This window comes from Eumetopias jubatus, unplaced genomic scaffold, assembly GCF_037043125.1.
Source record: "Eumetopias jubatus isolate StellerSeaLion01/CBP00866 unplaced genomic scaffold, mEumJub1_p1.0 scaffold_2, whole genome shotgun sequence".
Taxonomy (NCBI): Eukaryota; Metazoa; Chordata; class Mammalia; order Carnivora; family Otariidae; genus Eumetopias; species Eumetopias jubatus.
Genome location: NW_028274808.1, coordinates 191207774 through 191351952, shown reverse-complemented (window position 1 = coordinate 191351952; position 144179 = coordinate 191207774). Strand labels below are relative to the sequence as shown.

The 144179-nt window shown below is 37.8% G+C and overlaps 1 protein-coding gene across 7 annotated transcripts; it reads left to right on the top strand.

Annotated features, from left to right (window-relative positions):
• Window positions 1-44408: 44408 nt before the first annotated feature.
• CPEB2 (cytoplasmic polyadenylation element binding protein 2) lies at window positions 44409-114622 on the top strand. Of its 7 annotated transcripts, XM_028088876.2 has the most exons (12): window positions 44409-46118; window positions 49002-49283; window positions 50053-50142; window positions 57951-58041; window positions 73960-74010; window positions 81673-81696; window positions 95445-95615; window positions 96766-96855; window positions 101762-101880; window positions 102159-102273; window positions 104712-104893; window positions 110632-114622. In XM_028088876.2, the coding sequence occupies exons 1-12, from the start codon at window positions 44409-44411 to the stop codon at window positions 110857-110859; spliced, it is 3153 nt and encodes a 1050-aa protein (XP_027944677.2). In that variant the 3' UTR covers window positions 110860-114622. The 7 variants fall into 7 exon arrangements, with proteins under 7 accessions (XP_027944677.2, XP_027944693.2, XP_087877362.1 ...); XM_028088892.2 differs by lacking the exon at window positions 50053-50142; XM_088021236.1 differs by lacking the exon at window positions 81673-81696 and having other exon boundaries at window positions 95469-95615.
• Window positions 114623-144179: the final 29557 nt, after the last annotated feature.

The following is a 144179-nucleotide window of genomic DNA, read 5'->3' as shown; positions in this document are numbered from 1 at the left end:
CAAAATATCCCATATCCAGACTTTTTTTTTAAAAAAGTTTTTATGCATAAACTAGGCACATTGAGTGGCACCTAAATCAGCTACCTAATCTGACTCCAGCTCTTTTCACAAATCTCCAACGCTGGTAAATCCCACACAAGCCTACCTGGCAGCACTAATTTCCCACCCGACAAAAGAGTTGATAGCAAAGTGTTTCAGGAAAAACTTGCAGTGCTGACTGTATTCCTTTTTACCTCATGCATTTAGCATGCTTTTCTTATTAGCTAGACATTTTATCACAGATTATTAAGATGAAACAATGCTTGTTAAAACAAATGGGTAAAAGATTCTCTCTATAATGTCTTGAATTTTACTCTTTATAGACGCCAAATTGTAGGATTCAACAATGTTTCCTGACACCAAAGCGAATGAGTGACTTTTTCTCAGAGTACCCGGGGTTGAGAAGCATCCTATGATGAAACCTCATGCTTTGAAGGTGCATTTATAGTTCTCAAAGTGTTTTCATGTATTTATATCATTTGGTTCTAGCCAACTATCCAGTGAGAATAAAATTCCATTCTTGCAATGGAAAAACAAGGACTCAGCGAGGTTTAGGTGACTCAAGTCAAGGCCACACAAGATATTGAGAGCACACAGCATGGCAGGAAAGTAGCTAGATGAGCAGTAGTTTTGGGCAAGAGACTTGGGTTCTCCTCCTGGCTCTGGGTCTAATAGGCTATGCAACCTTGGGCAAGCTACCTCATCTTTCTGAGTCTCAGCTTTCTTATTTGAGAAATGAGAAGGTTAAATAAAGAACCTTTCCAAATTTAATATTCTGAAATTATAGAATCCAACCTGGACTTTCTGAGCTCTTTCCACAGAATAGGACAAGGTAGCTTATCCTCTGGGATTAAATCTCTTCTATTACTAAAGAACCCAGTGTGTACCTCTGTTCCTCAATTTCCAGTTGCTTACCTTGAAGGACAATGAACTATATACAAAGGGATTGAGTACCTGCTATTTGTCAGGCACTGTACTACACAGTATTGATGCTAAGCCGAGGGGACCTCATGCCTACCCTCAAGAAACTTACTGCCTGGTGGAGGCACGTAAGTGGCTACAAAGCTATGTCATGGCTTCAGTAATGGAGAGGTGATGGACAAGATGTTAAGGAAGTATTTTAAAAAGCAAGCTCAGGTCTGTCTTCCTTAAGAAGTGATGTTTAAGTTGACTCTTGTTAACCTACAGGAACAAGACATTGTGACAATGGATAATAGCAAGCACACAGTCAAGAAGGCATGATGCATCCAGAGAACAGTCAGTCCTTCCAGACTTGGGACAAAACTGGTAGAAAGAAAAGAGATATGTAACAAGAGATTCCAAGAAGTAAGAATGGGAAAGTGGGATGAGATCCCACTATGAATGACTCCTCTTGTTACCATTTTAGCCTGGTTTTATTTATTTATGCTCTGCCTTGTTCCCGAAAGGATCTGAGGTGGTTTAAGCGAGAACAGAAGCAAAAACAAAAACAAACAAACAAACAAAAATAACAAAACAACAATTCAGAATGGCTTAAATAACAGGGAACTATATCTGACTCAGAAGAGGTACAGTGAGAAATAACTAGAAAGCAAACTTTCTAGTTTTTAGATTGTGATACACAGCACATACACACACATATAAACATACAAATCTAAAATTTTTGAAATAATATTAAACTTTTCTAGATATCAAAGCATTTTTTAAAAATCCCAGTATGTTGATTATACTCTGTGGTAGACATCTATTTTTATTTTTATTTTTATTTTTATTTTTTGCTGAGCAACAAAGAAGAAGCCTAGAGACCAGTGAGACTTCAGGATTTATTAACAGAGAGACACTAGCTCAGCCCTTGTGCAGTTTTGGTATCATACTTTCCTCAATGTTTTTACTTCCCTCCGACTCTAATAGTTTCCTATGTGGAGATAGAAAATGTCTGGCCCAAGAAAATACCCCTGTCTCTCTGGCCTGAGGTGGGTCACATACCCATTCATGAATCAGTCCTCAAGTCCAGGGAACTGCCAGGTGCTGACTGTCTTAGGCCTGCATTCCTGAACCACTGTGCCATGTTGGAGGGATTACCCCTAGACTGCTCATGTCCACCTCTGCAGCTGAGGATTGAGCCAGCCTCCCTGAAACCATAGGCTGTGATGGGAAAGCATGCATCAGTGAATGCACACTGAGGTAGTTTATAATGATGAAGAAAAGGATGGATGTAAGATATATAAACAGTAATGTCCACAGCATTTAGAATACATTAAAAAATGATACAGACACCATGATGCAACATAATGGTATTATCACAATATTATCTTATAGTATACATAATCCTATATACTACATAATAATACATAATGCTATTGTGTTATAAGTAAAAAAAAAGGTGAAGGGATAATAAAGGTAAAATAGTAAGACGAAAACAATGATAATGTTAGTAGACAGATTCCAAACAGTACAAGTCCCAAATAAACATTCAAGGTAAAATGGTAATTTAGTTTTGAGTTTCCTAGCAGCCAAACGAAAGAAGGAACTTTGATCAGTTAAAAAGAATCATAGTATACTTTGGAAAAGCAAAGATATTTCTGGCCCAGAGTCCTCAGAGAAAATATTTTTCCCATGGTTTTTCATAAAAGGACCACTGATATTATGGAACTCTCAGCAACATCCCTATAGTATACATAACAGCACATTTTAAAACATCTATCAACACCAACTCAAATTTTAATTTACGCTGTTCTGAGATTCTTAATCCAAACCCAAGTAAATCCAAACTCTTGAAAGCCTAGGATTAATCCAAGCATGAAGTCTACACTGATCAGAGCCATGTTTCTCAAACTGGGATAAAGTGAGTACCCGAGGGGATACAACAGGGCATAAAAATGGTGGATCTTCCTGGTGATAGGTAGGAAGCCATTTAGGCCTGGCTTTTTCTTGGTGGTGCAGGATTTAAAACACTGATTACATTATATGTTAAAAAAAAAATAAGAAGATAGTAGGAAGGGAAAAATGAAGGGGGGAATTCGGAGTGGGAGACGAACCATGAGAGACTATGAACTCTGAGAAACAAACTGAGGGTTCTAGAGGGGAGGGGGGTGGGGGGATGGGTTAGCCTGGTGATGGGTATTGAGAGGGCATGTTCTGCATGGAGCACTGGGTGTTATATGCAAACAATGAATCATGGAACACTACATCAAAAACTAATGATGTACTGTACGGTGACTAACATAACATAATAAAATAAAAAAAATAAAACATTGATTACATATCTTAAAAGCCAACATGCATATATACAGAATAGAATATAAATGTATCCATGCTTTCAAAGAGGGAGCAGGAAACCTCAGTGAAAGGAATATCCCACTTGTGTGGACAGCCCTAGGTCTACGCGCCCTAACCCCCAGAGGGATGCTATCATGCCCTTCTCCCCTTGCGGTTTGTTCAGGGGGAGACTTGAAAACACTTTCCCCTGCACTCCCTCCTCTGGCCAACTCCTAGTCACCTCTTGTGGCTTCTGGTAGTCCTCCCATTATGTCACACTTCACATTTTATTGCAGGGACTTGTTTAATATCCTTCTTCCCTGATAGAGAGTAAGGAACTGGCTGCTTTGACCCTTGTATTCCTGGCATAGTGTCTGGTCTGGCCTGAGGGATCAATGAATTCATACGTTAATGAACTAAAGATACCCAGTTGCTATGGGTTGAATTGTGTCCCCACAGATTCATAAAAAGTCCCAACCCCCAGTACTTCCAAATGTGACTTTATTTGGAGATGGTCTTTACAGAGTTAATCTAGCTAAAATTAGGTCATTAGGGTGGGCCCTAATCCAGTATGACTGGTGTCCTTATAAAAAGGGGGAATTTGGACAGAGACATGCGCAGAGGGAAGATGCTGTGAAGACAGAGCCAAGGAGAAAGGTCTGGAACGGGTTCTTCCCTCAGGGGCCGTCAGAAGGAACCAACCCTGCTGACACATGGCTCTCGGACTTCTGGCCTCTAGAGCTTGGAGACAATGACTTTCTGTTGTTGAAGCCACTCCCTTTACAGTTCTTTATTACGGCAGTGCTAGCAAACGAACACACTGATTTTCAGATACTTCAGATGACTCCCCCCTCCATGAATACATTTCTTCCAAAAGGGCATTTGAGGAAATCAAGTCCTTTACAAGGACGGCGAGGATGACATTGCCTTCCTCTGCAGCCATTGTTGTGGTGACAAGGCGAAGCCTGTTTTGGGAGATGGAGGTGTGCTCCAGGAACGAGGGTGTCCTTCTCCCCTCCCACCCCGTTCCAAGCCCTGGATCTGACAGATACACACAGACCACCTTGTGTATATATGAGTTCTAATGTTAATTAGCTATGTGACTTGGGGCCAGATGATCAACCTCTCTCTGTTCCTTCATCCTAAGGAAGAAACGATATAATATACCTAGATCAAAACCAAAGTGCTGCCCATAGAAACTCCTCATATGGTGCCCCACATGTAATAGAACTCCAAAAATGTGAGTCTCCTTCCTTGCTGTCTTCTATCCTTATAAATGGAATACATATTTCCCCACAGGAGGAAGCAGGCATCTAAATACTTCACAATTTAAAGACATCTTTTTCCTTTCATATTATAATCTGACCACCTTCAACATTAGGCAGAAAAATCAAGGAGATAGTTTGAGTAAAAAGATGACAAATAAGTATCATTTTATCTTGGAAAGAACTAAATTATTATGAACTAAACATCTAAACTAGTATCTTAAAATTTTTCATTAAAAACGATCCCGGTCCATTGAGTTTCCTTATAAACTTTGACTGAGGTTTACACTTAAAACAAATGTTTTTAATTTCATTATACACTACCAAACCAACCAAATCATTGTATGTGTAAACTCAACCTCCATATCTTGCAAATGTGCTTTTTTTCTAGTGCCTTACTCTGTATGATTTTCGTTGTTTAATTTTTTTCCCTTTATTTTCTTCTCAGTAGCTGTGTTCCTTAAACCAAGCAGAGACCAAAAAGAATAACATTTTCAATCATGGGTTTAAGTCTGTTTGATTCCAGTGATTACTTCCTAAAGATTAAAGCCAAATATAAACTAGCATACTTTTCCAGAACTAGCAGTAAAGAGATGATTTTGGTACAAATTAATTTGCCGTGAAAGAAAAGAGAAAATTCAGTACTATTATTACTCTGAGCCCTAAACATCTTTGCAAGAATACCAAAACCTGAGGTTAGCATTGTGTTTCACTTAATATAACCTTATTAATAATTATTAAACAGGGTCAAACATGATGTAAAAATTAAAGAGTTCTACTAATATATACTTAGCATCATCTATGGAGCATTTGGTTACCTGCCGCACATTTTAAATTCAGGTGTAAATCATTAAGTGTTCAACAAATTTAAAGTAAGAGAAGGCAAGCCAGGGTCACTCAAAGGCAGGGGCATTTAGGGCAGGGAGAACTGCTAGTTGGCATCCTTGCAACAAATGAGGGAGCCAGGAAAACTACAAAAATTGGTCATAAGCCTATAAAAACCCAGCATAGAGGCACAGAGGGTTAAATGTATCATAGGCCTCAGGACATTACTATAATACAACCCAATGGACCAAAAAAAAAAAAAAAAAAAAAAAAACAGGGCAGCTGCAGAGTTTCCTTGAAGGGCCAGGGTCAGGAACCAAGTACTCTGAAGGATCCCTGATTAGACAGGTCTCTTGAGAACAGTCATTTAATCTCTCAAAGCCATTCTCTATCTCTAAAATGAAAATAGTGATTCTGTCACTGCTTACTGAACAGGCTTGCGGTGGAGATCAAAAATAACAGAGCTGGACGGAGTCACTGACATGATTTCACACCTTGACCTGTCCTTTCTCTTCTCGGCTTCCAGGACCCCAGACTGTCCTGTCGCCTTCTCATTTGTTGGCCAGTCCTGCTCAGCCTCCCATGCTGGTTCCACTTTCTGATCTCTAAATGTTGGAGTACCCTAGGGTCCAGTCGTCATTTTTTTTTCTCTTCTTTATCTGTAGTCTTTCCCCAGGTAATCTCAAAGCTTTAAGCATGATTCATTTTGCTGATCATCTCCACATTTATATTTCCAGTCTTAACTTCCCTTCTGAACGCCAGACACCTCCACTTGATGTCTAATAGGGATCTCAAACTTTATATGGCCAAAATAGACCTCTTGATTCTCCATCATCCAACCCTAGTCCTTGCTATTTTTTTAAAAGATTTTATTTATTTACATGAGAGGGAGAAGAGCGAGAGGGAGGGAGGGTGAGAGAGAGAGAGAGAGAGAGCACACAGAAGGAGAGGGAGAAGCAGCCTCCCCACTGAGCAGAGAGCCCTATGTGGTGCTATATCCCAGGACCCTTAACCGAATGAACCACCCAGGCGTCCCTAGTTCTCCCTATTTTAGTCAATGTTATCCACTCAATTGTTCATGCTAAAAATCTCTAGGAGATATCTTGAGTCTACCCTTTCTCTCTTCTCTTAATATCCAATCCATCAGCAAGACCTAGCAACACTATCTCTGAAACACACCTCAAATCTGTCCACTTATTTCTACTTCTACCACCACTGCCCTGGTCCAAGCCACCATTTTTGCTCATCTGAATGTTTACAATCTATTCTGAAATAGTTGCCCAGTTTACCAAGTGCCCTCTGCAATCTTTTTTTTACATTTATTAGAACTTTTATATAAATGTATGACACATAAATAAGAAATGCATTTGATACAGAATTTTTTATTTTAGAAAAATACACATGTGTATGTAAAAAATAAAATAAAAACTGAACAAAGGCCTACAAGGATACACACATCTATGAGGCATTTAACTTCTTAGAAAGAAAATAGGATAGAAATGAAGGACAAAATGGACTTAACTTTTACACATACTATTTCCTTATTTTATTAAAAAACATAAGATCTTCTCAAACTCAACACCCAAAAAGCAAATAATCAAGTCAAAAAATGGGCAGAAGACATGAACAGACACTTCTCCAAAGAAGACATACAAATGGCCAACAGACACATGAAAAAATGTTCATCATCATTACCCGTCAGGGAAATTCAAATCAAAACCACACTGAGATGCCACCTTACACCAGTTAGAATGGCAAAAATTGACAAGGCAAGAAACAACAAATGTTGGAGAGGTTGTGGAGAAAGGGGAACCCTCTTACACTGTTGGTGGGAATGCAAGTTGGTACAGCCACTTTGGAAAACAGTGTGGAGGTGCCTCAGAAAATTAAAAATAGAGCTACCCTATGACCCAGCAATTGCATTCCTGGGTATTTACTCCAAAGACACAGATGTACTGAAAAGAAGGGCCATATGCACCCCAATGTTCATAGCAGCAATGTCCACAATAGCCAAACTGTGGAAAGAGCCGAGATGCCCTTCAACAGATGAATGGATAAAGAAGATGTGGTCCATATATACACTGGAATGTTACTCAGCCATCAGAAAGAATGAACTTTTCCATCAGCATGGATGGGACTGGGGGAGACTATGCTAAGTGAAATAAGTCAAGCAGAGAAAGTCAATTATCATATGGTTTCACTTATTTGTGAAACATAAGGAATAGCATGAAGGACGTTAGGAGAAGGAAGGGAAAAATGAAGGGGGGGAGGAAATCGGAGCGAGAGATGAACCATGAGAGACTATGGACTCTGAGAAACAAACTGAGGGTTTTAGGGGGGGGGATGGGTTAGCCCAGTGACGGGTATTAAGGAGAGCACGTACTGCATGGAGCACTGGGTATTATATGAAAATGATGAATCGTGGATCACTACATCAAAAACTAATGATGTATTGTATGGTGACTAACATAACATAATATAATAAAATTAAAAAATAAATAAAAAATAAGAACTTGAAATGAACATTTCAGTATGTTAAAATGTCAATTCTTAGTTGGACATTTGGATATTGTTCTTTGTAAATTTCTTCTAATGTTCTCAATTAAAAGAACATAAACACATAGAAGGGAAGATAAAGAACAGGAAGTTAAAAGGGAAATATCCCTGAGCCCAAGAATGCATTAAAAATTTAAATATATCCTATGCATAAACAGGTGGCAAAATATTTCAATTTCATGAAAAAAAAGGAAGTCCTGCTCTATTCCTTATTTTAATTGGAATATTTCTACTTGCCTTCACACTGTACAAAATCTTAAAAATGTAAATCATATCATAACCTGTTTAAAGTCCTCCAAAGGCTCACCAACATGTTTAGAATCAAACTCAAATTCTTTCTCAAGACCCACAAAGTCCTGCCTTATCTAGCCTCTAACCATCTCTCCATCCTCCTCTGCTGGCACTCTGATTATCCAATTCCCAGCCATGTTTCCCTTCACTCTGTCAACCACATGTTCGTTTCCACATGAAGCCCCTTTCCTCCTACACATAGGCAACATTTTCCCCCAGAATCTTCTTGTCATGCAAGCCTCTCCGCATATGACAGCCTCAAAGAGACTTCCTTTAACCAAGTGATCTAAAGGAACCACCCAGACATTCTTGATCATATCACCGTGTTATAATTCTCTCCACAGCACTAACCACAATCTGATCTTTCACTGTATGTTTATGTATTGGATTTTCTTCATTGCATCTCCTTCATCCCCCATCCTCTTCCCAGAACATAAATTCTATGAGTGCAGAGGCCATGTTATATCCCCAGCACCAAGAACTGTGCCTGGCATACAGAGGGTGTATTAGTTTATTATTGCTGCATAACAAATTACCATCATTTTAGTACCTTAAGCCAACACACCATTTATTACTTCACAGTCCTACAGGTCAGGAGTCCAGGCTCAGGGTGGCTAGGTTCTACAACCTGGTCAGGGCATTGAAGGCTGAAATCAAGGTGTCAGCCTGGCTGAGTTATTTTCTGGGTAGTCTGGAGAAGAATCTGCTTCCAAGTTCATTCAGACTGTTGGCAAATTCCAGCTCCATGAGGCTGTAAGATTGAGGTCTTCATTCTCCTGCTGACTGTCAACAGGGGCCATTCTTAGCTCCTAGAGGCTAACCACATTCCTTACCATGAGGCCTCCTCCATCTTTCAGCCAGCAACTGCATGTTAAATCCTTCCACTGCTTTGAATAGCTGATTTCCTCTTCTATAACCAGCTGGAAAACTCTTTTCAAAGGAGTCATGTGATTCAATGAGGCCTACCTGGATAATCTCCAGATCTTAAGGTCAAGTTGCCAAGTAATATAACCCAATTGCAGGAGCAAAATCTATCATATTTATAGCCCTGGGGATTATTTGAAACATGTACACCAGGGGCAGGGAATCTTGGCACCCATTTTAGAAATCTGCCTACTGCAGAGGGTATTCGCAAACATTTGCTGAATGAAAAAATTGAATAACAGATGTGTTCATCTAAAATCAAAAATAACTTCACCAATGTCAACATTAAAGTAATTATGATTCATAAAGATGTCCCTGTGACATCATGAAAAGGTTAAACTGGGTATGACTGCCATAGTAAAGACAATCCAGCAAGGCAAGGCTATTTTTGATTTACAGTTTGGGACTCAGAAAGATAGATTCTAGTCAGCTGGTAAAGTTTAAAAAGATGGAAACAAATATAAGTAAAGAAAAACCGTAAGCTAATTGATAAGGGTTGGTTTCCATATGACTCAGCTACTTTCTAGCTCTGACTTTGGTCAATTTATTAAACATGTCCAGTTCAGTTTTTTCTTTCTAAAATGGGCAGCAATTTGACAGGGGGCCCAGAGGTTTAAATTATTAGAAGTATGTACATTACCTAGTACATTTTCCAGAGAAGAGCATTTTCTTGCTAATTAACCCCCAGTAGTCTGAAGAAGTTAGCTGTTTAAAATGACAGTTCACAGACTTGCTTCATCCAGGCAAGGTTTTTCAGTGAAGTTGCAGGGTAAGAGAGAGAGTAGGGGTATGTTCTAATGTCAGAAAATGAGTCAAAATTCTGGAAAATCTCCTTGGAAATAGGAAATTGCCACACTAAAGGCTTTATTTGTTGGCAAATTTAGTGCAGTTTCATTCTAGTATTGGGGAAAAAGTCTTATTTCTTTAGCTGGTAATGCAAGATAATTGACCAAAATTTAGAGGATATATTGAAGAGAAAGAGAGGGAGAGAGAGGCAAGCCAAGAAACAGACTCTTAACTCTGAGAACAAACATGGTTACCAGAGGGGAGTTGGGGGGGCTGATGGGTTAAATAGGTGATGGGGATTAAGGAGTGCACTTGTTGTGATGAGCACCAGTTGTATGGAAGTGTTGAATCACTATATTGTACACTTGAAACTAAAATCACACTGTATGTTAACTAACTGGGATTTAAATAAAAACTTTAAAAAAAAATACTTATCTTTAAATATTTCAATCTCAGCACAGGAAGGGACTCCTAACATAAGAGACAACATAGTGGAGTGGAAGTAAATTCCAGCCCTGCTACAATGGTTCTATGACATTGGACAAGTTTACATAATCTCTCTGTACTTCAGTGTTCTCGTCTGCAAAATGGGAATAATAATTCACCATAGGGCTGATGTGAGTACTAAATGATTTGGTATGTGTAAAATGCTTGGAACTATGCCTGGCATGACATAAATGCTACAAAATCTTCATTGAACAAAAATTCCACCTTTTTTTTTTTTTTTTTTGATGAACTAGTGTATCAATTCAGGCTCTCTGAGAGACAAGCACCAAGAATGGACACAAGAGGACAAGAGGTTTATAGTATAAGGGAGAAGGGAGCAGAGGTGAACAGGTGAGAGCATTCAGACCATGACACAGGTCAAACACCTGTGAAAGGAGAGAGGGAAGGAAGGAGGATTGACTGGGAAGAGCCTCAGACCCCCGTCCAATTCTCAGAAAGTCTCAGCCAGGCCAGTGGGGGAGTCCACAAGCAAACACTGCCCGTTGGAGGAATCCCATGTCAGGCAGGAAAGTCCTGGCTCTGGTGCCCCAGCCTTGCTCAGATGTCAGCCGGGAAGAACCTAAGGCAAGCACGGCCTTGGCACCGTCAGATGGGAATGGTCCAACAGCGGCTCTCAGCTGAGCTCTCTGCAGCAGGTTCTCTTGAAGGGAGATATAGGTGGCTCACCTTCACAGCCACCACAGCCCCTGGGACTGCATTTGTATGAGTGAAATGCACATATGATACAATGTCTGCTGAGCAATTTTTGGTTAGGCCATCACTTAAAGAACACTGCTAAGAAGCTGACACTGTCCTGGGCAGCTAGCAGGCATTAAGGCACACCTTTCTGCTCCTGAGGGACCAGCCAGGAGGAAGCAGCTGAGGCCAGTGTTGGCCCTCCAGTGGGATCCATCAATAGGGAAAGTTGGTATATCGCTGATTGAATGTGTGTGGAAACTAATGCATTGAACCGTTACTGGATTAGACATTCACTGAGCATGGGCTCCAGTGGTGAGCAACCACCTTTTGCATGAAGCCAAATTCAGGCATAATGTGTGTGTGTGTGTGTGTGTGTGTGTGTGTGTGTGTGTGTATGTATGTGTGCATATGGGTATGTGTGTATGTACATATTACTTAGAGGCCATGTTGCTTTCACTCAAAAGGAAAATAGCTGTATTAGTTCCCACCAAAAAAATAACTATTCTTGGACCTTTAATCACCTACCCACTTTATTGAATAGAAGATTTTCATTAAGAACACTGGCATTGCTTTTTAGCCACCAAAATTATAATATTGAGACTTCTTTGAAAAGCATCAATAATTTGGTGACTTTCTAATTTTTCCCTCTTGAAATGAGCTCACAGACCACATTGCAAAGCTCAGCATACCCAGCTGGCCCTCGACCTGTGGGCTGACCACAGCTCTGTTCTAGACCTTGCACTGCGATGGCAAAAGGGCATAGAACACAAAGACTCAGTGCCAAATGTGGGAGGACATAGCCTGTTGGGAAAAACAGACAAGGACAAAGAGCCATGAGAGGTCTTTAGAGGTGCTTTGGGAATTCGGAGAAGTGAGCCTTGATTATGGGAACAGTAGTGGTTAGCTGAGACCTCCAGACAGCCAGCCTTGACAGGCTACTGTGCACAGCTGACAGTCAGCTTTTTCCTCATCTTACTGCAAACCTTGGCTTTTGCTTAATCTTGGCTGTCCCAGCACAGATGGGGTCAGTGTGATCCTTGCCACCCCCAGTCCCGAAGTGATGCTATCATTCATTCACCCATCCATCCATACCTCCTTAATCAAGGTCATAATTAAGCACAGAATTCATTTAGATCATAGTTCGTGCTCACATCAGTTACCTTACACAATAAAAATCGGTTTTGTTATATTAATTTGCAATATTAGCCCCTCAAATCACTTTGAGAGTACATGAAAACATAAAGAAAGTAAATTCCAATAATTATAAACGACCTGTTGTCTCAGCTATATTTTGCATCGCAAGGTAGAAAGGGCACGACTTGGTGTCAGAATCTCTGCATTTGTTGTGGATGGGCCTGGACGACTTTCTGAGCCTCATTCCCCACAATCTGAGAAGTAGAGCTAGCAATAGCCATCCTGAAAAGTGTTATATATGCAAAGGGCAAGTATAGTGATTGGATTAGAGTAAAATAAAATGTAGAAAATAAATGTATACATATGCAAAAAAGGGAATTTTGATTTTTTTAAAGATTTTATTTATTTATTTGTCAGAGAGAGAGAGAGAGAGCACACAAACAGGGGGAGCAACAGGCAGAGGGAGAAGCAGGCTCTCCGCTGAGCAGGGAGCCCGAGGCGGGACTCGATCCCAGGACCCTGGGATCATGACCTGAGCCGAAGGCTGACGCTTAACTGACTGAGCCACCCAGGAATCCCAGGAATTTTGATTTTTAAAACTAATCTGGAGGTAGGAAAAGTCCTCCTAAAGAAGCAAAAAAAAATCAGAAATCATAAAGGAAAAGTATAATAGCTTTGAATACATACAAATTATTAACCTCCATATGGTAACATATGCATGAACAAAATTCTTAAAAAGCACATAACAGACTAGGAAAAAAATAATTGCAATGTACACAACTAACAAAGATCAATAGCTATAGTATTTAATGAATTCCTTCAAATTAATAAGAAAACTACAACCCCACAGAAAAATGACCAACTATTATATATGAACAATTCACAAAAGAATTACAAATAGTCAATCAAGATCTGACAACATTCTCAGCTTAGCTAGTTCATAAGGAACTTAGATTTAAATAATGAGGTGATATCATTGTTTTCACCCACCATATTGACAAGAAATCTTCAATATTGATAACATACCTTACAGAGAGATAAATGGGAAAATGGGTACTTTTATATGTTGCTATATATGAGATACTATGAGTCAAGATACTATGCAGCAGGCTTCACTCTTATGACTCTTGGCTCTAAATATGGGGGAAAGCCAGCTTGAGCTAACTTGAACAAACAAACAAACAAAAAAGGAAATTATTATTATAATCATTAAAAAGAAATTGTGATGTGTCAAATCTTAGTGCTGCTCATGGGGTTTGACTGAGACCCCCGGAACCAGACACACAGACTGCATTTGGACTCATCCCTTCTGATCCTCTCTGCATGTTAGCTTCACATTTCTCTTTCTTGGTGTTGACTGGTTTTCTCCATTTGTTGGAAAACATGGCAACCAGCAGATTCTGAATTTTATGCCTTATGGGTTCAACCAACAGAAAATTACTAATTTAAGTTTCAAGTTCAAGGAAGGGACTCACTGGCCCTGATTAGAACCAATGGCCACACCTGGACCAATAATTGATAACCTGAGAGATGGGATTCTAGGACCAGCCCAGCTTGAGTCTGGGCCCACTCTTGATGCCATGCACTGCAGCAAAAGATGAGTACATTCAACTTGACAACTCCCACCAGAAGGATGAGAGAAGGCATAATTCCTAAAAGAGGGGAATGCTATTCCCAAAAATATATATATATGCTAGCCAGATATAAAAGCAGTCAAAATATATAGGCATAAAATATCTTTTTAAATTAATTAGGCAATGAAAAGATGAATTAGCAGTTGATTAGAAGTATTCAGCACTATCTATCAAGATTAAATGCATATAACCTTATGCCCCTAGTTCTACTTCTTGTCATTTACCCTAAAAAAATTAACATTTATACACAAAAAGGGGTTCGTTAAATTATTAATTCATTCAACAAATATTTTGTGCATATCGTGTGCCTGTACTGTTTTAAGAGCCGAAATAATAGTAGTAAAAGGAGAAAAGTTTCTGCATTTATATTTGAGTGGAGAACACAGATGATAAGCAAGTGATTGGCACATTGCAATTGTTTATTATTAAGCGTTCTGTCCAATTTCGATTTCTAGACTTCACAATCTCACAATATAAATGTATTTTCAATTGATGCTCAGGGAGTTTTCATTATCTTCAAAGCTCCATTTGTGATACCACATACACTCGCAATTGGAAATGGTATCAGGTTATGTCTAATTTTTATGGAATTGTACACTTTACAAAGAGCTTTCACATTTACTATCTCATTTCTCTCATGCACCAACACTGTGACTTAGGTAGAAGAGGCAGGCATTATTATTATTTTGACCAGTATTGAATCTCCAGAGCCAAGCAAAATGCAAAGTGTAAAGTAGGCCCCAAATAAGAGTTGGTTGGAGGAATCAAAATTAAAAGACACAGCTAAGGACACAGAGCCACTTAGGTCACATAGCAAGTCATCTAACCTAGAACTGCTAATTCCAATTCTCGGATTTTCTCCAGCCACATGATGTTTGTAATTTCTATAATCATCTAATCATAAGATTTTAGGTACTCCCATTATACTTTGTAGCTGCCATTCCTCTGAGTTTAAGGACCTTGGAGTTTTGCTTTTTCGTTCTGAAATAAATCGATATTTTGTTGAGAGTCAATTCATAAAACATGAACTACTCTCAGAAAACCTGGGAACCAAGAGCAACTAGAGCTTACAGGATGGGGTATAGAAAATAAAGTTGGTAACACTCAGATCGGAGCCTCCTGAGTAATCTAAGACTCATGTTTTCATTTTAAAAATATATGTGTGACTTGGACAAGTCACTACCTCTCTATGAAATGGGGTGATTATTCTAATTGAATGCTGATCCCTTCTGGCTCTGAAATGTGATGTTGCATCAACTTTTTCAGCCACGCCTGCTGAATAATTGTGGACATCAAGGGTTGTGTTTTAGTTGACCCTGAAGGGCAGGGAAGGGATACACATTGCAAAACAAAGTTATTTCAGGCAGTTCTGTGAGCAACTGAGTGTGTTAGGCTCCACAAGTTGCAAACTTATGATAGAGAACAAGAATTAATTCTTTTACATTATAAAATGACTCAACAGAGGAGAATTTGTTTGAGCCCGCCCTCCTCCATGGAAAAGCAAAGACTCATAAACTAGGACATGACTGCAGACGCCTGGGTAGAAGTAACAGTTGTGCACAACAGAAAAAGAAAATCTGTTCTTAGCCAATCACCTGTACTAAAAGTCTGCTGGCTGAACCAATCCTGAAACAGGGTAAAACACCATTAGTTACATCCTTCCAGATTACAAAAAATAACAAACACACAGAGCCCCTCCCCTAATTTTCATGACAGCCTTCTGCAGTGGAAAACGTGTGGGTTTTGGAATATCAAAAAACCCTGGTTGCAAACTCCACGCTTTGCCCTGAATAACCTTGGGTAAACCATTTAATCTACCTAACCTCAAGTTTCTAATCTACAAAATTATGATAAAAATATTAACTTTCCAACATTTTTAGTCACGGACGCATTTAAGCCGCTACTTGAATCCTGACACCAAGTAGATGCTGAATAAGTATATGGATGTACCACAGTGTGTATGCCTATTCTATTCTATTCAACTTTTAAGGGATATCTGAGTTGTGTCAAGTTTTGCCATTATAAATATGGCTTCTTTGAACATCCATATACAGGCTTTTTGAGTGAACGTATGTTTTCATTTCCCTGAGATAAATGCCCAGAGCAGATTACAGGGCCGTTATATGTTTAGGTTGGAAAGAACTTGCCAAAGTGTTCTCAAGAGTGGCTGTACAGTTACCAGTCACTGTACTGTCACTGTTTTTTATTTGAGCCATTCTGATACCTGTGTAATGATATCTCATGGTTTTAATTTGCATTTCCCTAATGCTAATGATGTTGTACAATTTCCATGTGCTTATTTTCCATCTGTTTATCCTGTTTGGTGAAATGTCTATTCATGACTTTGCCTATTTTCTAACCGGGTTGTTTCTTTGCTATTGAGTTTTGAGAATTCTTTATATAGTCTAGATATTAGTCCTTTGTCAGAGAAGTGGTTTGCAAATATTCTGCAAGACAAGTCTGCATCTCGCCTTTTCATCCCCCAATGTCATTCCCACAGCAAACTTTCTAATTTAGCTATCCAATTCCTTTGCCTTCACAAGTAAATCTTAGAATAATATCTACAAAAAATATTACTGAGATTTTGATAGGAATTTCATTAAATCGGTGTATGTTAGGGGAGAATTGACATTTTTTACTATACTGATTCTTCCAATCCATGAACATGGCATTCCTCTTCATGTATTTAGATCTTCTTTGATTTCTTTCATCAGTATTTTGTCCTATAATACTTCAACATGCATGTCCTGTACAAATTTGTTTTATTTCCACCTAACTATTTAATTTTGTAAGCAATTGCAAATGGTATTATATTTTAATTTTGGCGTCTGTGTGTCCATTGCTAGTTCATGAAAATATGAGGCAGTTCAACGAGGATACAAGGCAGTTTAGGAGGATCCTGAACTCCTCCCTCAGTTACAACAAATCTACAGTTACATATGCAACAAATCTCTTTGAGAAAAGCCTGAAAACTAGCTGAACAGATCCTCCACAGCAAAGGATACAAAGACCACATCTAGAGGAGTAGGAGAGGCAGAGACAATGTCACCAAACCCCCGCCCCCCAACTGGCAACCCACAGTCTGGCAGAGTCACGAGAGATCGCACACATCAGGCACACAACTCCTGGGATCTATACCGGAAAGACGAGCCCCCAAAACAGCTGGCTTCAAAGACCAACAGGGCTTGCATGCAGGAGAAACACAGGGCTGTAGGGAATGGAGATTCCACTCTTAGAGGGCTCATGTGCAGACTCATTCACTCGGGGACCCTACAGAAAAGCAGCATTTGAAAAGCGCCTAGACCACATCTGAACTAGATTCATTTGCCAACCTTAAGTCAGCCATGGGGAGCAGAAGCCTGTTGGGACTCTCTCTGGGGATGGAGGTGTTGGCAGGCACCACTCTGGGTGTTCCCCTCCACCTTGCAGGTGCCAATGTGGGTGGTAGCCATCTTCACACTCTTCCTGCTGGCTAGCCCCATTGACCATCTTGCTCCCACTGGAGCCTGACCCCTGACCCTGGGCAGCACGCCCCCCCCATTCCTCCACACTGTTCTTGAGGGCTCGAGCTTGGAAGATTCAATATCATTCAAATGTTCATGTTATCCAAAACAATTTAAAAATTCAATGCAATTCCTATCAAAATTCCAATGGCATTTTTCACATAAATAGAAAAAATTGAAAATTTATATGGACCCACAAGAGATCATACAGCTCAATAAGAAAAAATAACCCAATTAAGAATGGGCAGAGGGTCTGAATAGACATTTTTCCCAAGAAAATATGGTGTTCAACATCACTTACAGTCGGGAAAATGCAAATCAAAACCACAATGAGATAACACCTCACACCTGTCAGAATGGTTAGTATCAAAAAGACAAGAAATAACAAGTGTTGGTGAGGATGTGGAAGAAAGAGGGTCCTGAGCACTGTGGTGGGAATGTAAATTGGGGCAGCCACTGTGGGAAACAGTATGGAGGTTCTACAAAAAATTAAAATTAGAAATATTCCACTTCTGGGTATTCATCCAAAGAAAATAAAACACTAATTCAAAAAAGATATATGTATCCCTATAATCATTGCAGCATTATTTGCAATAGCCAAGATATGGAAACAACCAAAGTGTCCATTGATAGATAAATGGATAAAGAAGATATGGTATACACACATACCCACCCCCCACACACATATACACAATGGAATACTACTCAGCCATAAAAAAGAATGAAATCTTGCTGTTTGTGACAACATGATAGAACTTGAGGATATTATGCTAAATGAAACAGGTCTGACAGAGAAAGGCAAATACTGTATGATTTCACCTACACGTTGAATCTAAAAATCAAAACAAATGAACAAACAAAACTCATAGCAATACAGAGGACAGATTGGTGGTTGTCAGAGGGGACAGAGGTTGGAGGGGTGGGCAAACAGATAAAGGAGAACAAGAGGTACAAACTTTCAGTTAGAAAAGAAATAAGTCATGGGGATGTAATAATCAATAATATTGTATTGAATATTTGGAATTTATAAGAGTAGATCTTGAAAGTTCTCATCACAAGAAAAAAAAATGTTTATAACTTGTAGGAGGACAGAGGATAAGCCTTATTGTGATGATCACTTCACAATGCGTGCAAATGTTGGATCATTATGTTGTACTCCTGAAACCAATACAATGTTGTATGCATATTATGCATCATATACATGTATATATGTCAATTATACATCAATTAAAAAATAAATAAATAGAAAAACAATTAGTTGTATGGTTATCTTGTATTCTATCATCTTTCTGAACTTTTAAGTTCTACAAGAGGGTTTGGGGTTTTATTATTTGCTTTTTGTAGATGCCTTAAATTTTCTATACAGGCAATCATCATCTGCAAATGACAGTTTTATTTCTTCCTTCCTGATCTGTGTGCCTTATATTTCTTTTCTTGTCTTATTTTCACCAGCTAGAACTTCAGTATTATATTGATTAAGTGTGATGAGAGCTAACATCCATGTCTTTTTCCCAATTTTAAAGGGAAATTTATGAATAATATTCAGTCATTCACCACTAAATGGTAACTGTAGATATTTTGTAGGTTCTTTTTATCAAGTTGAGAAAGTTCACTGGTATACCTATTTTTCTGAAAAAAAAAAATTTTAATCAAGAACAGGTATTGAGTTTTGTCAAATGCTTTTTTCTGCATTGGTTGGCAAGATTATATAATTTTTCTTCTTTACCTGTTAATATAGTGAGTTACACTGATTGATTTTTCAATATTGAACAAGGCTTAAATTCTTGGTTAAATATCATTTGATCATATATATTACTTAATTTTATTTATTTTTAATATATATTAAATACTCTATTAAAGATTTTTTGTTTCTTTTATTATTTTGTTGAACATACCTTGTTAAATATTTTATATATTTTAAAGATTTTTATGTTTATGTTCATGAGGGATATTCATCTATAGTTTTCTTTTCCTGTACTGTCTTTTTTGAGCTTTCATTTCAGAGTTAATATTAGCTTCAGAAAATGAATAGGGAAGTGTTACCTTCTAATTCTGGGGGGGAAAAGTTGTGTAGAACAGATTTATTTATTTATTTTAGAGAGAGTGAGAGAGAGAATCCCAAGCAGACTCTGCAGGGCTTGATCCCACAACCCCAAGACCACGACCTGAGCTGAAACCAAGAGTCGGAAGCTCAATAAACTGCACTACCCAGGCATCCCCGGAATGGATTTTGATTATTCTTCAAGTGTTTGGTAGAATAATCCAGTGAAACCATCTGAGCCTGGAAATTTCTTTTTTGACAGTTTTTAAATTACCAATTCAATTTCTTTAAGTGTTATTGGGCTATTCAAATTATCTCTCTTATCTGTGTGGAGTCATTCACTTATTATCTTTTAAATGCCTGTAGGATCTATAGTAATAACCTCTGATGCATTCTTTATATGGGTAATCTGAATCTCCTTTCTGTTTTTGTCAGGCTTGCTAGTGGCTTGCCAATTATATTGATCCTTTGTAAGAGCCAGTTTTTTGTTCATTGATTTTCTCTACTTTTCTGTTTTCAGTTTTATTAATTTCTGCTTTCATCATTATTATTTTCTTCTTTCTGTTCACTTGGGTTTATTTCTCTCATCCTTTAATTTCTTGATGTGAGAGCTTAGATTATTAATTTGAAACTTGTCCTATGTTCAAATGTAAGCAGTTAGCATTAAATTTTCCTCTCTGCACTATTTTAGCTGCACTTCACAAATTTCAATATATTTTACTTTCGTTTTCTTCCAGTTAAATATGTTTTTAAAAATTTATTTGTTTAGAGAGAGAGAGAAAGAGAAACTGTGTGAGTGGGGGCAGGGTCAGAGGAAGAGAATCTCAAGTAGGCTCCCCGTTGAGCATGGAGCCTGATGCAGGGCTTGATCTCACAACCCTGAGATCATGACCAGAGCCTAAAGAAATCTTAACCTAAAGTTGGTTAAGCATCAACTGAGCCAGGTGCCCCATCTGTGTATTTTTTTTAATGTCCCTTGAGAATTCCTCTTTGACTCATGGGTTATTTAAAAGTGTGTTGTCTAATTGTTAAGTGGAAATTTTCCTGTTACTTTTCTATTAATGATTTCTAGTTTGATTCCATGTGGTCAGAGAACATGCTCTGAATAATTCTCATTCTCATAAATTTGCTGTGGTTTGTTTTATGGCCCAGCATATGGTTAGTGATTTATTATATGTCTCATGGGGTGCTTGAAAAGAACATGTATTCTGTTGTTGGGTGGAGTGGTTTGTAAATGTATATTCCATCTTATTGGTTGATGGTGTGGAGTTCTACTATGTCAATGATTTTCAGTCTAGCCATTCTATCAGTTGTTGAGAGAGGAATGCTAAAGTTTTTGATTTCTTTGTTCAGTTCTACGAGTTTTGCTTCCTGTAAAATAATTACTGATATATTAGGACTTAGGTTTGCCATTTAATTCCATCTTTTGTATCTTCTGTTTTTCACTGTTTTCTTTTCTTGCCTTCCTATGGGCTACTGAAACACTTTCAGAACTCAATTTTGATTTATCTGTGATGTCTTTGAGTATATCTTTTTGCACAGTGTTTTAGTGGCGGCTCAATATGATAGATACAGAATTTATCACAATTTACTGGTGTCAACATTTTACCAGTTAGAATGAAATATAGAAACTTTACTCCTCTTATGTCTCTTTACCCTACTATACTCAAAATAGAATTGTCTTAAATATTTCCTCTACATACCTTTAGCACCATATCAGACTGTATTATTATTTTTGTTAAAACTGTCAAACATATTTTAGAAACTCAAAAGACACCCTTTTATGTGCTTACCACATTCCTTCTTCCTTCCCTAATGTTCCAAGATTCTTTCTTTTTGTTTAAAGAACTTCCTTTATCCATTCTTTTAAAGTAGTTGTCCTAGTGACAAATTCCTTTATCTTAGACTATTTCCTTTTTATTCCTGAAGGATATTCTTACAGATCTAGAATTGTGGATTAATAGTTCTTTTCTTTCAACAGTTAAAAAAAAATGCCATGCCATTTTCTTTTGGTCTCTGTGATTTCAAATGAGGAATGTGCTGTCCTTTGAATGGTGTTTCTTGTATAGTTAAGGTGTTGTTTCTCTCACTGCTTCAGGAGTTTTTCTTCAACTTTCAGATGTATGACCATAAAGTATCTTGGTGTGGATTTTTTCTTAGTTCATCCTGTTTGGAGTTCACTCAGCTTCTTGAATCTATAAGGTTTATGTCTTTTGCCAAATTTGGGAAGCCACTATTTCTTCAAACACTTTCCATTCTCAACCTCTTTCTCCTCTCTTTGCAGTACTCTAGTGACACAAATATTAGGTCTCTCGTTTTTGTCATAGAGGTTCCTGAGTCTCTGATACTTTTACTTTAGTCTATCTTCTCTCTGCGTTAAGATTGAGAAATTCCTATTTTCTTTCTTTGGATTTGCTGATTTTTCCCTCTGATCCCTCCATTCAGCTATTGAGTCCATCCACTGAGCTTTCTATTTTGGTTACCGTATTTTAAAGTTCTAAAGTTTAGGTTTCTTTATAGCTTCTGTTTCTTTGCTGAGACTTTCATTTTTTAATTTGTTTCAAACATGTTTATAATTGCTCATTGAAGCATTTTTATGATGGCTGCTTTAAAATTTTATCAGCTGAGCAGAAGGGACAGAAAAAAGAATTTGTAAACTGGAAGAAAGAACAATACAAATTTACCAATCTTAACAACAAAGAGAATAAACTGAAAAAAGAGATAGACACTCAGGGACCTGTGTGACTATAATAAATGTTCTAACATTTGTATCACCAGAATATGGAAGAGAGAAAAGAAAAGAAAGCTGAAAGAAATAATATCTGAATACTTCCCAAATTCTAACATTTCTGTCATCTTGGCGTTAGCACTCATTGTCTTTATTCATTGATGTTGAGATTTTCCTGGTTCTTGGTAGTATAAGTTATTTTCAACTGGAACGTGGACATTCTTAGTATTCTGTTAAGAAACCCCAGATTTTACTTCAGCTTTCTGTTTTCATGAGCTTTCTATGGTATTTCCTCAGTACTGCCAGGTTGAGATAGACAAGGTCCTCACTTGGCCTCTGTTGACACCTGAGGAGGACAGGGCAGGAGGCTCCATGATACTACTGGGAAGAAGTGGGATATCCAACTTCTCAGTAGGCCTCCTTCGATAACCCCAAAGGAGAGGAGTAAGAGTGCCTCATAAATGCTCTCCACACACCCTCCAATGTCACCACAGCGGTTGTATGGTCTCATTACCACTAGACACTGGTAAAATCTTGACTATCCACTAGCTCCTCTGAAATCAGCCCACTAAGTGTCTTTCCCACAGTCCTACAGCTAGGAGAATTGGAGTGACATATTATCTGCAGGGAGGAGAGGGAGGTGAACCTCATTACTGTAGGTTGTGAGTACAAGTCTAGGTTTCACACATGACACTGTGGTTGGAATGGGGGGCAGAAGGAGAGTTCATGCCTACTTAGCAGGAATGAAAGTCCTTTTCTAATGCCATCCAGTGAGTGGAGGGGTACCTTGTTATATCCAAGCTAGGGTGGAGCCCTAGGTTACCCTTGGTGTTTGCTGACATGGGTAGGGGGTGGGGCCACAATCTCGTTCTTACGTTTGGCTAGAGTAGAGCAGCTATTGTCTAAAAATTATCTGTGTTGTGAGACTACCCTTTTCTTGGTCCTTTGGTTTCAGAGAGCAGGCTTTTTGGGGGGCTTTCTTTTCCCTGTACCTGTTAGCTTTTCAGTGTTCTAACTTCTCCAATTCCAATTTTGACACATGTAAGGCAAAAAGAAAATCCAAGGACCTAATTTACTCATTGTTCCTTGGGTTCCGAGGTCCCTAGACAGTTTTTCCTCTTTGCTCACCTAACAGACATTCTATGTTTGCTTTATATATAATGTCAGGGGTTATTAATTGTACTCAGTGGGAGGAACAGAGAAAAATCATCTATCTTCATGGAAGTTGAAGTTATGAATATCCATCTTTATTAAAATGTTATTACAAAAACAGTTTTGAGTCACATTAAATAAAATGTGAAAGCTAGAAAAAAGAATTCTAGATGATTTTGCTAATATTAAAGTTGCAATCACATGCAAGATTCAGACTTGGAAGTGGTACTTATTTGCTCATATCTGTAGCAAAGGCATGTAGATGTCTGGCCAATGATCCAAACTAAAAGCTAGTCTTGGTAAGCAGATAAATAACTGCCTTTGGGTGTGTGGTTTGATGCTGCTAAGTAAGCCAGCCTTCCTCAAATAAATCCTCTCTCTGGCTAGTGCATAGCATTACCAGGCTTAAGCTTTATCCTCTAGCTTATGTCTATAATACCTGTTGAAATATAAACATCCATGGAGAATATATGGTACTATTCTAGACCCCAATAGTGCTGCATGCTGTGAGAATTTGCCAGTAGAGAGGAGCAAACAGATACTTAACAGAACCAATTAGATATGAGGACTGGTCATCACAACCCCCCAAACATGTTCTTTTAGACACACATACACAGTTACATACATAATCTCCAAAATAACAACCAAATGAACAAACAAAAATACCCAATTTAAATGGCACTTTGGATTATAACTAATATATTTGTTGACAGCTGCTTGGTGTGTTCACAAGGTGCCAAGAAGTTGGGTGCAATATGTCCTCCACACTAGCTGGAAGAAAGATTTGGTCCCCTCTGTTCTCTTGCAGCCAATTCAGGAGCTAAGCTCAGTAAGTATTTATTAAGCATGTACTATATGACAGGCATCAGATTATGTACTAGGGATAAGAATTTATAAATCTCTTCTCTATGCTTTCTCTTAGTTGATGGCTCTTACACCAAAGAGATGTTTCTAGGAAATTTCAATTCTTCTGCTTGGGGGTGTCTAGGCAATTGGCTTTCTTAATCATTCATCTGTACTGCAGTTTAGAAACTGTTTTCCCTTATCCCAACACACTAATTCTTGAATAAGGTAGAAACCTCACCTATTGTCCCCAAGCAGAAGAATTGGAGTGAGGTCTTAAATAGTGGCCTTTAACCCCCAGGCCCAAGACACTTTTCACACCACACTGAAATGCTGCTCAGCTCCTGAGAACCATTTTCCCCTTAAGCTCTGTCAGTCTTTGGTTAAAATCCCACCTTATGATTATGTTCATTTTTCTAAACGCTTCCACCAAACCAAAACTCCACGAGGGTGGGGACTTTATCATTATAATTCATTGTCACTTTATACATCTGTCCTTGTTGGTATTCTATTAGTATTTGTTGAATTAACTTCAGAGACTGCCAGAGAATCTAGATTCTGAAGTGAAAAAATAACCCTCGATGCTCTTCTTTGTGATTAATCGACGTGGTTCACTCCCTTCCTAGCTTAGTGATCCCAGCTAAATTAATAAAATTCCCTTAGCTTAGGGTTCTTTTTGGAAAATGAGCATAATAGTGCTTACCTGACAAGGTTGTTATGAATATAAGAAATACTCAATAAATGGTAATTATTTAAAATATGTAAAATTTCTAAGACACTCTTTGGTTTGGAGCAAGCCTTCTTCCCTCCCCTCTGCTGGATAACAAACTTCATGAGGACAGGAATATGACCATTTATAAACCATAGCACAGTGCCTTGTACTTATCAGCCACTGGAAAGAAATTTGCTAAATGAATGGGTAAAGAATACAATACTGCAAAAGGATGTTTAATTGTCAGTGTTACAAAATATTTAACTTTACTAAGAGCAAGTTAGTACGGTATTTTGGCAGTTTAGTAAATCTATGTATATCTTCTAGACTAAAATAAAGTATATGATCACCAATCACTCTGAATCTTCTCACTTTAACACATTTACTCTATTATTTATTTTACTTTTGAAGTCCCCATCAGCTCCCTACAACTTGCCTTTATCCTTTCCTGGGAACTAATCATTCATTCATGCATGCAATTAACATTTACTGAGCACTTACTGTCTACCACAAGCCAGGTTGCAAAGATTCATAAGACTCTCTCTCTGCCTCTAAAGGATTTATATGCTACAAGGAAAAACCAATGCATAAACAATTTATAATTAATGGAGGTGTTATGATAGAAGTACAAAAAAGTGCTATGGTTGTAAGAGTGATTCATTCTGCCTGGGGAGTTTGCTTATGGGAGTGTACATGTAGGGAAGTGATTTTTTTTTCTCTTTGTAAACTAAATTGACTTACTGGGAATAAAAATAGTTTCCATTTGTGTAATACTTTGCAAAATGCTTTCACATCCATTTATTTATTCTTTTTATCCTCACAATGAAGGCTCTATAGTTTAGTGATTTTTTTAAAAAAACATAATCATCAAAAAAGGTAGCTAAGAGGCCAACAGGTAAATAACATGGAAATTTTTTGAAAGCCCCTAGGTAGATGATACAAGCCAAAACAGAAGCAAGACTTTGTTAAAGTTTCACAGAAATCATTCCAAGAAGAGTTAATAGCAAAAACCCATTCCTTCCCCTTCATCCTCAGTGCCATGCCTGATCTACCATCTTGCTTGTGGGTTATTGTAACAACTCTCTAAGTGGATTCCCTGATTCATATCTCAACTCCCTCCAAGCCATTTGCTATACTGGCCATAGATGATAATTTTTACATACACATGGAACCATGTAGCTTTCCTGCTTATAGCTCTTTTACTCTATAGACCTCCTCACTCCCTGTAGTACAAAGTCTGAATGCTTTTGCTTACTACATGAAACTCTCCATTGTCTAAACCTACCAAATTCTTCAAATTCTTTATTGGTTACTCTCTTCCAACCATTTTATTGATTTTGCTCAAAGCCATCATACTATTTCCATCTTTATGCCTTTTTTGGTCTGTAATGCCTTAGCTCTCCACCTATTTGTCTAGTAAATGATGATAGGCATAGAAAGTGTGCAATTTTTGGTAGTTTTATGGTTTTATTAACACAAATATGACATGTACATAAGCTGTCTATTCATTTTCTTCACTGCACAGCTTGACATTGGGATTGCTGACTTTGATGGACAGCTGGGCTGCTCTTTCCACAGTGGCTTGGTGGTTCTTGGAGGAGACATTGTGAGCAATCTCTGCACAGTGAAATTTGTTGCACATCAGCAGCATTTCAAGCTCCTTGACATTGTGGACTAGGAACTTCTGGAAGCCACTGGGCAGCATGTGCTTTGTTTTCTTGTTGCTCCTGTAACCAGTGTTGGGCATCAAGATGTGGCCCTTGAATCTTCTGCACACCCTATTGTCAATGCTTCCGGGTTTCCATCAGTTGTGCTTAATTTTTTGACACATAGGTCTGATTGGTGTTGGATGAATTTCTTGAGCCTCTTTTTAATGATCTTACACTTCACTGGAGGTCTGGGAGCGACCGTGATATCGAGTAAGAGATGGCTGCCACTTCCACAGGCAGCAATGAGGAAGAGAGGGGTGAAAGTGTGCATTTTTTATACAGTTTATATGTAGACTTATTTAATAGCAAAATCTTGGCAACCCCATTTGGCTCTTGTTTTTTGTTTTTTTTTCCTTAATTCATTACTGAATGAAATACAGTTTGGGAACCACTAATCTAGTCTTCTCTCTCTCTCTCTCTTTTTTTTAAGATTTTATTTATTTATTTAGAGAGGGAGAACATGCATGAGCGGGGGAGGGGCAGAGGGAGAGGAAGAGAGATTGCATCTCAAGCAGACTCTGCACTGAGCACAGAGCCAGCCTCAGGGCTCAATCTCACAACACTGAGATCACAACTTGAGCCGAAATCAAGAGTCTGATGCTCAACCAACTAAGCCACACAGATGCCCCTAGCCTTTTCTCTTTTTTAGGAAAAGAAGGAAAAAGATCTTTATGGTTTTTCTAATTACATATCAAAGATTCATGATTATTTATACTCATTTAACATAGAACTATTCTTCTGAGAATATATTCTGTGCCATGTGCTAAGGCACCAGCCAGGGATAAGTTAAAACAAGGCAGGCATTAATCTATCATGGATCTTATATTCTGTGAAATAAACAGACAATAAAATTAATTAATTAATTTAATTTTATGGATTGGTGGTAAGTGCTATTAAGGAAATAAAGGATGGCTTGAGAAGAGAGGTACTTTGGAGCAGATGGTCCATGAAGATCTCTATGAGGAAATCACATTTAGACGAGACATATGAAAGAGGAGAAGCCAGCCATGCAGTTGAGAGAAGAGTCTGCTGGGCCAGGAGAAATCTTGAGGTCTTTGAGAAACTGAAAGACCAGTGTGGTTGAGCGTGTGGAAGAAGGGAAGAGTGGTACAAGTTCACTGTGGATCATGCAGGACCTCGTAGGCCAAGGCAAGGAAAAAACTGAAAGAATGTAAGCAAGTGAATGATGCACCTGGATGTAACAGATGATACAGGATAAAGGATTATAAAAGGGCAGGAGTGGAAATGAGGAGACCAGTTAGGAGGCTATCATAATGTTCATAAAAGCATCCAGTATTCCTGAAACCTTGAAGCTCAGATATTATGTGATGAACTGCAGGTAATTTTTAAAACATGATCACCATACACAGGCGCTGTGTTGTTTAGGTCCTGGAAGTGGATTTTCAGTGATGAAACTTCTCTTTGTCTCTCCTGGTCTGGCCTTTGCCTGCTTCTCTAACCTTGTTCTAAAGGCTGCACTTCACACTCATCCCCCATTCAGGCAACCTTCTCTCCACTTCCTCCAACATGTCCTACTGTTTTACTCCTTCAATCCTTTGCTGCTTTTGCTGATCCCTCTTCCTGAGGTGCTTTTCTCATTCTTCTCTGATCATCCCACCCCCAAGCTACACATATTTTAAGGCTTAGTTCAAATACAACCTCTTCTACGAAGCCTTTCTGAATGTCCCAGTTTGAAGTAACCATTTCCGCTTTTGCACATGCTTATACCATGAACAGATGACCTTTTTTTTTTTTAAGAGAAGGAGAGAGAGAAAGGAAAGGGGGAGGGGCAGAGGGGGACAGAAAATCTTAAGCAGGCTCCACACCCAGTGCAGAGCCCGATGTGGGACTCGATCTCACAACACTGAGATCACGATCTGAGTCAAAATCAAGAGTCAGACACTTAACTGACTGAGCCACCAAGGCACCCCCTTTTTTTCCCTCAGATGGCCATTTTTAAAACCATGTTTGAGTCTTCATAAAGGCCATGAACCCTTGCCTTGTTTATTTATATATGTATTTATTTAATTATCAGCACCTGGCATAGAACCTGGTTATTTTAAGTAATTTCACTGACTTAGAGGAATGGAAGGGAGGAAGGGAAGAAAGAAGGAATGACATCCTTTTGTATGGTGTTTGAGGGGTGCCATAAGTGGGCAAGAATGCACCCATGGGAATTGATGGCCCTCATTTCAATAAGATCAACAGGAAAACCATCCCAGCACAAAGCCAGCAGCTTCTCATAGACCTGAGACACCATCAAGACTCTGCTGCATAGAGAGACCTTGCTTCAGATTTCAATGAGACTCAGTTATCTGAGTAAGTAGAAGAATCCCTCAAAACTACACAAAAGAGGGTTTATTTACAAAGCCTGTAAATTTTCTAGCTCTCCATTTTTCTAAATTTGTTCCCATCTTTGATTTTCTAAAGTCCCGCTAAAAGACTGAAGTCTTTTCAGTTTGGTGGGAACAAAGTCATTGGACTCACAACTATTTTAGCCCAGCAGATTAAGAGTAGGAGCTCTGGGATTCTGGCTCTACTATTAGCTCTGTGGTTTTAGGCAAGCTGCTTAACACTTCTCTGCCGCAGTTTGTTCATGTGTGAAATGAGGACAATAATAGAGTTTTTACCATAGAGTTGTAAAGTGGATTAAATGTTTAGAATAGCACTGTGCGTGTAAGAGAGCACTAGGTAAATGTTAATATTTAATATTATAAATTGTTAACAGTTAAAATTATGCATTAGTTAACATATAGCCAAGAACTACTGAATTCCTTTTCTTCATTCCATCCTTCCTTAAATAGGAAGAATGCAGGTGCCTCTGTTTTAATTACCATAACATTGCTTATTTTAGAAGTCATGGGATTAAATATATTGGCTACATTGAGGATATATTTTCACCTTCTGCATAGATATGTCTACACTTAACTTACAAAATAGGAGATTTTTCATCTTTGAATCCTCTGTGGTATTTGTTGCTTCAGAGTCTATATTGGCAATGGTGAAACTTGGCAAGATAGCCTAACTTGTATAATGGCAGAGAAATGGCAGAACAACCTTGCCTATGATTCATAAAATTTAAATAAGGCAGTATCTGTCAGACACACCAGGACATTTTTTTTCTATACTGGACTGAGCTGAACACAAGTATAAAGCTTATTATCAATCTCATTTTCAGTTCCTTTGAAATCTTTTTATGAGTCTCCCCTATCTAAGGAGACCAGCCATCAGAGAACAGTCTATGTGTCATAGGGGATTAGGTTAAAAAAATGCTTACAGAAATTCAGTATCCATCGTTCTCTTTCCATTCTATTATTAAGAGGGCATATCTTATCCTCCTTAATAAATGAACCACAGAAGGCTCTAAAGAGGGTGGGACCTTTAGACAGGCAAGAGATGCCTGATGTTTCACCATGGACAGATTCCAGATTATGTCCCCAAGAAGGATGAATAAATAATAAGTCAATAGATCATCTTTCATTTACATTTAAAGTCAACAAACCAATATTTTTTTACACATGGGTTGTGACTAAATTTGAACACTCATGATTATTCACAAAAGAGAAACTATGCTAGTATTCACAAGCAATTTGGACCCACAGACATCTCACCGTCTTACCAGAACCAAGTTCCTAAGTCCCTCAAGGAAATAGAAACTGCTAGCCAAAGAGTTTTCTTGCTTTTTCCACAGCCCCTCTCTCCAGATTCCTCTGGACACCTGCTGAAGCAGTCCATCTTCTTGAAGGTTAGGGAAAACAACTGGACTCACAGTGAGCAAGACTGAAACAGGACATGGGGTGTAACTCAGGAGATGGGGGTTTTGCTTGGTTTTGCCATTTCCTAGCTGTGTTTCCTCATGAATTCAGTTAACGTTAACTTTCATTTACTCAATAATGATATTGCACCCTCCCTCCATCTCACAAAGTTACCTGAAGATGTTAGAATTTTCTAGAAAATGTTGTTGTGTAGAAATTTCTAAGCTGCAAAGTGACATGCAGATGTCACTCTGACTCCACTTGTTCCATAGCATGGGAGTTAGGTGCAGGTGGCCTCTTGTGTTAGACCACCTGAGTTTAAATCCAGGCTCCCACCCACTAACCGTGACCCTGAACAAGTTCATGCTTCCGTTTCCTCATCTGTGAAATATGAAATGGAAGGGCACTGCATGGCACTTAGAACAATGCCTAGAACTTCAAAAGCATTCTATAAAAGTTTGGTTATGATCCAGAAAGGATTTTTTTTAAGTGGCTACCCTTTGACTATGTGTGAGTTTGCAGGATGCCAAGGAATGGATAAGATCTACATCCCACCTTTGGAGGTCTCACAGACTTGTGAAGAGCGGACACTCAGATAAACAAGTGTTATGATGGAGATACAGTGGGATAAAGCATAGGGTACAGATTCACTCCTAATCCCCTGCTCTGTCTTTTTGCTCTTACTCAGTTTCCCCACTCTCCCAAGACAGATTATTTTGATAACTGCATCCATTGTCATGGCTTCAGCTATCAATGGCGCATGAACAGAGTCAAGACCCCTAGCTCAGAATTCCACTCTCACTGCAAGATATGTCCATGTAGCTTACTCTTTTCCCCCTGTACCTGACCCTGTACCTGTTTCAACTAACCCTTCAACCTCATCATTGACCAAACTATGATGATTCTGTCACAGAAATGTTACACCCCACTTCATGACTCCTATACACACCTACTACATTCATCTTAACTGTTACAGGAGCTTCTTCAGCATCTTGATGCCTGTAGTCTCAACCTCCCTTCCCCCCTTCTCTCCCCATTCAGTCACCTGAGTTATTCTAAAGCTGTTATCTGTTCACAATAATCCCTCTAGGAAATCTTCAGTGGTTTCCTATTGCTGATCCTGCAGTGTCTTCTTAGGCCTATAGGACTTTTAACATAAGTCTCAGGCTCCTTTCTACTTTTTTGCATACTTCTCAGACCTCAACACACAAAAAAATTCAACGCATCTTTCCAGAACACATCTATACCCTCTGTACCTCTTCACTTTTGCTCTTGCTGATCCTTCTATTTCAAATGTCTTATCTGCCATCCATCCATCCACTCACCTTCTTTCTCATCCTTCAGTGTTCAGCCCAAATTCCACCAACCACATATCACTTACCCTGATTAGTAAATCCCTCAAGATCTATTGTTCTTTCATATGGATTTACACTTCCATGTATGTTGAACCGAATGAATTGGCAGTTTTTGGTAAGTCAAAAATGGTCAAATAGCAGTAATTTAATATATTCCTCTTCTGATAGCATCTATCCCACTTCATTAGACTTCTTAATTTAAATGTATTCCTCACGTACCCCGTCTTCTTCACCATTGCATGCCCAGTGCCCAGCAGAGTGCCAGACAAGAAGTAGATGCTCACAAAATACTTACAGAATTCAAGGTGATTGCTATGTATGGATCATAATACTTTGTTGACTTCCCTTAAATCTTGGTCTCAATCTTTCTCTCAGGTTCCTGCGGTCTGACAAGGGAAAATCTAGTCACTTGGGGCTATCTTCTCAAGTCAGGACTGAAGAATCCCCCCTGCTTTTTCCATCAGGGCCTACCTACCTTTCCATTTCTACCTACCAACTAATAATTACCTAACCCACATAGGGAAAAATCTACCTCCAGGGCCATCCTTCTTTTAAGCAGTAAGTATATAATTTGTAATGTTACTATTCATTATATTCATTCATTCACTCACTCACTCACTCATTCATTCATTCAGTCATGGGGATCTGATTGGCACTGGGAATATAGCAGTAAACAAGGCAACTAGAGATGATGAATTTGAAATACTTTGCTCTTTGTGCCTAGTCTTCAAACATTTTTCCTCAAAAATCACCCAGAGATATTGTGAACATTTAAAAAATCTTGTATATTTGAAGTTTTTTTATATTTTTTTATTAACATATAATGTATTATTTGTTTCAGGGGTACAGGTCTATAATTCATCAGTCTTACACAATTCACAGCACTCACCATAGTACCTACCCTCCCCAATGTCCATCACCTAGCCACCCCATCCCTCTCACCCTCCTCCACTCCAGCAACCCTCCGTTTGTTTCCTGAGATTTAGAGTTTCTTATGGTTTGTCTCCCTCTCCGGTTTCATCTTGTTTCATTTTTCCCTCCCTTCCCCTATGATCTTTGTCTTGTTTCTCAAATTCCTCATATCAGTGAGATTATATGATACTTGTCTTTCTCTGATTGACTTATTTCGCTTAGCATGATACCCTCTAGTTCCATTCATGTCATTGCAAATGGTAAGATTTCATGTTGGGAAAATTGGACAGCCACATGCAGAAGAATGAAACTGGACCATTTTCTTACACCACACACAAAAATAGACTCAAAATGGATGAAATGTGAGACAGGAATCCATCAAAATCCTTGAGGAGAACACAGGTAGCAACCTCTTTGACCTCAGCCACAGCCAACTTCTTCCTAGAAACATTGCCAGAAGCAAGGAAAGCAAGGGCAAAAATGAACTATTGGGGCTTCATCAAGATAAAAGGCTTTTTGCACAGCAAAAGAAACAGTCAACAAAACCAAAAGACAACCGACAGAATAGGAGAGGATATTTGCAAATGACATATTTGAACAGTTTTAAGTGTTTTATACATTTGGGATGCCCAGGTGGCTCAGTCGGTTGAGTGTGTGCCTTCGGCTCAAGTCATGATCCCAGGGTCTTGGGATCGAGTCCCACTTCGGGCTCCTTGCTGGGCAAGGAGACTGCTTCTCCTTCTGCCTACTGCTCCCCTGCTTGTGCTTTCTCTTTCTCTTTCTCTCTCTCTGACAAATAAATAAAATCTTTAAAAAAAAAAAGTGTATTGTACATTTTAAGTCACCTAAAAATTTTTATCATAAGTTCAAATTGTTGCAAAGGATGTAATTTTAGCATATACTTAAACATAATGACTATATCATTTCAAATATATCCAATGAAATTTGAATATTATAATAATTTAATACCCATGACTAGCTCTTAAAAATATACTAAAAAGTTATTTGGAAATTTTAGACCTTTCCTTTTTCTCTTTGAGCTCACATTTCCAATATACTTTTTCCCTGGATTTTATACATATACATGAAATCAAAACTGTGGAACTGCATATTTAGCTCAATTTACAGAAATTGCCCATCATATATCTTATTGGCAAACCAATAAGCTAAATTACACTTTCAGAAAAATTTTGCCTTTATCTTTTTAGTTCAAATAAATGTACTAATAAGCATTGCAATATTATAAAAACATTGAGAAATAGGTTACAAAATGAAACTTGTAGGATTATGAAAAGTAGTCAAGTTTAAAATAATATAGGTCTAATATAAATAATACATGTTCATAAATTGTAAAAGATGAATCAAAATGCTAGTTCTCATTAACCAATTTGTAATAGAGTGATGAGTGTACAGCTTATGAAATAATGATGGTGTCGTTCTTCCAATAAGAATGTGTGTCTCTCTCCAGTTGAAAGACAGAGAATGGTAGAATGAAACAAACTTGATCCAACTACATGCCATCTGAGAGACCCCCTAGATGCAAAGATACAAATAAGTGGGAAGTAAAAAGATAGAAAAATATGTACCATGCAAACAGTATCCAAAAGAGAGCTGGAGTGGCTATACCAGTATCTGACAAAATAGACTTAAAGACAAAAATTTGTTCCCTAAGACAAAAAAAGCGGGGGGCGTAGTGATAATGAGACAACCCATCAGGAATACAAAACAGTTAAAAACACAATGCACCTAACAACAGAGTCACCCAAAACATGAAATAAGATACATAAATTAAAGGGAGAAATAGATGATTCAACAATAATATTTGGAAACTTCAATAACCCACTTTCAGTAGTGGATAGAACAGCTTGGCACAAGATCAACAAGGAAATAGAAAACTTGAATACTATAAACCAACTAAATGTAACACATATCTATAGAACACTCTGGTCAACAACAGCAAAGTAGATTTTTTTCTCAAGTACATGCGGAACATCCTCGAAAATAGAGTATATGTTAAGAAGCTATAACACAAATCTCAATAAATTTAAAATTTTAGTATGTTCTTTGTCCACAATAGAATGAAGTTACAGTCATAATAACAGAAGGAAATTTGAGAATTCACAATATGTGAAAATTAAACAAAATGCCCCTAAACAACAAATAGGTCGAAGAAGAAATCACGAAGCAAATTACAACATAGTTTGAGATAAATGAAAACAAAACACAAAATACTACAACTTATGAAACTCAACTAAAGCAGCAATCAGAGGGGAATAATGCTATAATGCAAGATATAATGCTTGCATTTAAAAAGGAATAAAGATCTCAAATCAATAACCTAAATTTCTGCCATAAGAAACTAGCAAAGAGATGAATAAACTAAAACCAAAGCAAGCAGAAAGAAGATCATAAAGATTTAGAGCACAAACAAATGAAATAGAGAATAGAAATAATAATGAACACCAATGAAACCCAAAGTTAGCTCTTTGAAAAAAATCAACAAAATGACTTTTAGCTAGGCTGACAAAGAAAAAAGTAAAGGACTCAAGTTACTAGAATAAGAAATAAAAGAGAGGATCTGGAAACCAACCTCACAGAAATAAAAAGGATTGTAAGGAAATACTATGAACAATTATATGCGAACAAATTAAAAACCTAAACAAAATAGATATATTTCCAGATAGACACAAACAACTGAAACAGAAGTAAGAAGAAATAAAAAATCTGAATATACCTAAAATAAAGGGATTGAATTAGCAATTTTAAAACTTCCCACAAAGAAAAGTCTGGGCCCAGATGGCTTTACTGGTGAATTCTACACAATTAAAGAAGAATTAATACCCATCCTTCACATACTCTTACAAAAAATTAGAAGAAGAAGGAACATTTCCCAACTTATTCTATGAGACCAGTATTACCTGGATACTAAAACCAAAGACATCACAATAAAACTACAGACCAATATCCCCTATGAATATAGATGCAAATATCCTCAACAAAATACTAGCAATCCAAATCCAGATAAATATATTAAACAGCATAACCAAGAGGGATTTTTCTCAGAAATGCAAGATTGGTCTAACATCTGGAAATCAACGTAATACATTATATTAATAGAATAAACCACAGAAACCACAATCATCTAAAATCGTCTAAATAGATGCAGAAAAAATAGTAATTACTCATATCAATTACATGATGAACTAATAACATTTTGCATGTGTTGAGCTAAAATATAATACTCGAGTTAATTTCACTTGTCTCATTTTCTTTTTTTAGATGTGGCTACCAGAAAATTTCACATTACATATGTAGCTTGCATTTGTGGCTCACATTACATATCTATGGGACCAAGATGATCTAGATGTATCTTTGAAGACCAGGACTCTAACAGCATTGGGTATCTTTTGTGCACAGCTCCCTGTATTACTTGCCAGAGGAGAAAAGTGACACTGAGAATGGTTAACCTGCCCAGGTTAACAAACTCCACCCTGTAGGTATGAGACTTGATACTGGAATTCGGTTCTGTCCTTAAGCTAGAGTATGCCCTGTTTACATCATCTTCCTTAGGCATCAAGCCATTACCATCATTTATGTGCATGTTTTGGATAATTGTTTCATTTTGTTGTTTTCTTTTTGCTTTTGTTACCCACTGACCCCCCCCACCCCCCTACCCCCCAACCCCCCCCACCCCCCACCTGGCCAGGACTACCACTGAGTTCTTCTATCTGGCCTTTGAGTCTACTCTTTCCTTTAAGTTGCATGGCACATAATAGCTAGGAGTTTTTGTTCCTTTGTTTAAACATCTATTCTGTGTCAAACATTATAGAAGACTCTCTACTTAAAATATTGCTAATCATCTTCACAACCCACACTTCACAGATGATGGTTGTTGCTCCCTTCACTTTCACAAAGAAGAGAAAACTAAGATCCCCAAAACTGTACTGCTAAAGTTACACAGGAACAGAGGGAGTTGGGACCGAAAGCCAGGTCTCTGACTCAGGAGCCCTTACGTGTCCAGCATATCCCTCTTCCCTGACTCCTAAAGTGAGAGGAATATGGATCAACTGTGGGCCCTAAAACACATTACTATTTATAGATATGATTCATGTACTTATGAAAACTTTCTAAAGTTTTTTTATTCAAATTTGTCTATAATTATTTTCTATTGAAAATTGAAGTCTATTTTTCTTCTTGTTATGGATTATGTTCTGCAAATTTAATACAATGACTTACACTTATACATGAATTTTGGATATAAGATGATATAAACTCCTACAGTCCTACCTGGCGTACAGTAAAAGTGAATTGATAGCAGTAAGGATGAAGCACTAATCTGGGCTAATATTAAAATATCCACCTTGAATGTTACTCAGACATTGTCTTTATACTTAATCCTTATATAAAGGAGGGAGGTAATGCCTGGTACAACTAAACTTCATGATTTTTCTTTGTTACCAAACATTCAGAGTTGCAAAAAAAAAAAAAAATTAAACTTTTAATCTTTCTAAGATTCTAAAAATATTAAGATCAAATTTGATAGATGCAATATTCTTCATCCATACAAAGTTTAAATATTTAATATTTAGTCAAAATGCTTCTCTACTTTGCAGAGCATAATTTATCAATTGAAAGAGTTAGCTTTCCAGAACGAAAGAAAAGAATTAAATCAATATATCCGATATATACTGCCAGGCCTCATTATTCTAATAGAAGAAAGTATGCACATTTGAGAAGCATTTCTGAATTTTTTGGGCTATGTATTTTGAAAACAAAATGCTGTCATTCTGAGATCACTACTGCCAATTGTTATTCATTCAGTGAGGTGTTACTGAAAAGTTTTAAAGCATTACACTTTCCATCCCTTATGCTTTAGTAGAAGTAACAACCATTGTTCTTAGGGCCTGTCCCTGTGGCTGTGTTTGGCTCAGACATGTTGCATATCTTTGGTAGCCCAAGGGACAGCTAATGGAGCAGAAGCCTGAGCAATGAGGAGATGGGGGCTTTAAGCCCAGGCTCTGCAAACTACTGGAAGCAAATTACTTTGTTTCTAGGCTTTGGTTTTCCAACTCTAAAATAAGAATATTATTTGCTTTATCTAGTCACCAAGTATACTGTGACAAGTTAAGGAGATAAAAAGTGAAAATCCCTTTTCCAGCTAGGATTACAATGTGTTTCAGCCGTGTGATTTCTTCTGCCTTCCTGAGTTTGCCTTAGCTCAATATTCAATATTCATCCTGGGGCTCCACCCATGACCAGTCCAGCAAGTCTATGTTGCAGCATGTAGGACTCCAATTTAGTAGGTCAGTTTCGGCCTAGAATCTCACTGTTTATGACTCTGTCTAGATAATTAGGGCCAGGAATTATCACAGCTGATATTAACAGCCTCTGTGATGCCACAGAATAGTGCATGTGTCTTTGGTTTTGCTCTTGGTTGTATCCCGAGGTCCTAGTGCAGTGTCTGACACATAGCAGTCACTCAATAGATAGTTTCTGGGTACATAAATGCATCAAGAAGAACAAGGAAAAGAAAGGAATATATAAGGCATAGCCAATGCTTCCAAAGATTTATAACCTAGTCAAGGTGACAACACCTAAAAATACAAGTCAAGAAGTGATAGAACAGTTAAGTCAGTCTACGTGCCAATGAGCATGTGGCAGGAATTACTGCAGAGGTTGACAGCTCCTTTACTGGAGTTAGATGACTTATGTCCCAAGCTCCACAAAGGGTGACATAAACTGTGAATACCTTGTATTGTGTTTGGCGCCTATACATTAGCAGCAGGGAAAGATTCTAGATATTTTCCCTTGTCAGTGGATTCATCTTTGGATAGCATAACAACCAGAATGGAGTTTTCAGATTGGTATTACCAAAGAAAACAATGGGAAGGGGAGTGAAATTTCGTTGTTCATTGTTATGATCTGTTCTTTTTTTTTTTTTTTCTTCCTCTAGCAAACATAAGTCACTAATATTATGGTTCTCTAGAAAATGGCATATCTCCTTATAAGTGTGCTTTGGAAACACTTTTCTCCTTCCCTTCTTTCTTCTCTCCTTCCCTTCTTTCCATTGTCTCTCTCTTCCCCTTCTTTTCATTTTTCCTTCCTACAGCATTCACTGGGCAATTCACTAATCTACAAACATTTACTGAGCCCTTGTGTTCCAAGTAAAATGGCAGGTAAACGTATGTAGAGAGATAGATAAAGGAAATTCCATGACCTAGAGCAACTCAGAGTCTAAAAGGGCAAATAGCCAAGGAGACAGATAATTATTGTCCATGTGACAAGTGTTCTAACAAACAAAAGTTATTATGACATTATTGTCAGAGAACATAGAAGAGGGTTTAACTCACTGTCCAGGGAGAGCCAAGAAAGGCTATAGCATTGGAACTGTGTCCTGAATGGTAAGGAAGCATTAGCTGATGAAAAAAGGTAAGAGGCATTCCAGAAAGTAGACACATCATGTGCAAAGGACCAGACCTATGAAAAGACATGTCTGATCCAGAGGATTGGGTACTATGGGGAGTGACAGGTGATAAAGGCAAAGAGGCAAGTTGCAAATAACTTTTGAAAGGTCCTATTCACCAGCAAGTTTGGATGTGATATGGCAGAAGCTAGGGAGGTGCTTATTGACCAGGACATGTGGCAGGATTATAGTTGTTTTTTGACACCATTAAAGGGAAGAGATTCAGAGAGGAACTGGTAGGAAAACCAGTTAAAAGGCTGTGCAGTAGGGCAGGACAGAGAAAAGACTGAGAGTTAAGGCACAGGTCGAGGAGTGGACTGAGGGGACAACATTTGAGCAGTGTTTCTGCAATAGAATTAACAGAGTATGGTGACCAATTGCTTTTGGAGGGTGAGAGAGGGAAGAGGAGGATGACTCATGTTTCCAGCTCAAGCAACTTGTGTAATGATGCCATCAACCCAGATAAGGAGCAAAAGAAGAGGAGTGGGTCTGGGGGAAGATGGTAAGTTCAGGTATGGACATATTGAATTGATATGTCTGAGGGACATCCACATCAAGCTGGTTAATAGGCAATTGGAAATACAAATTTGGCCTCTGGGCTAGAGAGAAATTTGTTAGACATTAGCATAAAGATGCTATTTGAAAACATGATAGTGGATAAGGTCACCTAGAAAGAGTATATAGAAGTAGAGAAGAGGACCAAGAATATAAGCCTAAGGAACTCCAACATGTAAGGGATATGTAAAGAGAAGGAAGGCAATGGAGGACAGTATGAAGGGAAGTGTGGAAAAGTAGAAAAAGAACCAGAAGTATTAAAGATGGTGGTACTCTGGGGTGCTGTGTCAATTAAGCAACTTGAAGGTGGACAAGGCCAATATGGGCCTTAATTTTTTCCCCCAACCCAAAGCCAGGCCAATGAGCTTCCAATGAAGACTAACCCTTTCCCATTTATAGGCCGAGTAGCAGTAGGAAACCAGCAGCTTGGCGGCTCAGCATCAAGCTGGCCTCACGGCCATTCTATGTGAACTCATTCTGTTTCTATGAGCTGGAGTCTTGACTCCTTGTCAAGAGTGATAGGGAGACTGGAGTGGAAGGAAGGAGTTGCTATTTTATAATAGTGGTCGGGGAAGAGACCACTGACCAAATGAGCTTGAGCAGAGACCTAAAAGAAATGAGACAGAGACACCAAAAACATGAGAGCGAGCCCTGCTGGTATTTAGGGGACAAGTATTCCAGGCAGTGAGAATCACAAGGGCAAAGACTGAGGCTGACTTGGCCTGGTGTGTCAAAGAAATAAGGATTCCATTGTGGGTAGAAATGGTCAGAGGGGTTAGTGGAGGCAGGAGGCAATCCTGAATAACCATTTGGTTATTGAAAATCTCTTGACTGTTATTCTAGGAAAATATAAGTATTTAGTCAAGAAAGTTGATGTGATCTGTCTTCCATTTTGAAAGGAGCCTTTTGGCTACCGTGTGAATAGACTGTAGGGAGGGAAGATCAGAAGCTGCGAGGCTAGTTAGGAGGTAAGAGCAACAAGCCAGGGAGAGATTACATTGGCCTGGCCTGGTCTGCTTGTGGTGGGTGTGATGAGAAGTGGTTGGATTCTGGATATAATTTAAAAATAGGACAAGTAGCATGCAATAATGGTTTGAATATGCTGTAAGAAAAATAAAAATCAAGGATGACCTTTTAATTTGTTATTATTATTATTTTTATTTTGGCCTGAGCAACTATAACAGTGGAGTGCCATTTACCAAGATGGGGGAGTTCAATATTGGACCTTTAAATGCAGGATGGCTAGGAGACTGGGATGTCTATGAAGCCATGTCCTGAGCAGGTGTCCACTGGTGCACCAGTGGAGGGGATGGCCTTAGATGGGAGTGTGGGGTCTGGGCAGGCCCTCCATGTAGCAGGAGGGAAGAAGGTGTGTAGGAACGGATGCACAGTGGAAAGGGTACAGTTGAAGACCTGTGGAAGTTCTCCTAGAACTGCTTCTATTTTCTCAGGAAAATAGCCACATCAGCTGAGAATGAGGGGAGGAGAGAAGGTGTCAGGAGGCTTTGAGATAGAGGCAAAGGTGTGAAATAGTCTTCTAGGACAGTGTTAAGAAATTTCAGCTCATGGCCTAATTCGTGGGACTTAAAATAAACTTAGTGATTTGAGATCAATTTAGCAATTTAACACAGTACATAGAATTTAAAAATAGAATTTATTGCATGTATAAAGAGTAAGAATTTCTTAAGGTGCATGGGTTGTGTGTGTGTGTCCTAGGTTGTAGCTTAATATTTTTTAAAACACTGGCCCAGAACAATGGTAAGCAATGAACAAGAGACTGTCAAATAAGGACAGGGACTGAGTTAATGATCATATGGTCAACATAGAATATAGCCTTATAAGATTTTGGCATTGTAGCTGCTAGAGGACCACAGTCCCTCCTCTCTCACCCACCTCCACCTCCACCATAGGAAACCTTTCTGTCTGAGTATTTTCAATGATGGGATGCTCACCAGTTTAAAAGATAGAGATTTCAGGATGTAACTTTCTTCTCTATAAAAAATGAGGTCCTCACAACACTCTGAGATATTAAAGTGGTGAGCAGAGGTCTGGCATTTGGATTTTGGAATTTGGTGTACTTAAAATGAAATTTGACCTTATTACATAATATTAAATGTGATGGCTTTTCTCTGTTTTGGAGATCTCTAAATCCTCCAAAACAAAACCAGTATCAGAACACCAGGAAATCTTGTTTTTAGCCCAGAATGGCAGCATTTGGCTTGTAAATGTATGCTCTCTCTGTCCTCCATATATTACACTAACTGCAATTTTGGTGGATGATTGAGCTAATTTTCATGCCTATATTTTCTTCCTCTTTCAAGATTTGTTGTTGGATCTGCAGATGATTCCAAATATAACTTAACTTAGAAAAAAAGTGTTCATTTTTAAGACAGTCTTAAAGTCTTCAGTTGTGAAGTAGTTTTTCCCTGTAAAATACATTAATAATAATAGTTAAGAATATGTCAACAGGTGCTGTGGAAATGGCCATTTATATCTTTAATTGTAATAAGCTCAAGTTATTTTCTAGACATTGTAATTTAGAATAATAAAAGTACTTCTCCAGTTCTATGTTTTGCCTTATTAAAAATGGTTTTGAGATTATTAGCTCGAACCAATTTGCTATACACCTGACCAATTTCTGAACCATTTGAGTTTTTTTAAGATTACTTTCTCCTTTTGTAAAGGCAATATCAAACTTAGTTCATTAGACAGGATATCAGACATAAACGTAATACATGGAACATATTTTGCTTCTGCAATGTTGTTCTCTTTCTAACATGCTTAATATGATTTATGTAAATTTGAAACTGAAATAAAAGTAGAAATGAAATTGAATAGAGAATGAGGACTCATGAAAATGTACTCTGCCTACATCAGTAGGAGTGTGCATTTATGATCTATAATACTAATCTTAGTCCAGTTGTAAATCAAAATCAAGTAGAGTCTCACAAGAAAAAAAAATTGTAACCATGTGTGGTGGTGGATGTTAACTAGACTTATTGTGGTAATTACTTCCCAACATATAGATATATCAAATCATTATGTTGTACATCTAAAACCAATAGGATGTTACAGGTCAATAATATCTCAACTAAAAAAAGAATTTAAAAAATCAAGTAGTCTGGACGCCCCTCTATTGCTTTTGGGGTTAGTCTGTATTCTGGGATTCTTTCATAGTTTCACTTCTCTAAGTACCAAGAAAAAGTTAAAACTGCAAAACAGGATCATTCTGTTATTCTTTATCTAGACCCTCATGTAATTTTTTTCTCTATGTTAAATGCTTCTTTAGAAAAGGAAATACACAGGATTAATTCTTCTTCTAACCATGGAAAACTCTCCCCTTCCATTTTGCAAGCCTCAACAAGTCTGTTGCTGAGTCAGAACCTCTTTTTTCCCTGATTTGAGAAATCTTTCTCCCTTGAAAACTCATAAAGCTTAGGAAATGCTTAAATTTGATTCTCCCTGGGGGGCAGGGACAGGGGAGCCCGAACGAATGTGGCAGGGAGGAGTCCGACCCGGCAGTCCTGATGATGGCACATTAAATGGTTTTATGAAATACGAAGACTTGGAACTGGCCCAGGGTTACCATGGGAGCTCGCCTCCTAACCTATTATATGCATACATGTGTGTAGACAGCCACACCGAGCCCTGGTTAGGTTCCTGGGACTTTGCTCCTCATTGCCAAAGTGAAAACGTTTGGCGTACAGCTGGGGTTTCATGTTTGCCCTGCAGAAAACACCTTCAAGCGGCTGCAGGAAGGTCCAAACAGCACGCAGCAGACGCTAAAAACAGAAACAAGCCCGAGAAGGCTCTTTCTAGGGCGACGACGAGAGCTCCAAGTCGGGGACGTGGTGGGGCACGAGGTGTGGAGAGAGCCGCTCAGAGGTCTGCAAGGCAGACAGCGCCCACAAGACCTAGAGGGCCTAAGTACCCCCGGGCTGAGCCCTAAGGGCGGGAGGGGCCGGCGTCTCCGCTGCGCTCGCAAAGTGCAGGCCGCGCGCGACCGCCGTGACTGGGAGCCGCTCCCAGTCGCGTCCCCCGGCCTCAGTTTCCCCCGCCGGGCAGCACAGCCCCGGGGAGCGTCCCAGCGGCCAAGCCTCATGTGACCGAGGGCGGGACGGAGGTGACAGGAAGGAGGCGGGGCCGCGAGGGCGACGGGGGCGGGGCGGAGCGCGTGCGACCAAGGGCAGCCTTTGCGCGGACCCCGCGCCGGGAGGGGCCGTTGCCCAGGAACCGTCGGCGCCGCCCGCGAGCGCTTGCCCTTGTGCGCGCGCGCGGCGGGCGCTCAGACCCGAGTCCGCCGCCGGCTACCGCCACCCGCCTCCTCTTTTCCCTAGATGCCAAAGGGGCGCGAGGAGACACGCCGCTCGCTCCCGCGCTCCCCCCGCCCTCCTAGGAGCGCAAGCGCGCCCCTGGCCGAGCCTGCATATTAATGAGGGGCGGGGCGGGGGCGGGGCAGCGGGGGCGCGGCGGCCTCGCGCCCGCGCGTGCCGAGACGCACCGCGGGGGGCGGTGCGATTGTGAGGTGGCGCTGACGCACGTTCCGGAGTTCTTAAGCGGCGAGGGCGGCGGCGGCGGCGGCAGCGGTGGCGGCGGCGGCGGCGGTGCCCGAGCCGGTCTCGGGAGGCGGCGGTGACTGCCGCGAGGGCTGGCGGGGCCGAAGTAGGTGCCCCTGGCTCAGTCACGGTGTCCCTCTCACTGACTCCCCCTCCTTCCACCACGGCCGTTCCGCCCCAGATCCGGCGGCTTCCTAGGCGGGGCAGCGGACGGGGCGCGTCTCCTCCCGCTGCCGCCCGCCTGATAAATGAGGGACTTCGGGTTTGGGGTGCTGCAGACCGCCCCGCTCCGAAGCAGCAGCCCCGGGTCCCTGTTCAGCAGCGGGGCGTACCGTCCCTACGCTGCGGGGCCCGCCGCGGCCACCGCCCCGCAGCCCTCCGCCACGCCCTTCGTCCCGCTCTCGCCGCCGCCGTTGCCTGTCACCGGCATCTCGGAGGCCGCCTCCCCCTTTCCTATCCCCCTCGGCTGCGGCGGCGCGGGCAGCTCGGCCGCCGCCGCTTCCTCTTCCTCCCCGTTCCTGGCGCATCAGCAGACCATGCAGGATGAGCTGCTGCTGGGGCTGACACAGCAGCCGGCGCGGCCGCTCTCGGGGGCGGCGGCCGCGGAGAAACTCCCCAACCACCACCCCGGCGGCGGCACGAACGCGGGTGTGACCCACCTCCTCCCCTCCCAGGACTTCAAACCGAGTCTGCACCACCCCTCCTCCTCCTCCGCCTCCTCCTGCTGCTGCTGCCGCACCTCCTCCCCGCAGGACTTCAGTAAGCGGCAGCAGCAGCAGCTGAGCAGCCAGAAGAGGAAAGAGTTCAGCCCTCCCCACCTTCCCCACCCTCCGGACTCGAAGCCGCCGCCGCCGCCGCCGCCGCCGCCGCTCCACTGCCCCGGCCGGTTCAGCCCGCCGCCACCGCCGCCGCCACCGCCCGGCCCGCTCCTCCAGCCGGCGCAGCTCGCCCAGCGCCAGCAGCCACAGCAGCAACAGCAGTTCAGCGTACCGCACCCGCAGCACCTCCCGCCGCAGGACTTCGCCCCGCGGCAGCGCCCGGCCGACCTGCCCCCGCTCCCGCAGCTCCAGCCCTCGCCGCCCGCAGCCCCGCGGCGCCGCCACGGAGGCGCGGGCAGCCCTCGCAAGACCCCGGCCGCGGGCGAGGGCAGCGCCGCCGAGCCCCCCAATGCGGGCTTGGCCCCCTCGACGCCGCCGGTGAACCCCGCGCCGGGCTCCATGGAGTCCCCCAACCACCCTCTGCTCAACAGTCCCAGTAACCTCCTGCCCGGCGGGGCGCTCGGCGCGGGCGCCTTCAGCAGCCTGCAGAGCCCGGACCTTCCGCACCCGGGCGGCGGCGGGGGCGGGGGGCCCCCCGGAGGCGGAGGGGGAGGCGGCTCCGCGTCGCCGCCGCCACTGCCCGGCTTCGGCACCCCCTGGTCGGTGCAGACCGCGTCGCCGCCGCCGCCGCCGCCGCCCCAGCCCCAGCAGCCGCCGCCGCCCCAGCAGCAGCAGCCGCCTCCGCCCCAGCAGCCGCCGCAGCCGCAGCCGCAGCAGCCCGGCTCCTCGGCCGCCACCCCGGGTGGCGGCGGCGGCGGAGGCTCGCTCAGCGCCATGCCGCCGCCCAGCCCCGATTCAGAGAACGGCTTCTACCCCGGGCTGCCGTCGTCCATGAACCCGGCCTTTTTCCCGAGCTTCTCGCCCGTGTCCCCGCACGGCTGCGCGGGACTCAGCGTGCCGGCGGGCGGCGGTGGCGGCGGCGGCGGCGGCGGCGGCGGCTTCGGCGGCCCCTTCTCGGCGGCCGCCGTGCCCCCGCCGCCGCCGCCCGCCATGAATTTACCTCAGCAGCAGCCCCCGCCGCCCGCGGCGCCGCAGCAGCCGCAGAGCCGGAGGTCGCCCGTCAGCCCGCAGCTCCAGCAACAGCACCAGGCGGCGGCCGCCGCCTTCCTGCAGCAGAGGAACTCCTACAACCACCACCAGGTACGGCGGGCGGCGGCCCGGCTGCGCCGCGGGGCCGGGGACCGAGACGACGGGGGCCACTCGCCCAAGTGAGAGTGCGACTAGGGCGGGGGTGGAGAAGGGTGACAGGACTCGGGACACCAGCCCCCGGCGGGGCGGGCGAGCAGTGGCCACCGTGGGCTGCGAGGCTTGGGTAGGGGGGTCGCGCTGGAAGTCGCACCGGCCGGGCGCCCCCTCGAACGCCCGGCGCGGCGGTGGGGGCTGGGGCAGGGGCCGAATGGCGCCCGGACCGAGGGCGGCGGCGGCGGCGGCGGCAGGCGGGCGCGCCGGCTCGGCCGTCCCTCGCAGCGGGCGCCCCTGACCCGGAGGGCCGCTGTCCGTGACCCGCGAGCCCGGGCGACGCGGCGAGGACGGGCGGGGGACGCGGGGCCGGCGGCCTCGGACGAGCGGCCGTGGGAAGCGAACTTGGGAAGGAGGAACATGAGCAGCGCAGACGGTGCGTGTGGGGAGCCCGTGAGCCTTCCCGGTCGCCCAGTGAGGGGACGGACGGGGAGGTTTTCTTCTACCGAGTCTGTTTCATTCTGCACCGCGCGGCGCGAGTTCTGGCCGGGGAGGCGGTGGCCGGCCGGGACGCGCTGCCCGCCGCGCCGCTGCGCCCGCCGAGGGCCCGGCGTCGGGAGAGCACCGGCCGCCGCGCCGCGGGCTCGGTCCCGAGCTGTCAGACGCCTGCAGAGAGGAGCGGGCCCGCGGGGGCTCCCTCGGTTACAGCCGAGGTGCTGCAGGGCTGGGTTAGTTTCCGCGCCTCTTCGTGTGTGAGGAGTATTCGGTGGCTTTTAAGACAAAACTGAACTTGAATTCGGGATTCGTGTTCTATACCTCGAAGGGAGGACTCGCATTTTTTTGGTGGCCTTACCTTTTCTTGAATTATGGGGCATGTATATTTTAAGTGGGTAATGCAATTATGAAATAACACCGGTCAGGTTTTTTTTTTTTTTTATTCATCCGGGTTCTTTCTGGTTCAAGCTCTTGTTTTGTTATCTTCTCAATACAATGTTTGAACGACCGCTGGGTTGGTTAATTGACATTGAAAGAGTATTTTGTTCTTTTTTTGATCCAGTCAGCATTTATTGTAGTGATTGGTGTGTTTAAGGTCATTTTCGTGATTAAGGATTGAGAGAGAAACAAAATTGGACCTTACCCAGTGCCTGCTTACTCCTATAACTTTTTCCATTGACCTGTTAAAGTTTTCAAGGGCTAACGTTTTAAAAGGTGAATACTATTTAACCAAAGTAACAGTTAAAAGTTTGTTGAAATCAACCAGGGTAACACTTAATAGTTTTTATTTTGAATCACTGGTGTCTCCCCCAGAAACGAGAATGTGGCCTATGAGGATTGAAAATACAGAATTTTGAAATACTATTCCACTTTCCTATGATTTCTGTAGTCTCGAGCAGTTATCTTTTGTGTGTCAGGGTCTTCATTTTTTAAACTGGAAGCTTGCCACAGAAAATTATTTCTAGGTACTTTTGTATTCTTAGAGCCATGATATAGAACATTAGAAGACCGTATACCATGATTCATATTTAACTATAATCTGCTTTTTGTCAGAAGATGGTTCTCACAGTGAAGTTTAAGAGGTCACACAGCTGTCATATGGAATTTTAGATCTCACTGGAAGAGAACTTGAACACTGTATCAGTAAGGAAAGTAAGGCCCCTCAAGAATGGAGTGATTTGTTCATGGTCCCTGAGCTATACCTTTGAACTATGTGGAGGGGGCAGTGTATGTTCATGATTATATTGGCATTTAAAAAAATTTTTTTAAATAGGTACTATAGATCAAGTTCTTTTTTTTTTTAAGTTGTCATAAGAAGGAGGTTTCATTTTAAGAATACTTATAGTAACTTATTTACTTATGGCAACTGCATGGTCTGTACTTCATTTAGCTAAATGTTAGTTGTAAGCTTATTGACAACATAATTGCTAGCAAATAATACTTTTCCAAAAACCTACACTTACTGCCTCTTGGTGGATTCTCAACTTTTTTTGTCATCGGTTCTAGTTTGGAATATAATTTACTTTTGGGAAAATGAATGAACTGAATGGAGATTTGTATTATTAAGATCTCTACTAGAATAATCAAAGCATGTGTAGTTGCTTATCTTTAGTATATCTCAGTGGATCCACCTATGGGTAACATCAGATAATTGCTTAACTGTTCATGGATAATAAAGTGAAAGAAAAACAAAAACACTTTAAAAGAAACTGCATTAAAATTAGAATAAAATACCTTAAAAGTTGAGTAAACAATGCAAAGAAGACATATTTTCTGTACTGTTCCTATACTAAAAGGTGTTTTTAGTTCATGCAAGAGAACACCACCAAGTGTTACCATTATCTACTGTTGCGGTGGTGCAATTTGTTTGGGAACCCTAAAGTCTAAATATTGTACTCCTGTTATTACTCATACCTTTATTAATGAAGGACCATATTTTTAGTTATACGCCTAGCAGAATATGGTTGTTTTGAGATAACAATGTAGGTTACATCTTTAAGGATCTTCAAAGTTAAGTTCAATTTTCAAGTATTTATTTTCTTTTCTTATGTATATGATTCTGAAGAAAAGTAACTGCATCGTTCTATTTCAATAATTATCCTGAAATACCTGCTTGATTCACTATAATTTAAAGTGGACAAGAGAATGAAAACTCATCTAGCATTAAATGAATATCTTTTCATATAGCAAGATCTCAAACCTATTACTTTTCATAACCTGTTAACCTTTCGTAATGTTTAGAGATTTTATTTTTTTAAGATTATATATATTCTTAGCCCAGGCCTAAATTGCAGTTTGAATGATAAACTCTTTAAATGCCTATAATTTAAACAGATGTGTTTTTCTCAGCCTCTTCTGAAACAATCTCCTTGGAGCAACCATCAGAGCAGTGGCTGGGGCACTGGAAGTATGTCCTGGGGAGCAGTGCATGGCAGAGATCATCGTAGAACTGGAAACATGGGAATTCCAGGAACTATGAATCAGATATCTCCATTGAAGAAACCATTTTCTGGTAATGTCATAGCACCACCGAAATTTACTCGCTCTACTCCATCACTGACTCCAAAATCTTGGATTGAAGATAATGTGTTCAGAACAGACAACAATAGTAATACACTCTTACCCTTACAGGTAAGAATGGTATGTAAATGGTCTTCTTTCTAATGTTGATCTTTCAAAGGAAGAAATTGGGTGGTGGTGGTGGTGGTGGTGGTAGTAGTAGTATGGTAAAATTAACAGATTAAAACATAAAGTTTTAATTTTTAAGCATATAATTTAATTGCCAAAGGATAAAGTACTTATGTAGAGAAAATTGAGACTAAAATATTCTCTAAACACACAGTAGAAGCTTCATAAAATCTAGAAAAACCTGCTGTATTTCTTAAATACATTTTGAAGCTTTTAATTGGCAGCTCAAGAATGCCTTAATTTATTCATCTTTAATAGGCCACCAAAATGAATGTCTTCTCCAATATAACTGGACTAAAATGTTAAGTAATTGTGCATAAATTTGACTGTGATCAGCTGTATCTATATTAGAATATACTTAGTACAGCTGTGATTATGGCAAAATAATATTAGGGCTTTTTGCATCAAATTAAAATTTGTCCTCCCTGGTTCAATGACTATTTTTTTCTAAATGTGGCCTAATAGTTATGATGATTAGGCACTTTTTTCAGGCATTTTAATGTTTTATTGATATTACAGGCTAATAAAGGTCCTTGTAACTATTCACAATGAGACGTTTTTCCCCCTAAGACTTTTAGAGGACCAAAAATACAAGATAGAAGGAACTTTGATTGCTTTTGTTTTCTTTCTTTCTTTCTTTCTTTTTTTTTTTGTGGGTGGGTGTGGGGAAGAGAACTGCTTATTTCTGATGAAAACTTCTATGCTATTGAAGGTGAGATCTAGTTTGCAGTTACCAGCTTGGGGCTCAGATTCACTCCAAGATAGTTGGTGCACTGCAGCCGGAACATCCAGAATAGACCAGGTAGGCTGCACAGTGTATATTTTTCAGGATTTTGACTAGGAGTTTAGTGTTTATATTATGAGTAAGATTTATTATTTACTTTCCAGTTATACCTTTGTAAGTATATGTCAAAGAACATTAAAGCAATTTATTTTTAAAAGGTCACTTATTTAGCAATTTATAAGTATTTCATAACTATTTTATATTTCCAAAACAATTGGTTTTTGGAAAAAGGAATTATATACCCAAGAGCACCTGACTTTAAACATCAGTCAAACTGAACAGATTTTATCTTTCAGAATTATTTTCGGTTGGGGACAAAATCATATGTTTACTTAATATTCAATTTTACATTTCATCAGTGTTCCACAGAATTTTTTAGTAAATTTTTGTCATGAAATCTACATTTGTCTTGAGGTATATTTCTAAAGAAGCCCTAGCTTCAATTTTTTTTTACCTTTAAGAAAAACTTCATGTATAGTATTTCTTTATTCTAAAATTTGTCACAACTGTTATATGCTGTCTTCTTCCAAATAATCAGTTTCTTATAGAAAAACCATAAATCAAAAAGCTAGGAATCAGTCTTAAGTTACCTTTAAGCCCTTTGTGGTTACAAAATGCTCTCTCTTTTCCTGCAGACTAAATTTGAATTCATACTGGGTACCCAGTGATGAGAATTATTATAGGACAAGTAGAAAACTCAGTCCTACATGAGGATTCTTTACTACAGAGCCAGAGCTTGAATGAGCATAGACTTGACATTGTGGGAACCCACTGAATGGAGCTATGTTATCCTTAGCTAAGGCTCTTCCTTAGTTAATTTATCAACATGAGATGATTTTACAAGTAAGGACTCTATAAATAGATTCATAATGTGTTTGTCAATAGCTTTCAAATCTGGAGGGTTAGCAGTAACTTCAGTAATCTATCATTAGCACTTATTTTAGACAAGTCCTACCGTTTTACCAAAATAGTCCTACCAGGATCTCCGCTTAGAAATAAGTAGTTCTCTCACATAATTTGTGATTTATTGTTTTGTTAATAATTTAAGTTAGCTATCCATCTTTTTCTACTCTCTTCTCCACTCTGGCCTATAGTTAGGCCACATTAGTGACATTTTTATGGTAGCACCTTTTATGTCGTTCAAATTGAATACATAAATGCCTAGGAGATGACATGTTAGAAGAGGAAAATTGTAATCATTTTGAAGGTGGCAAGGGACGTGTTTTTAGAGAGGAAAGGACATAATTTTTGAAGAGCATGCGTAGGAGGAAGCAAGAGGATATATATATAAGGGCTATTTAACTGTGGAGAAAAGAGAAGACAGATTAGCTGTCATAAAGAGACCAGGGGGACAGGGCACATGTTGAGAAATGAGGTTATTGAGACGGTTTCAGTTGGTGGAGTGCTAGAGAGTAGATAGAGGTGATAATGAACGGGAAGTCAGCCCCTGGGCTGCTATAAGATGAGGGCCTCCGGCACTCCCACTTAGATTTCAGTCAAAGCCAATCAGTTCTTACCTGTTCTATAACCTAGGATTTTAGGTAAATTCATTTTACATGAAAGGATTTAGGTGCTTAAAGATAATTTTTTTTTTCTTTTGGTAAACTGCTAAGATACTGTCATTCCCTTGGGACCCTTGAGCCAGAGGTGTGATATGATGAAGTTGAAGAGCTTGGTGAAGAAAAAGATAGTGGGAAGTGAACTGAACTAGAAGGAAAGGAGGTCTGAAACCTGAACCTTCTTCCTCTTTCTCAGTCCTTATGACATCTGAGGATACAGTCTATGGGTCTTTCATGTCTTTGGGTCATAGTTTCCGTATCTGTAAAAGGGAGAACCTTGAACTAGATCATGAAAGGCCTTTTTAGCCAGCTCTTAACTTTCTCTGATCTATTTTGGCCATTTCTTTTCCTCCCTGTGCACCACCAACCCCCCCCCACACACACACACACAATTTATTTTTAGAATACAAAGGTCCTCGTTTATTGGAGAGAAGGGGTGGGAATTGGATTGAGGCAGGCAGGGTATAGTGTATGACCTCCCAACTGGTCTTAAAAGCAATGTGGTTCTCTCTTTTGAGGACCTTGAGGGTACTTATGATACAAAATTTGTTCTGTGTTTCTATCTTTCCATAAAAGTTTGAGGTATTTGAAGTTGAGGTTTTTAAAAAATAACAGCAACAGCTGCACACTTCAGTTGGTATCTTAAACCATTGGGTAGTTCCTCACTATTTGGCAAAGTTAAAATTATAGAAAATTCTTAAGCATTTAAATATCTGGGGCAGTATTTTCATTCTGACTTTTTTTTCATTATATAGAACATTTTAATACTAATATATCTCAGTTAACAAATACATTATTTTAAAACATTTAACTTTTTATTTCTTTTAGTTTCAAATTGATTAGGCATAAAAAATATACTAAATTCTAGAACTGGAGTCTCAATTCCTATACCTGGATACTTGAGGCCTTACCTATACCAAGAACTGAACATGTAATTAACATGCAGCAAATAAGGAAGAAATGGTTTTGTAGATTGGTTTTACTCAGTTGCATATAAAATTTTTAGGGTTGGTTGGCATTTTCTTACTTTAAGTAATTATTTTCTTATGGAAAAGCTTCAAATATAAAACTTTTTAAAAAGAATGGTAAAGTTTTAAATACATTTCAGACTTTAAAATGAATTTTAGGTATTTGTGTTAATTTCTTTAAGGCTAAGAATACTTTTCTTTAAAATGCTGTTAGGTAGTTACCCTTGCAAGAAGTCATACTCCGATATATGAATTCTAATTGCCTTAAAATTGAATTTCAATTAGATATTGGGATTATAATATATTCATTAATACTTTAATATTTTAAATCAAAAAGTAAATATACTAATAGCTGAGATTATTACTTGCAGGTTTATATATGTTACATCAGTTCTCTGTAAACAAAGCAACAAAATGCCTTTAAAAGTGTAATATAGCCATGAAGCCTTACAAGGTGGATGTTGGCCTGTCCTCTAGCTAAGGGATTATCAATATATTCAATTCTAGATTTTTGTTCCTGTGGAAGTTCTTGAGCATGTCACATAAACTACCTTGAATTAATTGAAGATACTTCCCACCAGTCTTTAATATCTAGACTGTTACGGGACAACATGATAAATGATAATATGGGGGTCTCTTGGAAAAATATATTATTTGGTGTCTTTATTCACTTTACACAAAAAACAATATATCGTAACAGACCAAGTCTAATTTTTCATTTAATAGAGCATTCCTTAAATTGTGGTTCTTAAATGTGATGAACCTCAGGGGGCATTGGTAGTCAACAAACTGTTAACACTTACTGAAAATGAGAAAGAATGGTTTCTCTTGTACCTGCTTAGGTAATGGATGCTTTCTTTTCAAGTTTTGTATCCTGCATTCAATTCTTTAACTGTACTTGATACATTCTTATACCGCCTATTTTCTCCTTGCCTTTCCATTTAATATTTGTGGATACTAGTATAGCTTTAGCTATTTGGGGCCTTTAAAAAAATTTTTTTTAATTTTTTTCAGTGTCACTGTCATAGCACATTGTCAAGGTTCAGATTAATAAAGGAAGTTCAAAAAATGTATGTTCGTTATGTATGTGGTAGTGTTTTAATTACCCTTGGGATATATGGGGAGAAATTCTGTTCTTTGCCTTTGAGAAGGTAAAAGTCCAGTCTGATGAAGAAGGGGTGTCTGTGTGGAACAACCAGAGACTGAAATGAGAGAGTAGGAGACTGAACGGGACATTGTGCAGTAAGACAGTAGCACATCATCCGCTGCTAATTCAGTAGAGTAGCAGTGTGTCGTCGGGAATGTAAAATCAGTATTTACTGAAGATTGAGGACAATATTAGTACAACTTTGTTATTTTAAAGCAAAAATTGGTAAAGTCAACACAAAACTGCAACAAAAGCTGATTTTTCTACTTAGAAGGTTATATGTTAAAGCATCTGGTATATCTTTAAATATGACGATATAGGGTTTTCCTATAGTCCATCTCCTTTTTCTTTGGGTGAATACTTCATTTTCAAGAGGAAAATGTTCTGCTTGACCACTTCTTTTGAAATGAGACAAGGTTTTGAATATATCAAAGTAAAAATATAACATCCCATTGAAATTTCCCCTTTTAATTAAGTTCAAGTTCTTTTTGTTGTACTAATTTTAATATTCTTGACCTCTTTATTTTTTAGCATTTCTAATCTTTTTTTAGGTTATCCTATTTAAGATTAGGATTACTTTGTTCTTTCTGTGTATTTCAGTCTTTCTAGGACTGTATTGTTGCTTCTGTAACTCTTTATGGCAAATGTCTGGGTTTATGAAAATAATAAAATATTATAATAGAGTGTAGTTTTCCTGAAAATGCATCCCACTCTGTAGGATTCTGTAATCTCAGTTTCTGAAAACCCATTTAAGTTGATTCTTTGCCAGATAATTTTCATATTTAAAGTAGATTGGGGTAAACTTTTCCTCATAGAGATTCTTACTTTTGTGAAACATCTTGACTGTTGTCAAATAGTCATGTAGTCATAGATATAAGTTACATTGCTATGATTTTCCATATGTGCGCTAATCAGTTTTGGTGTGTTTATGTTTACCTTAAAATAGTTTCAGGCAGTTTGTGTGAACACAAATTTTTCTAATATCCTTATTCTATAATTAGATTTGTTTCTTTTGTTTTTTTCCAGAAGTTATATTCTAATCCCCACACTTTATTTAATGAAATTATCTATACTTTTTGAACATGAACCTATAGGTTTCATTAAATTTAAAAAGTGATTTTGAGATGTCATGAGCTCTTTGCCTGCTCAAGGCTGTTTTGTGTTTAGTGCTTTAAAAATCATGTGGGATGCAGCTGATGCTCACCAAAGCTAGTAGTTTTATAATAGCTTTGTTATTTTCCTTACTAAAGCAGGAGTTTGTTTCATGATGAGACTTGAAATGCAAGGGAAAATAAGGGGCCTTATTAAGTGGGCATCACACTGTTTCAGTTGGATATAGGCATTAAAGCTAAAGCTATCAATACATGCAGCTTTTTTGAATAACCACTGTTTGTTTATTACCTAGTGGTCACCGATATTTATTGACTAGCTTGCTTTTATACTTCCCTTCTTAGCTTAAATATTGCCCATTGACAGTGTATATGGAGTTACTTCATTAATTTTACTTTAAATTTTGCTCTGAAGCAAGATCATACTCCTTGAATGAAGTTAGTGTGTGACCAAAAAAAAAAAAAAAAAAAAGTGAGAAATATCATTTGGGTGGTGGTAATAGTCACCATTAATTAAGTTCATAGGTCCACTGTGATGGGGCATAGTCTGATACTTTTCAGAAAACCTCAGCCTGAGAAGATATCCCTGAACCATAACATGTTTTCTTTGCAAGAATTTAAGGTAAATAGAATACAAAGTATTTATAATATATCTTAGAACCTACACGTTACAACATACCTCCTAAGGTTTTTTTTTACTTAATTATATATACAATTTTTATCGTGATAGCTGACATTTTTAAATTCTATTTTAAATGTTTTTAATACATCTTGTCTTAGCTTTGTCAATTAACATCTGAGTACCTATTCCAGGGAGAATTCTAAGAAGACTTTATGGTTCTGAACAGTCTTTGCCCTCACAGAGCTCAACTTTAATTCTCAGTTTTTATAGTAGAGATAAACTACTATTCATTCAACAAACATTTGAGAGTTAGCTATATTCCATAATTAGAAGGTCCCTGCCTGTAATTAGTTTAGTGGGTAAGGCAGGAAACAACTTAGTTATGAACATAGTATAGTGGAAGCACAGAAGATGGAAATATTTGGATTACTAAAATTGTATATCATTTTTGCCCAAGGGCCTCTCTATTCCAGTTTTATTTCATTTATTACATAATGCTTTGAGTCTTTTGCTTTTCTATTATTTCTGTTATTTTTAAGGTGGACTTTAGGCATTATGTAGTCTGAGACAATTTTTTTTTTCTTTTCTAGAAGATAGAACAGAGCCTAAAAAGGTTTAGTAACTTACTCAAGATGAAGAAGCTCTGCAGTTCTTAAAGTATGGTCTCTGGACTATCAGTCTAAGTATCACCTGGGAACCTACTGTAAATACACGTTTTCAGGGGCCACTCTAAACCTGTTGAATTTCAGACTGTGTCAGCAGAGTCCCAGCAATCTGGGGCCCAGCAATATGTGTGTTTGACAACCCTTCCACATGATTCTAAAGCATGCTCAAGTTGAGAGAACCACTATTCTAGTTCACTGATTCTCTGTGCCTCCCCCACCAATCAAAGTCACTGTTAATGATGTAAAATAAAGTAAGTAAAGATAAATAAGGAGTACCAATACAGCTGTATGGTGATAAAGCTGGAGTAAGAGCAACTGGTCTAGGAGTCTACCATTTAGTATTACTTTGCACACTTCTGAATTACTCAACAGCGATTTGTTTAGTCTGCAATACTGATTCTGGCCCCCTAGCTTTAAAAGCTCACAACCCTGATTTATTTACTCCACTTGCTGGAGTAAATAAATCAACATATTTTCAGGAAAAGCTTTTTATGTTTTTCTTTAGCTTTCTGAAAGACTGGCTCTGAATCGTCTCTGGATTGTGGACTCCTTTGGAAAACTGATGAAGCCCTTTTCTTCAGGAAAAAATTATGTGTATACACACATACAGAATATTGTATATAATCTCAGATTTCATGGTCCTTCTTGAAGTTCATGGACTCAGATTAAGAAGTGCCTAATTCTGATTTCTGTAGAGACTTTTCCCCCCCATTTTTCTTATTCTTCCATTTTCTTTTTATGTATTAATTATTTTTTGAGAGTTAAAAATGGCCTGCCCTGCCCCTCCTTTATATACAACACCTGTACAAACACCTACACATTTAAATGAGTGGGAGTCATCACTGACATTTTGGCAGTTTAGGGGGCATGGGCCAGAGCTTGCTGTCGTTGTTCCCATGTATGTTTGTTCAGGTACATTGAGGATGTGTTGGGCAGAATAACAGCATAAATTCATAGGCATTGAAGAATCCCATTCCTTCTGGTAAGCAGGTTGACAGATTTAACATTCAGCAAACAAGACTTCCAGCTACACAAAGTCTTGAGGGACTTGAGGTAGGAAACTTGTTGAGATGAGAATACTTTCCATCCTCTCCTCCCTCCATCCTTGCCTTCTTTGCAGGGTGTGGAGGGAAAGAGGATTTAGAAATGCAGAGACCAATATGTGAAGACTTCAGGGAGCAAGATTTGGATATAAGTATTCTAGGTGTTAGTCTTTGTTCTGATATTAGTAGTTCATGCTTTTGATATTAACTGTATGGGTTGTTTATGTATTTGTTATTGTGAAATTCTCACTAAGTCAAATAAGGTACACTGTTTGAGAGATATTTAAAGTATGGTGCCATTATGGGATTAATTCCTTTCCCCAAAAATATTTATTTTTTAAGTGCCTGTGTCTTCCTAGATATATGAGAAAAGCTTAGAAGTTAACAACTAAAAATGCTGTGTGTATAACATTTCAGAAATCTTTATAAGTTGAGATAACAGTAGAAATTATTTTACTATATTAATGCTTCCAGTGAAGTAAGATTATTTTTGATATGTGATTTTAGAGATGAAAACAGTAAATGTAGTATTCTCCAATACAAGAGATATTGTAACTCATGGGATCCTTAGTTACTGGTATTGTCTTGGGATGCAAGTGATTAGTAATATATTAATCAGATGTCCTGTTTTATGTAAGAAGGTTTAGATGGTATATTTATCATCAGTTTTTGAAAAAGTTGCATACATCATATTGAGTCTTTTTCTCTTCTAGGATCGAAGTAGAATGTATGACAGTTTGAATATGCACTCTTTGGAGAATTCCCTTATTGATATTATGAGAGCAGAGCATGATCCTCTTAAGGGTAGGTGACTTTTTTTTTTTTTTCTTATATCGTGCATCAAACTGTGTCTCACCATTTTTTATAGAAAAATTAGCACTAAGTAGCACCTATGTCATCTATAAGATTCTATTATGTTTGCTAATAAAAACCTTTGAGAAATGTCCTACTTTTTCTTTTGTAGCTTATTTAGATTTATGCTGATTTTTGCAGAGAGAAATGTAAACCCATGCCTCTTGACTTGTTATCTAAGAAAAAGCCACTGTTGAGAAATATTTTGCAGTTCGCCATGGGATCTAAGAATCTAAGAATTCTATCAAATACAGAAATTTAAAAAAAAAATCCTTGGAATACTTCAATTTACAATTTGCAGTGATTCCTACCTATAATTGCCCTAAGTTAACTTCCTTTTCCCACTTTTCTTCTACTGTCATAGGGTTTTAAAAGAGGATCTTTTATAGTAGCTTCTCTGAGGTTTCGTAAAAGTTGGGGCAGATTAGGAAAAAGAATCAGCTCCACCGATCTTAGAGTATTAGTCTTATTGTTAACTGTATCTGAAGATATTTCATTAACATACTTGTTTTCATTTGTCTGTACATTACATGTTACTAATTATTTTACATTTCTTTGTACAGTATATCTCATTGCCTTTTATTTTCATGGTGAAGATCTAGCAAACTATGTACTTGGGTGATAAGAGATGTGCTATCTCTTGCTGCATAATAAATTATCCCAAAATTTAGCAGCTTGAAACAACAATAAACATTTATTATTTCACAGTTCTGTGGGTCAGGAACTCAGGAGCAGTTTGGTTGGTTCTGGCTCAGCATCTCTCATTGAATCAAAACCATGGGCTACTTGGTAATTTTTCCACATATTTAATTCTGTAAAGCCAAGTAGGAATTCCCTTGAAACATTTAGCCTAAAACTCTAGAACTTAAGTGTTGGCAGCAAGGTGGTGGCTTGAGGCTGAGTTGGTAATACTGATCAGATATCTAAACATTTTGTTTTGTTTCTAGATTTTGTTTATAAAGGAATTTCTTGTCCTTCTAATTCCTTTATTTTTAAGGAGCGTGAAAAGCTCAAGAGATCATTAGTGATTGTTAACAATGTGTGGCAATGGTAATGCTCCCAAACTAATAAAGACTATTATACTTGGGTTTTTTTTGGGGGGGGGGGAGTTCTAACCAAAACCTAATCTTAATTTTTTTAGTATCTGTATATTGGGGTCTTGTTCTCTTTCACTGTTACTCTGACAGTTCTAGTGGTATTTGTCTTGGATCCACTGTTTAATAATAGACTCCAGCAGTTTATGATTACGAAGAAGTTCCATCTGTTTATTTCTTTGGCTTATCTAGAAAGAAAGCTCTTAGAAATTCTTATACAAGATAAAGTCATTATTCACTGGTAACAGTGAATAATGAAACATTTTTCATTGTTGTTTCTCCCAGTCTTCTTTAAAAAGGTCTTTTGAAAATGTTAAGAGAAAACATTCTCTGCTGGAGAATTATCTCAGGTTTTCTTTTTTTCTAAAGTCTGTGTTATAATAAAACTGTGAGAAACCTGGAAAGAAGACTTTGAAAAGAAAATGGAAGCAGCCTAAGGCTAAGAGGAATTTAATAATTAAAAAAAGAATCTCAAATGAATTCAGACTCTTTCGTTAGAAAAATTATCTTTGGCCATGGGAAGGGGGAAATGTGTTCAGCAACACCTTTTGGAATTATGGTAACAAATCTCTGTTTCTAATTGGAGTATTTTATGTTCCACATTTATTATGGCAGGGAATTAAAAGAGAAAAAAATAAAAAGAATTGAGAAATCTTCTCTACATAGAAATAGAAATAAGACTGGTACTTCTGCATACTACCATCATATACTTATTTAAAATGATCCTCATACCCAAGTGCTGCTACATGAAGATTTTTCTTTTCTTATTAGTACAGACTTCACTGCCTTTAGGATATCATAAGGATGTCATATTGTATATTTTCCTCCTCGTATTCTGATCATTGCACATTTTCTCTGGGTGGGACCTCAGTAAACTCTGCTGTAAGTGAGGTTGTGACAGAACAGAAGCCAATCTCGGAACTTTCCCCTTTTTGCCATTCATCTTCAGGACAGCACTTCAGCTTATGTCCCACCTCTTCCATCTCATCTTTCATTTCTTTCAAAAACTCCTGTCTTCTGTTAAATACAAGAAAATTCTTTTTTTTTTCAAAAAAAAAAAAAGAAAATGAATGAATCTTATTTTATCCTTTTTAAATGTTTTCAAAAAGTCTGCCATTTGCTTTGTCTTCCTTATGGGATCTAATGGAAAGGGAAAAGGGAGTTATAGGGTAAATTTTTTTTAATTAATTTTTTGTTTCCCTTTCTATTAATGATAAAAGTTTCTAGAAAATTTTCCTATAGAAAAACTTCCTATAGGAAAATTTTCCACAGGAACTTCAGTGTTGAGAGATTATATTGTTATATATTGCTGTATAACAAATTACCCCTAAGTTTAGCAGCTTAAGACAACAATAAACATTTGTTATCTCTGTATGCAATTTCTTTAGGTTAGAATTCAAGAGCTAAATTAGCTGCTTGGTTCTGGCTGAGGATCTCATGAGGTAGCAGTCATGTGGAGGCTTGACTGGGGCTGGAGTTTCCTTTTCCAGGGTGGCTTACTCATGTGGCTGGCAAGTTAGCCCAGGCCATTGGCAGGAGAACTCAGTTGCTCACCATGTGGACCCTTCCACGGAACTTCTGGTGTGTCCTCACAGTGTATTCAGTGGATCCCCCAGAGCAAAGATAAAGTTCAAGGTGAATGTCCCAGTGTCTTCTGTGACCTAGCTTCAGAAGTCTCACACCACCATTTCCATGACATCCTAGTAGCTACACAGGTCATCCCTGCTCAACTGGGGAGGTGTCTGCTACTCAAGAGATGTGAATATTGAGAGGCAGGCGTCAGTGGAGGCCGTCATGGAGTCTGTCTTGGCTTCCACAGAGATGAAAGGCGGAAACTAAATTTGCATTCAGTTCTACTTTTCTAAAGGAAAAGAGAAAACTACTCAAGATAAAACTTAGTGTCAGTAGAAAGGAAAACAATCAAGCAGCTGTCTGGAATCCAAAGGAAGTCTGGCAAGTTACTGGCCTGAGAACTGACTGATAGTACTAACAGAGGGACCTCCCATCCCCACTGCAGCCCAGAATTCTTCACTGCAGCTTGTTTCCATTTTCCCACCCTCCAATGATTTTTACAGGTCAGTAGGGAACCTCCATTGTTTAATGTTAAGGTTTAGCATAGCAGGTAGGAAGGGTCTTGTCTCACTGAAGTTCTAAAGGTGTGAAGAGATGGCAAACAAATATGTAGCTCTATATGCACTTTATTCCACTAAGTGTGTCCACTTCTGTGGACACCAGGAAGTGTCCAAGACCTTGGTTGTAATTGTGCAAAACAGACATAGTCTCTGTTCTCGTGGGATTTATAGCCTACTAGGGAAAGAGGGACCTTATCATCATATGTACAATATGCATATATACATATGATATACTCATATAATATTTATATACATAAAATCCATACCTCTAACCATAGAGTGTTAGAAGTGCTGTGGAGGGGGATGATAAGGTGCTTGGAGAGGTAATAAGTAAGGAGAAGGGGGGTACTTAGTTTATCTGTGGAGTAAAAGCTAAGATCTGAAGCTTGAACAGCACAAAGATGAAAAAATATTGGGGGAAAGTGTCAGCTAGACAGAGGGGCCAGGGTGCATGGAAGAGCTTGTCACCTTGGAGGAACTGAAAGCAGACAAGTCCTGGCTTAGCTTGTTGAGGGCTGCCTGACGCTCATGGGATGGAACTGCTCAGCTGGCCCTAGGGAGTATGTGCTGTGCCGTCTTTTGCTCCAGATCAGGAACACTAACACACCATTTTATGCTTTCCTTAGCATCAGTGACACTGATCTGTTTTTTTTATTCTGCAGTGGTTTCTTGCCATTAACATCCTGTTTTCTGATGACTGTCTTCATTCTTGGCAAATATTTTTCTTTTCAAAGCAAAAACAAATATGGATTCTTTTAATGGTTAGAGTAAATCATGCTTTGCCAACTGCAGTTTCATGATACTGCAATTTTGTATTTGAATACCTATGTTAAATAATCTGTGATCTTTTTATGTATGTGTGGGTCAGTTCATTCTGCTTTAAACAAAAGAACAAGACAGTGATTATTGTTAAGCTCTCTTCCCTCTCTACCCTCAGCAATTTGCAAAAAGGTCTTACTGTGTAAGCATTTTTACCAAAAATTTCTTACCCCCTCCCTAAAAGTATAAGAGTAAACACAAAAATTTAATTTCAACTAAAAAAATGATTTGAAAACTGTAGAAAGATGCACTTTATTCATGCATAAATGCTGTAATATAACAGTTCTTGGAAAGATCTGTTTTAGCAAGTCACAATGACTTTACCAGTGTTCCCTGAACGATTTAAAGGAATTCAGGAAAAAGGATTTAAGAGTATGATTTTATGCCAACACATGTTTAAAAGTGGATGCCTTTAAAACTTTTTATTTACTGTGTATTTTTGTGTGTCTAGCATCATTTTTATTACTTGACTGATAAACTCCTGTTTTCCAAGACTCCTGAAGTAGAATCTCTGCTATTTTAAGGAAGGTAACTACTGAGAAAATAAGGAATTACTTCTGTGTAAGGCAATAAGTGGTTGTGGTAGTATCGAATAAATTCTTGCCTCTTTTCTTCTATTGTTCTTTTCCCTCTGATTCTCTTCAGCTGGCCTTAATGTAAATTTGAAGTACAAAGTCACAGAGTAACTTGTTGTATAAATTTCTAAAAGTCTGTGGTGTGAGAATGTACATTTTAGAACTTAAGAATTTTCAAGCTGGGCAGAGATTCTCAAACTGAGAACATTTATTAGGTTTCAGTACCCCACTCCAAGAGACTGTGCACTCCAGCTTGTGTAAAGAGCATACTTGGAGAAACTCTGGAATAGTGGAACAAGATCAAAGAGATCTATGAAAAATTGTAAAAGTTTTAATGACATTTATTAAAATACAACAAAGTGCAAAATAAAACTAATACCAATAATATATATGCCCAGGCAGTTATGTCGATTGTCTTAAGTTCCTCATACACTGCCCTCACTGATTCTCTGGCAGAGAGAGGAATGCATCTCTCAGAACTAATTTTACGTTTCGTCAGCCCACTTGTGTTTACTGAAGTCAAAATTTTTACAAGTGTCAGAAAGTATAAATGAAAATCATGTATAATAGAATATCTTCAAAAAAAGATGAGGGATTGCTGTATATGCTTTTGGTCTTTAAAAAAATGTTTCTTTTTATTCTAAAAAGGAGTCAAATTTATGTATTCTTTCCCCTGTATTTTGTTTTTCTTTTTTCCTATAGACCACAGGTCTTTGATAAATAAGAAAAAAATCATTAACAACTTTGGAATAAATCATTTATATAGAAGCCTTACACAGTTTGTTAAATTATTTTGACTTTAAGATGATCACTGTTGTAATATGCCTGAATCTTAATACTTTGCCCTCCAGCTACTCAGAATTTAATTCATCTTAAGAAAAGTACAGTTTTCAAGATTTTAACTTTTGTTGTCAGTGAGAATATCTGCAGACTGAAAAGGAAATTGTGAAAATGTGTTTGTAAAAGTTCTTGTTTTAGAAAACTTGAAGTGTGGCATCATGAAGAGATTTTTAAGTTTTATTTATATTTCTTCTTAGGTAGTTGCAACAATGGGTAGTTAGTAACAATATTATTTTTACATAATTAGCAACAGTATTATTAAATTTGAAAACATAGTTATTTCTTCCAGGCAGTTTTGACTATTTAAACAATTTGAGTTACAACAAGCTGCAGTTTTTCTTTTTTAAAAACTAAAACCCATCAGAAACCACAGTGAATTTTTTTTTAAATGCAATTATTTATTCAGAGCATATATGGGTTTACTAAAAGCATGTTTTCACCACAAATCTTCATTAAGACTTTAATTATGGGCTTATAACTCTTTTAAATTGAAAATAAAACAAGAAATATATATTTTTATATAGAATTTGTCATCATAAAACTGAGTACTTGAGATAATTAGGCTTACGGATTTTAGTTGCTTATAGTATTTGAAGGGCATCTGAGAATCCCTAATGAAGATTTTCCCTCCAGAGTATAAGACTTTATCCTTTTTTAAATGTTTGTTTTCTTATTACAAAAAAGTAGTATGTGTTCATTAAAGAAAATTTGGGAAAACTGGAAAAAAATTTTTTCAGTCATCAGTTATTTCCACAAACTAAAGTAACCACGTTTGATATTTTGGTGTATAATTTTTCTAATCTTTTCTTTTTCTACATATAAGCTTAAAATATTTGCAATAATCAAATCTTTTATCAGTCCTCAAATCTGGTTAACTTTAAAGAAAAAGAGTTTAAAAAATACAGATACTTAGGTTAAAAAGTCAAATAGTGCCATAAGGCTTATACAACAAAATATAGAAGTCATCTTCTTCATTCTTCTCTATTTGCTACAGATTCCCATTCCTTAGAGGTAGCTGCTTTCATGTAATTATTTGTAAATAATATGTTTGACTTGTAAATTTCCTACATTTTAGGTATTAATTGTTGACTATGGACTTTGGCTTACCCATCCCCCAACACTTACCCGCTCTGTCCTCTCAAAATGATTATAGGACCATTTTGGTTTAAATTAGGAAGTGACAATACAAATATTCATAGATTAACCTCATATATTTTGTATCATAATGTAGCTTTTCTCCCCCTTACATCTTTTTCCTGGAATTAATCATTGTCTCTTGGTTTGATTTCTTTGTTATCTAAGTACTTGTCACTTGAATTCATCCCAAAATTTATCAATAGAACCCTGAAGCTTCTTTCAATATATCTGAAAACCTCAAATAATCTTAGATTGATTTTTTTTTTTCCTGCCATCGAAGGCATCCTTCTTGCAGCCTTTCATAACTGTCACTGTGGGACTTCCATAATACTAGGAGTTCCTTTTTCCTCTGGAATCCATGTCATGATCTCCATAGCCTTTTCTTAATGCTCTATACCTTTGTTTTATTGGGCCTTTCTTCCAGTACCTTCCTTCAGGTGGGACATAAATTTTAAATCTCATATCTATAAAAACGTGTTTATTCTACTTTGTAAGATGATAGGCTGATGTAGAATTTTACATATTAGTAATATAGAATATTGAAAGCGTGGCTTCATTGTCTTTTATCTTACATGGTTACTGTAAGTGTAATACCATTCTTAAATCTGTTCATTTGTATGATTGATTGCCTTGTTTTGTGTTTTTAAATTTTTTGTCTTTCTGGAAGTTTTTAAGATATTTTCATGCCTATGGTTCTGAAATTTCATAATAATAATATATGGATCTTCTGATGTGTGGGGGAGGGGGTGCTGCCTGTCTTTGATCCTTTCTTCCTTCCTTCTATTTCTTTATTTCCTTCACTGCACGTCCATTGCCATTGGGTCTTTTTTTTTTTTTTTAAGACTTTATTTTTTTGAGAGAGAGCATGCACACAGGCCGGGAGGGGTAGAGGAAAAGGGAGAAGCAGGCTCCCTGCTGAGCAGGAAGCCAGCCCCAGGTCCCCTGGTATCATGACCTGAGGTGAAGGCAGTCACTTAACCCACTGAGCCACCCAGGTGCCCCTCATTGGGTCTTTTTAAGTTGGAGATTCATTTCTTTCAGTTCTTGGACATTATTGGTATTTCTTTGATAATTTCTTCCCTTTTGTTTTTAGTATTTCTCTTTCTGGAATTGCTGTTCTTCAAATAGTAAACTTCCTATATTCCTCTGCTTTTCTGTTTCTCATTGCTTTATCTTTTGTTTTTCTTTTGAAGGCATTTCCTCATTTATTATTTTTCAGCCCTTTTATTGATTTTTGTATTTCAAAACTTTTCTCTGAAGAACTTTTAAGACCCTCTTTAAAAAAACTTCACAGAACTTTCCTATTCTTCCTTGATATTAATTCTCTGGTGTACATATCTTTGAACACTATATTGTAGTGTCTGAAGATTATTTTTCCATTTCCTATATTGTTTATACTTCTAAGTTCCTCTTTTCTATTTGTTTGGTTTGTTCTTTCTTGTACTCATGCTGAAAGTGTTCATCAAATATCTTATGATCCTTTGCTCTGTGTTCATTTTTAAAGATAAGACACAAAAATGGTGATTGGGAAGCTCTGTGTATGTAGCTGGGATTTATAAACTTATGAGCATTGCCCTTAACCAACCCGGTAGAACTCTCACCATATCTGTATTTAGGTCTTTTCTTTTGGTTCGGGAAATGAGCCCTGGATCTATGTCTTCCATTCTTCTGCGTGGGAGCTGGAGACCTGACTTCTAACTGCTTTAGAAAAGCCAAAGAGGGGCCTGTGTGTCTCTCTGATTCTCCACCCCACACCTGCTCTCAGTGAGAACTAGAGCTTCTTATTTCTGAACATCTCCAGCTATCTGCTACAGTAAACGGCTTGTTTCTGGATAGTCTTCCCATGCACACACCAGTTTAGGTTTCAGTGTTGTCAGTGGTTTCTGGTCTACAAAGGCAGTTAACCACTCAACCATTCATGTTCACAGCTTCCAAAAATTTGTTGACATAGTTCTTCTGTGATCCTGTCTCATTTTCTTTGTCCTGAAGAAGTTATGCCTCTTTAAAACTTCTGTACTGTCATTTTAGGGGTTTCAGAAAGCAACAAAGATGCACACATGCATTCAGACCAACATGTTCAATTGGAAATCTTATAATCCCTAGTCTGCTTATCTCTTTAGTGAAGCCTCCCTAACACTCCTAGTCAGTAGTAGATTACTTTGTTAAAGATTGTTAAAGAATCATATTCCTTTTTAAATGGGGTACCTTGCTCATTTATTTTTGATTCATTTTTTTTCAATGTATGTATCTCTTACATGGTACTGTGTCATGGAAGCAATGAACACCTCTGTTTTTGGTGTATCTTGAGTCAGCATTTATTGTAGTGCCAAACAAATAGAAAGGGCTCAATAAATTATTGGTTGAATGATGAAACATTTTTCTATAGTAATTCTTATTTTTCATCAGTATTTACTTAGAACTTTTAAAAATTATTTACATGCATTTAAAAGAGTTTGTGTAACCATTCCCTTACAGTTGGAAATTTAGGTATTTCAAATTTTTAAATAAAAATCAGTGAGCTTTTTCTGTGTTTTTTCCAAAAACAGACTTAATACATTTGTTTTTGAGGCTCTAAACACATATATTGCCAACTTATTTTTAAGTTTTATGCCAGTTTACACTGCCACTGGCAATGCTTGATTGCCCATTTGTTATTCTTAATATTATTTTCATTTATAAAAGTATCACAATTTATTTGCAACCATTAGTTCAACTTGATTTTAATATTAATTACATATATCTTAATACCAGTTTTATTGTAATAACTTTATGGTGATACATTATCTTAGCAGATGATTAATGACTTTAGTCTTTTGTTGTTGTCATTCTTTTGTGGTTATACTTTACTTGAAACAAACTTTTTGATATTCTATATTCTTTGGTGTTTCTTAGTATGTTTTCTAGTATTGATTGGATAAAAGTTTTTAAAGTTGTAAATAATTCAGTGAAAAAAACTTATAATGGGACCCTGCTTTAAGAGTGAGTTAACTAGATTAATTTTCCTGGAAACTCACTTAGATTGATGGCTTTTATTAAAGAATGATTCTTTTGCTCTCTTGGGATCTGGTACTTTGGATCTAAGGGTCTTTTCTGCATTTGTATGATCTTATTCTTAGGCTTTTATGAGGCATGCATTGAGATTTGGGAGTGAGGTCAGGAATGACTGTCCTGCCCCTTGGATCTGAACAGAGATTGGAGTTATTCAAGGTTGGTAATGACCACATTCTAAGTGGATTTTACCAGACTTCCAATGAACCATTTTCTTTCTAACTGATTTGGAAATAAAGGTAAAACATAGAAAATGAAAAAATATTAGAAGAGATGACCAAATCCGTGAAACAATGCTTTATACTTAAAGCATATAAGAAGGAAGTATTAGATTTTTTCATTTGTATAACTTGTTCATGTGTATAATAAACACACACACATATGCACACAATATAAAACATATGATACATATCACGTACTAAGCACTTGATACATGTCAAACACTGCTCTGAGGACTTTACATGTATGTATCAGCGTAAGTCATTCTCACAGCTAAGGTGTAGATATTTACTTTTATTTTACAGTTGGGTGACTATGGTGGCTCACTAACAATAATTGTCCAAGTTTCAGTGCTATAAAATGGTTGGACTCTTGAGTTTGTGCTTTTAACTGCTGTACCATACTGTGTGTCTTGTTATTTGGTTTAATATTAATTCTAACCTAATATCTTTATGATTCTAATATGTGATTTAAAATTTTTTGTTGTAAAAGAAGTTGGCAGAATGTGTGACATTGTTCTTTAGTAATTTTATCATTACTAATGAGGAATGGGTTGACATCATTAACTGTGAATATTGGGACTTTGGAGGTCATGTTTTAGATGTACTCATTAAAAAAAAATATTTGTGAAGAAGGGAAAAATTTATCTTGACAAAGGGCAAAAAACAAGGCTTGTCTTCCTCCTTCTCCTTACCATTCTTAGGATGTTTAGAAATGAATAAAAACTTACTCTGTAATTTTTCCATTTACTGAGAGAATGTCCTTCCTATGCCCCACATACAAACACATATTTAGTAGTAAACTTTCGATTGAGCTCATGGGTCACATAATACAATGAGATATTTCATTCATCCATTTAGCAAATACTTAAGGGCCTGTTATGTACAAGGCTGTTTTAGATGGTGGAGACACAGTAAAGAATAAAAAAGACAAGTCCTCTCCTCATGGATCTTCTGTTTTAAGGAAGGCTGGAGACAAAAAGAACCAGTGCTATGAAGAAAAAAATATAGTGTCAAGGAGATAGAGAAACAAAGAAGCTGCTATTTTAGAATGTTCTCTGATGGCATCTCTTAAAACACCTGAATGAAGCAAGAGGTACAAGCTTTGGTCATATCCGGGCAAATGCATTTTAAATAGAAGAGGAAATAGATCCTGAAATGGGAATATGCCCAAGTTTGAGCAATAGCAAAGAGGCCAGCATGGTTAGAATGGTAGAGGATGAGCGGCCAGCGTGGGAGGGTTTTGAGCAATAGAAGAACACGAACTGATTTAGGTTTTAAAAAGGATCACGCGGGCTGCTGAATGGAGACTAGACTATCAGGTTATTCTAGTACTCTGTGAAGAGATGGGGGTGGTTTGTGCTCAGGAAACCAAGAAGGAGCTGATGAAGAGCAGTCAAATTTAGCTCTGTGTTTATAATAGAGCAGTCAGGAATTGTTGACTGATTTGTACACAGATTACACAGAATGAAGTGTAGAGGTAACCCAGGGTTTGGGGATGAGCATCCATATGAAAGGAAGACTGTGTTCTATGCTACTCTGGGGAAGTATGAGGTGAGAGGTTGCAGTTGGAGGTATAAATGTGGGAGTCACCTGCTTAGAGATGATGTATGAAGCTTTGGTAGTAGATAACATCACATAGTGGGGTGGTATAGAAAGAGAAGTCCCAGGAGTGAATACTGGGGCCTCACCACTTAAAAATTGAGGAGGGAGACATAGGAAAGAGGATTTCAGGAGTAGCTAGTGAGAGCAAACCAAGAGTGTATGGTATCTGGGAAGGGAAATGTGATGCTTTAGCAAATGGGCTTTAGCAAAAGCAAAATAGAGCTTGCTTTATACTGGAGGCTTTCAACTTGAGCCTACACAAACATTAAGAGATGTTAAGAAAGTGATTGCTTCATTTTATCCTTTCTGATTCACATTTCTGCAGTTGTAAAAGTATGTTTAAATCCAAAGACAAGTGACATAAGTGTCATTATTTTATCATCTCTATTTTATAAGTTCTTTTTATTCAGAGTAAGTAGGTAATTTGGAGAAACATATATGAAATAGTCTTTAATGCTGGCTTAAGTTATTGCATGTCTTTGAATACCATTTTGCTTTCTATTTTAGTAATTGGTAATTCATCTATATGAGTGATAAGTTGGATGCAGTTGTCATATTTCTGTTTTTTGCTGCTTGAATATACATTTAAACTGGCCAACATGAATTGCCTCTTATATATGTATTATACAGACAACTAAAATCATAATAGACTAATAAGACAAATTTTAAGATACTGTAGGTCCTCTAGTTATTTACTGACACCTAAGAATAAATGTTTTTCAAAATTATCTATTTTTAAATTGCATAGTATCAGTGTAAAAGAAGTACCAAGAGTAGGAGATACCCATTAATTATAGATATATTAAAACCATCATGAAATTATTATATCATATTTTCACAATAATAAATAATAACCTGGTTATTCAGTTTGCACAAATTTAGACAAGAGGACTTTATTTTGTAAGGTTAGGCTGGAACAACAGAAAACACATAAGCAGCTTAAACAAGGTATTTTTTTTCTATTACAAAAACATAACACCCCTAGAAGGGGTGTGGTCATGTTCATGCATCTAGGCACCTTTTTGTTCTGCTGTCCTTACCACCTGGCTGTGGCCTCATAATATAATATGGCTGATTCGGGTTAGCCATCAAATCTGCATTCCAGCAGGCAGAAAAAAGGGAAAGGAAAGGTAAGGGCTTCCCTTTTAGGGATACTTCCCAGAAACTGCACAAACCAGCTTTATTTTACATCCCATTGGCTAGGTCTTACTCCCATGGGCACACTTTAACTACAAGGGAGGCTGGGAAATTTAGTTTTTCTTTTACTCTGGGCAGCCCTGCACCTTGGTAGGATTGGGGGTTCCTGTTATTGACATGTACAGGGGTTAGTGTACAACTGGCAGTCTCTGCACCACAGGGTATCTAGACAATAGGGAGAAACTGGTTTTACAGCAATGTGATTTTTTTTTTCTGTATTAAAGTGTAAGTTATCTAATATACTACGTAGTCACTCTGTGAATACTTTTAATGGATTTAGGATAGGAATTTGCCCTATAACTAACCATACATACCTTTCTCTGTATTATTTTATCAACTGGGAAGTCATTATAAGATCATGAGTAAGAGCACGGAGCCATTCTGCCCAGGGTCGTGTCTTGCTAGTGCTATGTGCCAGCAGTGTAACCTTGAGCAAATTTTGTGGCCTTTTGTGGCACAGCGTCTGCACCTTCAGATGAGAAGATAATCGTACCTAATTCACAGGATGTCTGTAAGGGTAAATAATTGGTTGTAAAGAACTTAGAAAAGCTCTTAGCATGGAGTAAGCCCTCAAATTTTAGTTATTTCTATAAGTTATCATGTTCTTAGTGAAAGTAATTTTAATACTATCGCAGGTAAAATAGAACTGTAAAAGTTGCTTTTCTTAAGATGTACTGATACTTTTCTGTGGTAGAGGAAAAGGGATTGGATAATTGAAAAATGAGTCTGAGTTTGCTTATTTCATTTTGGAGTATTTGATTAGTTATATTGAGAGATTTTCCTATTTGGAGAATTATATTTTAGAACATATATGCAAATATACATCCTGTAAATAGATATCTACCTTGTGAACTTTTTACATAAAGGTGTGCCTTTTAAGTACATTCAGAACCAGGAAGTCAAAAGACTATTAGCAATGAAAATACCTTCTTACTTGTGTCTTAGGATAGGTAAAGCAAACAGTGAACTTGTTAGAGGATAAATACGTGGCAGTTCAAAGTTGAGTGTCTTTTGAAATGGAACCTGGCTTAAGGCTTTGCTCGGTTTTACTTCTCTAGGAGGTCTTTCCTGAGTCCCTGGTTGGTTAAAATACTCCTTTGTTTTTTATATAGCATACTGTACATGATTCTTTTAACATGGCAGATTTTATTGAAGTTGTTTCTTCCTGTCTTTCGTACCACATCATAAGCAGAGACTCACTCTTAGTTGTGTCCTTAGCATCCTACACACTGTAGGTGTACAAGACTTAATGAACTTGTTACAGTAGATATAGCAATACAAGCTACCACTTTCCTAGGGGTCTTGATTTTCAATCTCAAGTCAAAAATAACAGTAATTTTTCATGGCCTTAAATTGCTCTCTAAATTTGGTCATCTGCAACAAGATGCTTAGAAATAGGCATATTTCCAAAATAAGCTGTGATATGGGGTGCCTGGGTGGCTCAGTCGTTAAGCGTCTGCCTTCAGCTCAGGTCATGATCCCAGGGGCCTGGGATCGAGCCCCGCATCGGGCTCCCTGCTCTGCGGGAAGCCTGCTTCTCCCTCTCTCACTCCCCCTGCTTGTGTTCCCTCTCTCGCTGTGTCTCTGTCTGTCAAATAAATAAATAAAATCTTAAAAAAATAAAATAAATAAGCTATGATAGTTCAGACAAAGTAAAGCTCTGTGCTATTGTAATCCAGTTTAGAAAAGGTCTGCTTTCTCTTAGTATCTTCTACCTTTTGTACATGCTGTCTTCTTTCTCACTCCATACTAAGGTATTACAACAATAAACTTATTTGCATGTTTTTAGAGTATGACGACTTTATTAGTCTACTGATGTCATGCTGCATGAAATGCAGGAGTAAATAAGAGGTGGTCAGTTGTCTTTTGAAGGACAGTAACATTTGTTTTGTTTCACCACTTTGAATCTGAATCTGCTACAGTTAAATTAGAGCCCAGATGAAGTATGTGTGTGTGTATTGGTATATGTATATATCTGTAGCTCAAATATATATATTTTAATGTCAGAATTGGATTATCTCCTTCATTGGCAGATGATTGAATTCTTTAGCTTCATAATTAAAACAAAACCCAACAGTCTGTTTTGTATGGAATGTTTGGGTGTAATACAAGGCCTTACAGTTGCTGAGGTGGTCGAGGTAGATGCAGTTAATCTGTATTCCTTATTAATCATGTCAGATTCATTTGGATATTTATTGGTCACTATTCTGGTGGCAGCACATCCCAAACTGTCACAGAGTCTTTAAAGGGCTGTGCTGAAAGCTGCTGATGTGCTGTCACACAGACATTTAATTTTAGCCATTTTTCTCAATAGATTTTAATGACCCTTTCTAATAGTCCATCAGAGATTCAGGCATTAGAGGAAGATCCTCTATTTTAACAGGCCAAAAACAATGATCATCCTCGATGTGGGCAGGTAGTCAAACAAGTGTTATGATGTAGAAATGCTGAATGAGCCTCACAGTATGTTCAGACACGCCTTTTTCTTCTTTTCCACAGCAGTCTGCAGTACTGCTGTCCCTTCTGCATGTATTAAGTGCAAAACTCTTGAATGAAGAATGGCTCAAAGGAAATACTAGGCTGCTATGCTCCTAAGCTTTAATATTTTCCTTTTTTTATTTTTAGATCACTTGTAAACTTTGAACAGGTTAAATTTGCAATATCACTTGTAATAATATGTTGAAGATGTTTTTATCAAACATCCTTATTTAAATACAACTATATATAAAATCATATTGAATTAAGTCGCAAGTTGTGATGAGTTTTGGTACTCTTTTATTGTAATATTTTGGTTAAGAATATAAATTCCTTTTCTTCAGATTTTATTTTTGGGAAAAGAAAGCTGTGGAGAGAATTATAAACAGTTTTGAAAATATTAAAAAATGTTTACATCCTATTTAAGTTTGGAGGACCAGGATACCTACATTATTTTTACATCTCAAAAAACAAATAGGCTTTATTCTCCAGGCATTGCTGCTAAGTCACACTGTGCTCTTATCTTATGATCTGGGATCTAAGGTTAGCTGTTTTGTGTTTTGCTTTCAAATTTCAAAGATGATTTTGGTTAATGTTTTGAGTTAAGAATTTTTTTTTTTAATTTAAGAAATATACCATGTTCGGTAATTTCCTCCCTATCCCTCTTCCCTTTTTTTGCTTTTCAAGTAGCTCCATAATCTTCAAATTTACCTTTCCTGTCTTTTTAAAGGTCGATTGAGCTATCCACATCCAGGAACTGATAATCTGTTGATGTTAAATGGTAAGTTTTATAAAAACATTTTACGTTTCCAATTTGACTCATATGAATAAATATGATTGAGTACATGGTTTTCTATACCTTCCCCATACACAGAAGTTAATTATTTTATAAGTATAAAAATAAAACTACAACTTCTGTACAGAAAGCAGAATTACAAGTTTGAATATATTCTGGCTGTCAAAGCAGTCATTGTAGTGTATTTGTGACAGTTTGATTTAATTCATTGATCGCAGACTTTGGAGAGAGTCCTGAGTTTGAATACTGGTTTTCTAGTTTATGGTGAGACCTTGTGCAGTAACTTCTGTGAGCCTTAGTTTACCATCTATGAAATGGGAATAACAATCTTAAGGTTTATTATGAAAATTAAATGAGATGATATTTGCAAAGTGCATAGAACGTGTTACTTAGTATAGTACTTGTGCTTATGTTAACCAGGGAATGAATATACTAGTGATTCTATATAAATGTGGTGCTCACACTAACTTAATTTATTCTGACTAGGAAGTTTCACAGTGAACTTCACCAGAGTTAGAAACAGGATAAATAAACTTTCATTAAAGTTTGTTTTCTTTCTGTTGGACAAACATTGTATTCAGAGTGGCAGTACTTAGCACATCCATGACTGTGGGAGTAGACATGGAGGATGAAAATATCCTTCACAAAGGCATTTTTAAATCAGAGGGTGGACGAAGAGAGGGAAGTAGGAAGAAGGAAGAGTAGAGATAGCACTTACTTTAAAATACATAATTATATAATTAGAATGGCTTGGCTCTTCTATTTTAACTAAAACTTTGTTAAGAACAGATGGCAGTGAAGTTGGGGAACAAAGTCTAAAAAAGCGAGTATAAAGCTTGACCATGTGAACTAATACTAAGTAAAGACTGTAGTGACAGAAAAGTGGGAATAAAGTCCAGGCCACCTGGGAGATTGTCAAAGGAGATAGGATTTTGGAACGAGAGAAGAATTGAAGAAGCAAAGTGTCTGGTGATGTGATTGATTGGTTCATTTAACATGGATTGTTATATATTGAGTTGCCCACCACGTGCCAGTTTAGTCTAAGCACTGGGTTATCTGTTAGGATCTTGAAGGATGGTTAGAGGTTGAATTGTCAAGGTTCTCACCCTGGGGCCTGAGTGTGCTCTCTAGGCTGAGGCTACGTCTGGGCTAGACCTTACAACAGTCCAACAGGCCACATGCATGAATTCAGTGAATTATAGTGCTTACATGGACTTTGACCAGACAGGTACTAAAAATCGCATTCCAGGGCTGCTTCAGTCAACTTTTTTTCTACCATGCAATTAAAAAAAAAAAAAAAAAAAAAAATGCCATTTCAGTAACTGGTCTCTGAACTCTAAATCTGTTACTAAAACTTACAGTGTTGAAATTAAGTTTGCAAACTGAAAATAGATCATAATTTTTATCTTCATGATGTGATTTATAAAATAATGATGGGTTTAGGTAACAATAAACTATTTATATATTTACCCTGACTTCCTTAAATAATTTTCTTTTGGGCCATTCTGTGTAATAAAAATCATTCACATTTCTATTACAACTTCTAAAAAAAGCAATTCGGTAGAAAAAATAGAATGTGTGTATTTCTCATACTGTGTTAAGATCCATTTGAAGGAAGGTACTGTATGAGACAGTACGTTAGATCATTCACAGATGTTTTGAGATTTCTTTATGCATAGTACACTAGGGCAATTCAGAAGTATATTGTAATCACAAAGGAATACATCAGTTATATGTGAGCAAAGAACTTAGCTGCATTGTTTTTACAACTTACACTTTTGGCTACACTAAATATTATTTTTTTAAAGATTTTATTTACTTGAGAGAGAGAGCATGAGCTGGGGGGGGGGAGGGAGAGGGACAAGCAGACTCCCTACTGAGCAGGAGCCCCATGCAGGGCTCATCCCAGGACCCTGAGATCATGACCTGAGCTAAAACCAAGAGTCAGACACCTAGCCAAGGTGCCCCATGGTTACACTAAATAGTAGTAAATTAATTGATGTCATCAGTCACCGAAAGCCTTCGTAAATAGCCTAGATGTTAGGTTAGAAGTGTTTCATCACTTAGTAGACACAAGAATATTTTATTTTAGGCAGGAGTTGAATCTTGGACAAATCTGCTTTTTCATTATGTGAGCACTCTTCGTAGCCTGCCACTCTAGGGCCGCATTACATACTCGATACAGTAAGCCGCCCTGGATATTCTTCTGAACTTTTTCTGGCAAGGGATCAGGGAAGAGACAAGAGAATGAAACTAGGACATCACAGTGTGTTTAGGTCAGTGAGGACAGTTTGATCCAAGAGAAGAAAAATTATTTTGCTCATTTGGGATCATTGTTAAGGGAGAAGCAGGAATCGGGAAATTGGGTATATTTATAGGGTAAGGAGGTATTTGAATATTAAGGATTTAAGTAATTTTTTTGTAGACATCTAAGGTATTGAAGAGAGAAGTAGGCAAATGGCAATAAAAAGTAGGGGAAATTTTCCTTGAGCTGCTTTTAATTCTTATAATTTAACTATATTCATAGCATATTGTCTCCCTAGGAAATATGGGAATTAAGTGATATCAATACCAAGCCTTTGCCTATACTGTTATTAAATATTATTGATGAAAGAAATTATAGCATCTCAATACATAGACTTTTTAAATTATGATTTTTTAGTATATCACAGATTTAAACTCACTATTAACAATTGATTAAGTAAGTTGTATTATTTAATGAGCAAGCATAGCTAATATTATTGACTTTGAAAATCAATATTTGGTAATAAATTATACATCAGTATTTTTTTGTGGTGGTTTAGCAATAGTTAACAGTAGTTGGGCACATGATCTGATAAGCACTGGGTGTTATACACAACTAATGAATGAATCATTGAACACTACATCGAAAACTAAAGATGAACTATATGTTGGGTAATTGAACTTAAAAAAAGAAAAAACAATAGTTGGTACCACAGACTCTGGAGCTAGATTATCTGGGTTTAAACCCGACTTTGCTATTCCTGTGTGACTTGGACAGTTTACCTAACTTCAACTTGACTGAGGTTCTTTATGTCAAAAGTAGATAAAATGCTGCCTGCCTCAGGGATTGTTTTGAGAAGTGAGGGAATTCATTCATGTAAAGTGTTTAGAACAGTTCCTATAACAAGAGTTAGCTGTGGCAGTGGGTGATGATGAAAGGTGACAAAATGACTTTGAAAGAATACATTCATGTCCTGTGAATAGATGAAAGTGTTGGAGAATATAAAATTAAAAGAGGATGTAACCAATGTTTTCAAGTATTTGAAGGAAGTTACGTATAGTGACCAAAGAAGGTTTGTTTTATGTTATTGCAGGAAGCCAAACCAGAACCATTTGGAAGGAGCTATAATAGGAAAAAGATTTGGGTCAAAAGCAAAATGACTCCCTTGGGCAGTTTTCCTAAAGTATGGTGTGCATGTCCCTTGTGGTACCCAAGATGACTTTAGTGGTACACAAATACATATTAAAATAAACACATGACTACTTAGAAAACACAGAACTGGCAGAAATCTGTGATGTTACTAGGCTATTACTAGGTGCTAGGCTTGAGTCCATTTACTAAAAAGTAATACATAAATAGTAGTACAGTTGTTATGCAGATAAGGCCAATGTTGTAAAGCTTTCATGATTCTACCTTCCTGGTCAATTGACATTATACTTAAACTTTGAAATATTCCTTTAAGAAATAAACAGGGAATGGGGTAAAGGTCAGGAAGTTGGTTAGACAAGATAAAACTGAAATACCTCTGGCAAATCCTTTGAGCCTCCATTAACTCTGAGAAAAAGAGGTATAATCCCACATCTATGTGTCTCGGGAAGTTGTATAGATTAAAAAAAAAAAAAAAAGATAAAAATGCCATACAAATACGACTGCAAGTAGGCTCCTGAACACACCATGTCCCTCAATCTAACTAGAAATCAAGTTGAATTGACTGGTGGAGACCACCACTATTGAATAATATTGTAGAAGAGTCCCAAATTTAACATCCAGAAGCACTTTAGGGAAGTCACATTATATAGGAGTAGATTGTCTAAAAAACAAAAGTTAAATACTGTCTGAAATTAGAATGACAGCCTGAATGTTTATAAGTGTGTAAATCTGACATATTTTATTGTCAGTAGGAAAGAACAAAATAAAAGAGAGCCACTCTGTTTTCGTAGTGGTGAGAACTAATTCAGAATGATGTATCATTCAAGTATTTGTTTCTATTTGGATCATGTTGTGTTCCTCTCACCCCTCTCCCAAGGAAAAATAGCTTATATCTTTATTAGAACATATGGCTTTTCAAAAGGAGAACAGATAGCAGAAGTATGGGGTGATGAAAACTAGTTTGAAATTTAAATTTGCTGTGATTAACCACATGCAGCCATGTTTGTAATCAAGAGCTTGCTCTACTTTTAGGGAAGAGAGAAGTTATATTTATCTTTTAACTAAGAAAATTAACTCAGTAATGAAATTGTGTTTCTGAGGGCAGATATTCTAAATGTACTGTATTAAGTCACAAAAATAGGAAACTTGAGTACATAATCAGTTCTTTTTTTATGCTGATGGAAGTAAGTGGAGTAGATAACAGATTTATTTTGGATCTTGAAAAGGATTATGATTTGGGGGTATATTTCTCTCCCTGGCTTTGACTTCTTAGAGCAAGAAATAAGAATTTCTTTGGTTTTACACCAAGAGAACTTTAACCTAAGTATTTCCAGCTAATTTAGTATGTTTACCCATCTCTTTCTCCAGCTGCAGTAATTCATGTACCACAGCTGTAGCTAAGAGCCAATATATAAGGGCACAAAGACACCAAAAAGAATGTCAGAATCCTCCTATTTCTTTTTTATGGGTTAGAACCATATTAATTGTACAACCAGATTAATTGTAAAGTCACTTGTATAGAAAAGGTCTTTTTTCACAACCTTCTTATTATCTCCATGAAAAAAAATATAATCTAACATACATGCATATACATGTATACACATATATTTACATATGTATGTTAAATAGCCAATTCCTTACTTTTGAATGAGTTGTACTTTTTTATATGCTTTATAAAACTTATCTACCTGAAATTTAATATTCTAAATAGTTTTTATACAAAAATTGCTCCCTTTTTTTCTAAGTCATATTCTAAATGAGTTTGGAGGGGGGCATATGTTTAAAGAAGTTTTCTTTAATTAAAACATAACAGATAATAATTTAATGATTTTCTTTTCTTACTGGGGGCTTTTCATAATTCTGAATCAGAGTTATAGAGGAACATACCCCAGAAATTCCCATAAGAACACTGGTAGGAAAGTGAGTACACAGACCATTGTTTAGTGTGATGGTAGCAGATTGGTTATTTCCATGACAGGGGATGGGAAATGTTTCACATGGTTTAGCTTCATCTGCAGTCAGTTCTATTTTTGGTAATGTAGAGATTTGGAATTTGAGAGTTGTCCAAAAAATAAGTGGAATAGCTCTTTACAGGATTCTAAAATTCCTCAGGTATGAGATAGTTGGAGAAATTTTCTAAATAATGTGTTCAAGCCTAGGAATGAGATGAAACCTAAGATGTTATGAACATTTGTACATATTTTGACTATTTTAGTATTGAATAGCCTCAGCAAAGAATATAACGGCTAAGAATATAAACTGGTTATGATGTCTTTAATTTTCTCAGTAGGTCAAGAATTATTTGCCACGTTATTACTTCAATATAATTCATAATTTGACTTTAAACTTGATGAGAATGGTTTTATTTGCTTTATAAATGATCCACCTTGTACACCCATGAATGAAATCCCATAAAGCAAATTTATACTGGATTAATACCATTTATAAAGATCATGCCTAGAGATAAGTAGGAAGCCTCACCCCTAAGACTGGTGTTGTGCCTCGGGCCTATTGGCCATTTCCACACTTAATACAACTATCAAAACTTCAGTGAATTGATTCCTCCATGGTCTGTTCTTGTTAGCTCTTTTAAAATTGCTATTAGATTTTCTACAGTCGGTCTCCTATCTCTTTGAGACCCTGATTTTTTTTAAGGCTTTTTTAAGTCTTGGGAGACTTCCACAGCAAAAATGTTACTTCCACCCCTACCCTTACCCTAAACTAATATATAGGTCAGGTAAGCTATATATAATATATACAGATAATGTACATATAAGCTATATATACACACAAACACACAGGTAAGCTTACATATAAGCTAATGTACAGGTCAGTCAATCTGCTAGGCTGTGAGGTAATTGGAGCTCCCAAAAAGGTTAAATCTGCAGTAGTTCTAGCTAAATAAAGACAATAGAAAGGCAGAGATACAAATGAAGTTTGTTTTTTTTTTATAAAAGATTCCAATGTAAGCGTTGTATTTATTGACTTCTTGAAGTGTAAATGACTAAGGGTTGACAAGTTAGTTTTTCCCATTGTTACTATAGGGGAATTAATGCTATATTCTCACCTGTGGACATACTTCTTTATGTTAAAGCCTTATATTTTGTAAAACTTCTGTAATAGAATGCAGTTAGTGATGTGATGTGAAATGTTTTCTTTTGATCTTTGCTTTGTACTTTGGGGGAAACTATATTTCTTATGACTTTCAATATATATTTTGATTTGAGATTTATTCAGGAAGTTTCCCAGGCCTAAAAAATTCATGAAACTTGTTAAAATCTTGATTTTAGCAGTCATTTTTTGTTTTGGTTTACTGCTTTGATTTCATATATTAATTCCAGGATAAAAATATTCATTGTACACTCAGATTTGGGGGGGGAGGATTTATTTAGAAATACATTGTGGATTTTATCAAACTGGCAATTTCTTATGGAGAATAAATTGCAGTATTTTTTTCCCTAAGGAATTATGTAAACTGCTAGTAATGTAGATTGAAATGCCTTTCTGCTTTATACTTTTACAGTATTTAAGAAATGTGCTGCTATTCTATGATGATGCTAATAATAATTTGTGTCTGAATCCCTCTTACCCCAGAGATAGAGACATAAACACTTAGAGATTATAAAATGTCCCAAAAGGATTGCAAGCATTGTTAGCTATAGTGTATCATTAGTCATTTCTTCAATTAAGCAAGTTTGAACATGGATTAATTTCTTTACCTTCTATCTAAGCTCTATAGGCTTCAGAGTATCAGTTTAACATTGTTGTATCTTTTCATTCTTCTGTGTCTTCCAGTACTTTCTTCACACAGACTTGGTGTAATGTGAATTGGGTTTGAATAGCTCTTTGTTGGACTGTATCTACTATATCACTCTTTATAATTAGGAAAATAAGGATTTAATTCAGGTTTTTCCATTCATTATTTGGGATGCTATTTAACTATAAGGCGTTAACATTACTATCCTGATCAGATGAAAGAAATATTTATTCATGAATTTGAGCATGAATGAGAATAAGTGGTTTATTTCCTGTTCATTTCATTTTTTGTACAGTTCAGAATATATATATAATAAAAGTGCTTTGTAAATGGTAAAACACCATACAGATATTATACAGTGACATTGTCCTAGCTCTTAAAACAAAGTAGCACTGATTACCAGATGCCCACTTAGCTTTTCATATCACAAGTATTTGTATGGGTGGGCTTGTTTTTAGTTCTGACATTTTACAATTTGTCCTTTGTTTACATGCAGCAAGGAGTTATGGGCGAAGACGAGGTAATTCATTTCTGTTTGCTATGGTATAACTGTTCTTAATTGGGTTTTACTGATCAACACTGTAATTAGCCTAGATTTTTTTCTGCACTGTCCAAAAAACTCACAGAAAAGTTATATTTTGATTTGCGCACTTGTCAAAGTTTTGAATCCTAAATCTCTTAACCTTTAAAGCACATTTTCATACTAATATGGTTATTTAATAAATGTCTTTTAAACTGTCCAGATTTTAACTGTTTAAAGTAATTTTTATACCTTTTAAAATAAAGCTACTATTTATAGTTTGCTTAAGAAATATGTTTAATAAATACTAGTGAAGGTGACATGCAGTATGATTTTTCTACTTTCTAAATCTATAACTGATTATCTCTGGTATATAATTTACAACTCCGTTAGTTTTATGTCTGACCCAGTTGAAAGTAAATACGAAATAGGCTCTTGTTCACACTGATGTATAGAAATCATGTTGCTAATATTTCTCTGTGTCTTCTAAGAGTATAATGCTTTCCTTCTCCCTCTCTCTACACCCATGTAGGCACACTCACACACTCATTCACACACTCTCTCCCTCTCCCGCACCATTCTTCCCCTCTGGGTTCTTGCTATCTTCCGGACAAAATGAGGACTGTGAGAAGCCGAACTACTAAACCTCTTCAGACAGTAGCTAACATGTTCTGTGGCTTAAACTTGGCTTCTCTTTCTCATGTGCAGACTGGGAGGGAGCAAAGTAGATGGGATGAGAAGAAGCAAACGTAATTTTACACCACTAGATTATCCTCTAAGTGTGCAATAATCATGATATTTAAATAACTGTTGTAAGTACCAAAATGAATAAAAAAAGGATTTTCCTTGACCCCGAAAACCTCCTTTGAGCCATGGAGGACAGACAGTAATAATAATGCCTTTTGATTAATTTTATAAATATGTGGCCGTGGTTCAATTTCTTTTCATGTAGTCATGAGTATGTGTGCTTTGAAAACAAACAAGCTAAAACTTTCTGCCACCACTGATGATAGAAACAAGTATTATATATTCTTAAGGAGTATTTCCAGTTTTGTATTTCACATTGTCTGAATTTAACTTCATTTTTGGAATTTGGTTTCTTCAAATGCTTGACTGAATCTTTTGGTTCTTTAGTTTTCTGACTAAAAAATTATAGGATATAGAAACTCAAAACTCAGAAAACTGAAGCTGAATTACCTTGTAAAGGTTATTGTTAGCAACTGAGAAGAGGGGGAAAGTTTAGAATTTTAGTACCTATTTTCACATCTATGGACTGTCTTATTTCACTATGCTATTTTAATATGGAGCTCCAGTTCTTTTGGAAAAACCCACTTATCAAGCTGTGATTCTAGGTATTTTTGAAACTAGAGCAATTTAATTTAGGATCTTTTCCTTCTATACACTTTTCATCTTTTAACCTTAGTAATTTATGTTTAATTTGGCATACTACAACATAAATATTATGATCTAGGAAGTTCTAAGGAGCACAGTATCAGAAAGCCATGTTGTTGTTTATCTTCTTTTATCTCCATTCAGTAATTATAGACTATTATGATATTAAGAAAAAGCAAAATTTTCTGCTTTCAGATAGGAACTTACTACCATTCTTTATGGCTCCTAGAGGATAGAGATATAAAGATTTCCTCTACTTCAGAACTGCCTGCCAGCTTTGGAAGAAAGAAGTCTCACATGGTTTTAAGGCTTCTGGAGAAGCTTTCTTTAGGATGGAACTGATAGTTGTCACACTTACTTGGCTTAACATGGAGGGATAATGCCTGAATTTTCCTTTCAAATTATATGGAATTAGTAATTTTTTAGGTGGTCCTCTTTGAATAGTCAGAGTCTGCTTTTAAAATTTCAATTTTGATGGCCAGATGAAAAGTAGACCCATTAGAAATACCTATTGAGAGGTTTTATTTGAATTTGAATGTACTTTAACACAGTAATATAACATTAAAAAAAGAAAGAAAGAAACCCACACACATACCAAAGGAATGACTCAGAAAGGACTAGAAGTAGCCTGGCTCTCTTCCTATTTTCTACTCATTTTTTTCCCCTTTCTACGCTAGATACAATATCATTATCGCACTGATAACCTTTTAACTACCAAGATTCCCCTTGTATGGGCTTCATGTTTAACATTTCGTCCATCAAAGGAACTGCATCAATTAATTTTATTTAATCATTTTTCTTAAAAAAAAAGTCTGATACGTATCAGATCTACTGCTCATGTGGGATGTGTCACAATGAGTTGATATAATTCTTACCAAAAATAACACATTGCTCTTTACCAGTGCAGTGGTGGGTGAACAGTATTATTTTCACAAGGCATTTGGACTTTGTAGAGCAGTTTAGGAAGAACTATTTGTTCTTACTTGCCACCTTTGACTCACATTTAAACCCAGGCATAGAGGAGCTGTTTTCATTTAAAAGATTTCCCACTTGACTGCAGTGAAACCAAATTGCTACCAAAATGACTTTATATATTTTAATTTCCTTAACAGTGTCAAGAAGAACTTTAAATCAAGCTGGTTCTAGATATAAATATATAAAATATACTTTAGGAATACTCAAAAATTAATTATACTGGGAGTAATTAAGAAGAGCAAATATTTCTTTCCCTCTTTTTCAGTTGGGACCTGCCCCAAGTCCTATGTATCTCTGTACCCTGGGAACCATAAAAAGTTCTACTTCAGAGCTGCCTGGGGACCAGGATTAGGAAGAAGGAGACTCATATGGGGAGCTGACTTTAATATATGGAAAACTATCTTTTGTATTTATTGTCCAATGTTTCTTCCATTCTATTCTAAGAGTGAACACACTGGTCTAGGGTTAGATTAGGGTGGGAGTGTGAAGTGAGGTGTGAAATGTAATTTAAATTCTATCTCTCCACTTCAAATATTTTTATATTGCAATCTATCCCTGTAGTAAAGGATTGAAGGGCTACTGTGCTCCCAAGGAACAAAAATATATAGGATGTTTTAAGTAATAGAAATAGACCCTATTTTAGTTGATAGGGCTAAACATCACAATGCAATCTGTTCTAGCAGGTAATCCCAAAGCTTTGAGTTAATAGATTGTATATGGAATGAAATAGGAGAAATGATTTTAAAAGGGAATGAAATTATAGAAGTTCAACTAGAGAGGTTGGATATATTTATACTGTGTAGCCATTCAGATTTATGCACTGTAATAAACAAGGAATTATTAATAATATAGTATACCATGTATTGCTTTAAAATTGACCCAGGATTTTCTGATTTGGTTAGATTTAATTCAAATTTGTTTGACTCTTAATTTTGTGAAGTAGCCAGAGTAAGGGTACACCCCCTAAATATCACCACTATCAAATCCTTTTATGATGAAGTCAAGGCTGAAATTCTTCATCTTTGATAAATACTTTTGATACCTGTCAGAGAATAAGCAAAATCTCCAAAGCATGAAAAATAAAAAAAGCCAGAGTAATACTGTAAGATAGAGGTCAGCAAACTGTGGCCCACAGGCCAAACTTCCAAACTATAAACAAAGTTTGTTGTTGTTATTTTAAAGATTTTATTTATTGGACCGAGAGAGACAGCAAGAGAGGGAACATACAGGGCGAGTGGGAGAGAGAGAAGCAGGCTTCCCGCTGAGCAGGGAGCCTATGCAGGGTTTGACCCCAGGACCCCAGGATCATGACCCGAGCCGAAGGCAGACGCTTAACGACTGAGCCACCCAGGCGCCCCTAAACAAAGTTTTACTAGAACACAGCGATGCCCATTCGCTTTTTGTCTGGTTGTTTTGGAGCTACAGTGATGGCAGAGTTCAGTAGTTAAAACAGTACACACAACAGTGTGGCCTACAAAGTCTAAAATATTTACTGTCTGGCCCTTTACAGAAAAAATTTGCTTACGCCTCCTCCTCGAAGAGGCCGACTGTACCTATTCTACACCTGTACCCAGCCATACCAGTATTTAAAAGAAACAAAATTTTAGTGAACTTATCAGATATATTATGTCCAGAAAGTAATTTACAAAGACATACTAGGCTATAATTGATTATTAAAATTAAATGTCTTAGCCATCCTCTCTGAGAAAAGGATGAACCTGTTATTGGGACAAAATCTTTTTAGGTGGAACGGTACCTTATAGCTTCTTCCTCAGTTCTTTGGGAAAGCATGACTTCTCAGTGATTCCCGTCGGATTAAACAGATGGTGCTTGAGAGAGTTCAGTCTTGGATCTGCCTCTATTGTTTTGATAGTTTTTTGATCCTTTCATATTAAATAAAAATCATGCCATCACATTGGTAGATTTTTCTACTCCAGTAGAGTGACTGCTAGGATCTTAGAAGATGGGAAGAATATTCATATTCATCCTTAATTTATATAGTTTTTTTTTAGAACAACATTTAGTAAATGAAAGTACAGGATAATGCATTGAAATCAAAGAACTATGCTTAGATTCAAATTTTGTACATTTTGTACATGCCTAATTTTGTATAAATGTTTTCTTTTCCTTTCCTGCCTCCCCCTTTGGATATGTTGAGAAATTTCTTTAATCTGGGCTTCCAAACTAAGGTCAAAATCTGAAAAGTCAGTATAGCTATGATTTGGGCATATTAACGTAGCCACCAGAGTAAAGTTAGTAATTGCTTACAACCCAGCACAGAGCTGCCCACACCAGGAAACCAGGTGTTGGGGCCAACCGTCCTGTCACGCAAGCAGCCTATTCATAATTTAGTCTCTCTCCCCATCTTCAGTTTAGGAAGCTCATCATATAACTTTTATTATTGGGTGGAGTAAACATTTTTTATGGGAATATAGAAAAGTCTCAAACATTCTCTAATCCTTTTTATTAAAATATTTTGAAATGAGTAATTTAAATCTTAATTATCCATAACAAATGAGGCTCATATTTGTGGAAATGGCTGTGTTTCTTACTCTAAAACCTTTGCCAATTTTGTGTTTTGGTAGAAGGTATATTTTTAGTCTTGTTAGAGGAATGTAGATCCTAAAATGTTGCCTTCGTGTTAGAAGGATTTGGGTTACCTGTTAAAGAGCCCTGGCAGCATGGAAGCCATCTTAGACTCTTTTCATCTCCTTCATCTGTCATTCATTTCTTATTACTTCCTCTATAATCTTTATTGTAACTGTTTTACCTTTAAAATTTTTATTGTGCATTTTAGGTGACTAACTTACTGTAAGGCATTTTACTTGTATTTGTAAGTAGGGCTTTTGAGCACATAGTTAAGAATGTCTCTAGTTTTCTATATTTTACTTTGATATGGCCTCTGGAATGTTTCTGTACTTTTGCCCAAACAGGTATCTTCTACCTATAAAGAGTATCCCCTCTTTTTTCTCGTCTACATTTTTCTATCTAAAACTATCACATTCTTTGTTAATCTCTTAAATAACTCATAGTTAGAATCTCACTCCAGTCTTGGTTATAACTAATCTCATATTGCATTATATTAATTTTCATGTTTATATACATGCATGTGTTATAAATGTATGTATATTTACACATACATATTACAAACAAATATGGATGTATATACATTTTAAGTTAGAACCATTAAAATAGGATTTCTGTATAACAGTTCATCCTTGTTACCTTATAGTATGGTCAAGAATTTTGAGTCAAGAGTTTCATAACAATAGGCAGAGAATATAAATGAGGTGTTTGATGTCAAGATCAAATGATGATTTCAAAAAGTAGGAAAAAGAAAAACCTTAACCCTTCGAACAATGCAACTGTAATTATAGTTTAAAATTCTTTTGACTGTAGGGCTTGTTAATCAGTATCCGTTGTTGCTGGTTTTAACAGCATGGAAATCTCACCTTTAAGATCATTTATCTGGAGAAAAAAAACACTTCTAATTATTATGGTAAGAACCTTAGGAACAACCATATCCAGTTCTTCTTTTAAAAGAAGAAAACACTTGAAAATTTCATAAATAATTGCTTTTAAATACTTACAAACTTCAGCCTCAAAGGGAAATTGTAAGATGTTAAGATTGTATAGAAGATAGAATTGAAATTACTATCAGTAGTTATTTATTTTTATTAATGAATCATTGTATAAGTATACCACAATTTGTCCCTTTCCCAAATATTTACAGACATTTGAGTTGTTTTCCATTTGGGAAAATAAACTACCATAAACATTTTTATTCCCTTTTTCTGTGTGTGTGTGTGTGTGTGTGTGTGTGTGTACACACACATATAAGCACTCATTTCTCTTTGATGTATAACTAGGAGTGGAATTGCTAGTTCATAGAGTGAATGTATGTTTAACTTTATTAGAAACTACCAACTAGTTTGCCAGTTTTATACTCGTGACTTTGTATTAAGCTTTTATTTTTACCCATCCTGATAGGCATAAAAGTGACATCTCATTATTGTTCTCATCTGCATCTTCCTGATAACTAAGGGTGATGTTGAAGCACCTCTTCATATGCTCATAACCCATCCATTATATTCTTTTGTAAACTTTCAGTACAAGTCTTTTGCCCATTTTTAATTCAGTACAAGTCTTTTGTCCATTTCATTTAAGAAGAGTTCTTTATGCATTTTTCCTACTTTCTAATAGTCGCTTGCCTTTTCACTTTACTGTCTTTTGATAAGCAGCCAAGTGTTTAATTCTGATGGAAGTCCAGTTGTTTTCTTTTATCATTAGTGCCTTTTGGTCCTAAGAAATTACTGCCTATCCCCAAACATCATGAAGAAATTCCAGAAACTTTGTTGTTTTATCTTTCACATTTAAGTCTTGAATTTATTTTTGGTATGGTATGAGAATAGGGATCAAGGTTCCTTTTTTTTTCCCCCTCCAGCTGGATATCCATTGGTTCATCACCATTTATTGAAAAAAATCTCCCTTTCCACATTGAACTGCATTGATAACCTTGAAAAACATCAAGTGCCTATAAATTTGTGAGTCTCCTCCTGGACTCTGTTTTGTTCCAGTTAGCTGTTTGCCTATCTTAACGTCAGTGTTAGGTTCTTAATAATCATAGCTAACTAGTAAGTCTTGAAATCAGGTTGTATAATCCTCTGACTTTATTCTTTTATATGACTTTTTTAAAAACTGTTTTGAATCCTTTGATTTATCATAAATTTCAGAATTTCCTTGAGATTTCTAGAAGACAAAATTTTCTTGGATTTTGAATGACACTGTATTAAATTTATAATTTGGAGAGAATTTACATCTCGCATGTTGATTTCTTCTCTCTATTCATTTCCTTTAGTCTTGTAGAATTTCTCAGCGAATTTTTGTTTTCAGTGTAAAGGTCTTAACATATCTTTCGTTTAATTCATTCCTACTGTTTGATGAGTTTTGATGACATAAGGAATGGCATTATTTTAAATTTTTTCCCAATTAGTACTATCATGTAGAAATAAGTTGATTTTTCTAAGTTGACTTTGTATTTGTCCCCTAGCTAAATGCACTTATTTCTAGTAGTTTGAGTCTTTTGAATTTTCCGTATGAAATCATGTTCTTCAAGGACAGTTTTATTTTTTCCTTGCAAGTATTTGACACTTTATTTTTCTCATTCTACTGCACTAGTTCTACCTCAATACAATATGAATAGAAATAGTGAACATTCGTCCAAATCTCAGGGGGAAAGCATTTGATAGTTTATCATTGAAGATGTAAACTCTAAGTTTTTAATTCTCTTTATCAGATTGTGGAAATTCTTTCCTATTCCTGGTTCGCTGGAAATTTTTAATTATGAATGGCTGTTGAACTTTATCAGATGCATTTCCGAAATCTGTGGAAATGATTGTATGATATTTCTGTTTCCTTCTGTTAATGTGAATTACAGTAATTGATTTTCTTTTTTTTTTTGCTTACTTTTTTTATCAAGTGCAAACCAGCAATTTAAGAAAACTTCGTCTTTTGAACAGAGAAAAGCAGAATTTTAATCTTACATCACTATACTTTCTTAAAATTTTTTTTCCGTTTATTTGTTTATTTATTTAGTAAACTCTAACACCCAACATGGTGCTCGAGTTCCCAACCCCAAGATCAAGCATGCTTTACTGATTCAGTCAGTGGTATATTCCTAGAGGTGAACTCCATTTAATCATGATGTGTTTCCATTTATGTATATTTCTAGATTCAATCTGTCAGTATTTTCTTTAGGATTTCTGCCTTCTATGTTCATAAGGGATATTGAAAGGTAGTTTTCTCTTCTTGTAATGTTCTTACCAGGTTTTACTATCAGGGTTGCAAAACTAGGAAGTGTAACCTTTTATTAAAAGTACATAAGCTCTGTGTTGGTTGATGTCCCCTTTTCCATACTTAGTATTGGTAAATTGAGGGGTTTTTTAAAAATATTTTATTTATTTGACAGAGAGAGAGAGAGAGAGAGAGAGAGAGAGAGTGCGAGAGCAGGAACACAGCAGGGGGAGTGGGAGAGGGAGAAGCAGGCTTCCAGCCAAGCAGGGAACCCAATGTGGGACTCCATCTGATCCTGAGCCGAAGGCAGAAGCTTAACGACTGAGCCACCCAGGCGCCCCGAGTTTTTTTTTCTTAATAAACTTGATAAACTTTGCTCATAAACTTTGCTTAGAGGTATATCAATTTTATAAGTTTTTGAAGAGCTATTTTTTGGCTTTGTTGATTTGCTTTCATGTTAGTCTATATTTTATGTCATTGATTTTAGTTTTTTAATTCCTTCATCCTACTTTCTTTGTATTTAATTTGCTATTTTTCTATCTTTTTGTGGCAGAAACTAGGATTATCTAAGCATTTCTTCTTTTCTAATATGCATTTAAAACTATAACTTGATTTCTCTAAGTATGGAAATTTTCCTCTAAGCATATAGCTTTTGCCACCTCCCGCAAACTTTATACTGTGTTTTCATTATCATTCAGCTTCAGTCTTTTGAAGTGTAAGAACGTGAAAATACATCCTAGTTTCAGAGCAAAAAAAGAGAAAGGTAATTTAATTTTGGTTGAAAACCGTTGTATTTTAGTCCAGATCATTTTGTAATCAAATTTTACTTCTCCCCACATATATAATTTTACCTTTATTGCCAATCATTTTCAGGCACTAAATATATGTGTGTATCATTCTTACAAAGCATGTTTAAAGTGTACTGCACATGAAAGATGTCATTATTTAGTGGTTCTCCTTTTATAGTCATATTAATTTAGGTTATAGGGAAAGATAATTGGCAAGATAAAAAGTGAAATTTTTGATGTATACTCGGTTAACTCCTCTTTTAAATGAGTACTTAATTCCATAGTTTTTACGGCTTCTCGAAAGTGGTCATGATTTTCTAGCAATGAAAAAAATTTTTTTAATATTTTATTTATTAGAGAGAGAGAGAGCGAGCACACAGGCAGGGGGAGGGAGAAGCAGACTCCCCACTGAGCAGGGAGCCTGATGCGGGCGGGACTCGATTCCAAGATCCCGGGATCATGACCTGAGCCGAAGGTAGATGCTTAAGTGACTGAGCCACCCAGGCGCCCCTAGCAATGAGAATTGTTAGGATGGCCAGTGTGTGATGTTTCTTAGACTTTCTATTACATCCTTTGTTCAGCTGAGCTTTGGTTACTAGATTTTAGACATAGATTATAGATTTTTGATAGTTATTTTATTTACTATAATTTTATTTGTTATAGTTAAAACTATTGTAGTTAGTAATATAGAATCATTGTTAAAATGTAGTTATATTATGAATGTGCTTACAGTATTATAGTTAACACAAAAAGTTTAAACCTTTTTTGGGTCACCTCTCTTACGCAGTGATTTCCTTTGTCCTGCATTTAGTATTTCTCTTTAGAACCTAAATATTTATGATCTATATCTTTGCTCAAGATAAAAATCTATTAGAAAGACTTTGTTTATTATATTCATGGAACTGCTAAGTTCACATGTGTGTTAGGGCACTTTAAAGTGAAATAATTTCAAATGTATTGACATGTCTGAAATAAGTATAGAATTTGAATTTGTAATTTTTCTACTAAAAACTAGTTAAGATGCATGTTTTCTGCTTCATCTTATTCCTTTTAAAATATAGAATTATTAACCTTAGAAGTTGAACCAGTTATTCACAATATTATTTGTAATGGATCTTGATGAGGTTTATTTTCTTAAATGAAATAGATAAAATACTTTTGAAGGACTTTCTGTTGTTCACACAGACTATTGACATTTGTTTTACATTGGTCCTTATTTCTGATAGCAAAGGTATTGGAAAAGTTACATTAATATTCACAGAGTTAACTCAGTGAACAAGGACATCTTTCAGAACATCTTATTTAAATTGAATTTGAATCTGTACAATAATTCCTTATTCCTGTACAAATAGGATCTTCTCCCTGTTTTTGGTGTTAGAAACTTGAGATTCTTACTTCCAGCATCCAGCTAGCTACAGTTCACAAACATATAACCCACTTCCTTCTCATCCCAACCCCAGTTCTCCACAGGCCATCACATTTCACATTGTCTCTGTTTATATCACTTGTATCATTATGTGTCGTATTTTTCAAGATGATATATTAATGACATTTTAATGTTGAATATTGTACATGTTAAGGCACATGCTACAGATGGTATGCATAGTCTCCTCATCCAAAAAAAAAAAAACTTTCATTCCATCTTAAAAGAAAAACAATTTCTCTGCATTCTTATTTTCTCTTTTTCCTTCTCTAATAAACTTCCAAAGAATCATCTTCTTTTGATGTCTTTATAAAACTCTACATGCAGCATGGCTCCCATCCAACTTTATTAAAATTGCTTACCTTCAAAGATCATGCATGTCCTTGAATACAGTTGTCATGTTTTAAAATGATTATCTTAACATCTCACACTGTTACTTCATGGCTCCTTTTTTTGTTTGTTTTTACTTTTATCACATTTTTCTTTGGCACTGTGTTACAATAATATTTTGACTTCCCTTATACTTTTCTTACCACTCCTTTCTTGAGCTTCTTGAATGTCCCATTACTTCCTTTTAAGTTTCTCAAGGAACTACCTCATCATTTCTCTCTGGAGTTGTCTAGTGATACTACAAAGAACCTTCAAATGTCATTTCTGTAAATTTGACTCTCTTCTCAAAAATGTGGCTTATTTCCTTTCTCCACACCATTTGCAACCCCCTGCCTTACATTTAATTCTGAATATCCTCTCAGTCTATGCAGCTTCACATACCTACCCTTCTTTTTTTTTTCTTTCAAGATTTTATTTAAATTCCAGTTTCTTACCATACAGTGTAAGATTATTTCAGGTGTAGAATTCAGTGATTCAACACTTACTTACAACACCGAGTGCTCATCACAATAAGTGCACTCCTTAATCCCCATCACCTATTTCACCCTGCCCACCTCCCCTCCATCAACTTTCAGTTTGTTCTCTGTAGTTAAGAGTCTGTTTCCTGGTTTGCCTCTCTTTCCCTCCCACCCCCCCTCACACCCCCGGGTTCATCTGTTTTGTTTATTAAATTCCACATATGAGTGAAATCATGGTATTTGTCTTTGACTTATTTTGCTTAGGATAATACTCTAGCTCCATCCACATTGTTTCAAATGGCAAGATTTCATTCTTTTTGATGGCTGAGTAATATTCCATTGTGTGTGTATATATATATATATATATATATATATATATATACACACACACACACACACACACACACACACCACATCTTTACCCATTCATCAGTTGACGGACGTTTGGGCTCTCTTTCCATGATTTGGCTATTCTATAAACATTGGGGTGCATGTATCCCTTTGAATCAGTGTTTTTTATCCTTTGGGCAAATACTGGTAGTACAATTGCTGGATCATAGGGTAGCTCTATTTTTAACTTTTTGAGGAACCTCCGTACTGTTTTCCAGAGTGGCTGCACCAGCTTGCATTCCCACCAACAGTGTAAGAGGGTTCCCCTTTCTCTGCATCCTTTCCAAAACCTGTTGTTTCTTGAGTTGTTGATTTTAGCCATTCTGACTGATATGAGTGATAATCTCATTGTAGTTTTGATTTGCATTTCCCTGATGAGTGATGATGAGTAACTTCTCATGTGTCTGTTAGCCAGCTATATGTCTTCTTTGGAAAAATGTCTGTTCAGGTCTTATGCCAATTTTTTAACAGATATGTTAGTGTCTGGGGTGCCTGGGTGGCCCAGTCATTAAGAATCTGCCTTCGGCTCAGGTCATGATCCTGGGGTCCTGGGATTGAGCCCCGCATCAGGCTCCCTGCTCAGCAGGAAGCCTGCTTCTGCCTCTCCCACTTCCCCTGCTTGTGTTCCCTCTCTCACTGTGTCTCTGTCAAATAAATAAATAAAATCTTAAAAAAAAAGATATGTCATTGACATTTGCAAATGTCTTCTCCCATTCCAAAGGTTACCTTTTAATTTTGTTGATTGTTTCCTTCCATATCTACCCTTTCTTATACCAGTTTTTGTCTTTATTGTCCTTATATTTAGTTAATGATTCTTATTATTCATGTTCTAATGCTTTCTTTTAGTTTCTCCTTTCCATTTTTCTGTTTTGTTTCCCAGATATCTACTCTTTACTGCTGTAGTTATCTCCTCTGTTCATGCTTCCTGATCTGCTCATTTCTAATCACTTTAACCACATTTGCTATATGTCTTCCCAGAGCATCAGTAAAGTTATCTTGCTTGAGCCCGCATATCCATTTTTTTGTTTATTTTAATCACATACTAAATAAAACATCTCCTTTAGCCTGGCATTCAAGGCTAAGTATTCTGACTAGCCTCAAAGCTGTTTTATTACTTGTACTCTCCTTATTTCCAACATGAACTAGTCAATTTTGACTCCTCCCTATTTCTTAAATAAATTCATATTTTCCTCTTTTATGTTTCTCCTTCCACTTGGAAAATTTACTCAAAACCATGTTCTAATGTTTCTAACGCACTGAGTAAATACCACTAGCTTTCCCTTTTTACCACAATTGCCATTCAGTTTCACTTGGGGATTTAAGAAGTTACCCATTTATTAGGCAGACTACTCCCTTCCTCCAACAAACTTCCTCTGAAGTACTTTGAAGCTTTCTTACGGATATGTGCAATAGTTATATGTATAGATCTTATCATTTCTAAATGTACATTCTCTGAGAACAGGGGACTGTATTTTATTAGGTCATTTTATTTTGTTGAATCCCATGGAGTCTAGCATCAGGATTGGCAGAGAATTATACAGGACATGCCCTGTACAAAGGGTGTACCCCCTGAATGCTGGGCTTAGATGGGGGACCAAAGCCCTAGAGGGGATGCCTTTTTCTGTTTTGCACATGTGCAGAAGCCCCGTCTACCCTTTTATATAATTGTCACATATGTAATCAATTAATTCAAAACCTTATATGCAAGTCTTACTTGTTGCCTTTGTCCGTCCCTACTGTGGTCTGCAAGTGGCTTTTTATTATGTGCTCTTATCTATTTAATCTCTGCCATTTCCCTTTTGCCACCAGTTTCTCAAAGGTTTCTCCTGTTACACATGCAGTTTAAACTATCCCCATACATCAGATTCTTGCTGCTTTCCATAAAAAATTGAAGTGATCTAGTGTTTGTTTGCAGTATAATTGTTGTCATATGACTACGTTTATTTCTAAGTAATTCTTCAGACTGCTTCTCTTTTGAATCCAGGTAATTAAAACCTTAAACTATCTGAATTTCCCTTATTTTTTTTACACCTGTGTCACCTTATTTTAAGCCTTTGAATTTGTCATTGCTATTTTAGTGCCTGACTTTAGCATTTCCCTATATCTGAGACTCAAGTTATATTTGTACTTATATTTTAGGTCGTTCTTCCCTCTTTCCAATAGATGATGGTCTGCTTGATGATGGTCATAATGATCAAGTGGGTGTTTTAAATTCACCCACATGTTACTCAGCTCATCAAAATGGAGAACGAATAGAACGCTTCTCTCGAAAAGTTTTTGTTGGTGGTCTTCCTCCAGATATTGATGAAGGTAGGGTGATAATTTGAGCTTAAAACAAACAAACAAAAACTTAAAATACAATGTGATTGGGGGTATAGAATTTTTTACCTCAAGATTTTCAGTCAGAATGGATATCCATCTCTGTTTTAAATGTTCTGTCACCTGTTGAAATATAAAATAGGAGGTAATTAAACAGTTTAAAGATTTTTTCTTTATATGTTAAAATGCATATTGTTATTTCTAATAAAACTTAAAATCTTTTGTATTACCATAATACAAGACACAAAATAAAATACCTGCAGTGCATGATAGTCAAAAGTTTAATTTCCTTAAGGATAAATAAGCTGTTAGAAACAGGTAAGAAAGAGGTAATAAAACCCAAATGGGTAATGGAAACAGAACATAGTAAAAATAATCATGTATAATAATAAAAGAAAATAATTCAAAGTAAAGATTAAAAATACTGAAACTGTCTAATGTTTGTGCAGTTGTGGGAAATCTGCCACTCTTATTCACAACTAAGAGGATTTTGATACACTTTGAGAAATGTTTCAATTATGATTCAAATATCCACAACCTATTCTGAGTGTTAATTAGTATAATAAGGTTTTCATGTGATGAAATAACCTAGAGCATATCATTGTATTTGACTTGTAATTGTTTCAGTGAAGCTACCTGGTGTGTGTCAGACCTTAGTATATTTTATGAGTGTGATCATTCTACATGTCTTGTTCTAGCAGACCTTTTCTTTCCCTATGAGATTTTACTTATCAAACAGTAATCGTCTCTTTATTTAACTTGAGATAACGTTGGCATGTTTTTCAAGCCAGTAATATTTATAGTTTGGTATACTATCAATCCATTAGTATCTACACAATGTTAATATAAAATTTTAAAACTCACACTGAATTGATTGCTCTGACCAGTGTGCTGCTTAAAAATAAATTTATTTTGACTAAAATTCCTATTTATTTCATACATTCTTTTAGTAAGGGTATTAGATGTGTTTTGAGTTTTCATATTCTAGTTTAGCTTAGGTTACTTGGTACTTTTAAATATTAAATCTTTAACTTATAAAATATGGGTTTGGGGGGTTTTTTTGTTTTGTTTTTTGTTTTTGTTTTTTCCAAAATGAACCATTAAAACTAATTCCTAATGTGTATTATTGTACTTTTTTAAGACGAAATAACTGCTAGCTTCAGAAGATTTGGGCCTTTGGTAGTAGATTGGCCTCATAAAGCCGAAAGCAAGTCCTATTTTCCACCAAAAGGTAAGAGTTTTTATTGTTAATATTTTCTAAGGAATCAGTTTTATGAGAGCAAATAAGACAATATCAATTACTTTGTGTTTTCTTTTAGAATTGTGTATCATCATATCTTTATATAAAAACTAATAATTTGTGAAGGCTGATAACGTGTCAAGTGAGGAAGAATGGGCCCTAAGGACTAACATAGTTTTCACTTTAAGCCACTCAGGAACCATTAGACCCTTGCCGTGCTTTCTCTATAATGATTTGACAATAATTTCAAAGACTCAAATCAACGAATGTTTTGAGGGTTTTTTTTCCTCTGTTTGAAGCATCCTTCTAAGTAACTTGGGTACAGACATAAAAAGTGTCCCTCTACGCAGTGAAATTAAGATCTATTTTAAGTGAGAGAAAAATATAAACACATGAATAGTATAAATATTGCAAGATTTACTTAAGTGTTCCAAACAATAGCAGATAACAACAGAGCAATATTTACTCTGTGGGTGAATTTAGCTAGAGGAGAAAGTGACTGCTCCGAACCCCCATTATATAAAGAGATCAGATGTGAAGAGAATACCTAGTTGTGCTAGTAACTTATTGCTAGGATGCTACTGTGACTTGTCACCATAGCACAAGATCACAAATCACACTATCATTCGTGAGAGCAAAAGCAAGGCCACCATCAGTGGGGAGCAGAAGTAAGTACCGCTTGCAATGAGCAGGGGAGGTGAGTGGAGAGAATTAAACATGAATCCAGTGAGGTTGCTAATGGCAGATTCTCTGAAATGAATAAAAAGAAAGGGAGAGACTTTTCTTTTGAACATCATTGAAATAAAATTTTAGAAAAACAAAAACCCTATTATTCTCATGGCTAAGTGAATTTTCAAGCCTGGAAAAAAGACTCCAATAGATATGTTAAATGGCCTGATTTGGGCTCTGGGAAAGGAAACATGTTAGAATTGTTATTGGCATACAAAAACTAAAGGTTTCTGGTACTGAATTATATGGGATATCTCACTTTTCGTCACTGAGAATTCTAGAACCTCCATTACCAGTTCATGTAGGTTTTTAGAGAAATGGAATAACACAGTGGTTTTTGTTTTATACCTTTAGATCTTATATTTATGGAATCAAGAACATCTTTTGAGCAGGAATTCTGAATCCCAGGTCTCTGTGAGAATCTGATTAAAGCTATAGACCTTTTTCCATGTACTGGACTTGGAGGTCCTGATACTTAGTTTAGGGAGAAAATTAGCTCCATGTAGATGTGGATGTTCATTTGTTCATCTGAGTTTTAATCTGTTGTTGAGTTTAATTTATTGCTGAATTTTAATATGTTGTCCATTCTTTCACTTTCTTGGCCTTTTATAAAGTTTTTTGAGTGTTCAATAAAAATGCCAGTTAGTTTCTAATATTCCAGCCTAAGTTACCAGTGCCCTGGCCTACTTCAGGAATGTGACTAGTCTGTCCATACCTCTGGCTCTCTTCAGTTTTTCTCCCATGGCACAGCCAGAATAATCTCTCTGAAAACTCATCTGATAGTGCTGTCTCTTGACCATCTACTTAAAACCCTTCAGTGGTTTCTTTTAGTTAGAATAAAGGCAAAAATCTGTTTGCCCTGCCCAGCCTCCCTATCTCTCTGGTTTCTTCTCCCACTATTGGTTCTTGTTCTGGTTCCAAAAACCAGCCTTGTTCTCTCCTGCCTTAGGGCTCTTACGTATGGTATTCTCTCTCACCCTGAAGGCCCCTCTCGTGTCTTCATCTGCATACCCCCATTTGTCTGTTTAAACATTGGTTGCTCACAGGATACTTTCAGGACTTGCCTAACGATTCACATATTCCTGTTGTATTTTTTTTAAGATTTTATTTTATTTATTTGAAACAGAGAGAGAGAGAGCACAAGAGGGGGTAGGGTGAGAGGGAGAAGCAGACTCCCTGCTGAGCAGGGAGCCCAATGCAGGACTCGATCCCAGGACTCCGGGATCATGACCTGAGCTGAAAGCAGTTGCTTAACCAACTGAGCCACCCAGGCACCCATATTCGTGTTGTAGGCTCTCCTAGCACTGCTCTGCTCTTTCATAGCACTCGTCACAGCTACAGTGTTACATTTTTACAACTCTATAATAATCTGTGATGATTTTGCTAATATCCAATTCTTCCCATAGTCTGTAAGACTCTGCCTTTATTCATCTTTGTATTCTTGGTAATGCACGGAATAATAATTGGCTAACAAATGATACAAACAGCTATAAATACTACAGGATGGAGAAGTTCCTTTGACCTGAAGTAGGTGGGGAAGGCTTCACTGAGAAGTTCTTTTTTTTTTTTTTTAAGATTTTATTTATTCATTTGAGAGAGAGAGAATGAGAGGTAGAGAGCATGAGAGGGAAGAGGGTCAGAGGGAGAAGCAGACTCCCCGCTGAGCAGGGAGCCCGATGCGGGACTCGATCCCGGGACTCCAGGATCATGACCTGAGCCGAAGGCAGTCGCTTAACCAACTGAGCCACCCAGGCGCCCTGAGAAGTTCTGAATGAAATCTGAAGGTATTGTGTAATCTATATAGACATAAAGGAGTTGAACAGAGTTCCAGGCAGGAATTGAAATACAGTTTTAGAAAGGAAGGAAAATTGGTTTGTGTGGAGACAGGTATACATTTTTTGCCTGAGCCCCTTGTTCATATAACAGGATGATGGACTCTAAGCCTAGAAAGATGTGTTGACACAAATTTAATCAAACAGAATAGTTGCTGTCTTTGTTGCTCTTATTTCCATTGTTGTTGTCATTGTGGTTTTTGTGGTGATGGTTAGTTTATTTTCTCAGACTGAAAATAAAACAAAACAAAAAGACCTCAAAAAAGTAGCACTGGCAAATCATAGTTTTTGGTACAATTATAGTTAATTGTCATTATCAAAGACCAGTGTTTCCAAACCTTGTTCTTTTAAGCAGTTTTGTCATTGTTGTAATTCATTTTCCATGCTTTGGAAACACTGGTACAGAAAGCATCCAGTGAGCCCTTGGATATGGAGCCACACATGTACTTATGTTTCCTTTACAGTGAATAAGGTTCACCCTATGTGAGTATTAATTTGCTGTATAGTATGTTTTTGGTAAGAGTATTTTAATATTTAATGGTCTTCCTTAGCTAGATCATAATTTACCTGCCATGTTGCTTAGTTTTGTGATACAAACATTTCTTCCCTAATAATCACACAAATCAGTAAGCAATATTAAGAATATTGAATGTAGGGGTGCCTGGGTGACTCAGTCAGTGAAGCATCTGCCTTCGGCTGAGGTCATGATCTCAGGGTCCTGGGATCTGAGCCCTGCATCAGGCTCCCTGTTCAGCGGGGAGCCTGCTTCTCCCTCTGCCCCTCCTCCCGCTCGTGCTTTCTCTCTCTCTCTCTTTCTGTCAAATAAATAAAATCTTTAAAAAATATATTGACTGTAAAGTATTACTTTAAAACTAAGCAAAATTAAAATATTAATATCAAAAATTAATATCACAAATCTTAACATTAAAAATACTGAATTTAAAATACTGTTTTAGTAAATTGGTCTTATAGCCTCTTAATTATTACAAAACAGTTATAACTCTCAAATCCTTAACTTGTTTCAAAATTAAAGCCGTCACTTAAAACCAGTCTTCATTTTTTATTTTTTCAAGCATATTTAAATTGTTTCTAGCAGTTGGAAACGTCTACAATGTGTTTTCCTAATCTTGCATAATCACACCTTTGGAAGTTTCTATTGCAAAGGTTGGTTTGATGGCTTATTTATGCCATCAGGTATTATAATTTTAATATGAAGCACTTTTGTGTCGCATCAGACCTTTGTGGCAATTACAGCCATTGCTGGCAATAAAGCTATGTGTTTTGATTTCTGCATAAAACATGACCTCACATTTACCATTGTCTAATGGAATAAATAGATGTGCGTGCATGGCCTGCTTGATGACTTCTTCGTATTAGAACCAGATTACAATACTCTAGGTTTGTTTGCATAAAAATCTCATCAAGGAAAGGGTGTGTATTTTGGTCAGTTATCAGCTTCTAAGGAATAATTACATAATGGTGAACTTGCAGTGTAAATTTTGATACCTTCTTTTTATAATGAAGTCTCTTCTCCTTAAAGATTGACAATCTGTTATCACAAAGAAAGGAGGAAGGGCATATTTCCCAAAGGTACAGGCATATAAGCAAGAGCTTGGGTCCAAAGTCCAAACATAGTCTCCAGACTATTTGAAAGGAGTGTTCCACAGCTCATCCCAGTTGAGTTTGATTTTAAGGTTCTGACCCATGCTGGAGTACCCATTTTCACTCCAGCCTCCTTAAGGTAGTTTTCTTAGTATAGTTTTGAAGTTGTCATGCTGACTGTGGTTATTTCCCCCTCCTTATGGAAATTGTTGGGCCTTTCCAAGTGTGCTCTAGTCCAAAGTGTGCACCAGAACATGTCTTAGCCTGAGGGCATTTCTAGGAATCTTCTGCTCCTAATATGCTCAAGGGGTTAATCCTGCCAATGTTGGGAGACCTTGGGGGCTCCCCTGGGTTTGAAATTACTCCATCAACTGCTTGCTCCTGTGACTGACTTGGGGCAAATCATTTTAACTGCTGGATACCTCAGGTTTTTCTTCTATAAAATGGGAATAATGTCTTACAGACTTGTTGTGGAAAGCAAATGAAATAATTTATGTAAAGCTGTTAGCAAGGAATTGGATAGTAAGCACTCTATATAGGATAGCTAATTAATGAGTATGTTTTTGTGTGTATTCCATAGGGTATTGTGTTCTCCTGTAGAAAGTTTAATGGTTCCGGTTCTATCTGATAATTTTTTTTTCTTTTCCAAAAGCATGTATTTTCTAAACAGTACTGAAATTTGGGGTGAAATCACTTACTTTGCCATATTGCCTCATTTTTAATGGTTATTACAGGCTATGCATTCCTTCTCTTTCAAGAAGAGAGCTCAGTTCAGGCACTAATTGATGCTTGTATTGAAGAAGATGGAAAACTCTATCTGTGTGTTTCCAGCCCCACCATCAAGGACAAACCAGTAAGTAAATACTACGTGAACTTTTAGGCTACAAATGCGAGTTTTCCAAAAACTGATTTGAAGTAATTATTAATGATATAAAAGTTAAAATACCATGTTAAGAGTTCAGTTTTTAAAAATCTGGATAACTTATAGTATCTGGATTAAAAAAAATAATTTGTTTTCAAATCCAAGTGTACAGAATTTTGAAAAATAAAAGGACCACTGTTAATTGGCACAAAGCAGCCTAAGTTGTCAAGGGAATAAGACCCATTACAGTGATGTGATTTTCTTCATAGGTTCAGATCCGTCCTTGGAACTTAAGTGATAGTGATTTTGTGATGGATGGTTCTCAGCCTTTGGATCCTCGAAAAACAATTTTTGTTGGAGGTGTTCCTAGGCCATTAAGGGCTGGTAAGTAGAATGTTAACAAATGTTGCTTCCTTTTAAAAAAAATTAAATATGAATTCAGTAAATTTTGGAGAGTTATTATGTACATGGCACTATTGGGCAGGCAAGGAGCAGATTCCTTATGCTCCAAGAGTTGTTCACTACAGAATTCTGAGAAGCATTCTTAAAACCGTCAAGTAAGTGGAGAAGTGGACACTCATCTATCAATATTAATAGTTAACTCCAAGCAGACTATAAGAAGAATCCAAATGCTTCTGACTTCTTAAGTGTAATTCTCTAAAATATAAGAATTTGGGGTCTGTTTATTTTATGTGGGTTGATTCTGATCTTTGAAGAAGTGTGGGATTTTTTTTTAATAGTGCTTTGATAAGTAAGAAACTTCTGTTCATGAGTAAGCAGAAACCAGAGATTTACCAGAAATGTCATCTAGAAACATAATTACAGACCTAAATGCCCACTGTACAAGCATGTTTTATGATTCCATGTGCCCTGTGACGTGTGTTAGTGCCTTCCACCACTGAGAACATCCTCTTCCAGTCAGTATAGGAGATATATGTTAAAAGAACCGTTCACACATGTAAATACCTATAGAACATAACTGCTACAAAGAAAGACTATAGAAAATAGAGCATCAAGGGAATGTGTTATAGTCTGATATTTAGAGATACTTGTATTTGAGCTGACACACAGTAGAAGGAATAGAGTTGAGGTGGCAGGAGGGTTGTGAGGAGTGTGTTTCAGACAAAGGGAAGAGCATATTCAAAGATCTTTAGGGGAGGGAAGTGTGGAGGGCATTGGAGGAACTGAAAGAAATCCAGAGTGGCTGACTAGGAGTATAAGAAGAGGGGAGAGATAAAAAAAAAAAGGCACTGAAAAAGTGAATAGGAGTCAGATCATACAAGTCTGATAAGCTAATTTGGTATTTATCCTCAGAACAAGGGGAAACTAATGAAGACTTTTAGATAAGTGTAGCTAATGACATGTTTTGGGGGCAGTTGGGTTGAGAGTAGATATGGGTAGACCATTTTAGGAGCCCATTCTTGCAGGACAGGAGAAAGATAATGTGAGCTTGGATTGAAGGTGGCAGTGGTGAGGAGCGAAGTGAACACATGTCACAGACAATTTATGAGGTAAACTCAAAGGCTGAATCTCAGCTTTAAGTCTTAGATAATGGTACCTTCTACTGAGATGAAGAACACTGGAGAAGGAAGATTGTGGTCTTGGTTTTGAAAGCAAGTTTGTGGTACCATTTCGAGTTCCTAAGTAGAAATTTTAGTTAAGCCATTTATATCTGATAACTAAGAATTACTATTGCTACTGTTTTGAAAATAAATTTTGACTGGCCTTGCTATTGTTTTGACAGTAAATCAGAAGCAAAGAGTTAAGGCTATTGCCACGATCCAGATGAAAAATAGAGTTTGGAAGAGGATGTTAGTTGATGGAGGTGAAGAGATTAGATTTTAGATAGGTCTGGAAAATCAGGTTCATAGGATTGCATGTATAGTGGGGCAAAACAGAAAATAGAAAGGATGAAGGCAAGGGTCTTGGCAACTTCATCTTTTCTATTGCTTACCAGCTAAGTCAGCAGAAACTCATTGGAGCAGATTTAATGGGAATAGTGGAAGATCAGGAGTGCCATTTCAAACTAAGTGAGGAAGGTCTGTTAAATGTCAATATGAGTTGTCCAGGACAACAACTCCAGGTGACCGTCTCCTGATGGTTGCATAGATGAGTTTGGAGTCCAGAGAAGAGGCCCAGGCTGGAGACAGGAATTTAGGAGCTGAAAACAGATAGATGGTATTTAAAGCCATGAGATGGGATGAAGTCACTGTAGCTACAAGTATAGAGGAAAAAACCACGGACTGAAAGAGTATTCTGACATTGAAGAGTTAAGGGTTCGAAGAGGAACCAGCAAGGAAGGCTAAGAAGGAATTGTGAGGTGGGATGAAAATTAGTAGAAAAATGTGTCCTGAAAGCCAGATGGAGAAAGTAGAGATTAACTGTGTTCAGTGCTGCTTCCAGGTAGCTGGCAAAATGGAGTCATAGGGTGAAAGTTTTGAACAAGGAATGGGAAGAGAGAGGGATGAGGTAGTAGAAGAAAAAAAAATTAACAATTTGGCTGTAAAGGGAGAACATAGAAGAAATTAAGCAGTCACTGAGAGGGAGAAAAATAGAATTAGGAGTTTTGTTTTGTGTTTTTTTAAAGATTGGGAATGATCCAGTAGAGAGGGAAAAACATGATACAAAAAGGAGAGAGGAGAATTGCCAAGTAATTCTGTATTGAGAGCAGATTGGGTCCAGTATGCAGGTGGAAGGATTGCATGTAGAAAACAGCATAAAACTATTTATCCTATTGTCTTTTCCTTTTTAAAAAAGTACTTAAAAACTGTTGATTTACTGTGTTCCCTCACATTTGATGTGAATTTCTTTTCCTTTTCAAGTGGAGCTTGCTATGATCATGGACCGGCTATATGGTGGAGTTTGTTATGCAGGAATTGACACAGATCCTGAGCTAAAATACCCAAAAGGTGCTGGTCGAGTTGCTTTCTCCAATCAGCAGAGCTATATTGCTGCCATCAGTGCTCGGTTTGTTCAGCTTCAGCATGGGGATATTGATAAACGCGTAAGTTGCATATTGGGAAAGCATTTAACATCCTATAATAAGGTACTGATCCAAAGCTTACTACCCTACCGAGTTAATAATATAATTAAAACACTTTATTTTTTTATATATCTTTAACTCTTAGAGTATTATATCAAAATATCACTGAAATATAACATTATTGAACATACTTTGAACTTTATTTTCTTTTTTTAAGATTTTATTTATTTGTCAAAAAGAGAGGGGGGGGCAGGCAGAGGGAGAGGTAGGTTCCCCACTGAGCAAAGAGCCTGATGCGGGACTCCATCCCAGGACCTTGGGATCATGACCTGAACTGAAGGCAGACGCTTAACTGACTGAGCCACCCACGCATCCCCATACTTTGAACTTTAGATACAATATACAAAATGTAAATATCATTGTAAAAGCATGTCAAGTTGTGGGTTTGTTTTTTTGTTTTTTTGTTTTTGGGGTTTTTTTTTTTTACTCCACCAATAAGGTCTTAATACCTTTCTAACCATAGAGGCAGAGCTTGTTTTAAGAGCTTGTACCCTGGGTGCACTTAAGCATCTGCCTTAGACTCAGGTCATGATCCCGGGGTCCTGGGATGGAGGCCTGCAAGCAGGGAATCTGCTTCTCCCTTTCCCTCTGACCCTCCCCCTGCTCGTGCTCTCTCTCAAATAAATAAAATCTTTAAAAAAAAAAAAAAGAAAAAGAAAAGAGCTTGTACCCTGGAGCCAGCATGCCCAGGATGCCATTTACATCATGTGCTCTGTAATTCACAGGAAATTAACCCTCAGTATGCTTCTTTTTCCCCATTTATCAAATGGAAAGCAATAATAGTATCTCTTTCACAGTTACTTTGAGGATTAAATGAATTCTCATATGTAGAAACATTTAGAGTTTGGCACTGAGTGTTAGTTACATGTTTTTATCTTTTATCATTAAATTTAAAATAATATGCTGTGTATATTTTCCTAACTATAACACACAAGATTATTACCCTAAACTTTAAAACATTTACTCTTTAGTAGCATTGTTTAGGTAATCACAATAAAAACTTTTTAGGAAGTCCTATCAATGTTAACTAAAAGCCACCCCATTGAATAATTCCTAGTACTGATTACCATCTAAAATAGGGAAAAGGAGTGACCCAAACTCAGTTGTTCATTTGCAAATCTCTTTCATACTAAAAATCTGTTCATAGTTCCTATATACAGCTAAGCAGTATTCTAAAATAATCATGTTTGCATTGTAGTACAGATGAGATACGCTAAGAATAAGAGGTAATTTAACTTTTTTTACATCCAAATTAGTAGATATTACTTGAGTCTGTATTTTCCCAGTGTAACAATTTCTTGAAGTTTCTCTTTGAGCCTGTCTGTGTATATTAAAAGACTATTTTGGAAGCAGGGGAGCTGGTTAAGGAATATGGTTTGAGGGCGCCTGGGTGGCTCAGTCGGTTAAGCGACTGCCTTTGGCTCAGGTCATGATCCTGGAGTCCAGGGATCAAGGGATTGGTTTGACTAGACCATGGACTCTAAAAGTAGTCATCAGTTTAATTACCAAGCCATCCCATTTAGGGGGGGAGAAGTACAGTATAGGTTCAGTTCATACAAGCAGAGTGATTTTTTTGCATTGTTACTTAAAATATTGCAAAACATACGCACACACACACAATGTCTAAGTGGAAGGTCTCTGCTTTAATTCCACCATGCAGGAAAATTTGGTGAACTGGAATTCCTCTAATCCAGTGGTTTTCACCCTCAGCTATAGAAAAAAGTCACCTGGGATTTGAGAAAAATCTTGGACATCTGGGTTCCCCCATCCCCTGACCCCCAGAGATTTTGTTATAATTGGTCAGGGGCAGCAGGAATTTATAAAGCTCCCAGGTGATTCTAATGTGCAGCCATGCTTTAGACCATATATCTAGTCTAACCCTAACTTTTGCAAAGAAGTGATCCAGTCAACTGAGGAGGTTACCTACATTGTATATAATTATAGTTATTTAACATGCAGGAGCAAGGGTAAAAAATTGTTGCAGTGTCTTACCTCTCCTTCTTTGTTTCCAAAATGATAGTGAAGGACCAATTATTTGAGGCAGAGTATTTATTCCTAAAGAACAACTCAGATGCAGAGCAAGTGAATTAAGAAACACATGCATGCCTTCTTAAAAAGGCATTGAAATGCCTGAGAGAAAAGTTTATTTTTTAAGATATGTGCTGCTTAAGACATATTTTGAACTTTATCTGAAATAACAAGAGATGTCAGCCTGGTTCAGTTGGTAGAGCATTCAACTCTTGATCTTGGGGTTATGAGTTTGAACCCCACGTTGGGTACAGAGATTACTTAAAAATAAAATCTTAAAAAAAAAAAAAAGAAAAAGATTTTGAGCCTTAAGTATTTTGTAAGTCACTAGTATTGCTCTCACACACACACACACACACAAACATATCTTTATACCTTTCATGGCTCTAGTATGAATGTAGTTATTAAACCGTAATATCAGATTAATTTTAAATTTATAACTGATAACCCAAAGATTTGGGGAGGATTAAAATTGTTCATTCAGCTTACTCTTTTGGCTCATGAATGCTTTGAGATTTAATCCCTATCTCCCCAAAAGCTGGGAAGCACCATCACCACAAAAGTGTAATTCATTGTAATTTTGGTATGTTATTCCATGAGTAATATTACTCACTGTGCCTCCCGGTACTGACTGAAGGGAGCTGTGTTACAGTTCAAGTTGGATAATTAAATATGAATTATTTCATTAGTTATGAATCCAGGCGACAAAGTATACAGATAGGTTCTCTGAAGTAAAATAGGGAAGGGCATCAAAATAGAAAAAAAGATTAGGTACAGAATTGATGAAACTCCAACTCCTTTTCACAAATACAAGGGTTAATTTTTAGAGATTATTAATCAGAAATAATCAGAATAATCTAAAATCTTAAGTCTGAAATCCAATTTTCTATCTTTAAAGTCTGTGATTTTGAAGGTAATTAGATTAGCTTCATAAAATGATGCCTAGAAGTTTGAAATACAAATAATTGAATTTATTGCATTTTGAAATTTTATTCAACAGTTTTACATTAAGTAACTCCTGAGCACCAAGAATTTTTTGAGGTTTATGAGGTATTATGGAAATGAAGTAAACCACACAGACACTCTGTCTTTAATTACAGTAAAGCCAAGAGATATAATCATGAGAAAGAAACCCAGAAGCATATGTAAATGTACCACATTTATTCAGATACAGTTTCTACTTTGTGCTAAATATTCTGCTAGCTCCTGGGAACTAAGTATTGAGCAGACACTTTCCCTGTGCTCATTTTGTTTATCATCTAGTAAAATGAAATCCAGTAATTCTTATGCCACTTTGGGATATTCTTTGGTAATTTCTTTAATAACAATACTATATATAGCTATATATACATAGTTATGTAATATTATAATGAAGAGAATCAGAAATAGCAGCCTGGCAATCAAGATAGGATCCATAAAGGAAAAAGTTGAAAAATAAAGATAGAGCATAAAAATTTTAGACTGTCAAAGATCTTTTAAAAAACCAAAGGCCAGGGCGCCTGGGTGGCTCAGTCATTAAGCATCTGCCTTCGGCTCAGGTCATGATCCCAGGGTTCTGGGATCGAGTCCCACATCAGGCTCCCTGCTCTGCAGGAAGCCTGCTTCTCTCTCTCCCACTCCCCCTGCTTGTGTTCCTGCTCTTGCTCTCTCTGTCAAATAAATAAATAAAATCTTTAAAAAAAAACAAAGGCCAGGGGCGCCTGGGTGGCTCAGTCATTAAGCATCTGCCTTCGGCTCAGGTCATGATCCCAGGGTCCTGGGATGGAGCCCTGCATAGGGCTCCCTGCTCAGCGGGAAGCCTGCTTCTCCCTCTCCCACTCCCCCTGCTTGTGTTCCCTCTCTAGCTGTGTCTCTCTCTCTGTCAAATAAATAATAAAGGGCGCCTGGGTGGCTCAGTTGGTTAAGCGACTGCCTTCGGCTCAGGTCATGATCCTGGAGTCCCGGGATCGAGTCCCACATCGGGCTCCCTGCTCGGCAGGGAGTCTGCCTCTCCCTCTGACCCTCTTCCCTCTCGTGCTCTCTACTGCTCTCATTCTCTCTCTCTCAAATAAATAAATAAATCTTTAAAATAAATAAATAAATAAATAAATAAATAAATAAATAATAAAGTATTTCAAAAAAAAAAACAAAAACAAAGGCCAGTTGGGGCACCTGGGTGGTTCAGTCGTTAAGCGTCTGCCTTTGGCTCAGGACATGATCTCGGGATCCTGGGATTGAGCCCCGCATCGGACTCCCTGCTCAGCAGAAATCCTGCTTCTCCCTCTCCTACTCCCCCTGCTTGTGTTCCCTCTGTCAAATACATAAATAAAATCTTTAAAAAAAAGGCCAATGGAAAAAAACCTCCAGCAGGAAAATATGCAAAAGATACTGTTCAGAAAAGCAAAATGTTCAATGTATGTAAAATGTTTATCCAGCCCTAATCAATGAAATGCAAATATAAACAACTTAATTCCATTACCTTTCTATCAAATATTTGTTTTATAGTCTTTTTCATCAACTTTTGGGTTTTTACCTGTTCGTTGTTGCTGTTGTGACAAAAAATGCTTCAGAAAATACCCTTATATGCTCATTTTCTGCACACATGCAAGTATTAATACGTTCAGAATAGAAACTGTTTGTTTGTTATTTTTTACCTTGGGCAAACACTATTTTAACCAAACCGTTTAAACACTCAGATTTTTCTCCTTTCCTCAGGAAAGGCTGAGGTCTTAAGCTGCCTGGCACCGTTCAGTCAGACAAAGGTAGTAGCCCTCCATTCGTAGTAATTATTAGGCAGCACTGGCTTACAGAGTTTCTGCCGTGTGCCAAGCACTGCCTTCAGTGCTTTTACCTGCATCATCTAATCCTCGCAGCTCCGTGAATTAGGTTCTAGGATTCTTCTCACTTGACAGGTAAACTAAGGTCAAAAAGGCTTAGCACTCAGCTGCCTGGGGTCTGAGGTCTTCTGAGTCAGGCCTTCTCAGTGGGCCTTTGACTTTATATCTCATAAATTCACAGAAGTCTAGACATGCCCTTAATAAGATTATCCAGTTCTGGTGTGTGTGTACCAAGTAGTTACAAGCAGGGTACATACAGAAGTGTTGCTATAATCAGTGGTGGTTTGCAGTTGGGCTGTCTCTCAGGTGCTACTGGAATGAAGGGGGAAAGGTGTAAAAACCATTTGTCTTCCATGCCCTTCTCTTTTTCACTCACAATCACCCTGCCCCAAATATATTAACACACAGGTGTTTTAAAAATGTTACTTCACAGAAACTGAGGGTAGAATGTTTTACGAATCAGTTAGATGTATAGATTTTTTTAAAGTATTTTCTGCATTTGAAAAATACAGTAAATACCACTCAGTTTATAGTCCTCTGAAGAAAACGTATCAAAATAAAATAAAATTACCAAACTAAAACCAAATGCTCGTTTAACCACATGGTCACTTACGAACACGAAACATCTTAGAAAAAGATCAGTGCCAGAACAGAGTGACTTCGTTGTTGGTTTTTGTTTTTGCTTTAGTTTTTTGTTTTTTAACCTACTACATGGTAAAGCTATTTCCCTGGGAAACTGCCTACTTTCTCAATGTTTATTGCTGGTCCTTTTCTCGAACACCATGAACATTTTAAATTCACTAAAATGATTTCTGAAGCAGAATTAATGGGAGATTTTTTTGTCTCTCTTTCCAGGTGGAGGTAAAGCCATATGTGCTAGATGACCAGATGTGTGATGAATGCCAGGGCGCACGCTGTGGTGGAAAATTTGCTCCCTTTTTCTGTGCCAATGTCACTTGCCTGCAGTATTACTGTGAGTTTTGTTGGGCAAATATCCACTCCCGTGCAGGACGTGAGTTCCATAAGCCATTGGTAAAGGAAGGTGCTGATCGCCCACGTCAGATCCACTTCCGCTGGAACTAAGAATAGCACACCGGCCTCTGTGTATGTAACAAGGAAAGAAAGGGTGCATGTGGCTTACTGTGTCTGAAGACGCGACATGCGGAAGAAATAAGTGCATTCTTCTGCTTTCACCCCAGCTACCAATACATGCATCTTTATCAGCAGCCAAAACACTACAAGCCTCTTGTTTTTCACCAAAACCCTACATCTCAGGCTTACTAATTTTTGTGATATTTTCATGTTAAAATAAAATGTTTTTTTGTATTTTCTCCAAGTTATTTTTATATGTAAAGTTAAAATTAGATATGAGAATGTTTTGCGTAGGGGCAAACAGTCTGCTGCTATATAGTGGGTGAAGCGTGCACTTATTTCTAAACGTGGGTTTTTAACTTCAAGATCTGCCCCAGTAATTTACCAAAGGTAGCAAAATATAGTGAAGATGGAATATGTCTGCTACAAATGCTTATTTTTATTGTTGCTATTTTCAGTGTATACATAAACTAAAAATTAGGGTTGATTTTTTTGCTCTCCATTTTGACTTGCAAGAAATAATACCTCAAGATAATCTGATTTATTAGCTATTTTTAAACATTTTTAATCACAAGCTGTATTAGCTTTGCTGCTATATAGGTGTTATGTGTAAATGCCACCTATTAATACGGGATTGAAAACGTTAGAGACACACTGCATTGCAGATAAAATGCAGGCAGCACAATATGGCCTAAACTGCCATAGTTTTAGAATGTGAAAAAAATGCATGTTTACTTACCTGTATACACCTTATGCATGCACTAGAATTATTAACAAGAGGTGAGGTATTGCAAATGTTCAAAAAAGCTCTCTTGAATCTAGGTAGCATGAACAAATTATAAAATTTGTTTAAAAAAAGCAAACTTGCATGCATTATTGTGACTTCAAGTTAAAAATTTGTCCTACATGTGTACAATATGCAAATTAGTTTTAGATTAGAGAGTGCAGCCATTTTGTGATCTGGTCGGTAGTGGAATTCGATTTTATGCAGACTGGATGTAATATTTGTAATCCCTGTGCAATTTTGTGATGTGCGGTTCTAATTCATGTGCAGTGATATAGTATAGATAAAAGATTGAATAAAAGAAAAATACTAGAATTTTAAAGAAGGTTGATTTTAGCCCCTTTGATAGTTCACGGTTAAGACATCCTTTATAAACCAAAGATGGCCAGCACACTGCTAACCAGTCACCAAATGTAAGACCCACAGGAAGCCCATATCTAAACAAATGAACTTTATAGAAGAATGCAAAACTTAGTAAACCTAAGTAAAGTCAAAATGGAGATGGGGAAATATACAGATGGCTAGTTGCATAAAATTCAGTTTTACCTTAAAGACAATGGTGAAATCTGGCTTAAACTTGCTTATGTGTTTGACCTATGTATATTGGGGTCTTCTGTCTAAACTGGGGTCACTGTTGCATGGAACATTGTTCTTAACGGTTAAGAATTGCTTTTTTTTTTAGATTTTGATGAAGGAATTTTGGTAATGACTTTGCTTGCAGTTTTTTTGAGAAAGTGGCATGGAAACATGCAATAGTTAATGAGTTTCTCTTGGTACTGAACACTATTAGAATATCATTCGTGATATTTTTTCTCTTTAGAGCATTTTTAATGCAACTAGCCCCTATATTTTAATGTAAAAGTTACTCTGCAATCTAAGCAAAGCACCCAACAATGGTAGATGTTTTTTAAAAATGCAGAACTAAGGTTCTTGACTCTAAAGAGAGAAAATTACAAGGGTGTTGCCTTATTGCAACCTCTTGGGACAATCCTTCACGTGAGCAAAGTGTTAATATTGGTTGTCTCTGGTGTGCTTTTTTGTACTGTAAAAATATGTGGTTCATGTCTAACTCTGCTGTTTTATTGTGGTTGTGGTTCAAGTTTTTAATGTTTAAAGTTGATGCTGTTTTCAGAAGAGCTTTTTACTAATTTATTTGTCGATGTTCCCTATTTGTTACTTAACCATGATCCTCCAGATTTTTGGAGTATTCTTTTCTAACCTTAACCCTGCCAACCTTGATCCATTTGACATTTGTTATGCACTATTTTTATATCTCTGTGAGAGATTTTTCCAACAGTCAGCTATTTTATGGCACACTTTTTTTGACTGATGACATCTCCTTTGCTATACCTCAATTTTTGGAATTTAGAAAAGAAATCAGTAGTTTTGCAATGTTAATTATTTAGATATTTAATTTCGCAGATTTTTTAACTTTATTTTCATAATTTCTGCTTAATGTTTAAAATTGAAGAGCCTTTTCATGTATTAAATAATGAACACTAAAATAAATTATATGATGAAAATAATTGGAGATGTTGAAAATCACTTTCCCTTCTTAAACAGAAATAAATATCGGGAATGAAGGGAAATGAAACAGAACCCCTTTTTCACCCGCGGGTAAAAATGGCAGAAATGTATGGTTTGTTTTACCTTCGTTTCTGTTGTAGTTAAAGCTTGTCAGTCTAATCTTTTGTCCTTCCCCACCTCACCCCTACCTCTTATTTTTTTTTTTTTTTGCCTTTTATGTACTACATTCTTATTTTCTAACTGTTAAACACTGTATTGGAGTTTTTTTTTTTTAATTTACAGATCATATTTATTTTACTATTTTTGTAGAAAATTATTAATTTTGATTGTATTTTTGTATTTTCAAAGCTTCTTCACTTGTGTTCCCTAAATGTTCATATTGCTGCCCAAAAGTATGACTGTGGAGGAAAAAAAAAAAACTTTAAAAATCCACACTTTTTGTTAAGAAGGAAACATTTAGCATTTATATATTTGTGTATGGAAAACACTTGATATTTATCCCTGTTGCATCTGGCTGCACAGAGCCTCTCCTCAAAGATGCTACAAAACTTGAATATAACACATTTTGGAAGGCTGACTAACCTCGATTCTGTGTTGTGATGTGCAATACTGTTTCTAATGTTTGTATAAAAAAAAAAATAACAGTGTAAACCTTTTTAATGCAAATTTATTTTTTTCATTGCATATTTTGCAGATTTTATCCACAGTGTCATTTTTTACTGTCAGAAAAGATACCCCTTTTGTCATTGCAACTATTTTTTAAATCCAGAAATCTTTGTACTGATGTAAATGATTGTAGTTATTTTGGATAGTGTTTTGCTAACAAAAGGAGAGACTTTTTTCATGCATATTTCTATTTTGTTTTTTTGGGTTTTATTTTATTTTAATAGTAGTAAAATACTTGGAATAATTTTTCATATTCTTGTCATTAATATTATTTTGTATTTTTATGTGGAAATATATAATTTTATGACACTAATTGCTAAAGTTTATTTTATGTTGAATTATTTTTGGAGCTGAAATCTTTGTAATATTAAAGCAACTAGTTTCTAATTCCCAGTTTCTGTATAGAATCGCACAAGTGGTTTATGGAGTGTTTGGATTGTAATTATAAATGGTTCTTTGATATGCAAATTAATATTTTCAGTTGATTTTATTTTATATTCCTAATGGGGTGTTAAAGCCGTTTTTTATTTTTTTCTAAATAAAAAGAGAACCCATGCTTTTATGGACACTAGGTAAACGCCTTCAGCTTAAATTTTTTCGTTAAAATATTTTAGTTTATTTTATTGTTATCTTCCAGATGTCTAAATCTCCAGTCTGTCTGTTGTACTGGTAATTTAACTCTGTAATGGAATAGTTTGCTGCCAACTATTTATATTAAGTAATTTTTAAATATTTGTAATATTGTTGACTGACTAATAAACTATTAAGTTATTGGCATAGTTGTGGAATCTTATTCTTCAGATCTACAAAAATCTTCATCAACGCCAGCAAACTCTTATTTAGGGAGCTTTGTGACATGAATATTTGCAGCCCAGGGCCCTCTGTAGCTCAGTGTCAGGACTGGGAGGGAAGCTTGGAGACCAGTAGCCCAGTATTTCTCAGTATTTTGACCCCAGGCACTCCTGGCATCAGTTCTCCTCCCCACTCTCGCCCTTTAGCCTCCACATACATTCCATAGAAATTCTAGTGTGGTGTTGCAATCACCCCAGATCATCATATTTAAATGCAGCATCATATTTAAACTGATGCTGCATTCAAAAAATGAAACCCTGTTGATCATTTTGCTGTAAGTGCACAGTTTCCAGGATGCTTCTTCAGACACCCTCTGGTTGGAAGTCACTTGTCAGTTTTCTCCTTATTTTCAGCACAGCCTATCAGTTCTTCAATGGCCACGTTATTGATGAAAATGAAGGAGAAGAGGAGGTATAGGCTAAGTTCTTCATCCTACTGATGGCTAAAACAGCTCTTCTTTTAACTTTAACAAAGCTAGAATTCTTAAAGTGGTGTGCAGGCATGGTGGGGGTGGAGTTTTGTTGCTTTTTTAGAAAATATTTTTAAAATCACTGATCGTAGTCAATTTTCTTGCTTTACCTTTGCGGACATAGGTATCCCAGAGAGGGGAAACCCTGTATCTCTTCATATTCTACAAGACATCACAGAAACTCCTTAAATGGGCTAATCTTGACATTAGCAGCACCTCAGAGCCTGTCACTGTCACCCATGTCCTCCAAGCAAATCATGCATCTCCACACACCTGCATCTTGGCACATGCTACCATTTTTCTATTTAGAGTCTGACTTCCTTTTTGCCCAATAAATCTTCCATAACAAAAACGAAGAGCCTCTTCTGCATTCTGGCCTATCTTTAAGATTTAGCAGGATTTTCTCATTGTCTTCCCTCCCCAGCTGCTGACATAAAGATTATCTTCCTGTGCTCCTCATCCCCTTGTTATTTAAGAAAAGAATAAATTTTGAATACCTACCAAGTGTTGGACACTAACAATGCAGGATCCTTGGTTGCCAGGCCATTTTACAGCCCTGTAGGTGAAAAATCAGGTTAATTCAATCTCAATGTAATATATAAAATAGACCATAGTAAATGTGTATCAAGGGCAAAGGGAAAGACTGCTGAAGTGATTTCATGTCTCTGAAATGATTTTATTTAAGAATTTCTCAGGAGTTAGCATTTGGAATTTTTGTATGAGTGAAGAATTAGAAGAACGCATAACTGAGCACTCACAAACCATTTCTCAGAAAATTACTTGAAGATCTATTCCACCAAAAAGAAGGAATAACAGCAAAATATCCCAGCAACGGGAAGACATGTTATACTGTGATTTATAATATATATATTTGGTCTTTGTTCTGTTTCTGGCACAGAGCTCCTAAAATCCTTGGAATTTCCTAGGTGGTAAGAGTGATAAAGAGGTCTTGATTTTCATAACAAACCCCTTTCAGTCACACCTGAGTTGGTTAAGGAAGTGACTTTTGGGAAGCACCCAAGGGTTGGGAACCAGCCATGTGGTTGGAGGGTAGAACTTTGAGTTCTACCCGTTCAACCACCTCCAGGAAGGAGCCTGGGGCTGGAGACTGAATCCATCACCAGTGGCCAGTGATTTAATCAGTCACGCCAAGTTGTGAAACTTCCATAAAAACCCAAAAGGACAGGGTTCAGGGAACTGCCAGGTTGGTGACCATGTGCAAATTTGGGGACAGTAGCTCAGTTCGGAGATGGCATGGCAGCTCCACACCCTTTCCCCATATCTTGCCCTATGAATCTTTTCCATCTGGCTGTAACTAGGTTAAACCCATAATTAGTCAAACCCAAGGAGGCAGTTGTTGGACCTCCAAGCTACCTGTAGCCATTCAGTCAGAAGCACAGGTGACAGCCCGGATTTTGATGTCTGAAATGGGAGGGTGAGCAGTCTTGTAGGGCCGAATCCGTAATATGCGGCATCTGATGCTATCTCCAAGTAGATAGTGTTTGAATTGGATTGAACTGTAGGATATCCTTCAGGAGTCAGAGAATTGCTTGGTGGTGTGTTGGGAAAAACACATAACGGGTGTCAGAATTGTACCATGGGATAGTAGATGCTGTTGTGGGTAAAGACACCAATGTAATTTATAGCTAGGAAATAAAATGTGGCCAAAAAGCTTACTACAATTCGTAAATAAGTCCAAATAGTAGAGACATGATTTAAAACATGGTATCAAGATAATACTAAAAGTCAAGGTATTTTAAACAAAACAGAGAAGAACCCAGATGAACATTTGAAATTATGACAAAGGTTTAGAGTGAAGGAGGATCGATTATAGATGTTGATTAATTTATTGTAAATAGGAAATTATTTCTCAAATTGCAATATGTAACACATATATATTTTTTAAAGTCAAATACATAAATCATGAAAAGAATAACATATTGCCCCAATACTTTTTCACCCCCAATACTCACTCCTGAGAGGCAAACACTTTAAACTTTACAATATCATGTTATTTACCTCCTTAGATCTAAGTAGCTACTTGTTTTTCAGTTTAAAGCTTTGTTGACCCCCTTAAATAGATGATAATAGATAGATGATAGATGATAGATGATCGATGATAGATAGATGATAGATGATAGATAGATAGATGATAGATAGATAAAAGACTTTGTTGACCTCCTGAAATGTGCATTATTTTGTTTCCAGACACACACCCTTCATGTACCTAACACATACCCTCAAACCAGACTGTTCATTTTGTGAATAATTTGTCACATTGATGTTTATTACTTGCACAATTTTCTGTAGGTTTCATACCTCACTAAAAGGTTTATTTTTAAATGGGCAAGAAAGCACTGCTTGCTTCATAGAAGGGACGAGAGAGAATCACAGGAAGAAAGGCAAAAACAGAATCAGAAAGTGAGTTTCCATGGTAACTGAATTCCAGATCCATAGGATTTTTCTAAAAATCTTATGAAATGTAATGCACACATAGAATATGAGTTAAGCATTAATTGGCACTATGAATAATTTTAAAACTCTTGTAAAGAAAAGAGAAAATTATTGAAAGCAGGGACTCACACAGGTATTTGTACACTCATGTTCATCGCAGCTTTATTATTCACAATAGCGAAAGAGTGGAAACAGCCCAAGTGTCCGCTGATGGATGAATGGGTAAACAAAATGTGGTAGATATATACAGTGGAATATCATTCGGCCTGAAAAAGCAGGAAATTCTTAAATGTGCTACAGCATGGATGAACCTTGAAGGCAGTATGCTAAGCGAAATAACCCTTCGCAAAGGACAAAGACTTCATGATTTCATCAGATGAGGTACCCAGAGTAGTCAAATTCACAGAGACAGAAGTAGAATGAATGGTGATTTCCAGGGGCTGGGGACAGAGGGAAATGGAAGTTAACTCTTTAGTAAGTACAGAGGGTCAGCTGGGGACAATAAAAAAAGTTCTACAGATGGATAATGGTGATGGTTGCACAGCAGGGTGGATGTACTTAATGCCACTGAATTGTACACTTAAAAATGGTTAAGATGGTACATGTTGTGCTATGTATATTTTACTACAATAAAAGAAAAAATTAAGAGAAAATTGACAGTATCCAGAAACCTTTCTGTGTCTTCTCAAGCATAACCATCCTTCCCATCCTCTCTGAAGCAAACCCTTTCCAAGCTTTCATATTTGTTTAGTTTTACCACCTAAGTATGAATTTCAAAACAGTATGGTTTTTAAACTCTTAATAAAGGGAATCAAAGCTATGTATTTATGTGTCTGCTTTTGTGCTACATTATTTTACATAAAATACACCTGTGTTGTCTGTAGCTGCCATTCATTTTCACTGCCAGATAGTATCTTTTTTTTTTCTTTTTCTTTTTTTTTTTAGAGAGGGCAGGAAGAGTCCGAGGGAGAGGGAAGACAGAGAACCTTAAGCAGGTTCCATACCCAGCACAGAGCCCAGTGTGGGGCTTTATCTCACAACCATGAAGTCAGAGAGGCTCAACTGACTAAGCCACCCAGGCACCCCCACTGTCAGGCAGTATCTTATGGTACAAATATACAACATTGTTGATGGGCATTTAGATCATTTTCAGGTTTTGGCTATTGTGAAAGGTGCTACTATAAACATCACAATATTTCCTTGGGTATGGATGCCCCAGTTTCAAGAGAATATTACCCAGGAGTGAATTGCTTGAGTCATAGGGTATGCAAGCTTCCACATACTAAATAATGCTGTTTTTTAAAGTGGTTACACCAGTTTATACACTCACTAGCAATTTACATAAACTCTGATCTTCCACATCCTAGTCTAGACTAGGTTCTGTCCGCCTTTATTTTATTGCTGATCTTGGGGTAGTTTTCATTTCCCAGATTACCTATAAGGTTGAGCACATTTACTGTTTAAGTGTTTATTGGCCATTTGGATTTCCTCTTTTCTGAAGTGCTCTTAAGTTTCTCACCTATTTTTTATAGGTGAGATGTTTTTTTCCTTACTGATTTGTAAGAGTGTAGTTCCAGACATGAGCCCTTTGTCAGTGATATGTCTTGAACATATCTTCTTATTCCCACAGTTGGCCTTTTCACTCTCCAATGAATAGATGTTCTTAATTTCGATGTAGTCCCATGTGGTCACCATTTTCAACTGTGCCCTTACCCTAAGATCAGGATGATATTCTTCTACACGGTCTTCCAAAAACTTTATATTTTTACCTTTTATATTTTGATTCTTGTGCATCTGGGGTTTTTGTGTGTGTGCACACATCCTGTGCGATGAGATGTCATTGTGAGCTAACTAAAATGATTTGGGGTCTCTCCAGAGATGTCTTCAGAGTCCTTATCATAAACTTTGCACTGTCCTCAGTGCTAGGAAATCTGGCTTTGAAAATGCCATGAAAAGACTAGTTTTTAGAAATAACACGTTTGTTGTAAGATATTACAACATGGAAGAAGTATCTCTAACAAAGTAGTCCCCTTTTACTGCCTGCCTACCTAACAATCATTTCCCAGAGGTAATTGCTGCTAACGTTTGGTGTGTACATTTCTAGACCTTTCTCCTACACACAGGTGAACATATATGGAACCCCAATGTCAGCTCCTTGCCATTTTCTCCATTTGTACTGCTTCAAAGTTGATCACATATCAACCGGGCCGCACTATCGAGCTCAGCTACTGGTTTCCATAAGAAATCCCCTTAGCATAAGCATTTCTTGATTAGTGAGGACTTTACTGACAATTGAGGGTCAAGAAGATATATTGTACTGTATGCTATTTCGTTGGCCCCCTTCTACCCAGTCGGGAGCTAATTTCTTTGTACCTCATTTTTCTCTAGCCTGGTGATCTCCTCTTTTCTCTCATGGTACTTATGACAATATATGATGATATGCCCAATACATATTTATGCATTTAATGCTTATCACCCCTCAAGACCAGGTATGAGCAAGCTGCAGCTCATGGACCAGAACCAGCCCACTGCCTGTTTTCACAGAGTTTTGCTGAATTACAGCCATGTATTGTGTATGGCTGCAGTCATGCTACAACAGTAGAGTTGAATAGTTGCAACAGAGACCATGTGGCCACACACTATCTAGCCCTTCACAAAAATAGTACGCCAATCCCTGTTCTAGACTATGGGCAACATGTATTTTCATCATCTTATAACCAGCATCCAGTACCAATGTCCGGCCCATTCAAAGATACCTGCCACTGAGAATTACCTACAGTCATCAATTTCAAGGATTAAAATATCTCCTTTAGTCCTTTTATTATTATTGTCAGTCATATGAAATGTTTGCTTTAACCAGTGGTAGGAACCATTCAACAAATGTATTGAAAAGCTCATTTATTATTGGTGCACTTGAGAAATTTCATGCACAGCACATCCCCAAAGACCAAATCCTATTGGTCCTATGTATGTCTTTTCTTGACCTCAATCTTTAAAGAAATGTTTTTATATACAAGGGAATTTAGCTAAATGCCATCTCCTGTTAAGTAATCAGTGTAAAACCTATGCACCAAATAAGTAAACAATTGGTTAGTATTAATCTTGGTAGTGTCGATATTTTTCACCCTCTCTACCAGATGACAAGCCATTCACTACGTACTGGACTTGAGAAACACACACTTTCTCTCCTTCTCCAGACGCGAGGTCATGCAACAGCCATGCTGCTGTCAGGTTTGGTTTGCAAGTAGCCCAGGAAGGTAGAACATCCGGGATCACACCGCTACATTCTGTTCCAAGATTGCCAATACTGTCCCTTCCCGTCTGGTATTTTGCACATTAATATTTTATCTCTTCCCCTAAATGATAATTTTCCCAGTAAGTATTAGTTTGTATCATTTTCTCTTTTCTCTTTCTTACAAAGGTATTATACAGTTCACAAGTTTTAGAAGTATAGCTTGATTAATTTTGATAATTGTATGTAATTGTAATTACCATTACCATCAGGATACAGAATGGTTCCCTTGCTCTAAAAAGTTCCTTTGTGTCAATGGAATATTATACAGCCATAAAAAGGAATGAGATCTTGCCATTTGCAACGATGTGGTTGGAACTGGAGGGTGTTATGCTGAGTGAAATAAGTCAATCAGAGAAAGACATGTATCATATGACTTCACTGATATGAGGAATTCTTAATCTCAGGAAACAAACTGAGGGTTGCTGGAGTGGTGGGGGGTGGGAGGGATGGGGTGGCTGGGTGACAGACATTGGGGAGCGTATGAGCTGCGGTGAGCGCTGTGAATTGTGTAAGACTGTTGAATCACAGATCTGTACTTCTGAAACAAATAATGCAACATATGTTAAGAAAAAAGCCAAAGAAGATAGCAGGAGGGGAAGAATGAAGGGGAGTAAGTCGGACAGGGAGACAAAAGTCGGACAGGGAGACAAACCATGAGAGACGATGGACTCTGAAAAACAAACAGAGGGTTCTAGAGGGGAGGGGTGGGGGATGGGTTAGCCTGGTGATGGGTATTAAAGAGGGCACATATTGAATGGAGCACTGGGTATTATACGCAAACAATGAATCATGGAACACTACACCAAAAACTAATGATGTAATGTATGGTGATTAACATAACAATAAAAAATTTTTTTAAAAAAAGTTCCTTTGTGTCTGTTAGACTTGTCCCTCCCTCTGCCATACCTCTGGCCTCCAGCAACCACTGCTCTACTTTCTCTGACTATTGTTTTGCCTTTGCTGGAATTTCATGTAATTGGTACCTTACAGTACATAATAGTCTGCACTTGCCTCTTTTCACTTAGAATTATGTTTTTGAGATTGATCCATGTTGCTGCATATGTCATTCTCCTTTTATTGCAGATTAGTACTCCATGGTACATGATTTGTTTCCCCACTCATTGGGTGAGGGACATTTGGGTTTCTTCCAATTTTTGGCTATTATGAACAATGTCCACACATTTTTGTGAATATATATTTTCATTTCTCTCACATTGATACCTACGCAAAAGTGAAATTGCTCGGTCATATAATAAATGTAGGTAACTTTATAAGGTATTGCCGTATTATTTTCCTAAGTGCCTATACCATTTTGCATTCCATTAGCAATGTGTGAGAGCGTTCCTGCTGCTCTACATTCTCCCCAACCTTTGCATTGTTGATCGTTTTACTGGTTATTCTAGTGGATGTAAAGTAGTATCTATGTCATTATGGTTTTTTATTTGGGGTTTTTTTTTTTAAGATTTATTTATTTGAGAGAGAAAGAAAGAGAGAGTGCATGCAGGAGCGGGGGAAGAGACAGGGGGAGAGAATCTCAAGCAGATTCCCAGCCAAGCTAGGAGCCCAACGCAGGGCTGGCTTGATCTCAAGACCCATGAGACCATGACCTGAACCGAAACCAAGAGTCTAAAGCTTAACGGATTGAGCCACCCAGGCGTCCCTCTCGCTATGGTTTTAATTTGTGTTTTGTTGACCACTGGTGATGCTGAGCATCTTTTCATGTGCTTATTGGCCGTTCCAATATCTTCTTCTTTTGTGAAGTGTCTGTTCAAGTTCTTGTGTGTATAGTTTTTGGGTTTGTTTTTTTTTAAACCTGAGCTGTCTTATTATTGAGTGATGAGTGTTCTACATACATTCTGAATATAAGCCCTTTGTTGAACATATGCTGAGGAAAAATTTCCTCCCAGTCTGTGGCTTGCCTTCTTGTGTCCTTAACTATGTCTTTCAAAGGGCAACTATTTTTAATCTTAATAAAATCTGTTTTATCTTTTTTTTTCCTTAGCGTTTCTGTATTTGGTATTCTGTTCAAGAAATCTTTGCCTCATCCAGTGAGTATCACAAAGATTTTTACCCATGCTATCTTCTAGAGTTTAAGAGTTGTAGTTCTTACATTTAGGTATATGATCAATTTTAATATTTACGTAGGATGTCCCTGGTTAGTTTTTTTCCTACAGACATCCAGTTAGCCTAGTATTATTTGTTGGACTATCTTTTCCAATGGAATTACCCTGGCATCTTTACCAAATATGAAGGGTCTATTTTTGGACTCTCACTCTGATCCATTGATCTGTATGTCTGTCCTTACATCAATACCACACAGTCAGTTACTATTCAGCTTGCATTTACAAAAGAATAGCTGATAAAATTGCTTCTTACTTAACTGCTTCAGATTCTATAGTAGCCCTCGATCTACCTGAACACTTCCATCTCTTCAGTCTTTCAGAAGACAGAACAGGGAAAAGAATGTGCTATCTGAAGGCGTGGAAGGAAGGGGCAACACTTGGAATGTCAGTGACAGCATGCAATACTCAAGCAAGAGCCATGTCAGCAAAAGCTATTAAGATGACATATTGTTTGTCCACAATAGCCAAACTATGGAAAAAGCCAAGATGCTCACCAACAGATGAATGGTTAAAGAAGGTGTGGTATATATCTACAATGGAATATTATGCAGCCATCAAAAAAAAGAAACACGAAATCTTGCCATTTACAATGACGTGGATGGAACGAGAGGGTATTATGTTAAGCGAAATAAGTCAATCAGAGAAAGACATGCATCATATGATCTCACTGATATGAGGAATTCTTAATCTCAGGAAACAAACTGAGGGTTGCTGGAGTGGTGGGGGGTGGGAGGGATGGGGTGGCTGGGTGATAGGCATTGGGGAGGGTATGTGCTATGGTGAGCGCTGTGAATTGTGTAAGACTGTTGAATCACAGACCTGTCCCTCTGAAACAAATAATACATTGTATGTTTAAAAAAAAGGAAAAGATAGTAGGAAGAGGAAAATGAAGAGGGGGAAATCGGAGGGAGAGATGAACCATGAGAGACGATGGACTCTGAAAAACAAACTGAGGGTTCTAGAGGGGAGGGGGCTGGGGGGATGGGTTAGCCTGGTGAGGGGTATTAAAGAGGGCATGTACTACATGGAGCACTGGGTGTTATACACAAACAATGAATCATGGAACACTACATCAAAAACTAATGATGTAATGTATGGTGATTAACATAACATAATAAAATAAAATTTAAAAAAATACAAAAAAACCCCACTACATATTGCTGTCCATTACCGGGAAACAACAGCTGTGTGGGACACTGTATTCAGGGGTTAACAAAGCAGGACTTTCCAACCACTTCTGGAGTAAAGTTAAAACTCACTCCAGGCCACGTTAATCAAGCTCGCAGCATTTTTAGGAGAGTTTTGGCTTAAAGTTACACTGCAGTTTGATTTGAAAGCCTTTATCAAGCACTTAATAATGGATACTAAGATAGATAGACTGATAAATAGATAGGTAGGGGCATGAAAAGATGAATAAGACAAGTATTTACATATACCACTTCTTCTTTAACCACTCATCATCTATTGATGGACACTTAGGTTGCTTCCATATCTTGGCTATTATAAATAATGCTGCAATAAACATAGGGGCGCATATGTCTTTTTGAATTAGTATTTTCCTTTTCCTTAGGTAAATACTCAGTACTGGAATTACTGGATCATATGGTATTTCTATTTTTAATTTTCTGAGGAACCTCCACACTGTTTTCCACAGTGGTTGCACCAGTTTGCATTCCCACTGACAGCGTGTGAGGGTTCCTTTTTTCTCCACATCCTTACCAACACTTGTGATTTCTTGTCTTTTTTATTTTAGCCATTCTGACAGGTGTTATGGATGGACCTAGAGGGTATTGTGCTAAAGTGAAATAAATCAGACTGAGAAGGACAAATACCATATGACTTCACTTATATGTGGAATCTAAAGAAAGAAATGAATAAATGAACACAAAGCAGAATCAGACCTATAAATAAAGAGAACAATAAATAAAGAGAACAAACTGTTGGTTGCCAGGGGAGCTGGGGAGGAGGATGGGCAAAATGGGTGAAAGAGGGTGGGACATACAGGCTTCTAGTTTTGGAATGCGTTAGTCACAGGACGGAAAGGTACAGCATATGGAATATAGTCAGTGACATTTAATGGTGTTAGATGGTGACAAATGGTAACTACACTTGTGGTGAGCATAGCATAATGTATAGACTTGTCGAATCACTGTGTTGTACACCTGAAACTCAAGGAACATTGTGTGTCAACAATAGATAGATGATAGATAGATAGGAGACAAGGTGTTTACGGCCAGTTCTAGGAACAGACTGGTAATTTCAATACCATGGTAAATGAGATCTATATAATGGGCCACAAGACTGCAGAGTGAGGTAAGCAGCCCAATCTAATGACTGAAGGAATGGAAGGGATCAAAACTGAGATTAGGTCTGAAGAATTCGTAGGATTTAACCAAGAGAAAAGAAGTGAGATGGAGATTTCAGGGAGAGGGGGGAGTGAGCTAGAGTTCAAAACAGCCCACTTTGTGCTTCTCTGGGGTGCAAAGTATAAGACTGGGCAGAGCAGACAGTGAGGTTGAAGATCTAACTGGATCCTGAAGTTGCCAGATGATGGAGGTTTCCAAGATCTGGCTGCATGGCTACCTCCTCCAGCAAGCCTCCCATCAATTAGCTTTCTCTCCACCCTACATCCACTCAAGCTGGGATCTGCCATTTTCCCCCTCTTCTTGTCCTCACAAGTTTGCCTTAACTTAGTGGACACATCCTGGCCTGTGTCTGCATCACTACCAAGACCCATGTGGGAAGTGATGATGGCTGTATCCCCAGCATCCAAGACCGTGCTCAGATCCAGCAGAATGATGAAACATGCTTACCACATTATGTGGAGTTTATTGGAAATACAACCATTTAATAAATAGATGGTCACTTGGTATGTTCCAGAAAATTACCAGAACAGGTTTAAGGAAGGAGTTAGGCAGGTATTAGGAAGAACAGTTCAGAGACATGAATTCTAGCATGAGCACCACCCTCATTTGGCTATATGGGCCCACTCTCCCTTACTCACCTGAGATGGGAAAGAAAAACTGCGTTATGTTAGCACCTGGGCATCATACACCAAATAGCAGGACTATGGTAATAATATCAAGGTACAGATAGTAATATGGTGTCTCTGAATAAGCTCTACTACAATTCAAAAGACTATAATTCTTACAACTATGGACACAGCTTTAGTAATTGAAGCTTAAAGCTATACTTCTATGAATATATAAAACAACTCATTTGTCTGATTTGAAACTTTAAGTAAATTTTAATTAGAAATAATCAGACACCTGAGATTTTAGAAAATACACCTTTGAACGTCTTATCATGTTTTACAGTACATTTGAAAACTATTTTCTAAAGTTGAAGTCAGATGTTGCCCCTACCTGTTTATCCAATTACCCCTAAAGAGAGTACTTACCAAGTAAGGCATGGCATCAGTTGAGTTAGAAATTATTAGCAGTACAACTGTAATCATTTTCCAGAGAGAGAACCAATAGGATATATAGAGATATATAAGAGGAGATTTGTTATGGGAATTGGCTTCCGCGATGATGGAGATTGAGATATGCCACAATCTACTGCCTGCAAGGAGGAGAACCTACAAAGCCGATGTTATGATTCAGTCTTGAGTCCGAAGACCTGAGAGCCAGGAACCCCAGTGTCTGAGGGTATCTCTTCTACAGTGCAACTTTTCCTAATCTGAATCACATGCAACGGTGTACCTTGGGGAGGAGATTCAGTTTGCATTATGCAAGCTGCTATTGCTTAAAGCATGATTGGGCAGGGCAGCTCTGTCTGCAGGAAAACATTAGTTTACATGCAGCCCAGCTGCCTTGTTTGGTTGTCTCTTAGCTTCCCTAGACTATGCCAAGCTCTCATCCCCTCGGGGCCTTGACATCAGCCCTTCCCTCTGCCTGCAATGCTCTCCCTCTTGTCCCTTCATTGTCTTCAGATCTCAGCTCGCAGGAGGTCTCCTATGTCTGTGCATTCTGCAGTGAACCCCTCCTTCTCACCCCATCTCGGTGTCCTGTCTTGTTCCTTCCCAGCACATTGCATGCTGGAATCGGTGTATTGATCTGATTGCTTCCAGGGAGCTCAAGTCTGAAGTCTTGTGTCCATGTCGGGCACGATCACAGCCCCAACATTTAGAGCAGCTCCTGGCTCACGGCAGAAGTTGTGATAAACAATTGTTAAGTGAATAAATGCAGGTGATGAGGATGTGTAACAAGTGCTGGGGGTGATGGAAAAAGAGATTATTTTTTTAAAAACTACAAGGTATCAAATGCCAGATTTGTTTAGTCATGTTTAAGTTTTATAGCTATATATTTTTAGCTACAAAAACACTTTTATTATTAAAATTCCAACAAAGGAAAAAAAACCTTTTTACTGCAAGTCTGAAATGTTTTAGTACATTATTCCTCTTCCTATGAAAGTAATTATTTCCAAAATGCACCTTCTGATGGCGTGAGATTCAGTAAGAATGCCACATATTGCAGAAAGGAGGGTCATCCACATCAAGTCCCTTTAAAACGCTCCCTTCTTCTACACCAAATTAGAAAGTTCACTGGATTTTAGCTGTCACCTGAAAATAGGGATCAGGGTGCTCAAGGAGACTTGCTTCTTTTTTTTTTATTATTTTTTTATTTAAATTCAATTTAATTAATATATACTGTATTACTAGTTTCAGAGGTAGAGTTCAGTGATTCATCAGTTGCATATAACACCCAGTGCTCATTACATCACGTGCTCTCTTTAATACCTGCCACCCAGTTACTCCATCCCCTCACCTCCTTCCCCTCCAGTGACCCTCAGTTTGTTTCCTATGATTAAAAGTCTCCTATGGTTTGTCTCCGTCTCTGATTTCATCTTGTTTTATTTTTCCCTCTCTTCCCCTATGCTCCTTTGCCTTGTTTCTTAAATGCCACATTTGAGTGAGATCATATGATAATTGTCTTTCTCTGATAGACTTATTTCACTCAGCATAATACCTCTAGTTCTATCCACATCATTGCAAATGGCAAGATTTCATTTTTTGATGGCTGCATAATATTCCATCGTATATATATGCCACATCTTCTTTATCCATTCATCTGTTGATGGACATCCAGGCTCTTTCCACAGTTTGGCTATTGTGGACATTGCTGCTATAAACATTGGGGTGCACGTGTCCCTTCGGATCCCTACATTTGTATCTTTGTGGTAAATGCCCAGTAGTGCAATTGTTGGGTCGTAGGGTACTCTGTTTTTTCAAATTTTTGAGGAACCTCCACACTGTTTTCCAGAGTGGTTGCACCAGCTTGCATTCCCACCAACAGTGTAGGAGGGTTCCCCTTTCTCCGCATCCCCACCAACATCTGTCATTTCCTGACTTGTTAATTTTAGCCATTCTGACTGGTGTGAGGTTGTATCTGATTGTGGTTTTGATTTGTATTTCCCTGATGCCAGTCAAAAAATGGGCAGAAGACAAGGTGACTTGCTAGATATGAGTCCGTCTCCCCATAGTTCAGCAAATGCCACTTTGCACAATATCTGTGTCAGGAGAGGTGGTGTGCACATTCTCCACCTCAGACCACCAAGCTCTCTAGGTAAAACCCTTTGCGGAACTATTCTTGAACCAGGTTAATCCTTTTTCTAATTTGTTTGGGCAAGTGGGAGTGGGAGGGGAGTGGGGCACGTCTGGAGCAATTCAAAGGGCTATAGAGTTACCTCTTGTTTTTTATAGCTCTAGCCTCCATGCTTTCTCCAATAGATTCCATTTCGTGCTTTTGTGGACACCATGGTAAATGCTCTAGGGATACTGAAATAAATACTAGAGATTTGTCGTTTTCCTCTAAGCTCTCTGAGTAGGTAGGGGAAAACAGACCTCACAAAGCCTGGAAATGCAGCAGAAATAAATTCTTCTCTGTAATCACTGACAGAGTTCTCATATTCATGTAGCACTTATAAGTATATGGCTCTTGGGAACAAGGGATGTAATCATAACAGCTACTTTTAATGGAATGCCAGGAACTAAACCAGAAGGAGGAGGAGAAAGGGAATTGTTGAGTGATTATACACAAGGGTTTACATACACTACATTGTATGTTCCTGTAACAAGTAGGTTAGATAAATACTATTATTATTCTCACTTTGCATATGATAACACCAAGGCACAGAGAAATTGAGTTACCTACTCAGGGTCACACAGCTAATAAATGATGAATGTGGAGTTGTGAATGCAGATCAGTCTGACTCCAGGTGCCACGCTTCTAATTGCTACGCTGTATTTATACTCCCCACAAGATGAGGAAACAGTCTCAGAGGTGGAAAATAGATTGCACAAGACCACAAAACCCCTATGGCATGGAAATGATATCCAAATTCCAATCTGGAAACTAGACAGGAAGAAGAAAAAGGGAGATGTTTGGTGGTGACAGGCAAGTGTGCAAGACTGGATGTGACACTTAGGTCCAGTCAGTTCTAGTAACTTCTAGTAAGCGCAGCTTTTATCAGGGGTGTTATATGTGTCGGAAATCATGCTAGCTTTATAGGATTAGCTGAGTTAACCTTCACATTAACCTCCTGGGGAAGATAGTACTTTTACCCATTTTACAGATGAGAAAGCTGGTGTTTGGGGGTTTTAAGCACCTGTTCAAAGCCACACCGTTTATCCTTGATTCACTTCATTGGATTAGCCTTCAGATCCCTTGTCACAAATGAGATCCTTTGCTGAGGGTGGAAATTGAAATGGAAATCTCCAAAAGTGACAGTGGGATAAAATACCCAGAAGGGGGCCGGGCACATAGTAGGTACTCTGTAAGTGAATTCCATTAAACAAAGGAAACTCAAAACAGGCAATTTTCTCTTCAAAGTAGCTACAGAAGAGAAGGGAATGCCATTCAAACATCTGGGCTTGAAATACAAAATCCATCTGTGCTGAATAGTAATAGAAAGGCAATAAAGTTTCCACCAATATCTTCCAGCCCTTTGTCCTCCCGTCTTAGTCCCTCCTGGGGCTCCTCCCACTCGTCTGCCCCTTCCCAACCTCATTCTGTCTAAGGCTCAGTGCCACACACCCCATGGCGCCCTTCCTCCACTCTCTTCCCCTTCTTCCACCTTCCTTTGGGACATACCCCTTCTAGGGTTGCCTGTAAACATGATAATGATGGTGATATTAATCAACAGTTTGCACTTACTGAAATGCTTACTCTGTGAAAGGTACTAAGCTGAGCACTTTATATTCATTATGAAAAAAATCCTCATTCATGCATGAGGAGACCAAAAAACAGAGTTTAAGTAACTCGTACCACATCACACAGCTACAAAATGCTAGAGCTCATTTTGCAAAGGGGCTGACATAATAAATGAATTCATCAGAGGATCTTAATGGTTGATAGTAGCTTCCTTCAACCCTCTGTGAATACATTAAGTCAACAAATGATAATGACACTCTTCTTTGTGCCAGACACCAATTGATACTTTCACTCATTCAATTACTGAACACTCACATTTGAGTTAGGTTCTGGTTTGATCACCCACAATTGTAAATAGGGAAATTATTTCAATATAACATAAGTTGTGTTGCTTCATATATAATCTCTCTTAGGCAGCAGAAACTGGAATGTAAGCAGGAGTAGAATTATACCCTGCAATCGGGATGGAAAAAAACATTAGCTAGACTGCTATACAGGCAGAAATACTTTCAACTTTATTTTTACTTATTTAAGTTACACATTTTATTTTGAGATAATTACACACACACACACAAACACACACACACACACACACACACACACACACTTGAGAGAGCCCGTGTACCCAATTTCCACCAATGGCAACATCTTGCAGAACTAGAGTACAATATCACAACCAGGGTACTGACATTGACACAGTAATGATACACAACATTTTCATCACCACAAGGATTCTTTGCCCTGCTCTTTTATAGCTCAAACCATTTCCCTCTTGCCTCTGTCTCCTCAAGCCCTGGTAACCACTAATCTCTTCTCCATTTCTGTAATTGTGCCACTTCAAGAATGTTAGATAAACAGAATCATATAGTTTGTAACTTTTGGGGATTGGCTTTATTCACTCAGCATAATTCTTTGAAGATACATCCAAGTTGTTGCATGTATTAATAGTATGTTCCTTTTTATTGCTGAGTAGTATTACATAATATGGATGCACTGCAGTTTGTTTAAGCATTCACCCACAGAAGGTTATATAAGGGTTGCTTTCGTTTTTGTCTGTTACAAATAAAGATGCTATCAAAATTTGTGTTAAGGGTTTTGTATGAAAGTAAGTCTTCCTTTCTTGGGATAAAAGCCCAAGAGTATAATTGCTGGGTTATGTGATAGTTGTGTACTTGGGTTTTTGTTTTGTTTTGTTTTTTAACTGCCAAATTGTTTCCAGAGCAGCTACACATCATTTTACATTCCCCCCAGCAATATATAAATGATCCAGTTTCATTCACCCCATCTTCACCAGCATTTGGTCTTATAATTATTTTTTTATTTTAGCATTTTGATACATGTGCAAAAATATATCATTGTGGTTTTAATTTGCACTTCCCTAATGACCAATGTTGAACATATGTTCATGTTCTTATTTGTCATCATTCATCCTCTTTCATGAAATATCTCTTCATGCCATTTGCCCATTTTCTAATTGCATATTTTCTACTGTTGAATTTTGAGAGTTGTTTATATATTCTGCATACTAGCTCTTTACAAGCTATGTGGTTTGCAAATATTTTCATCCTCTTAGCAGGTTCTTTCACAGAGTGAAAGGTTTTAATTTTGATGAAGTCAAAGTTATCATTTTTTTTCTTTTATAGATTGTACTTTTGGTGTCTAGTCTAAAAACTCTTTGTCAAGCTCTAGATTCCAGAGATTTTTTTCCCCTGTGTTTTTGTTCTAAAAGTTTTATAGTTTTACATCTTACATTTAAGTGTGTGATCTATTTTTAGTTAATTTTTATATGAGGTATGAGGCTTAGGTCTAGGTTTATTTTCTTTTTTTGCTTGTAGATGTCTATTTGCTTCAGCACCATTTATTAGTAGACTATCCTTCCTCCACTGAATTGCTTTTACACCTTTGTCAAAAATCAGTTGGGCATATTTGTGTGGGTCTATTTCTGGGCTCTCTATTCTCTTCCACTGATCTGTGTGTCAATCCATCTGCCGATACCACATGTCTTGTTTACTATAGCTACATGATAAGTCTTGAAACCAGATAGATTCTTCCTACTTTATTCTCCTTTTTCAAAATTATTTGTAATTCTAATTCCTTTGTCTTTCCATATAAATTTTAGAATAATTTTGTCTATATCTACAAAACGTCTTAATGGGATTTTGAGAGGAACTGTTATGCACGTGTATAAATCTAAGAGAACCGACGTTTTACTATGTTGAGTCTTGTACTCCATAAACACAGTATGTTTCTCTATTTATCTCTTCTTTGGTGTCTTTCATTAGCATCTGGTAGTTTTCAGGATACAAGTCCTACATGGGTTTTATCAGATAAGTATTTCTCTTTTTAATGAGTAATTGTAAATGGAATTGTACTTTTTTTTTTTTTCAAGATAGGGAGAGAGGCAGGTAGGGCAGAGGGAGAGGCAGAGAGAGAATTTTAAGCAGGCTCCACACCCAGCACAGAGACTGACATGGGGCTTGATCTCACAACGCTGAGATCATGACTGAGCTGAAATTGAGAGTTGGAGGTTTAACCAACTGAGCCACCCAGGCACCCCCAGAATTATACTTTTAATTTTGGTGTTGATGTGTCGATTGCTAGTACATAGAAATAGAAGTGATCTTTGTGTATTTATTGTGTATCCTGTGACCTTGTTGAACTCACTTATTGGCTCCAAGTTTTTTGTAGCATATATGGGATTTTTCTACACAGACAGTTATGTCATCCACAGCTAGGGACAGTTTTAGTTCTTCCTTTCTGATATGTACACCTTTTGTTACCTTTTCTTGCCTTATTGCATTGGCTAAGGCTTCTAGCATTATGTCATACAAGAGTAGTGAGAAGGGACATATCAACATGATATGCTCTTGTCATACAAATACTCTTAATTCAGTGACATATGAAGACCACTATAAGGAAGTGATACATCTGCCTTATTCATGTAGAGAGAGCTTTCAATCAAAATGAGTTCGTTTGAAATTGTAGTAGATAGCTTATGGGATAGAATGAAGGCAGCGCAGGGTCACCACCTGGCAGTGACACTGTCGAGCACTACAAAGCTTCAGAGAGGAGACTCACAAGATGGTCATCAATGACTCCTCCAATTTTAAGTCAGGACATAAGTTTCTGTTAATAAAATGGAAACAGCCTCCCTCCTGACTTTAGGGGGTGATATGAGCAGTGCTTACTGAGACACACTCAAGTTTTTTGGAAGGAATGTGTTTCCAAATAGGCACCACTAACAAGAGTTTTCCTCAACCAAGAGGAAGGTCCACCATGCAATGGTAAAGGAAGAGAAGTTTCAAAACAGAGCTGCGGTTGTATGTCAGGGGGTGGGGTGGGGGGAGCTTTGTAGTCTGTATTTTCTGATAATATGTGCCAAAGTGAACAGAGATGCAATATGGAGAAATCCAAAACGGAATGTGACCCTTGGTTTCGGCTCTCCAGTGGCAGGACCTAAACAGAGCCTTTGTTCAGTATTTGGCACATTGTTCCCAAGACAGTAATGGTCCATTTGGGGAGACATATGACACCCTCAGGGAAACTGGACTTGGAAGAGGCAGAAGGACCAGCCCATGCAGGAGAAACAGTGATGGTGTGTTCTTTCACCCAGCTAGGCTGTTCCCTGCATACCAGGATGCTTCTACCAAACAAAGATCCTTTGGAAAAGAAAGAGCAGCTCCTTGCTGATCTTGGTTATGAGCAGACTCTTTTATGTGCAAGGTAGTTGTGAGAAATTGGCTCCTATTAAATGTCAGATGACTGTGTTGATTTGATTTTGTGTACTGGCATAATTTTATAACAAGTCAAATAAGTACCAAGAACAGTACATTTACTTGGAGCCAGAAAGCCTGGGAAAGAACCTCGGCTCTAATAATGATAACATCAGCTCTGCTCATCATCTAATAAAATCCTCACAGCACCTCTGTGAGGTCGGTGCTAATGTTAACTCCATTCCACAGTGTAAACTGAGGCACAGAGAGGTGGAATAATGTTCCTAAGTTTACAAACCTGGCAAGTGTCAGATCTGAGATTCTGACTCAAAGCCTTTCAGACCTCGTATCACTGTTTTACAAACTGAGGGGCCTCAGTGAATCCACTTACTCCTTCTGAAGGACAGTTTCCTAGTATTTTAAATATACCTAATAATGCTTCTAGGATTTAAGGGAGAAGCAAATGAATTTATTCAACAAGCACTTTTGGAGAACTGATTGTGTTCATTCAGTATACTGCATATCAATAAGAACTTTCCCAGAAAAACATGTGGTACATAGATGTGTTTATTTCGTTAGAGTGAATGTGTCATTCTTTGCCTGTCATAGCACACACCTCTCTCCCCTCAAAACAATCTTTCCACTCCCTCCAGCATCCCTCCATTTAAGGGAATTCATTTAAGGAATGGGTGTAGACTTGGTGGGAGGCAGGACCCACTTCCCACTATGGAGAGATCCTCTATCTCTGCACAGTATCTCCTACAACCACGCAGTAACAGGAGCATAACAAGCTGATCTACACGCACTATCCTTGGACAGTGAGTGGTCCTTATAATCACCGTGGCCCCAGCATGAAGACCAGGCTCTTCTGGCAGTTCTGCCCATTTCTCCAGAGTTCCTTTGGCCTTCATCCATTTCCCAGCCTCAGTCAATTCTGAGGGATCTTTGGAATCCCCTTTCAGTGATGGGGAACACCTCTCACTTGGATTACTGCAACAGCTCTTAACTGCCCTCCCAGCTTCTACCCTTGTTTGTCCTACTTTCCAGCCAGAATTTTAAATATAAATCAGATCAAGTCACTTTCCAGCTAACTACCATTTACTGGCCCCCAGCATGCTTGGAGGAAATTCCAAACCACTCCCCGTGCCCTTAAGGCTAGACCAATCTCGTTCCTGCCCACCCCGTGGCCTACCTTGCTATCACGCCCCTCCTGCACTCAGTTCCAGCTGCCTTGGTGAGTGTGTCCTCCTCAGGACCTCCATGTAATGTCCCATATGCCCAGCAGCCTTTGTCAAGTGGCTCACTCCTTGACTTCATTCAGGAGTGTGCTCAAATGGTCTCTTCAAAGGGGTTTTTCCCAACAACACTATTGAAAATAGCACTCTCACCTAACCACTTAACTCTCCTTTATTTTTCTTCATAGTATGTTTCATTGCTTAAAGTTCTATTCTTTCTTTCTCTCGTTGTTTTCCAGTTATAATCTGTTTCACCCCCTAGAACATAAGCTCTATAAGAGTATGGATCTTGTCTTGCTGTTTCTCTAGGGCTTACAGCTGTGCCTGGCATATATTGAGATCACACACACACATATGTAGATAGACATATAAAGATACTTTGATACATATACCAAATAATTGAGTGAAGTGATTATTATAATACTACTGTGGTCAAAGATTTAATATCGGTGATGATTAACTTTATGTGTCAATTTGACTGGGCCATGACATGCTCACATATTTGTGCAAACATTAATCTGGGTGTGTCTGTGAAGGTGTTTCTGGGTGAGATTAACATTTCCATCAGTATACTGAGTAAAGTCGATGGCCCTCCCTAGTGTGAGTGGGCCTCAGCCCATCCTTTGGATGCCTGAATAAAACAAAAGGTGGGGTAAGGGAGAGAATTCACTCTGCCTGATTGTTTTCAAGCTGGGACGTTGGGCTCCTGCACTCTGACGGGAGTTCATGCCGTCTGCTCTCCTGGTTCTCAGGACTTCTGACACCGACTGGAGCTACACTGCCTGTTCTGATGGGTCTCTAGTTTACACATGGCAGATCATGGGACACCTCGTCCTCCATAATCACATGGGGCAATCCTTTAATAACTCTCTCTCTCACACACACACACTCACGCGCGCGCGCGCACACACACACACACACACACACACACACACACACACCCTTCCTATTGATTCTATTTTCCTGGAGAAGCATTACTAAATACCACACCTTTGATGTTTTTGAAGACAATTACTTTGATTTTTAAAATTACTCATTATAAAAGTACCATTGTATAGAAATTTAGAAAGTTAAAAAGAAAATCTTGATAATCCCACTGTTCAAATCCAACTGTTATTCATATTTTGTTTCATTTCTTTTCAGTATGTTCCTATACATATAATTGTTGTTTTTCAAGATGTAATTACACTGTATATAACTTTATATCATTTTTATATTAAATTATAGGCATTTTTCATTGTTCGTTTAGTCTTCATAACCATCATTTTTAATACCTGCACAAGAGGGGAGTATATGTGCCATAATTGACTTAAATTCCCCCTGCTTGTTGCAAATCTAATTTGTTTCCATTTTTCATTATTACAGTAATAAACTCTGCCTGCATAAAGCATTTTCCATACTTAGAATTATTTCCTTAGGATATATTGTCAAAAGTGGGACAATTATATCAAAGTGTACAGATTTACTTAAGGCTCTTTTTATGAATTTCCAAATAGTTTTCTAGAAAGGTCCTTCCAATTTATGCTCTCCCCAGCAGAATATGAGAGTAGCCATCATACACACATTGACCAGCACTATGGGTCTAGGATATTTTTCAGTTTTATAATTAAATGAAATCATATAAAGCTATTTGAATTTGCATTTCTTCTTTTGTTAGTGGGTAATTGGGTCTTTTCTGATCTCTCCATTGTTATTAACTTTCATATATACTTGCCTGGGACACAATCAATTACCTATTATGGTTTTATATGTTTTAATATGTTTAGGCCTGGTCATACCAATACTTTTTCCTCATTATTCTTTTTGTTGTCTTTTCTGTTTACATTTCTAGATGAATTTGGGGATCATATTGTTAAATTGCTAAAAAAAAAATTCCCTTTGGTATTGTGACAGGACTTGTTTTAATAAGTGAAGTATTCCCATTAACATTCAGTAAAGTCTGTCCCAGGAGGAAGTTTCACCGCCGCATATACGAGGAGCGTCTTGCCTCAGCAAGTCTCAAGCATCATGGTCTCCCTTTCTGGCTTCCCCACTACAAGCAGAGGCTTTCTGCTCCAAGCGACACAACACCCAACAACGAGGTGGCCTGAACCACTGGCAATGACTTATCCCCTCACCAAGAGGAAATCCTCAGGCGGGGCATTTCTGGGTTAGCTCCTCAGCTCCACAATGTCTCCAAAGCTTTGTGCTTTCCCAGGTGGTCTATCCTCAGTGGGTCAGCCCTGTAGCTGCTGCAGCCTCAAATCAGGGAACCATGGCATCCTAGCACAGTCCAGACTCTCACTGGGCAATGGCTCCTTACTTCTGTTAAGGAGGGAGATCCTTCCCAGGAATGGTCCCGCCAACTTTCCCATACATCTCACTGGACAGGTTGACGTCACGTGACCATGCACTCTTCAATCAGTGGTTTATGGAAGGCATTGCCCTGATTGGTTTTGGCCACTCATCAGTCACGTGACAGGACTAGGGCACGGCTCGCTTCACTGAGCACTTAAGAGGGGAAACCTAAAAATAAAATAAGGGAGAGTGAGAGGCAGGAGGGAGGGCATTAGCTGTAGAGTAACAGTGACTACCACCCCAAGATTTGCTCAAACTCTACATTGGGAAACATAGATTATAGAGTTTAGCCTTGCTCAGGGGTGGATCCATGTTTTGTAGTTATGAATCTTATATTTGGGGGGGGACAGATATCCTATACAAAATTAAGTATGGAAAAATATTTATTTAAAATGAGAAAAAAATATGCAAATCATATATTTTAAAAATTTAATAAATTACCACAAATACTGCAAACACCACAAAATAATATATTTTAGTTATTTGGCCTACCCACCTAGAATAAACTTTAAATTGGTATAACCCACAATTCTGAAAAATATACAAAATTAGGTCAAACACAAAAGTAATTCAAAACATTTTATTGAACTACATAATAGTGTGCAATCAAATTAATGTTGTTTTACATACACTGACATATTGGTGTGCGTGTATAGAACTTTGGTCACTGGGATATTTGTGTCTTTAGAGGACTTCACTTCATCAACGGCAATTTTGAGTGCTGTTTCACCCGGAATGTCCAGCTTTCTTGTACATCAGATCTGTACATGCGAGAATGCCAAACACATGACTTCTTGGGGCAGTGTTTTCCCTGTTTGATACTCGTGGTAGCTTTCTACTCTTATTTAACAAGATATCAGAAACTTATGGCTTAAAACAACACCAATCATTATCTCATGATTTCTCCAGGTCCAAAGTCCAGGCACAGTGTAGCTGGATTCCCTGCTCAGGGTCTCACCAGGCAGGAAACAAGGTGTTAGCCAGAATGGCAACTCTCATCTGGAACTCAGGGTCCTCTTCCAAGCTTACTGGTTTCACTGGTTATTGACAGAATTCATTTTCTTGTGCCTAGAAGACTGAGCTCTAAGCCTGAGACCACTATCAGCATCAAGAGGCTGCGCACAGGTCCTTGCCTCGTGGCCCTAGTAGGAATTTCACAACATGGATGTTTGTTTTCTTCCAAGCTAGCTGGGGCACATCTCTATGACTTTCTTTTCTGCAGTCAGCCAGAAGAAAAACCTATGCTTTCAAAGGACTCATGTGATTAGGTTAGCCCCTCCACTTCTCCTTGGATAATCTCCATTTTAAAGTCAACTGATTTGGTAGTTTCACTGCACCTGCAAAATCCTGTGATAGCAATGCCTAGATTAGTGTTTGACTGACTAATTAGAGGACGGTGTCTGTAGACTAGGGCCAGGTTATAATTTTTTTAATATATATTTTGGGGCTCATCTTACAATTCTGTCTACAGAGGCATTATTTATTACACACTTATGCCTTAGAGATACAGTAATCCTGACATATTTTATAGTTCCATCCCCTTCAGGATTATAGTAGTACCTTATCATATATATATATTCCTAAATAGCTTCTATTTCACCTAGGCATTGATGGGTACTGAATTCTCTGTTAGTGATTTCACATGGCAAGACCGAAAGAATTTTCCAAAGATTAATTTCCGGGCTCTACACATTTCAACCTTTGTTTCTTCTTCACGACCTTTGTCTGTCTTCTGAAAAAAATTAAAAACAAAAAACATGTTCTCTGGTCAGATGAATTGAGTTTGGGTTGCATGTCAGATCTCCTCCAGCATACAGAGGCCCTCAGTTCCTCATCCACAGTTCCAAAACCTAGAAAGGTCTGAACCAACTCTTTACTTAACTCTGATGGTGGCAACACCCAACTTGAATTCAAGTGGGGCTACTTATAGTTGTTGTCATCTCAGCATCAATTTTCACATGTGTCTATGGGGCAGTATTAGGGATTGGATATTGGGAGGTGCTGCCCAGACTCTGCTAGGAGTTTTAGGGCATAGCTTTCTAAAAATTCTAAATTCCGGGGGGGGGGGGGGGGGGGAAAGGCTAAATACTATGACCGTAAGGATTTTAGTTAAGATAGTGCAGACAATTACTAAAGGCTATGAGACATCATACTGCAAGACTTTTTAACTGGCACATAAACGTGATTATTTGCTCAGGGAAAGATGTATTCCATCTCTCCTGACACCAACTGATGTACTGCAATTCCATTCTGGTACTACCCACCCAGAATCCGTGTGTACCCTGCCAGTTAAAGGCTCCATGGCTCCAAAAAGACTATCCTCGTTTCAGACACCAGCCACAAGTGAAGTCCCAGAGCCTCACACACTTCTGACCGAATGGCTACAATTTGGGTGTTTCCATAATCCCTTCTAATTTGGCAGTTTGCTAGGAAGACCTATAGAACTCAGGAAGGTGCGATACTTATAATTACAGTTTTATTATCAAAGATACAATTCAGGAACAGCCAAAGGAAGGGACACATGGCGCAAGGACTGAGAGAGTCCTGAATGCAGAGCTTCTGTGCCTCTTCCCCATGAAATCAGGACACATCACTCCCCCAGCACATTGATGTGTTCCCCAATCAGGAATCTCTAACTAGGAGCTCCTGAGTGGCTCAGTTGTTAAGCGTCTGCCTTTGGCTCGGGTCATGATCTCCGGGGTCCTGGGATCGAGCCCCGCATCGGGCTCCCTGCTCCGCGGGAAGCCGGCTTCTCCCTCTCCCACTCCCCCTGCTTGTGTTCCGTCTCTCGCTGTGTCTCTCTCTGTCAAATAAATAAAATCTTTAAAAAAGAAATTTAAAAAAAGGAAGCTCCAACAAGCGTCAGTGTCCAGATTTTTACTGAAACCCCATTCTGTAGACATGATTGATTAAATTGTTGGCCACATCATTAAACGCAATCTCCAGTCCCCTTCCCTTCTTCAGAGGTCAAGCTGGCTCAAAGTCTCAGCCCTCTAATCATGTGGTTAGTTTTTGTGGTGACCAGTTCCCATCCTGAAACTATCTAGTGGCCAACCATGAGTCATCTCATTAGCATAAATTCAGATGTCGTCCAAGGGACGCCTGAATAATGGACACTTCTATCACTTGGGAAATTACAAGGATTTCAGAAACTCTGTGCCAGGAACATTGGATAAAGGTCAGATCAATTAAGATACAACATCATCTCATGGATGTTAATATTCCTAGAATGTTCTTCCTTTGCCACTAGTAGGGCCACTGCCTAAGATCAGTGACCCAGTTTCTGACTCTTATTCTTCTGTTGATGGGACACCCAATAGAAAGAAAGGCTCTTAGGATGTCCCCATTGGGTTAGCGCATGGCTCCAATTCCTTTTCTGCCCCTATGTGGGGACCACGGAGAGTTATATTCAAATCATATTTATATTTTAGTGAAGACATAAATATACACACTTCTTTTTTTGGTCAAAATTATTGCTTCATATTTTATAATTATCATCCTGCTTTTGATTTGTATTTTCCTTACATTTTCAAACTAGCAATTGCTAGCTTAGAAAAATGGCACTGATTTATAAATATTTATCTTCTCTCTGGCCTCTTCACCCATAAACTCTTATTAGTTCTGAAAGCATTAAAATTGATTCATTTGGATTTCTGTAAATACTAAATTATAGCATCCTCACATAACAATATCCCTTCTTATACTTATAACACTTATATCTGGTCAAGGCCTTATTAGGCTGTCCAGGACATATAGAATACAATTAAATAGTGATTGGGATGCTAGGAGCTTGGAGCTTGGTTTTATTTTTGATTTCAATGCAGAAACTTCTGGAGTTTTATCATTACGCACAATATTGGCTATTTTGGAATATACTTTGTCATGCTAATAATGTAGACTTCAAGTTCTTACATATTTAGCATTTTTATTATTAGTGGATGTTAAATTTATTTATGGCCATTTAACATCATTAATGTTTGCATATTATTTATGTTAAGAAGATTAGTAACAATGTGTTTTATGTTTTTTGTATAAATGTACGACTTGGAATTATTATTCTAGAATCTGGGATCATCTGTAGCAGCTAATTCTATCATATAGATAAACTCTCAGTTAAAGAATCCCTCTAGATATTTTTACAGATACCTTTATTGCATAGGTTCTACCTAATTATTAGACTCAAGATTCTGATGCTTGCCATGGGCAGAGCCAGGTAAACTGCATGGTCGACTCTAGCACTTCGTAAACAATCAGTGAATATAATGTAATGTAACATCACCTAAACTGTCTTAGGAAACAAATGTTCTACTTTATCAGGGGTCAGGAAACCATGGCCCATTGGCCACAACTTACCCATTCACCACCTGGTTTTGTAAACACACTTTTATTGGAACACAGTCACTTATGCCGTATTCATTTACATACATACAATGGCTATTTTCACAGAATATGAAAAGTTCAGTAACTGGAACAGAGACTGTATGGCCCACATAGCCTAAGGTATTTATTATTTAGGGCTTACAGAAAAATTTGCCTATCCGTGTTCTAGATACAAAGCAGTATTCTGAGAAAAAAAGTGCGAAAGAGTTCTACCATCACATGAGCCCAGGAAGTGGCATATGTCTTCATGAAAATTTAAATTTTACTCAAACAAGAAAAAAATCTGGAGTTCTGCATAAGTATAAAAACATACAGATACATGAACAAGCTCACGCATGTATATCAACTTGATTTTACACCGTTATTTTACAAACTTTTTTTTGAGCTATAAATCCATTTTTCCTTGAAGAACTATGCCTATCAGGATACTAGCACCTGTGCATGCTTGATGAAAGACATTATTTCTTTCCTTATTATCTGCCATACACTCATTCATTTCGTCATCTCATCTCTCCCTCCCTTGATCTTCTAATCCGTTTTTTAAAGTACTTTTAGGGGTGCATAGATGGCTCAGTTGGCTGAAATCCGACTTGATTTCGGCTCAGGTGATGATCTCAGGGTTGGAAGGAGCCCTGAATCAGGTTCCACCCTCAACAGGGAATCTGCTTGAGATTCTCTCTCGCCCTCTGCCCCCACCCCGCCCGCTCACACATGTGTTCACGCTCTCTCTCGATCAAAAAAAAAAAAATCTTAAAAAAATACTTTTAACACTTTACCTCTTGTTCCTGCCTAATCCGTCTGCCTCAACAGTTAGTTGTAGTGACCATGGTTGCTGCTAGAGTCAGTTTCTATTCCTAACAATGATTATTAACTTACCTGCAATATTCCTGAGGCAGCTATATGAGAGGTTACAAGTACAAAGACATTTCTTGGGAGTCAGGCAAAGGAGGAGTGGTCCCACCCACACTTTGACCTTTGGCGAGTTCCTTGACTCCTATTAGCTGACTTTCTTCTTTGATGAACTAGGACTAAGAATACCTGCTTTACTGGATCAGGAGGATGACGTGGGCTAATGCTTGGGATGTCGCTGGCCTGGTTCCGGCAATACAGCAAATGCTTACCAAGGGTCAGTTTTCTTCTACAGAATTGCTGACACCATTGAGATATGGTTTTAGATGGAGGCTATCTGTGGGAGGCAACATACAGCAGGGGTTGAGAAAATAGATGTTAGAACCAGAGCTACGTGGTTTCAATTCCCAGGTCCCCCTTTTCCTACCTCTGTTACAAGTGAGTTTCTTAACCTCTCCTCCCACCCAGAAAATGAAGATAATCATGTGACTGTACAGGGTTCTGATGAGGACTTAGTGAGATTAGTATGAAAAATGCTTAATGCCCCATCAGTGAGAATTACTCTATGTATTAACATTATGGTTGTAGAGCCAGGAACAGTGAATTGGGGGGTCAAGGGATGCAGCTTCCTTGGGTCGCCACTAACTTCTTGTGTGTCCATGTCAGGTTACCTAACTTCTCTGAGCTATCTCATCATCTTTACATTGTGGGTTTGAGACAGACACTACTGCTAAATATTTTAGAGCATCTTATGGCCATAGCCTATTTTCACCCTCTTGGTTTCCCTCTGTAATCCTGCCAGTATATCTAAGTTTCTACAAAATAAGGCTTTACGATGACAATACACCTAAATCAGAATGACTTCTTTCCTTCAGCTCTGGTCTCTTCCATGTAGCCAAATCATTTCCGACGTCCACAAAGGGGGTCCTCGTTAGGTGCTGTTTTTATTAACAAACAAATGTTCCAACTTAATTGGCTTCTGGGCTAATGAATTTAATTTGACAAGGTAATTAACCAGTGCTCATGAAGTTTCTGAGTTATTCCTTGTACTTTCATCTTTGTTTGGCCTGCATTCACTGTTCTATGTGCTTGTGTCCCCAGGGTTTCCCAAGGGACTGAGGATCAGTGGGACAGACTCCCATCACTTGCCTCGAGGCCCCTCTTGAGTTCATAGTTGAGTTTATTCCTACGCTGGACTGAAGGTTTCCCTGGCTTCATGCCTAGCCTCCAGGGTAGCCACTGGCCCCTCCCATGGACTGAGCTTTTTGGGGGTCCTTTAAATGGCTTTGGCATGAATGGAAGCACTTTTGAGGCATGGGAATCTGGCCAACAAAAAGCACCAGGAAAGAGCAGATTTATCAATTGTAGAGGCAAGCCAGTGAGAGCAACTCCAGGTGAACTTTGCCTCCGGAGTGACTCTGACCTACCTTGTCACCACACCTGTTTGCCATCCTCAGAAAGCGTCAAAGTAAA

Excerpts from the sequence above, each read along its gene's own strand:
- CPEB2 (XM_028088876.2), top strand. The coding sequence starts at position 44,409 with ATGAGGGACTTCGGGTTTGGGGTGCTGCAGACCGCCCCGCTCCGAAGC. Across the intron at positions 102,274-104,711 it reads TCCTAGGCCATTAAGGGCTG|TGGAGCTTGCTATGATCATG; the intron begins GTAAGTAGAATG and ends TTCCTTTTCAAG. Across the intron at positions 104,894-110,631 it reads ATGGGGATATTGATAAACGC|GTGGAGGTAAAGCCATATGT; the intron begins GTAAGTTGCATA and ends CTCTCTTTCCAG.